Source organism: Leptodactylus fuscus, chromosome 7 (assembly GCF_031893055.1).
Source record: "Leptodactylus fuscus isolate aLepFus1 chromosome 7, aLepFus1.hap2, whole genome shotgun sequence".
Lineage (NCBI taxonomy): Eukaryota > Metazoa > Chordata > Amphibia > Anura > Leptodactylidae > Leptodactylus > Leptodactylus fuscus.
In genome coordinates, this window is record NC_134271.1 from 12488804 (window position 1) to 12632982 (window position 144179).

The following is a 144179-nucleotide window of genomic DNA, read 5'->3' on the forward strand; positions in this document are numbered from 1 at the left end:
TCAGCAGGAATTTTTAACATGGACGGAATATTGCCGGGTGTCTATACTATATACAAAAGCCAGATAAAGTTTGATATAGGGGCAGTTATTAGCAAATTCTGCCCCATCTTCAGTCTGGTCCATTGTTGTCGGCTAGGTAGATGCTCACAGATTGAATGGAGGACACCCAGCAGTACCAGACACTGACAGAACTATAGGGGTCACAGTGGTCATAGCGACCAGGCCCAGTAGCCAGGAGGGCCCACAGGTCACTCTCACCACACTAGGGCTGGATCAACTTCTTTGATCTTCTTTCTGAATCCCTGACAGTCTGTGCACCATAAATATATTTCCCCTGCCCTCTGGTGCACTGGAGTGAAAAGATTTATGATACACAGCCTTCCACTGTCAGAAAGGAGAACATTAACGCTTTAATGGCAAGAATGTGACAGGGCATGAATTCACAAAACTCTACCAATATGCCCGGAGTGACACATTCAGGGGTCCTAAAGGTTGGACCTACCAACCAGATTGGGGAGTTGTTTTAAAACATGTATTATATACAAGGGGGCAAATACTTTTCTTGCAGCACCGTAGGCATATATACAATTGCCCCCAAAGACACATTTAGAGTCTTCCCATCATGAATTTAGTGAGTGAGCCCCAATTTGGGTTGTGGTTTTCTTACCCTATATATTGGTGTTCCAGGGATTATAGGGTTAATACTGATTGACTCACTTCGCGATTCAGATCTGGTGATAAGTTCACGCTTTACACAAATAGAATCTCCATCCTCTGCCGGTGAAGGTTGATTCATGGAATCTACGAGAATTGTCCCTGAGCGGCCCGCGGGTGGGTCGCTCAGTACGTCACAGGACGGTGCCAACCGTAGGCATTCCTGCCAAATTTGTAGACCAGCCGCCTATCTACCCGCTCTAGGATCCCGGTCTTGTAGTAATGCCTGTGAAGGAATGATGGACATGTCAAGGATGGAGGATCTAGTAGAGTCTCTTATCATATAGAAAGACAATGGTCTACAGAAGGCGGCCATATGTCAGAAGATGGCCTTGTTGGCCAACCATGATGGTGGATGGAGCTAGAATGTTGAAGTACACCAGATTGATACAGGCCATTGAGAATCTAGAACATTGGCTAAATACTGTATGTCTTGTCAGATGGTGTCGGATTGACCCAAGAGTGTACCAGAAGATCTTCCAGTAGGCCCAGGCTCTAAGACAATAATGGCCCAGCAGAAGACACAAATTTAAAAGGAACCATGATCTATTTCCTAGGGGTTGTTGGAGGGTGGGTAGAAAAATTATTTTACATGATGGGCCCAAGGAACCTTAGACCAACGTTGTTGTTAGATGTTAGACCACAGTCAGCTGGTGCACATTGTGAAACCTTCTGATGGTGATCGCGCAGGTTGTGCACTCATACCCTACAACTGGGGTTGTCGGAGATTTGGGATTTAAAGACTTGACCAACATAGTGACATAGATGAGGTTGGATGAAGTCCATCTTATGAGACGTATGGACTACTCATGGCCAGTACCCACCTCAAAGCCCTGCTGAGCTTCTCATAGTTCATCCTGTCGTTGCGCTTCCTTTGACCCCACATGCGAGCCAGAGCCTCAGACTTCACCACACGAAAAATTCCCTGCTCCTGATCCTCCCAGTCTAAGATGCCATTATTTTCCTGCGGTGACAGGAGAAGATCTCGGAGGAATTCCCATAAATGAGAACTTTGCATACCTGGAACATGGAAGAAGACCAAATGAATAAAGCAAGAACATGCAACCTACATACATGGATGCGCTTCTTCAGGTCTCCATTGACTTTTATGTCCATGTTAGTTCTCATTGGGGTACAGAGCTGAACCTTCACCCTCATTTATGGCCTATGAGCACTGGCATAACTGTAGGGGTCGCAGTGGTCACAGCTGAAACTGAGCCCAGAAGCCGGGGCTGGCCCATGGGTCATCCTCACCACAGTGGGACTGGAAAAACGTCTTTGATTTGGTTTCTGATCCTCTTTGATGGTTGGCAGTTTGTGCATCATAAATTTATTTCCCCTGCCCTCTGGTGGAGTGAGAAGATTTAGGATACACAGCCTTCCACTGTCAGAAAGGAGCACATTAACGCTTTAATGGCATGGTGGTCTGGGCGGGATAGAGAAAAAAAGGGAAAGGTAAATGTTACTGGTGGGACACGGTTGATGGGTCTGAGAAGAGATTGCACGGGGTTGCCCGAACCCATACAAGGGTCTATGAGCCATTATCTATGCCCCTGCAGTGAGCTAATCATGGGGGATGTCAGTCCCCCACCAATATAATATTTAAGGAGGGACATACAGCGGTCTCTCACAGTCTTACCCGGCCGATGCTGGTTGGCAGTTCTGTGTCTTTTCACCGGTTCTGATTTTCTGTAAACTTTATCATCCCCTGAAATAAAAATAATGAATCCATAATACTGAAGACACCGATTGGCCCAGACATTTCCCAGCAGTCCACAGTGGGCAGTCCCTCTGTTATTCCTCTGGGAAAGGTATTAATACATTAACAAATGGGTGTTACCATCCTCCTTGTCCAATACCAGACAGTGGAAGGGTGACATCCAGCTGCCATCTTATTTCCAATAGGAGTAACAGAGGAACCAGCGTTCTAATTAAAAATGCTGCAGAATTGGGACATATACTATGACAGGAAGGATGATAGGTCCTATCGAAATGACAATAAGGACCTGACAGAAAGATTATGAATGATAATCTGTTTTCCCTTAGCCCAAACAGCAGCACAACTGGGGTATTCCTGCCCCTATGAGCTGTTAGGACAGGTGGAATTTTTAATTACCTAACAGCTTTTGACCTCTATAAGAGGCCGGAAGACCTGCTCCTCCCTTGTGTTAGTAACAAGTATGATATACAGAGCAATCTATGCCAAGAGCTACACACACATACACAAAATCTGTACAATAGCACCTCTTAGGGAGGGAGCCTTGTGCTGCTGTTTGGGCTAAGGGAAAACAGATTATCATTCATAATCTTTCTTTCCCCCTATGCCCAACAGCAGCACAACTGGGGATTTAGCAAGTATTATCTCCCCTAGGGCGGGACCTCCTGGCAGGCTGATGCCAAGACGGAGTGCCCAAATGCTGTAGCATCGGCCGTACGCCAGTCCAATCTGTAGTGTTTGGCAAAAGTCAGCTGTGAGCTCCAAGAGGCTGCAGCACATATCTGCTCTAGAGAGAGGAACCGTGTCTCTGCCCATGATATCGCCACTGATCGGGTGGCATGGGCTCGTAGGAAATCTGGAACAGGAAGATTCTGAGCCCGTAGGGAACAGCTGATAGCTTCTCTGATCCATCTAGACAGGGTTACCTTTGATGCTTTAGCGCCTCTATTGTGGCCAAACACATTAACCAGAAGATTCTCTGATCTTCGGAACGGTGCTGTACGATCCAGGTAGATACGTAGTGCTCTTACCAGATCCAGTGTGTGTAGCTTCTCCTCCTGCTCAGTGGCAGGGGAGGGAAAGAACCCCGGTAGGGTGATCACTTGATTGGTGTTCTGAAGTGTGGGTACCTTCGGCAAGAATCCTGGGACGAACCTTAGCTGTACTCTGTCAGGAAAGAAAGTTATGAAAGGTTCGGAGGCTGCTAGCCTGCAATTCGCCAACCCTCTTGGCGGAGGTTATTGCCAACAGAAAGGTCACTTTAAATGACAGGTACTTCCAGTCCACTTCAGATAATGGTTCGAAGGGGGGCGCACATAGCCCTTGTAGAACCGCGGCCAGGTCCCACCTGGGGACAGGGGGCCGTACCTGGGGGCGGAGCCTGGCAGCTCCCCTAAGGAACTGTTTGACAAGAGGATCTTGTGATAACCGTGTCTCCAGGAGAGCAGATAGAGCTGACACTTGAACCTTGAGGGTGGCAGGTGCTAGTCCTCTCTCCAAGCCGTTCTGTAAGAACTCTAGGACTGCATCTCTGTCTGGATCGTGGTGGCTGCCTGTACACCAATCTCGGAATATCCGGGCGATCCTTTGGTAGCTCTGATTGGTTGCCTCTGCTCTTGAATGGGCTAAGGTACTTAGCACTCCCTGGGACAATCCTCTGTCTGCGCGTACGGCGCGGTTAGCCTCCAGGCAGTGAGGTTGAATTTGTCTAGGCCCAGGCACGGCCGACTGTTCAGTGACACCAGGTTCCTGACTGGTGGAAGCCTCCAGTAGTTCCCCCGACTCATAAGGATAAGGTCGGTGAACCATGCCCTTTTTGGCCAGAACGGCATGATCACTATTGCCGAAGTCTGGTCCTGCCTGAGTTTCGCCAATACCTTCGGTATCATCGGGATGGGAGGGAACACGTATGCCAGTTCGAACCTCCATGGTATTGACAGGGCATCCACAGCCAAAGGGTTGTCTTCCCGGTACAGGGAGCAAAACCTTTCTACTTTGGCATTGTGTTGGGTGGCCATCAGATCCACCTCGGGGAGACCCCACCTCCTGGTCAGGTAGTGGAAGATGTCCTGGTTCAGGGACCATTCGCCTGCGGTCGGCCGGCCTCTGCTGAGTTGATCCGCTAGGATGTTCAGGCGGCCCTGGATATGTACCGCGGCCAGCTGGGAGAGGTTTCGTTCTGCCCAGGAGAAGATCAGGTTGGTGACTTGCATGAGCGAGGGGGACCTGGTTCCTCCCTGCTTGTTGATATAGTGGACTGTCGTCAGATTGTCTGATCTTACTTTGACCGCTTTCCCTCGTAGAAGTGGTGCAAATGACAGAAGGGCTCGAACTGCGGTAAGCTCGCGCCAGTTGGATGAGTGCGTCCTCTCCCGCTGATTCCATGTACCTTGAACCGGGGTCTCCCCCAGATGAGCTCCCCAGCCTGTGAGGGAGGCATCTGTAGTCAACAGGGTCCAGGCGGGCTGGACCGAGGACTTCCCATCTCGCAGATGGGTCCACCAGGGCAAGGTTTGCCGGGTGCTGATGGTTAACTGGATTGGCTTCTGTAAACCTGAAGGACTGTGATTCCAGACTCTCAAGATCTCGTTCTGTAGAGGGCGCATATGCCATAGGGCCCAAGGAACTGCATCTAGGGCAGCGGACATCAATCCGAGGACCTTCATCGCCGTCCTGATGGTGACCTTCCGTGTGGAAGACAAATGATGTGCCGCCCGAGCAATTTTCCTTTTGCGAGGAGAGGGTAGAGAGACCGTCATGTTGAGAGAGTCTAGAATAAGTCCCAGGAACTGAACTCGTGTTGATGGCACCATCACTGACTTCTGCCAGTTTACCAGCCACCCCAGCTTGTCTAGTAGAGCTACGACGGTCTGCACCTGCGTGGTAAGAACCTCCTTTGAATGAGCCTTCAGAAGCCAGTCGTCCAGGTACGGGACTATGAATATGCCTTGAAGGCGCAGGGCGGCAGCGACCGGAGCTATGACCTTTGTGAAGGTGTGGGGGGCGGAGGATATGCCGAACGGGAGGGCTGCGAACTGGAAGTGCGCCTCTTTCCCCTGTATGTCTACGGCAATCCTTAGGAACTTTCGGTGTGCCAGAAAGATGGGTACGTGGAGGTAGGCGTCCTTCAGGTCCAGAGTGACGAAGTGATCTCCAGGATGCATGAAAGGTAGTACTGACCTTATGGTTTCCATGCGAAACCGCAGCCTGCGGATGAAGTGATTCAGATACCTGAGATCGATGATCATACGCCACTCGCCTGATGGCTTGGGGACCAAGAAGACTGGAGAGTAGACGCCTGTGCCTTGTTCTGCGCGAGGAACCATCTCTAGCGCGGCCTTGTCCACGTACTCCTGAATCAATCTCTCCAGATGAAGTTGTTTGGGGCCCTGAAGAGGGCGGGTTCTTACCATCTTCTCTGGCGGCTGGGAAACAAAATTAATTTTATAACCTTCCTGGATCATCTGGATGACCCAGGGGTCCCGAATATTCTGCCGCCAGGCCTCCACATAGTGGAAAAGACGACCGCCCACCCCAGGGGAGGGGGGGGAGTAGGAAGGGGGGTGTGTACTGAGAGGGAATTAGAAGGGGGCATTCTTACGGCCACGAGAGGAGCCCCGACCTCTTCCTTTCCCGGATCGCCGCTGGCCTCTGGTGCCTCTTCGAGTGCCTCTTCCTCGAAAGGAGGTACTCCGACCTTCAAGGGGCTGTGGCAGGTTCTTGCTCTTAGAGTCGGCCCAGCCTTCCATGATGTGGTCGAGCTCCCTTCCGAACAGCCGTCCGGGCTCAAAGGGGAGACCACAGAGGCTATTTTTGGAAGTAAGGTCAGCCTTCCAGGGCTTCAGCCATAGGGGTCGGCGAGCCACAGTAGCCAGTGCCATGGATCTAGCCGCCAGACGGGTCTGAAAATGGGTAGCTTCTGTCAGGTGATCCACCAACAGCGTGATGTCGGACACTGCCGCGAGGAGATCATCACGATCCACGCCGGAAACGATGTCCTTGGCCAGGGATGACAGTTCTGCGCGTAAGCCAGTTGTTACCTCATTCGCGACCATGCCCAAAGAGGCCTGGGCAGAGGTGGACGAATATACACGCCTCAAAGATCCTTCGACTCGGCGATCCATGGGGTCCCTGAGGCCCGAGCCGTCCTCTGATGGAAGGATGGAGCGCCTTGATAACTTGGCCACGGCGACGTCCACCTTTGGCGGGGGACCCCACGCCTTTAGTTGACTCTCAGAGACGGGAAAAAGTGCCTTGAAGCGTGTGGATGGCGCAAAGGATCTCTCCGGGTGCCTCCATTCGCCCTCCATCAGGCGGAGCATCTCCGAAGAGGGCCTGAAGGTACGAGACCTACGGCTAGAGCCTTCCCCGCCTTCCCGGTCTCTGATTCTTAGGGTCTTGAATACTCTGGACATTTTGTCCAGGGGAAAAATCTCCTTCTCCTCCTCCGTACTAGAAGACGACTCCACATCCCTGAGGCGCAGCTTTTCCAGAGGCGGCAGGGACAATTCGCAATCCAGCCGTGGCCTCTTGGCCAGGGAGATGGCTTCCATTCTTTTCATGGAGTCCTGGACGTACCCCTTCACCCAGGACACCATCTCTCGCATGGGAGTTGTTTCAACAGAGGGGGCCCTGCACCCCTGACAGAAGCGATATTGGGAGTCATCAGGCAGCGGCACTCTACAAGAAGCGCACGCCAGATGCTTCCTTTTGGAAGTAGCCTTCCTTCTAGGCGGAACAGTGGAGGAAGAAGAAGACATTCTGAGGAGGAAGAAAAGGGATACACTAACTACTTACTGCACTCAGAGATGCAACTCTCCAACCCCCCCCCCCGGCCATGTCCACCAAACCTTAGTCAATGAAGACAGTTCTCCAGCACAGAAATTGACCAGGGAGCTTCACCAACTGATGTGCTTGCAACCGGAGCGACAAGCACTAACTGAAGCTCTAAGGGGACTTAAATAGGCCAGGGGGCGGGGTTTTGCCCGGAGCCCCGCCCAAGGGGTAGGGGCTACAACGGAGCCAGAATCTCATGAAAAAAAAAGGGGAGGGGAGAAGACAGGGGGAGGGGGATCTGACCCAGGTATGGTCCCCAGGACCGGGGGACCCCCCTCCCGAACTACCGTGCAATGCTTGTGTCTAGGGGTTGTTCTCTTCCCGTCCGCCGCGAGACCCGCGCACTGCGCATGTGCGGCGGACCCTGTTAGACGGCGGACCGGAGGAACCTGAGAAAGGTTCCTAGGTCTAGCGTTCCTAGGGGAAAGCCCCGACCCGGCGCCCCAGTCGGACAGGAGCGTGCACGAGCCGGCAGGGTCCCCGCCGGGAGAAGGGGACCTCTGCTGAAAAAAGAGGATGTCCAGAAAAAGATCTTCTGCTGTCAGGTACCGGTGGGGGAGAGTAATGGACCCCTATAGGAGGTCAGAACATCTGCTCCCCCCCTGACCACCTGTCCTGTCCCACAGGACAGGAAAAAACACAAGGGAGGAGCAGGTCTTCCGGCCTCTTATAGAGGTCAAAAGCTGTTAGGTAATTAAAAATTCCACCTGTCCTAACAGCTCATAGGGGCAGGAATACCCCAGTTGTGCTGCTGTTGGGCGTAGAGGGAAATATCAGTTCTTGTAATCTAGGAACACGTAAAGTACAAAGATACATGGCGCAGAACTCCAAACCAGTTGTGTTACTTACGGTCAGTGCTGTGTGATGGCGGCCTTTCTTCTCTACCAGTATGTAATGGCATCCCTGGGGGCAGGAACATAAAGAGAACATATGAGAAGTCATACAAAATTCGCCTATCTTTGCTGATCTCCTAGACTTTAAATGGAGCTTCAGTGCGCATGCGCAACCATTGCTGTATTCCATCAATGGACACAAGATTACGTCGCCTCCTTTCTCCTATGTAACGTCCATCTTACCATGTGTTCGGATTTCCTGCAGTAGACTGTAGAGGTAATGGCCGCACGCTCCGGCCGCCTCGGTGAAGTCTTCTTTGCTCATGTTGCAGAGCTCCAGGCCGCTCACGTTGAAATGGGAGAAGGGGATACAGGTGGCGTCCAACTTGTGGTTGTCACAGCAGTACTGAAGCCATTCACACACATGGTGCTTGGTCCAATGTTCTGGGGGTATGGATGACCACTGAGAAAGGACATCTGGCGAGAAGAAGACACAGGACATGATACCGGGGACTGGACACCATTGTAAATGTCTATATATAAAGACTAGATAGATAGATTGATAGATAGATAGATAGATAGATAGATAGATAGATAGATAGTCATATTTAAAATAAATACTATATCCTGCAATTTTCACTCTGACTACTAAGCCTAATAATAGTTGCCACTTGCCAAATCGGTAGGGATTTTTTTTGCAGCAGTCACCTCATTTACATCACAGACAGTATTACCTTAGAAGATAACACCCCTATAGATAACACCACTCACTATTATTACATCACTACTGACAATAGATGATGTCACATCTTATCTCCTCCCTCTCCCTACACAGAGCATGTCTAGAAAAGTCTCCCCTAGCCCTTAATGAGATGGCTATTGCCACCTATGGCCAAGACTGTGCTGTAAAGCAGATCACTAAATGCTGTTAACAGAGCATAGGAGAAACTCAGGCAAGATGGCCGCCCCCATAATCATGGACAGAAAATAAAATAAAAAAATCTACAACCAGAAAATATAAACAGATTAGAAATAGGTGTTTGGTTTCACTATCTGGGTTTAATAATTGGATTAAAAAAAACTGTCGCCACATTCCCTTTAACAGACCCCTATAGTCAATAATGGGCTTTAGGGCCTGGTTTTCGCACTTTTCTAGCAGGGTGTCATATTCCAGGCCTGAGGATCTTCTGAATTCAGCAATACAGAAATTCCCCCGCTCGCAGCCGTCGCTGCTACGCCGGAGTTTCGCCTGCTCGGGCCTGCCCTGCTCATTTGCCTATTCGACATAAGGGAAAACCCCGAGCCCAGATATAGGTTTACAAGTACAGGCAATGAGATGATTAATACAGAGAGACTCCGATGCCAATGACAGAACAGCAATTACTGATGTGATAATGATGGGGAGAGATATTTACTTCTACAAGTCTCCTGGTAACAGAGAACAGTCGCTCGGGCCCGATCGCCAAAGGATATGACATTGGAGAGAGTAAAGTGCCGCAGAAACTCTCTTAAAGGGATTATGTAAAGGATTCGGCAAGATGGAAAGGACCTCTGAGGGATATTATACGTGTATGATACACTTCAGGGGTATAATATACCGTATATAGATCATATTTTTATCATCAGTTCATCTCGGATCTCCTTGTGGACCCAAACTTCATGGAAGTGGTGCCACTTTGCCCTGGCGTTAGCTGTGCGCTGCGCATGCGCTGGATACCATCAGAGCTGACTTATAATGCGAGAGGCCTAGATACCACCTTCACTACTACTATTACTGGTAATTTACAACTGTCTGTAGGCAACTTTGGTAAAACAGGCTCCACCCCCAGTGCACTTGCAAGCTAATATCCGTAAATATAGGATTATCTCTGTATTTCTTCATCACTTTGTGGTCACAGGGGTAAGTTTATGCTCCTAGTAAGGCCCCTACTTTGCACCATTACTGGCTTGGGAGGAATTTTGGGCCTAACAGGCTCCCTTTAACGCCGGGCCCGATGATGGTGTCCCAAATGGTTAATATTTTTGGACGTCTTTTAATGTCTTCATTTCTTTTACATGTAGCCTCCAGTGTTGCCATGAATAAATTAATAAGGTGCAACCAACATTAACAAGTCGACACATAACCGGGGAGCGCAGCGTGACGCATGAACCGTGACCGTAATTACCAGCAGCGTCTAATGATAATGGAGGCATTCCCATTAATGACGGGGCAGCGGCCATGATGGGTTGCAGGATGATCGGACGCCGTCAGCTTTGTCATAGGTTTCATGATCCAAAAACTGGCTACCTGACTAATCTGACCTGGGCCGTGGGCCAAGATCCCGAGGTTATAGCGTGACGCCAGCTGCTGTATCACTGCATGGATCTCAGGCAATGGGCCTGCCTTCAGAGAACACATAATTAACCCCTATAGGATAGCAACACGCATGCAACTCTAAAAATAACATGGCTGACACATGTCCGGGAAGACCGGTCTAGGAATATCTAGAAGTCATAGATATGAGCCCAGAAAACGCGTCTGAAGAGAAGAAAATCTTTGTAAAACCATTAGCAAACAGGGCCGGATTAAGGTTGTAGTTGGGCTCTGCAACCTGAGGGGCCCAAATAACCAGACCAGTATTGTAAAAGCTTAGGGCCCTATAGAATATATTGCATTGGGAAACCCAAGGATGTAACTAGCATAGACTAGGCCCTATAGCAAACATATGACTGGGCCCCCACATGGTATAACGCCCCCTTTACTGGCCCCCACATGGTATAACGCCCCCTTTACTGGCCCCCACATGGTATAACGCCCCCTTTACTGACCCCAACAATATGTTGCCCTCTATTGGCCCCCAAATAGTATATTGCTTCTTAATTGTCCCCCCACACAAAATATGGACCCATTATTGACCCACACACAGTATATTGCCCCCTTTATTGGTCTCCACACAGTGTTGGTGCACCAGTCTCTGCTGTCTAATGGTTAGTATCCTTGTTCCAGTTGACTTTGGCCATTGACTCAGTCCATTTCCGATGGGGCTCCTATCTAAGGGTTTGTCTCCTATTGTGACCCTTGGTGTAAAGTTACTGACCCAGGTGTTCACTTTAGTCCCAGGGGTCCACTTGGAGTTAGTATCCTTATCCCAGGTGTCCCATAGTTGGGTGCCCCAGTCCATGATGGTCATGTTTAGTGACTTAGTTTCTTATTGTCCAAGGTCTACATTGTCCAAGGTCTACACTACCCATTCCCTGAAGCCATCTCTTTCGTTGCTCCATCAATGCCGTAAGTGGATTTCATGGGCTATGAGGACAGCCACCTCCACCTATACATAACACGTCAGGCCCACTTACAACAACATGGCAATCTCTGTTTCTATCTTTGTACGCACAGGACAGAACATCAATAAGATCTAATAGATTATTGATCATCCCGTAAGAAACAGACCCCAGTGACAAGTGATTGACTCCACATGGGGTTGTCTTCTGCCTGTGCCCGATCCTTTCCCAGTTGGAGGATCCTCTGATAGTATGATCAACTCGTCCAACCTTGGCCCCATCTCTGCTATATCATACAGTATGGAGGACACATATACAAGTATCATATATTAGGTCCCTTTATGGTGGGCAGGATATATAAAGAAGGCCTCTTACCTGGTGATGGATCTCTGTATGCAGGGTACAGGTCAGTGCAGAATAGGTCTGTCCATGAAAAATGGGTTTCAGCATACGAGGGCATAACCAGGTTGTGTGTGGAGGAGTCTATCATCACCTGTCAGGGGCAAACAACAGGTTAATGGCAAAGTTTCATTGTCACATAAAATCAATTTCTAAATCCAAACGTCATTTATGAAAATCACAGATGTTTGCATCCGCCACTAGGGGGAGCTCAGAAATTTACTACATACAGATCTATACAGCCACCAATAGGGGCAACTCAGGGGCTTACTACATAAAGATCTATACAGGCATCATTAGGAGGAGCTCAGGAGCTTACTGGATACTAGTCTATACAGTCACCACTAGGGGGAGCGCAGGAGCTTACTGGATACAGATCTATACAGCCACACTTGTTGGAGCTCAGGAGCTTACTGCATACAGATATATACATCCACCACTAAGGGGAGCTCAGGAGCTTACTGCATACAGATCTATACAGCCACCATTACAGAGAGCTTAGGAGTTTACTGCATACAGATCTATACAGCCACCACTAGTAGGAGCTCAGGAGCTTACTGTATACAGATCTATACAGTCACACTTGTAGGAGCTCAGGAGCTTACTGCATACAGATCTATACAGCCACCACTAGGGGGAGCTCAGAAGCTTACTGTATACAGATCTATACAGCCACCACTAGTAGGAGCTCAGGAGCTTACTGTATACAGATCTATACAGTCACACTTGTAGAAGCTCAGGAGCTTACTGCATACAGATCTATACAGCCACCACTACAGAGAGCTCAGGAGTTTACTGCATACAGATCTATACAGCCACCACTAGTAGGAGCTCAGGAGCTTACTGTATACAGATCTATACAGCCACCACTAGGGGGAGCTCAGAAGTTTACTGCATACAGATCTATACAGCCACCACTACAGAGCGCTCAGGAGCTTACTGCATATAGATCTATACAGCAACCACTAGGTGGAACTCAGATGCTTACTGCATACAGATCTACACAGTCGCCACTAGGGGGAGCTCAGCAGCTTACTGCATACAGAGCTATATAGCCATCACTACGAGGGGCCCAAAAACGTATTGTATATAGATAAAACAATACTGCAAAACCTGGAGATATGTTTTATTACTAGGGTGACTGGTTTCAGTGCCAGTGACAGTAAGTTATCGTCTGCAGGTGCAGAAGAGTCAACACTGACATCACCCGCCATAAGTAAATATGGAGGCGTATTATCTAACAGTAAGATCTCCAAAACTGTGCGAAATAATACAGCCAGGCATCTTCTGAGAAGTTGTACAAAGGGATTAGGAAGAAAAAGTCTGCTGGATTTATAGGAATAGCTCAGGCCAGGTGTGCACATAAAGCTGGTCACTACAGGTCACCGGTAGGTCAGTTACATGGGGTCTGAAGAGACCCCATAACATAACAATTTACCGCAATGCACATGTTACTTTATTGTACTTCCTGTCACTATTGTCATGTCTATTTGCCTTGGTAACTTGAATAGATTTCATTGTATGTCATGTGACTCAAAAGGAAACATTCAGTAGAGTTGAGGTCACATGACAGGAAGTCCAGCCCCCGAAGATTCAGTGTACCATAAGTATCTTATATTTACGTGTATATGGGTGAATGTTCCTATTTTCAGTGAAAATTTTGATCAACTAAAGTATATAAACCTATCAAACCTATTTTTCTAAAAATCTAACTTTTGGCGGAGATCCCCTTTAAGTTTCCTCAGTTATGTTCAGGGTGATTTTCCGATGAGCCGGTAAACAAGGGTGTATTTGGGGTAAGATGACGCCACAATTAGAGGTTGATCCTTCTCAACAATTGATATTAACATTTAGAACACAAACATTGTATTGTCCCCACATCATGTGTCACCCGCCCTGTATCAGCGCACACGCCGCCGCCCACTGACAAGATGTTTTTCTATCGGGATTAAAAACATTGTCACAAAGTCTCAGCGGCTGGGAGGATTATCGGCCGAGGACAGAGGAACGCTGTCTAACGTGCGAGTCAGGAGTGGACTATTTACCATAAAACAGTCTGTAAAACACGCGCTGATCTGTTATCACAGATACAATGTACAAGGTACCTGAACGCCAGCCAATGAGTAAGATCCAAAAATTCTCCTTGTGCTAATACATATCCCTTAAAGGGCTTCTCCACTTTGACAATGTCGACTTGAGGTTCCTAGGGTCCACCAAAAACATTTATTCTGGGGTGCCGTTCTACAACAACTTCTAGAACATAACCCATAGTACACATCAAATATGGATGTCCTCTAATGGACCATTCTTGTGTTAGAGCCTGGGGCCGTCACAGGATCCTCTGGTACTCTAGTGGGTAGTCCAATATTTAATGGGTCACAGTTTTATGCAGAATTGAGCAGTATTACAAATAGTATATAATGTTTTAATCCTGGTACAGATGTTATATTGGGAGTCACTGTATACACACATTACATTACTTATCCTGTACTGATCCTGAGTTACATCCTGTATTATACTCCAGAGCTGCGCTCACTATTCTGCTGGTGCAGTCACTGTGTACATACATTACATTACTTATCCTGTATTATACTCCAGAGCTGCGCTCACTATTCTGCTGGTGCAGTCACTGTGTACATACATTACATTACTTATCCTGTATTATACTCCAGAGCTGCACTCACTATTCTGCTGGTAGTCACTGTGTACATACATTACATTACTTATCCTGTATTATACTCCAGAGCTGCACTCACTATTCTGCTGGTGCAGTCACTGTGTACATACATTACATTACTTATCCAGTATTATACTCCAGAGCTGCACTCACTATTCTGCTGGTGCAGTCACTGTGTACATACATTACATTACTTATCCTGTATTATACTCCAGAGCTGCACTCACTATTCTGCTGGTAGTCACTGTGTACATACATTACATTACTTATCCTGTATTATACTCCAGAGCTGCGCTCACTATTCTGCTGGTGCAGTCACTGTCTACATACATTACATTACTTATCCTGTATTATACTCCAGAGCTGCGCTCACTATTCTGCTGGTGCAGTCACTGTGTACATACATTACTTATCCTGCATTATACTCCAGAGCTGCGCTCACTATTCTGCTGGTGCAGTCCCTGTGTACATACATTACATTACTTATCCTGTATTATACTCCAGAGCTGCGCTCACTATTCTGCTGGTGCAGTCACTGTGTATATACATTACATTACTTATCCTGTATTATACTCCAGAGCTGCGCTCACTATTCTGCTAGTACAGTCACTGTGTACATACATTACATTACTTATCCTGTACTGATCCTGAGTTACATCCTGTATTATACTCCAGAGCTGCGCTCACTATTCTGCTGGTACAGTCACTGTGTACATACATTACATTACTTATCCTGTATTATACTCCAGAGCTGCGCTCACTATTCTGCTGGCGCAGTCACTGTGTACATACATTACATTACTTATCCTGTACTGATCCTGAGTTACATCCTATATTATACTCCAGAGCTGCGGTCACTATTCTGCTGGTGCAGTCACTGTGTACATTACATTACTTATCCTGTATTATACTCCAGAGCTGCACTCACTATTCTGCTGGGGCAGTCACTGTGTACATACATTACATTACTTATCCTGTATTATACTCCAGAGCTGCGCTCACTATTCTGCTGGTGCAGTCACTGTGTACATACATTACATTACTTATCCTGTATTATACTCCAGAGCTGCACTCACTATTCTGCTGGGGCAGTCACTGTGTACATACATTACATTACTTATCCTGTATTATACTCCAGAGCTGCGCTCACTATTCTGCTGGTGCAGTCACTGTGTATATACATTACATTACTTATCCTGTATTATACTCCAGAGCTGCGCTCACTATTCTGCTAGTACAGTCACTGTGTACATACATTACATTACTTATCCTGTACTGATCCTGAGTTACATCCTGTATTATACTCCAGAGCTGCGCTCACTATTCTGCTGGTACAGTCACTGTGTACATACATTACATTACTTATCCTGTATTATACTCCAGAGCTGCGCTCACTATTCTGCTGGCGCAGTCACTGTGTACATACATTACATTACTTATCCTGTACTGATCCTGAGTTACATCCTATATTATACTCCAGAGCTGCGGTCACTATTCTGCTGGTGCAGTCACTGTGTACATTACATTACTTATCCTGTATTATACTCCAGAGCTGCACTCACTATTCTGCTGGGGCAGTCACTGTGTACATACATTACATTACTTATCCTGTATTATACTCCAGAGCTGCGCTCACTATTCTGCTGGTGCAGTCACTGTGTATATACATTACATTACTTATCCTGTATTATACTCCAGAGCTGCGCTCACTATTCTGCTGGGGCAGTCACTGTGTACATACATTACATTACTTATCCTGTACTGATCCTGAGTTACATCCTGTATTATACTCCAGAGCTGCGCTCACTATTCTGCTGGTACAGTCACTGTGTACATACATTACATTACTTATCCTGTACTGATCCTGAGTTACATCCTATATTATACTCCAGAGCTGCGGTCACTATTCTGCTGGTGCAGTCACTGTGTACATACATTACATTACTTATCCTGTATTATACTCCAGAGCTGCACTCACTATTCTGCTGGGGCAGTCACTGTGTACATACATTACATTACTTATCCTGATCCTGAGTTACCTAGTGTATTATACTCCAGAGCTGCATTCGTTATAGAAAAATAAACAGGGCCTGATATTAGGTTACACTTTCAAAGAGAGTATTGTTATTCCTGCCTACTCAAAGGTCATTAGGATTGTGCGGTTTTAATCCGGTTTAATTAGGTTTGAGACACTCCATGACGGGATGTAATTGACACATTAATGTAACTAATCTAAAGTCTATTGCAGGACGGATAAAAATGATTTCCTCTATGGCCCAGTCTGTAGGTGCATAAAACAGGCCCCAGAGGGCAGGAATACAACTAATGTATATATTCTTCTGACTATAGTAGCCATTAGGTGGCGCTCCTTATATATGGATTTATATAGTATTTAGTTTAAGGGGTTATCCAGGACATATATATATATATATATACATATGTATATAGATGATCTATCCTTATGTAATCAGTGAGTGACCGACGCCAGGGACCATCCCTGTGCCAATCACGTCACATTCATTAGGCTGAGCTTCAATACCAAGCATAGCCTCTACCACGTGTATGGCGCTGTGGTTAATATTGAGTGAAGAGGCTGCAGCACTCATGTGAAGGCTTCCAGTTGCTTTGGGGCTCCCTCAGGGTGCAGCGACTGCTACCTCCAGGGTAGATATCAGCACCCGGCATGTGGGTCCTATTTACATACCGATCCCCGTTCCTACTCACAGCTGCCTCAGCTTCCATTAGGCCCTCTAGGGGCCCCGTATGTCTCATATTACATCGCTGGGACCCCCTGGAGGGCAGAAGTGGAAGCGAAGTGAGCTGTGGGCTGAGTCAGTAAGTAGGGCTCCGGGCCCACAGCAAGAGTATTTGTCGGGCGAATCTAGTGAGATTCCCTACATTATGGAGTGACTGTGTATATTGCCGCTAGGCCACGTTCTGTTGGATTGCTCACTTTTCTGTATACTTCCGTTGTTCATTTGTTCTCCCTGTCATCCTTTTGTCCTATCCAGAATGATCTGTCTTTCTTTCAAAGGAGTGAAAACATTCTCATCATACAATAGTCCGGTGTCATAATGCGGTATGATGAATCTTGTGATAATACTACAGCTATGGGTGTGGTATGGTGTCAGTCAGTGTACAATGTTGTGGGTGTGCGGATAGTCAAAATAATGCAGAAACTTGTGGTGAACCTAAACTAATACATATATGAATCGATGGCTTAAATAACAATCTCTTAAAGGGGACTTTTCCCCGCCTCCACCAACTCCAACTCTTTGCATTCTTTAATAGACACCAATTCATTGATTCTGATGCAGTTGGATTTTTTTCTCTAGGCCTTACAGTTCCTGAGCAATCGTTTCTGTTAGTTTCTGCACATTTAAACTCCATATTGTTTGGTGGGCGGTCCCTGACTATCGGCTCCAGCTTAGGACCGCCCACCTGAGAGTAGAGAGTAGCATATTGGGTGCTGAAACGAATGGGAATGATTACTCAGGAATGGGGGGGGCTAGAGAAAAAATTCCAACTGCGTTGGAATCAGTGGAGCAGCGCCTATTGAAGGATGAACAGGACTAGTTGATGGAGGGTCCCCTTTAAAGGAAATGATTCATCAAGGGGGCCCACGGAAGGCTCTGAAGGATCAGCAGGTGAAGTTTTCTGCTCACCATAGAGTCCGCACTTGCAGCATATATATATATCTCCAAGTCATGTATAAAGGCTTAATCCTTTGTAATACATAAGTGTTCTACCATCAGATAGCAGAGGAGGAGCTCATGGATGGTTTGTGAGTATTAGTGAAATCATTCTATGGAAAAGTACTAAGAAGAACAATAATAACATGGACAGGGGAAGAAGAGAAACACAAAGAGATCATTGATAGGGGAGCAAAGAGATCTCAGGTGAAGAGAAGTCAGAGGAAAGTAATAGATCTATCTATCTATCTATCTATCTATCTATCTGTCTGTCTGTCTGTCTGTCTGTCTGTCTATCTCCTATCTATCTATCTATCTATCTATCTATCTATCTATCTATCTATCTATCTCATAGCTATCTATCTATCTATCTATCTATCTATCTATCTCCTATCTATCTATCTATCTATCTATCTATCTCCTATCTATCTATCTATCTATCTATCTATCTATCTATCTATCTATCTCCTATCTATCTATCTATCTATCTATCTCCTATCTATCTATCTATCTATCTATCTATCTCCTATCTATCTATCTATCTATCTATCTATCTATCTATCTATCTCCTATCTATCTATCTATCTATCTATCTATCTATCTACTATCTATCTATCTATCTATCTATCTATCTATCTATCTATCTCCTATCTATCTATCTATCTATCTATCTATCTCCTATCTATCTATCTATCTATCTATCTATCTATCTATCTCCTATCTATCTATCTATCTATCTATCTATCTATCTATCTACCTTCTATCTATCTATCTATCTATCTATCTATCTATCTCCTATCTATCTATCTATCTATCTATCTATCTATCTATCTCCTATCTATCTATCTATCTATCTATCTATCTATCTATCTATCTATCTATCTATCTCCTATCTATCTATCTATCTATCTATCTATCTCCTATCTATCTATCTATCTATCTATCTATCTATCTATCTCCTATCTATCTATCTATCTATCTATCTATCTATCTATCTCCTATCTATCTATCTATCTATCTATCTATCTATCTCCTATCTATCTATCTATCTATCTATCTATCTATCTATCTCCTATCTATCTATCTATCTATCTATCTCCTATCTATCTATCTATCTATCTATCTCCTATCTATCTATCTATCTATCTATCTATCTCCTATCTATCTATCTATCTATCTATCTATCTATCTCCTATCTATCTATCTATCTATCTATCTATCTATCTCCTATCTATCTATCTATCTATCTATCTACATATCATCTGCCATTTTCAATACGTAAAATCCATACCATGTGGATCCTCCGTGAGGCGCTTTGTTCGGGGGTGCAGCATACTAAACATACTAAACGCCAGTCTTAATAAATCTAATTGATAAAGTGAGTAAATCCCTTTGGCGGTTTTCTGTGCGGGCTTCCTGTTATCTCCGGTATACACGTATATATCTATATATCACCCACACACGGTAATTATTTGGTTTTATGAAGTGACAACATAATTCACAGCTTTGTGTGGCAATAACATGGAAAACCGACAGCAGCCAGACTAATGCGGAGAGCCCTGACAGCCGGGGACATGCTCCTACTAGCCCCATACATAGAGGTTGTCCTGACCTATGAGGAGTGACACCGTACAACACATCGGATGTCACACATCGAAAATGGGGGGCAATTCTGACAAATGGGCAAAATGGACGACATGTATGAACAACCCTCTTTGTTGCCCAGAGCATCCAATCACAGAGCGGCTTTCATGTTGTAATCTGTTCTTGAAAAATGAAAGCTGCGCTGTGATTGGTGGCTGACCATAAAGTCAATGGAGAGTTGGTAAGGGGATGATGAGCAGTGCCATCACCTTCCCTCCTCATAGTAATGTCATGGTCCAGGGGTCACAGATGAGACCTTAGATTGGGCCTTAGCGGTGACCCAGGGCACATAATGTCTTGAGGAGGCCGATAAAAGGTGAGTATGAATGATTTTCTAACTTTTCTACCTCCTCTGGATATAATATTTTCACTTCCAATCCTTTCAGAACTAATATCTATCTATCTCCTATCTATCTATCTATCTATCTATCTATCTATCTATCTCCTATCTATCTATCTATCTATCTATTTATCTATCTCCTATCTGTCTATCTCCTATCTATCTATCTATCTATCTATCTATCTTCTATCTATCTATCTATCTATCTATCTATCTATCTCCTATCTATCTATCTATCTATCTATCTATCTATCTATCTATTTATCTATCTCCTATCTGTCTATCTCCTATCTATCTATCTATCTATCTATCTATCTATCTATCTATCTCCTATCTATCTATCTATCTATCTATCTATCTATCTATCTATCTATCTATCTCCTATCTATCTATCTATCTATCTATCTCCTATCTATCTATCTATCTATCTATCTATCTATCTATCTATCTATCTATCTATCTATTTATCTATATCCTATCTATCTATCATCTATCTATCTATCTATCTATCTATCTATCTATCTCCTATCTATCTATCTATCTATCTATCTATCTATCTATCTATCTATTTATCTATCATCTATCTATCTATCTATCTATCTATCTATCTCCTATCTATCTATCTATCTATCTATCTATCTATCTATCTATCTATCTATCTATCTCTCTCCTATCTATCTATCTAGCTATCTATTTATCTATCTCCTATCTATCTATCTATCTATCTATCTATCTATCTATCTATCTATCTATCTATCTATCTCCTATCTATCTATCTATCTATCTCCTATCTATCTATCTATCTCCTATCTATCTATCTATCTATCTATCTATCTATCTATTTATCTATCTCCTATCTATCTATCTATCTATCTATCTATCTATCTATCTATCTCCTATCTATCTATCTATCTTCTATCTATCTATCTATCTATCTATCTATCTCCTATCTATCTATCTATCTATCTATCTATCTATCTATCTATTTATCTATCTCCTATCTATCTATCTATCTATCTATCTATCTATCTCCTATCTATCTATCTATCTATCTATCTATCTATCTATTTATCTATCTCCTATCTATCTATCTATCTATCTATCTATCTATCTATCTATCTATCTATCTATCTAGGAGATAGATAGATAGATAGATAGATAGATAGATAGATATTAGATAGATAGCCAAATGTAAAGCACCATGGAATTGATGGTGCTATATAAGTAAACAATAATAATATCTATCTATTTACTTATTATGCTTTCTTACATAGCACCATCATATTCCGCAGTGCTTTACAGATATTGACAGTCACTGTCCCATATAGGGCTCACAATCTACATTCCCTATCAGTATGTCTTTGGTGTGTGGGAGGAATCCCACGCAAACATGGGGAGAACATACAAACTCCTTGCAGATGTTACCCTTGGCAGGATTTGAACCTAGGACCCCAGCGCTGCAAGGCTGCAGTGCTAACCACTGAGTCACCGTGCTGCCCATCTATCTATCTATCTATCTATCTATCTATCTATCTATCTATCTCCTATCTATCTATCTATCTATCTATCTATCTCCTATCTATCTATCTATCTATCTATCTATCTATCTATCTATCTCCTATCTATCTATCTCCTATCTATCTATCTATCTATCTATCTATCTATCTATCTCCTATCTATCTATCTATCTATCTATCTATCTATCTATCTCCTATCTATCTATCTCCTATCTATCTATCTATCTCCTATCTATCTATCTATCTATCTATCTATCTATCTATCTATCTATCTATCTATCTCCTATCTATCTCTCTATCTATCTATCTATCTATCTATCTATCTATCTATCTATATCCTATCTATCTATCTATCTATCTATCTATCTATCTATATCCTATCTATCTCCTATCTATCTATCTATCTATCTATCTATCTATATCCTATCTATCTCCTATCTATCTATCTATCTATCTATCTATCTATCTATCTATCTATCTATCTATCCGTATTACAATACAACATCTATAATTTCACAGGAATACTTGATGAGTTTTCTTAAAGGGGCACAAAACTTTGAGCCCCCAATATCTAAATCTCAATCTTTGACCAATCCGTCCTCTAGCTGTGTATATATGTATATACTTCTATGTCCCTGGTGAGTTTCAGAACTTGGCATATATGGAGTACAGTAGGGCACATGGGGGCAGACATGTTTTTGGACTCCCTGCCACTATTACTACGGCCACTACAATTAGCCTCAAGTGGCTGAAAACTGAGAACTTTCATGACTATTGCTCAATGACCATCCTTCCTGACCATTAGGGGGCATCCTTCTGTCTATGTTTAGTTCTGGCCTGGTAGGGGTAGGCACCCAAATTCTTACCTTATAGAAGTCCGTAAAGTTTCCAGACAGCCTGAAGAAAACACAACTGTGTGCGAGTCGAATCTTCTGATAGAAAGTGATGAAGACTCGGCAGATTGTGAGCGTGTGAACAGGTTCGGTCTGTTCTTCAAGTTTAGGAACACTCCCATTGTGTGACGAAGACGATGACTACTCGTGATACTACTCAACGCACACTCATACTAGGACCAGTATGGTCCATGGCCAACCGTCCTTCTCTAATTGGTATGAAACTACAACTCCCAGCATGACTATGTAATTGTAGTATCACAACCATGGGAGAATCACAGACTGAAGACCTGCAGAAAGGAAGGTGTTAAAAAACCCTAAAAGCGTTGTGTCGGAGTAGAAAAACATGGACATTCTCCCAGAAACAGCGCCACACTTGTTCATTGGTTGTATCCGGTATTGCAGATCAGCTCCATTGATGTGACTAGCGCTGAGCTGCAATACCACATACATCCTGTATACTAATATGGCGCTGTTTTGGAATGAAACTATGTTTTTCTAACCCTGGACAACCTTAAGTCTAAAAGTCATTGGAAGCCATGATACAGACCAGAATCCATAATGGAGGGTGTTTTTAACTCTTAACTCTTTCCATTACGGTCACCATTGATTAGATAGGATGGTAACAATAGAATGGACCATTAAAGGGGATGTCCAAGACTTGGGCATAATGGATAGTGATGTTGTGTCTTGATGATTGGTCAGGGTCCAAAGGAGCCATCACGTGGATAGGAGCAGAGCTGTATCCGGCCATATACCTTGTATCCAACTTTTGGAAGCTGAATCAGCCGATTGAGGTGGGGTCCAGGTGTCAGACCATCACTGATCAGATACTGAAGGCCATCCGTGTCCGTTCTGTCTGGGTCTCTAATGACCCCTTTAAGCCCGTGGTGACTTCTCGCACGCAAATTTTTGTGATCTAGTGGTTGATCCCACTTTTTGTAGGTTACAACAATTTCATTTTATGTTGCGATTTTCATAGACTCCTTATGGGGAAGGGGATTGTATGTGAATAATAGAGGGGTACAAGAAGTCCATGGGGAAAAATACCCCCCAAAAGTTCCAAAAATGTAACGGTTCTTATCCACGTAGTGTGTATAGGTTTCTTTATATAATATTATATATAATATAATAACTATTCCTGACCATTATAATGAAGGTGACGTACCATGATTTAACCCTTTCCTTAGCAGCCACTCATTGCACAGATATCTGACAGCGGAGTCCAGGAAGCCGGAGAGGTGGAGTCGCTGTGTAATCTCACACTTGGAATGTTTCTTCGCCCACAGGTATCTGTCTGACATACAATTCCCAGGTAATCCTGATTTCTGTTGTAAGCATTGCTCAAGATACCGCTGATCCTCCACAATGGAGAAGTTGGAAGTGTCTTTTGCCCGTGCTACTTACACTGAGGCAGTCTATTACCCAAGACTGATTTTTTTAAGAAGTGGCAAGATACAGTGTTGGCCAAAAGTATTGGCACCCCTGCAATTCTGTCAGATAATACTCGTTTTCTTCCAGATAATGATTACAATCACAAATTCTTGGTATTTTCTTCATTTAATTTGTCTTCAATGGAAAACCACAAAAAGAATTGTCAAAAAGCCATATTGGATATAATTCCACAGCAAACATAAAAAAGGGGGTGGACAAAAGTATTGGCACTGTTTGAAAAATCATGTGATGCTTCCTAATTTGTGTAATTAACAGCACCTGTTACTTACCTGAGGCACCTAACAGGTGGTGGCAATAACTAAATAACACTTGCAGCCAGTTGAAATGGATTAAAGTTGACTCAACCTCTGTCCTGTGTCCTTGTGTGACCACATTGAGCATGGAGAAAAGAAAGAAGATCAAAGAACTGTCTGAGGACTTGAGAAGCAAAAATGTGAGGAAGCATGAGCAATCTCAAGGCTACAAGTCCATCTCCAAAGACCTGAATGTTCCTGTGTCTACCGTGCACAGTGTCATCAAGAAGTGTAAAGCCCATGGCCCTGTGGCTAACCTCCCTAGATGTGGACGGAAAAGAAACATTGACCAGAGATTTCACCGCAAGATTGTGCAGATGGTGGATAAAGAACCTCGACTAACATCCAAACAAGTCCAAGCTGCCCTGCAGTCCGAGGGTACAACAGTGTTACCCCGTACTATCCAGTGTCAGCGTCTGAATGAGAAGGGACTGTATGGTAGGAGACCCAGGAAGACCCCACTTCTTACCCAGAGACATAAGCCAGGCTGGAGTTTGCCAAAACTTACCTGAGAAAGCCAAAACCATTCTGGAAGAATGTTCTCTGGTCAGAGGAGACAAAAGTAGGAAAAGGCACCAACATAGAGATTACAGGAAAAAAAGAGGCCTTCAAAGAGAAGAAGACGCTCCCTACAGTCAGACATGGCGGAGGGCCCTGATGGTTTGGGGTTGCTTTGCTGCCTCTGGCACTGGACTGCTTGACCGTGTGCATGGCATTATGAAGTCTGAAGACGACCAACACATTGTGCAGCATCATGTAGGGCCCAGTGTGAGAAAGCGGGGTCTCCCTCAGAGGTCAGGGCTCTTCCAGCAGGACAATGACCCAAAACACACTTCAGGTCAGCACTAGAAAATGGTGGTGAGAGAAAGCCCTGGAGACTTGTAAAGTGGCAGCAATGAGTCCAGCCCTGAATCCCATAGAACACCTGTGGGGGAGGGGGAGAGATCTCTTGGTGGCAGTTTGGAGAAGGCCCCCTTCACATCTCAGGGGGGACCTGGAGCAGTTTGCCAAAGAAGAAGGGTCTAAGATTCCAGCAGAGCCTTGTAAGAAACTCATTGCTGGTTAGCGGAAGCGGTTGTGCGCAGTTATTGTGTCTAAAGGTTGTGCCACCAAGTATTAGGCTGAGGGCGCCAATACTTCTGTCCGCACCAGTTTTGGAGTTTTGTGTAAAATGATCAATGATGTGACTTTTTTTTCATTCTCTTTTGTGTTTTTTCATTGCAAGCAAAATAAATGAAGATATTACCAAAGAGTTTGTGCTTGTAATCATTATCTGGGGGACAGCGAGGATTATCTGACAGAATTGCAGGGGGCCAATTTTGGCCAACACTGTGTATGCTGGCGGGTGAGGTCACCCCTCTTTCCGGGGGACTAACTGATGTTCATATAGGAAAGAAAGATGATAGATAGGAGATAGATAGATAGATAGATAGATAGATAGATAGATAGATAGATACTTGAGTCCAATGAAGTCAACATTACTCCCTTCCAGCTTACGTTCGCTGATACACTGTAACAAATTGCAGTTGTGTGAGCAGCACTGGATCCAGGTCGCTTCTCCTTAGTCAGTATCCAGCGAGATAATAGGCGGTTTATTAACATCAATATTATCACTGGCAGCGAATTCCTTCACAATTGGTAATGATTCCTAGAAATTCTTAATTGCTTCAGTAAACGTGGGCCAAACATGTGGGGCGGCGGCCGTGCCAAGATGTACCTCATCCCCAAACATGACAGCGATCTTAGGCACAAAAGATGGAGGATATTATTTTATGCCATGGTGCGCCATCTCCCCTCTGCTGGGTGCCATTATTGGAATAACAGATCCCTGGCCAGAGCTGTGGTGTTGGAGTCATGGAGTTAGAGATGGCGATCTTACAATATTTGCAAAGTTCGCCTATCAGTTATCTTTAAGTTCAGTCTAAACCATGGGAGGTGCGGAAACATAATAAATACTGATATTCTTCTTCCCTCACCCCTCCTGAGCTCCCTTGTGGCACCCGACGCTCCATCGCAATGCTCTTCTGTCCTCTTCCAGCCTCCTGGGTGATGTCACAGGCCTCGATCAACTGCTGAGGCCTGTGATTGGGCGTACTGACATCATGACACTCATGACATCACCCAGGAGGACAGAAGAGGCCAGAAAATAACTGAAGAGAATGATGATGAAGTGCTGGAAGACACAAGTATCCCATTGATGGTATATGGCCTACCAACTCCACAGCCCTGAGCTGGGGAGAATATATATATAGACCATAAGTAACATTTGGATACATATTGGCCGCACATATAGGAGAGACATCTTGTGACGGAGTATCATGAAATCATGTTGATTTGAACAAGCTGATCATCTCATGACACCTATATCTAGACATGTCCTCCAAGAGGAAAGGTAAAGAAGGACACATCTGTATATAGGGGGTTTCTAGCACTATTAGGGAGGGGGGGTTCCAGAGCTTACTGTATACTGTACTATTACAGAATTCAATGTATGAACAGTATGCAATAAGCTCCTGAGCGCCCCCTAGTGGCTGATGTATTGTATGAGACTCCTATAGACAGACTCAGATGATTATTAATCATTATGTAGCTGCGTCTATGAGACGTTCCGCTAGTGTACGCCATGACTACACCTCAGGGACATTTTTTGACTTCTTGATTTTTGACATTTTGCAAGAAATGCAAATTTCTTATTAATTGTGCCATTGCTCGCTGACAGGTGTGGAGCGGCAGGATCCGTATGTCGCAACCAGGAAGCGCAGAAAATATATTCATCCAGTGATCCCAACTTTATCTTTTTTTGGCTTTCACTTTTTTCATACGTTGTGCTCCCCCCATGACGTAGTAATAGACTTTTGTAGGGCATTTTAGCAGCTGATACATGAGCCCCGGTTACAGGTGGAGGGCGACACCTAAACTTCACTACATGACCAGGTAACTTCAAATCATCTGTATCCAGAGAGGACGTGGATGAGCTGAATACATTGGTGAAGCAGGAGCCATCTGTGTACAGCACTTGCTTCACCACTGTTCCCATCTCTGTGCTCTGGCCCCGGGAGCCGTAGGCGCGGTGTGATGATGTCACTCACATCGCGCCTACAGCTCTCTGAATGGTCCAAGAGAAGAGACAGAGCAGCAGAGGAGTGCAGAGAGATAACATAAGATAATCCTTTAATAGTCTCACAGTGGGGAAATTTCAGTAGGGGAGTATCAGTGATTTATTATGTTAAACTTTGGGAGGGACATTAGACTGGGGAGAGATAAAGGGGGACATTAAACTACCCTATGTATTGGGGTGGGGCTTACACGTACGTACCCGATAGCTTTCGTCTATGTATGTATCACTGGTATACACTGTATATAAATCCTTATTAAAACAAGAGGCTTGCACAAAATAACTCCCTAAAGCAAGATCTACAGATAAAACACTTTCACCTACAACCTGGACACACTCGGCTACACCCTAAAACAAGATGATACAAAAAGCAGCATGTCAGCCCCAATCTGAACATGAATCTGTACGTCAGGTATATACTGGAGAGAATCATTCAGCAGTCTGCACTATATCCTGCACCGAGAGGTACGGTACATTCCCGGGAGCCTTGATGGATGGGTTATATAACTGCTGAGTATATATCATGTCCTGTCATTACAATAATAGGAGACCTCAGGGCTGGGATCAGCATCAGATGTCTGTATGTACCATCTCCTAAGAATCCACCATCTTGCCCTCACCTACATGGATAGCTGGAGACTCCTCGGCCCTTTGGCTATGGAATTGCTGTCTAAGCCAAGGAAGCCATAGGGAATAGCCAGGGGTCAAAACCAAGAGTAGAACAAGTGGGACAAGGCTGAGGTCAAGGTCAAAAGCAAGGCAAACTCATTTAACCCCTTCCTGCTCTTCGCTGTAGTATTACGTCATACTGAGCGTATAGTTAACACCGTGCTCCATAATAGTATGGCACTGTAATGCCAAGGGCTGCGCCTGTGACATTACTCCCGACACTGGGCTGTGTCACACAACCGAGGCCCGGGACTAGTCGCTGGAGTCAAAAGTGGATTAACTCCCTGGATGCCGTGATCAATAGCGATCACGGCATCCAAGAGGTATGGGGGCAACTTTGCCTTTTCCCCCGCCACCCTGCAAACGCCCAACAAAAAAGATTGCGGGTTCCAAGGGGTTTCCACAAAACATCAGGTCTAAACTGAAATAAAATGGTGTTGATCGGAGTCCAGGAAATCTCTGGGGATTCCTCTATATTAATAATGATTCCTATGGTCTTTGCCAAGTCTTTAGGTCAATGATTCCCGAAAAAGGGGGCACTAAAGAGACTGTTTTATTCATCTGTTCTCCAGCTTTAGATGTTTGTTGTAATTCCTCTTGTTGTACACATGGTGGCGCTCTTTGACTTTGCAATTAAGTAGAGAAAAGCAACAACAATACAGAACACAGATGCAATGAGAAGACATCAGGGGGAGTCATTAATGGGGAGGGGGTACAATTATAGCTTGGGGGGCTGCAGAGCACATCATGTGACCTCTCAGGGTACCAGTGTGCATGGTATCTATAATGAAGAGCAATACTATAATAGCACACTCATAATACGGTATAGTTGTATTTCCTCCGCTATATTATACACACATTGTCTTCTGCAAGCAAAGCCCTAATATACCCGGGGTAAATCATACTGAAGTCATTGGGCTACTGAGGCCGTCTCTGACCGCTCCTCTCCTACTTGTATCCCAAAGTGGCATGAGTTGCAGAAAAACTGAAAAAAATTAGGGTGGTCCTGTCCTAAGATCCAAAAAAAGACCAAATCTTTCTATAAAATGCATACATATACATCTCTGGCCAATATAAGAGGTAGAATTTTTAGCAGTTTTCCCAAGCGCTCAGATCTGTGTATAGCTTGCAGTTCTCTCTGAGCTGGGGGCCTAGACTATACACTGCACACAGTAAGCAGAGAAGAATCTGCTCTATAGCAAGCAGGACATATATGGAGAAAGACTGACCTGTGCTGATGTGAATAAAGTGCTTTGGTTGTGATAGAAGCTTATATTCAGCTCCAGCATCAGGCCAAACTTAGGTTCTCACAGAATATATATATATATATATATATATATATATATATATATATATATATATATATATATATATTTATATGGACACCCAGAGCTGCAATCCGAATTCTGCTAGTTTTCTGTAACCAGAGATCAGTGCATTATGGGAGATCAGATAATGATTAGGTCACGTCTTACTGCAAAGTTTAATGAAATAACTGCATGCTTTTCTAGTTGCATTCGGAGCAGCGCGTTACATACAGTATACCAGTAAGCCAGAAGTTTTCAATTACTGACAGGTGAAATGAATAGTCATATATGCAGATATTCCCACGGGCTGCTCATTACTGCAATTAGAAAAATCAACGCATGAACTCAGCCTAAATCTGTTTGCAGGAGAATTCTTTTTTAAATGTAGATTGCTAGCCCCGTATATATATATTTTTTTCATTTTAAGTACATCTTTGTAGAATGGGAGGAAATCCATGCAAACCCAGGGAGAACATGCAAACTCCTTGCAGATGTTGCAAACCCAGGACTCCAGGGCTGCAAGGCTGCAGTGCTAACCACTGAGCCACCGTGTTGCCCCTGTTTGCAGGAGAATGGAGTCTCAAATTTTGACTGTGGGGTCAATTTGACTTTTTGGTTTGGAATAGAATCTATAACCTGGTGTGTTATGTGCCCTGGGGTCTAGGGGGCGTCATCAAGTCACTATGCCATGGCACAGGGATCTGGATCGTCACCCTGGGTGCCTGTCTAGCTTGGGTAGAGGATATGGTAAGATGACCGGGCATATTCCGCGCCATCCAGCTCAATATTTTCAGATGGGTGTTAATACTTCTGCAATGAGCGCCGTCCGCAGGATGGAAGTTTCATGATGTCGAGAATATCTGCCAGGAGGAAGTCAATGATGGAGCAGGATCTCCGGGAGAAAGGATTTAAAGAGGAACTCCTCCAATAATTCCTCTTCTCTCGCCAGGTACGAAGTAAAACCAGCTTCCAGGGCTAGGATGTGAATAGTACTTGTGTGTACATAGCCTAAGGGCGATCACCCAACTGCAACTGGGCCCTTGAAGAGAGGGGGCCCTGCATTGTTGGTCTACTAGGTGGTGAGAACAGAGGCATAGCTTGAACCTGTTGGGCCCCAGTACAAAATCTATAATATGGCCCCTACTTACCATGGACCGTTTGGAATAGCAGTATATTTACATAGAAGAAGGACCTTTAGGGCCCCCTCAGGGTCCAGGGCCTGATAGCCACTGCCACCTCTGCACCCCCTACCGCTACGCCCCCGTAAGAACATATATACATACTTGCCCTAACCTGGGCACGTGCGGCGAAAGGTTTACACTTGACCACGCCCCCTTTTTAGATATAACATACCCCATTTTGTAATGGCCACGCCCATTTTTGGGATTTCGCAGGCACATTCAGTGCCCATATCCTCTATATAGGTTAGGTCCAGGAGATTCGGGCATTCTGGGACGCTGGACAGTCACCTCTTTTCACTGGTAGATTTGGCGAGAATGTTATATATCTGTCGGGACTCGCCATTGCGCCATATTTTCACGGTGACGGGTTCACTTTAATGGAGCCGATTTATCAACGTGCCTAAAAGGCAAAGTGTCAGAAGGACAAAAATTGTGTCACGGCGTGGTGGAGAAACATGGCCTGGTCCGATGGATACAGATTTCTGTGGCACCAGGAGAAGGGATAGAAATTGACTCAAGCTGCACGAACCCTTCATGTCAGGTGTCAGGTGGGTGGAGATGGAATAATGGTGGGGGAAGGTCTTCTTGGTGCACCCAGGGTCCTCCACTTGTGGCGATACAGGTGTACACAACCACAAATTCATCCAACTAAGGCCCAACGTCCTACTAGATGTTATAGACGCAAAACAATCCCGGTGATCGTCCTCTGATGATGTCACACCGAGATGTCAATGTCATCATTAACAAGTACGCTCTGACCTCTGCGACCTGAGTGATTCACGACTCACATGTTTGTTCCCGTTGACCTAGATCGGCTCTATTATTGTTTCTTGTCTCTGTTACTCCATCCGATATTTGGCCTCGGGCTGTTCTGTCTCCATTGAATAACAACGGAATAACCATCAATCCTCTTAATATTTTAATTAATTCCTTATTTAACCCATTATTGGGTTTATTACCAGATGAGCCGCTCCTATATCCCATTCCGGGATGTCATTGTCCAGTCCATTACAAAACCGCGCATGCGCCAGGAGTCGTTGTTTTGTTTTAAACCCTGGGCATGGTTTTTGGTAGGAATATTTTGGACCACCTGTCCATGCTAACCTGTTGGGGGATAGACATGAACAACCAGTTCGTAGCAAGGTGGATTCATTCTGAATTTTTTTAAAATTTTTTTTAAATTTTTGAATTTTTTTTTAAAATTTTGGGTTTGGCTGAACCTGAAATTTTTAGGGTTGTCACCCATGAATCATTGTTATACTCTGGGGTCTCTTCAATGAGCGGAGGCCCAGGGGACAAATTAAAAAACATTGATACCCAACTCTCCTGGTCTTTCCCACTGTCCAATCTTCACCCAAAGACTCTTCTTTGACATCGTGCCCTCGTTGTCAACACTCAAGCCTGTGATTGGGCCTCAGAGGTCTCATGGGATGCTCCAACATCATGACGTTGGGTCAGACATCAGTATCAAAATTTGGGGCGGTCCACATGAATATCTACAAAACAAATCTTGGGAGTTTTGTCCATCACCACTGGTGGTTGGATAAGTTTCCCAAATTGACCTGCAGGTTCTCTTCAATGGGGTTGTCTACTTCTCTGCAGCGCCCCCACTGGGAAATAAAACAGGGGAATATCACAGGTCATGAAGGCGTAGAAGTTTTTGGGATAGGATGTTGATCCTGGGTCCAATTGCCGTGTTTGGAGTTGGGAACGAATTGGCGTCCAACTCTTCGGATGAACTTGGCAGGTTTCTAGGTTGGACTTGATGGACTTGCGTCTTCATCCAACTTTATCTTATGACTATGTAGTGCACCTGGAGACAATGATAGGAGTTGATGTCCCAGAACTTCTCATGGATTCCTTCCACGGCCATCTCCGGTGTGTTGTGCGTTTCCGTCCGATTCGCCGGCTGTCGCCTCCTTTGTTGATACTAGTTCGTTTTCGCTTCCAGTAATTCTCCATAAAGCCTCATCCCGGTAAATGATGTGTGTGAACGGGGGCAGGGCGCCCAGACATCTGCAGCTTACGACATGGGGTGATATGGGGGTTACATCTTGCTCCGATACTGCACGTCGCGGTGGACACCAGATATTGTGTACATATTTGTCTCAGCCAGTGTTCACACGTACTCCTGGGTGTCGGGGCACATCCCTCTGCGTGACCTAAATGTTCATTGCTGGCAAAACAGATTGTTTCACGAGGTGTCAACATTGTACACGGGGTGGAAAGGCTTAAAGGGGATGATTCTTATGATCGCTAAACAAATTAGTCGCCTGTACGGCCACGTTCATACCCACCGAGGAGACGCAGGAGAGCTGCGGTATTCAGGATGGGGCGACTGGAATAAGACGGATTCTATGGAGGACCCTGCGCTTACATCAGACCCCATACATATTACACTAGGTTCACACCTGTATTTGGGTTTTCATTCGGAAACCTAATCCGCTTAAAAAGTGCTTACCCACAGACCCCATAGACTATAATGAAGTCTGATCTATCTATCTATCTATCTATCTATCTATCTATCTATCTATCTATCTATCTATCTCCTATCTATCTATCTATCTATCTATCTCCTATCTATCTATCTATCTTCTATCTATCTATCTATCTATCTATCTATCTATCTATTTCCTATCTATCTATCTATCTATCTATCTATCTATCTATCTATCTCCTATCTATCAATCTATCTATCTATCTATCTATCTATCTCCTTCCTATCTATCTATCTATCTATCTATCTCCTTCCTATCTATCTATCTATCTATCTAGCTATCTATCTATCTCCTATCTATCTATCTATCTATCTATCTATCTATCTATCTCCTATCTATCTATCTATCTATCTCCTATCTATCTATCTATCTATCTATCTATCTATCTTCTATCTATCTATCTATCTATCTATCTATCTATCTATCTATTTCCTATCTATCTATCTATCTATCTATCTATCTCCTATCTATCTATCTATCTATCTATCTATCTATCTATCTATCTATCTCCTTCCTATCTATCTATCTATCTATCTATCTCCTTCCTATCTATCTATCTATCTATCTATCTCCTATCTATCTATCTATCTATCTATCTATCTATCTCCTATCTATCTATCTATCTATCTATCTATCTATCTCCTATCTATCTATCTATCTATCTATCTATCTATCTCCTTCCTATCTATCTATCTATCTATCTATCTATCTCCTATCTATCTATCTATCTATCTATCTATCTATCTATCTTCTATCTATCTATCTATCTATCTATCTATCTATCTCCTATCTATCTATCTATCTATCTATCTATCTATCTCCTATCTATCTATCTATCTATCTATCTATCTATCTATCTATCTATCTCCTATCTATCTATCTATCTATCTATCTATCTCCTATCTATCTATCTATCTATCTATCATCTATCTATCTATCTCCTATCTATCTATCTATCTATCTATCTATCTATCTCCTATCTATCTATCTATCTATCTATCTATCTATCTATCTCCTATCTATCTATCTATCTATCTATCTATCTATCTATCTCCTATCTATCTATCTATCTATCTATCTATCTATCTATCTATCTCCTATCTATCTATCTATCTATCTATCTATCTATCTATCTATCTCCTATCTATCTATCTATCTATCTATCATCTATCTATCTATCTATCTATCTATCTCCTATCTATCTATCTATCTATCTATCTATCTATCTATCTATCTCCTATCTATCTATCTATCTATCTATCTATCTATCTATCTATCTATCTCCTATCTATCTATCTATCTATCTATCTATCTCCTATCTATCTATCTATCTATCTATCTATCTCCTATCTATCTATCTATCTATCTATCTATCTATCTATTTATCTATCTATCTATCTATCTCCTATCTATCTATCTATCTATCTATCTATCTATCTCTTATCTATCTATCTCCTATCTATCTATCTATCTATCTATCTATCTATCTCCTATCTATCTATCTATCTATCTATCTATCTATCTATCTATCTATCTATCATCTCATGTGTATAGCTGCGCCTCTATTCTATATTCTATTTATGTCACATATATTTACAGTATCTTTCTCATATCTATTACCTTCCTCTTTTTTCCTGTGTTTTGTGTTTGTTTTACGTGGAAACTGTCAGTAAGCAGGTTACAAATATTGACTACGCCTTCATTCTATGAATTGATTGAGGCCTGACTTATTAGCACATGAATACTTGATATTATATAGACATACAAATAATAAAGTGATACACGTAGGAATAGTAAAGGATGCTAAGAATAACAGATCCACCAACTGCTACTTGCTGACAGTTTCCAGATAGTAATAACTTCTGCAGATGCTTTAGAATACTGCTCAGAGGTGAAGCTTCAGTACAAGAACATACATGCAATAAAAATAGACAATGTGGATGCTGGGGGGCCCTTGAAAAGAGGGGCCCAGAAGTGGATAGTCCCCTCCCCTTTTCTTCTGTAGTTAAATATATTCAGGACATTATCCAATTTAAAGGTAACTTGTCTGGAAATCCAATAAGATTATGGTGTGATGGACTGAAATGGAGCGCCTGCAGCCACCACTAGGAGGGGTAAGAACATATGGATCCGTACAACTATAGGGACAGTGATATATGTCAGTATACATGGAGCTCCCCTAGTGGTGGCTGAGGGTAGTAAATTATTTCCCGATGCCCTTTTCTGATCTGATAAATGATAAAACTGTGGCTGCAGCGGTGACCACTAGGGGGAGCTAACTGCATATACATTGATACAGCTAGTATAAATCTATAGAAATCTAGTTGGTGACCTACATGTACTAAAACGTATGGCTGAAACTGAAGTTTAGGTCCAAAATTGTATTCCGATGTATGTCACGGTTCTAAAGTTCTGTTTATGTGACTTTGATAAATGATAAAATTCTGTCCATAGAAAGCAGCCACTAGGGGGCGCTCACTGCATACAGCTACAGCTAGTACTGAACTCCAGGGTCAGTATGCAGTGAGCTCCATCTAGTGGTGGCTGGAGGTAGTATCTTGTGCAGTGTCGGGGGAAGCAGAGGAGGCAGTTTTATGTCATGATGTCACCCCCCGCCCTTTGTAACTTATGAGGTCTGTGATGTCACCCAGAAGGCGGGAAGAGGTTGATAGACGACCGAAGATGGCGCCACAAGGGAGTTGCACCGCTCCTGGTATAATAGTGGTTTGTAGGTGACGGACCCCAAAAATCCTGAATGTGGTCCAACCCAAAATTTTTAAAAAACTTGCAACAGACCCGACAAGTCACCTGATGTGTGTGAGTGTGAACAGTCCCTTACCTCTATCTATAAAAGAATCTTTCATACAGGAGTGAATCATAAGATTACCCGAATTTCACGCTTCCCCCTCCCTCCCGCTGCCCATGTCGCCCCCCGCCCGCCCGCTCCCCCCGTCTCTTGCACAGTTACTTCGCCCAGACACCAGTCAAACCAGTTTGTGTCACTTTTAGGTGCCAAACGCACATGGTTGTGATTGTATTTTATTCTGCTGTGACCAAGTGATGTATAAAAGGAAGTGACACCGGGAAAAACCCTGATTGGCTGCCGACTCCTCTCTGCTGCGCGTCTGGCACAAATATTTAACAATGCGAACTGTGTCTGTGTGTTAGTGTACGTGTGTGCGTGTGTGGTGCTATGCTACCTGGCCTTATCTCCGACCTGTGACAGGTGTGGCTGTGCCTGGGCTATCTGTGGATGACACTCAATACTCACCTGCCGGCAGGTAAGTGCCCCTCACAAGGATCCACTAGACTATGGAGATGTAGCAGAGCTGACGCTGTCGCTGCCATGTCAGACTCACTGAGAGCATTCTGGATGGTGAAGGGTGATGTCCGACCCAGCACTGCTACATACGTATATGTACACTGGAGTAGCAGAGATGAGTTTGTCATTCAGTGTATTTGGGGCTTAAATGGGTTGGTTCAGTATATAGCCATGGATCACACATTGTCATATTACTGAGTTGTGGTGAATGGCAAACACGTTACTGCTACGCATACGCATTTGTATGTGTATAATATCTATCTATCTATCTATCTCCTATCTATCTATCTATCTATCTATCTATCTATCTATCATCTATCTATCTATCTATCTATCTATCATCTATCTATCTATCTATCTATCTCCTATCTATCTATCTATCTATCTATCTATCTCCTATCTATCTATCTATCTATCTATCTATCTCCTATCTATCTATCTATCTATCTATCTATCTATCTATCTATCTATCATCTATCTATCTATCTATCTATCTATCTATCTATCTATCTATCATCTATCTATCTATCTATCTATCTCCTATCTATCTATCTATCTATCTATCTATCTATCTATCTATCTATCTATCTATCTATCTATCTATCTATCTCTCCTATCTATCTATCTATCTATCTATCTATCTATCTATCTATCTCCTGTCTATCTATCTATCTATCTATCTATCTATCTATCATCTATCTATCTATCTATCTATCTATCTATCTCCTATCTATCTATCTATCTATCTATCTATCTATCTATCTATCTATCTATCTATCTATCTCCTATCTATCTATCTATCTCCTATCTATCTATCTATCTATCTATCTCCTATCTATCTATCTATCTATCTATCTATCTCCTATCTATCTATCTATCTATCTATCTATCTATCTATCTATCTATCTATCTATCTTCTATCTATCTATCTATCTATCTATCTATCTATCTATCTATCTATCATCATCTATATATCTATACACACACACACACAGAAGTAGCAGAGCTGACTTTGTCCATTATGCCCATGAGTATATCTTTGCGCCTGCGATCACCTATGATTTACAGATTTACCTTCAGTCCTGTTCATATTCAACCATGAGGACAATCTGAACAATGATACATGACAAACCCAGCTCTGCTACATCTCCACATTACATTCTTTATTACAATTTCTATCATTTTAGAGGTTTTCCAGTTCCCCGGATTAGGATATTGGGACTTGTAGTGCCGCTTCACATAAAAACTGTATTCAATTAAAGGGGTTCCCTGCTAATAATATGCATATGCTGTATCCGCAGAATAGGGGGTAAGTGTCTGATCACTGGGGGACGGGTATGGGGGACATGCTCAGCCAACCCTCCGTTCACTCCTATTGGACTTTCGGATGGTGAGGTCCATCTTTCCAATAGAAGTGAATGGAGTGTTGACTGAGCATGCCCACCACTGCTTCTATCACATGGGACCCTCTTCTTGTGGTCAGTTGGGGGTCCCAATGAACAGACCCTCACCTCTATCCTGTGTCTGGTTGGTAAACCCAATGACTGATCTCATTCCCTGATGGACATTCTATGACATGAAGTTCAGCTCTGGAGGACTCGCAGCACTTAATTAAAATCGTTCACTCGGTTAACAAACTAGAAAACCCCTTAAGCTGTCGGCTATTAGGAAAAATCCCAGGCACAAAAAGTTCCAAAAAGAGCGACCTCACTGATACATTGTTACCACCTATGGCACTTCAGAGCACCGGGGGTTGTCAATTTAGGGGGTATAAAATATATTTAGCAGCAGAGTCCCAGCTCATTCAGACACCTGCCCCCCCCCCCCCCCCGCCCCAAACTATAAACTGCCAGACCTGAGTTGTACATACAGTGACGAGCAGATGCTAAAAAAACAACAAAAAACCAAAAACTTTTTAACTATTATTCTTTTTCTAAATTATTTTATTTCAGTCATTTTTATGTTATTTGTTTTCTTTATTATTATTATTATTATTATTAATTATTATTATTATTATTATTATTACTATTTTTTCTTTTTTTTTTTCTTTTAAAATACAATTTAAAATCTTATTTAAAAAATGTATAAAGGGTTTGGGTCCTTTGCCAGATTTTTTAAATTTTTTTATATTATTATTATTATTATTATTATTATTATTATTATTATTTTAGATCGCCCCCTATGCCGTCATTCACTTGACCTTTTTTTTGTAAAAATTTGATGATTTTTTTCTCACCTAGACCAAACTCACCAACCCCGTACTGTGCAACTGTAATGTAATTCCTGACATCTAAAAAAAAATTTATCGACTGTTGAATTTTTTTTATCCCTTTCAACCCAAAAAATTAAATTCTAAATTTTTTTTTCTCCTCGATTGGAATTCTGACATTTCTCTTTCTCATAGCCAAAACTTAATTCTGACATTTTTCTATTTTGTGTGAATTAAAAAAAATTACTTTTGATGTTTTTGGGTTTTTTTTGGCCTGAACTAAAAACATCTTCCTCCTTGACATAAACCAAGAAATGTAATTCTGACATTTTTTGTCTTTCTGTAGACTCTGAAAATAATTTATTGTCTGTTTTATGACATTATATAACAAAAATATATATATATATGTATATTTTTTTAAATTTTTGTTTATCAAATTTTACATATTTTTTTGGTCCCTTGTGGGGACTATTATGTTACAATTTATTACTAATATTATTATTATTATTATTATTACTTATATGCTTTAACCCATTACTGCCTATGAATATAATATAGTTTTGGCACTTTGGGGTCTGTGTTGCGCCCATAGCAGTACCCTAAAACCACCATCCTACATGATATTGTTGAGGGGGCAAAGGAAACCTCCTGTCTCCTGTGATTCCACAATCTCTAGGACCACTACACTGACTACACGTTGCCCCATCTTTGGGGTACAAAAAGTGGTGGCCCCCAGTTTATACCTCCATGCTTTAACTCTTTCATGACTCATCTAGGCTGTCTCTTATCTTCCCCTGTAACACCAGGTCTCATAGTAGTGTAATGGTCCTAGATGATCATAAGGGATCTAAGCTGTAGGACCCCTACAGTGATCTCAATTGGGGAGGGGTCGGATTATTATAAGGGCATATCCCTTTAAGATAATTCAGTAGTAAAGCCACAAATAGCACAAAGCGATACCAGAATGAGTTGAGTCATGTTACAAAATCTGCATGTCATGGAAAACAAAACAGCAGACTCGGCTCTGCTACATAGTCATAGGCAGTGGTGCAATATAGTCAGCGCACAATCTATTCTTCTATGTAGTATAATATTAAAGGGGTTGTACAGAATCCAACAAACAGGGTCAATGCTGGTAAAAAACATCTGAACATGTGTCCATGTGTCTGTATGTACATGGGTTATATGTATTGAACGGAATGGGACGAAGCTGCAATACCACACACAGCCTGTGGACAGGTGTGGCACTATCATAGAAGTAAACAGCCTTGTTTTCCTAATCGATGCAGTATACTTCGGAGCTGAAATCATTACAAAGAAAAGTAGATAACGTAGAAGTTGATAACTGGGGAGTAACTTGGACTCGGAAAACTAGAAGCAAATACGGTGAGATTAGAGGTGAAGTATAACTCCTATATAAACAATGATACCAGACTAAATAAAGCTACACTCAGACTTAAAGGCATACGCAGATGTGACAGAGCACAGTCAAGGGGGCAAAGGGTTATGCGGGGCTATAAAAACAGGGCTAATTCCAGAAACAGCGCCACACCAGTCTATGGCTGTGTGTGGTATTGCAGTTCAGCATAATTGAAGTGAATAGGAAAGAGCTGCAATACCAAAGACATCCTGAGAAAAGAGGTGGCGCTGTTTTTAGAAGAATGCTGCAATGTTTTATAAGAATACTTGACCCTATCCTATAGAACCTGACATAACTGGTATCTCCGACATAAGCAGCACAAAAAGTATAATCTATATATACTGCTGGGGATCACAAGGGGGAAATATTACATTATAATGTGTGGGTTATATTGAGGGGGCATTATACTAAGTGGATACAGAAGGAGGAGGCATTATACTATGTGGATCCAGAAGGAGGGGGCATTATACTAAGTGGATCCAGAAGGAGGGGGCATTATACTAAGTGGATACAGAAGGAGGGGGGAAATTATACTATGTGGATCCAGAAAGAGGGGGCATTATACTATGTGGATCCAGAAAGAGGGGGCATTATATTATGTGGATCCAGAAGGAGGGGGGCATTATACTATGCGGATCCAGAAGGAGGGGGCATTATATTATGCGGATCCAGAAGGAGGGGGCATTATATTATGCGGATCCAGAAGGAGGGGGCATTATATTATGTGGATCCAGAAGGAGGGGGCATTATATTATGCGGATCCAGAAGGAGGGGGCATTATATTATGTGGATCCAGAAGGAGGGGGCATTATACTATGTGTATCCAGAAGGAGGGGGGCATTATACTAAGTGGATACAGAAGGAGGGGGCATTATATTATGGTGGCCACAAGGGAGACGTTCTACTGTATTCGGCCACAAAGTGAATGTTACACTTTGTGGGGGCCACTAGGGGTGATGATATACTATGGGAGGCCATTATACTGGGGGCAACTGCGAGGCATTACACTCTGTGAGGGTCACAAGGGGGGCAATATATTGTGTGGGTGCCACAATGGGACATGATGCTGTATAAGGCCACTAAGGGGACATTATACTGTTTCGGGAGCACTAAAGGGTCATTATACTGTATGGGAGCCCAAAGGACAAGAAAATTAGGCGTTACCTATAGTAACCAATTAGTGCCATAAACTTTTTTCATACATGGGACTGTTGTCATCGAAACAGATTTTTTTTAGATATTCTTAGTCCTATTTTGTATCTACAGTTGGTAGAATTCATGATGAAGAAACCTCTTGAGATATTAGAAACTCTGTCAGACTGGCTCACCAAAGCCCAGAGAGATCCCACGGTGGGCCCAGGCTCTAACCCAATAATGGTCCAGCAGAAGACACCCAAATTGAAGGCTACAATAGTCTACTTCCCAGGGGTTGTTGGAGGTTGGGCCCTGGAATCATTGTATCTGGTGGGCGCAAAGAACCTCAGTCTGACCCTGACTGGGAACTGAACCTTCTAGACTTGGCCTTGGTCCAGGTAGGAGGACACATTTTGGGCCGTTCCTCCTACTGGACTTTGTTTCTGGTTCTTTATTTTCAGCCTCGGCCTTATCCCTTGGCAGGATCCCCAGACCTCAGGTGGAAGAAACATCACCAGAACATTTCTAGGGAAGTGGTGGTTGTATTCCTAAGAAACAGAAGAACAACCACTTTTAGACTTGACTGTTTTTGGCTCATGTTATATTTACTCTCTAAATACCCAAAAAGTCAACACGAGTGTTACATTATGTGTGGCGTAGAGTCTATGACGCCTCGGCTTCTGTAGAACTTGTAGGGTTGTGTTATTCGAGAGGTCCAGCCTGCCCCGGTGACAACTCAGGTTCTCTCGGTGGGTGTTCGGCCCATGTTGTGGTTGTTGTTTATAATGTCAATCAGGGTGTTGGTAAAGTCAGAAGATATCTGGTGACCCAAAGGGCAGCGAGTAAAAGACCTGAGTGATGGCAATGTCACAGCACATCGCAATATGGTGTCACAGGTTCAGTGGGTTTATTGTTTTTCCATCAGGTTTCAGTAACTTTTTGAAGGTCACAATAACGTCATCTATTATTGGTCCTGGTCCCATCTGTCACATGTCAGGAAGGATGAACAGAGTCTGTCTGTGATCTTTTGAGTTGTTTTTAGTGCTGTATGCGGTATTACTACTACCATCAAGAGAGACAGAACTACCCGAGGATAATAGTGTGAGCGCAGCTCTGGAGTATAATACAGGATAAGTAATGTAATGTATGTATACAGTGACTGTACCAGCAGAATAGTGAGTGCAGCTCTGGAGTATAATACAGGATAAGTAATGTAATGTATGTACACAGTGACTGTACCAGCAGAATAGTGAGTGCAGCTCTGGAGTATAATACAGGATAAGTAATGTAATGTATGTACACAGTGACTGTACCAGCAGAATAGTGAGCGCAGCTCTGGAGTATAATACAGGATAAGTAATGTAATGTATGTATACAGTGACTGTACCAGCAGAATAGTGAGCGCAGCTCTGGAGTATAGTACAGGATAAGTAATGTAATGTATGTACACAGTGACTGCACCAGCAGAATAGTGAGTGCAGCTCTGGAGTATAATACAGGATAAGTAATGTAATGTATGTACACAGTGACTGCACCAGCAGAATAGTGAGTGCAGCTCTGGAGTATAATACAGGATAAGTAATGTAATGTATGTATACAGTGACTGTACCAGCAGAATAGTGAGCGCAGCTCTGGAGTATAATACAGGATAAGTAATGTAATGTATATACACAGTGACTGCACCAGCAGAATAGTGAGCGCAGCTCTGGAGTATAATACAGGATAAGTAATGTAATGTATGTATACAGTGACTGTACCAGCAGAATAGTGAGTGCAGCTCTGGAGTATAATACAGGATAAGTAATGTAATGTATGTACACAGTGACTGCACCAGCAGAATAGTGAGCGCAGCTCTGGAGTATAATACAGGATAAGTAATGTAATGTATGTACACAGTGACTGTACCAGCAGAATAGTGAGCGCAGCTCTGGAGTATAATACAGGATAAGTAATGTAATGTATGTACACAGTGACTGCACCAGCAGAATAGTGAGCGCAGCTCTGGAGTATAATACAGGATAAGTAATGTAATGTATGTACACAGTGACTGCACCAGCAGAATAGTGAGCGCAGCTCTGGAGTATAATACAGGATAAGTAATATAATGTATGTATACAGTGACTGTACCAGCAGAATAGTGAGTGCAGCTCTGGAGTATAATACAGGATAAGTAATGTAATGTATGTACACAGTGACTGCACCAGCAGAATAGTGAGCGCAGCTCTGGAGTATAATACAGGATAAGTAATGTAATATATGTACACAGTGACTGTACCAGCAGAATAGTGAGCGCAGCTCTGGAGTATAATACAGGATATAACTCAGGATCAGTACAGGGTAAGTGATATAATGTATGTACACATTGATATACTTCTTTCACAAATCCTTTGGTTGTAGATTGTTCCCTGCTTTGGTTTTGTAGGATGTACTGACCTGACCCTATGACTATCATTACCCTATTTAACCCTATCCTCACCCTATATTACCCTATCCTCACCCTATATTACCCTATCCTCACCCCATATTACCCTGTATACTTACAGCTATAGACATTCACAGTCAGATCCGATTCATCACTTCATCTTCATTATAGGATTACATCGTGTAGGTTTTCCTCTGGGGTACTTTTATTACCTGTTTTATGGGTTATTAGGGTTTATAGAGTTTCGGCACTATTGTTTACAGTAGCAGGGCCAGCGGACGTCTTCCAAGTCTGTGACCTCATCTTTAGGTGTGAATGTTCTTTTTCGAGAGCGGAGTGTTTGCTCGGTGTTACTGATTAATCCTCAGGTTTCACCATTAAGTAGAATTGTGATAGTCGGATTAAGGTAGGAGGAGTGAGCCCGACAACAATAACCCTGATAAACAATGTCTGCTCCGGGGCTCAGGGACGTCACTACCCAGCATGCTTTGTGACAGATCCAAAGTATTTCATCATAGATGTGAGTTGTATATAAATCGTATTGCGGGTAGTTATCGATAGACATGGGCAGAACCTTGGAAGATTCTATTCTTTTCGTTGTAGGATCCCGAACAATATTGGGTCACCTAATACCGTAAAAGTTCCCAAAATTGTAAAAAAACCATGTAATGGGCAAAATTCAATAAAAAATTCTTCAAAAATTCTGTACACCGAGACCTTCAGGCCCTTCCCCTCCAGATAACAGAGGGTATGAGACCTCGGGTCATTGACCCTCATGATGTGTATGACAGTGACGCCTCGTGCAGCACATGTAATGGGGGATTCCTGGAGGAAGCGGCGAGTTGTGCGATGTGGAAAGAACTAGTGGGATACAAGGGGCGGAATTCGGGTCTATTGAATGAAGACAGGGAATGTGACAAGACGCGAGGATGTTGTAATAGTCTAGTGTTAGCCGCAGCCAGACAGGAAGTTGTATGGAGGACATAACACTCTCTAGTAATGTGGGAACCTCGGTTACCCTCAAAAAATTCCCCTACCTTTTGTCTGGCGTATCCAAGCTAGTTGGGCGGCGCGATACGGTGCCAAGTGCTTACTATGGACGGACCTTAAAGGGAACCTGTCACATTGCAGAGTGACCGATCATGTTATAGAGTAGGGGGAGCGAAGCAGAAACATCAATGAGGGGTTCTGTTCCGTTCCGATGTCACAGAGCGTGATAGGACCGGTTCTATAATCATAGGAGCGGAACGGAGCATTGGACCCCCATTGGAAGAGCGTTGGCCTGCACACTCGATTGTGTGCCTAACCCTTGACATTGAAGTTTTTTAGTAGTTGCTGTGATTTTATGGATTGTCTAGGTTATACGGGAATTCTGAGTTAATTGGGGGTCTTCGGTCATCCCCATCTCTTGATCACAGAGAAACGCAGTTACATAGATAGTCTCTTTCTCTGGAGGACCAGTCTTGTCCTATATTACACAGAAGGCCCATTGATTGAATGGACAAGGTGTAATGCTTCATTTCCCCTGCGGAGGCACTGTAGGAAAAATGAACACTTACTGCCAGGTTTTCCATAGATCACAGCTGATCGCTGGGGATTCCAGGAGAGAAAAACCTTGGAATCAACTTGTCAAGGGACTTCTTTGACAAGTAGGGATTGTAGCTTCACCATGAAATCTCTGCAGAATCTGCTATGTCAGGGCAAGATGAACCACAGCCCACATGGGTATCTAGATAACACAGAAGTCTACACAGAGGGAATGGGGAGGAGTGGAGGCATAGATAGGGGCTGCTGGAGCTAATAGGAAGTTCCTATCTCACTCTAAGTGCTTTACTCACTTCATTACAGGTCTGTACTTCTCTGTATGAGTTATGGAGTAGATTCTCCTCTTCTGTCTGAGTGTACTATATTAGAGACATCATAGTAACTATTTTCTACTCACCATCTCGGGGAGAACTATGGAATCTGTCAGGCTAATACAAGAACGACTGAAGCTCACAGAAATTTCAGATTACACAGAAGTCTATGGAAAGGGAGGACTAGAGGTTTAGACAGAGACTGCTGGAGCTTGGGAGAACTAAGGAATCTATCATGCTACAGCAGAAGTGTCTACGGAGAAGGAGGACTGGAGGAATAGGCTGCTGCAGCTAATAGAAAGTTTCTGTCTCACCCCAAGTGCTTTATACAGATTAATACACGGCAGTTTTTCTCTATAATGTCAATTATGACCTGCTGAGAGTGAGTCATGGAGCGGGGTCTCTTCTACTGTATGAGTGTTGTGTCTTAGGGACATCATAGTAGATAGTCTCTACCCACCAACTCAGGGAGAACTGAGAGTCTGAAGAGGGGAAAACTGCTAAAAGTGCAGGGTACAAATCATGCAATGGGCAGATATAGCGTCGCTCCTCATGTACAGGTTCACATATATATATATATATATATATATATATATATATGCACTGGCTCACAGGACTGTAAAACTCGTAACCCGTTCCCCATCTCCTAAAATCTATTTTAAAACTGAAATGAAAAAAAATGAACACTTGTGATGTCATGTTGTAGTAAACCATCTATATATAGTATGTTCACATATTTTTAAGGTTTTATATTGTGCGGTATTTTTTATGGCGGAGTTAGTAAGTTTGGTCTCCTGACGTTGAGTAGGCGTTCCCGGTAGAGGGCCATAATATGGGAATTGTTACCGTTGCTCGTAGTGTCTGGTGTCATTGCTGTCTAGTTTAGGTTTCTTGGACCCACCTGATAAAATTATTACCAACAACCCCTAGGAAATAGGTCATGGAACCCTTCAAATTTGGGTGTCTTCTGCTGGACCAGGCTTGTGTTAGAGTCTGGGTCCACCAGAGGATCCTTGGTACCCCAGTGGGAAGAATGTATTTGGGCTGTTCCGTGGCAGAAATTGGGGACTGAACTGCATGAGAACTGTGAGTTATACAATGATATGGAAGGTTCATTGTGCAGATGGAATTGATACCAGTTCATTGCTAGAAAGGGGTGAAGAAATCTTGTAGAACTTGTATTTGGCTTCTTCTGAGACATTACTCTTATTCTCAGCCAAAAAATTCACCTCAACAGGTAGGAATGTAGCTAGAGGCAGCGATCACTGGATTGTAAGTGGCACATGATCGATGGCGGCCTACTACCGATTCGGCATTAGGGTTGAGGACCTTAAAGGGTCTCTGGCAACATTGTTTTACATTTTGGTCAAAACAGGTTAAAAACCCAAAACATTGCTTCGTGACCATGCTGGTCTCTACCTTATTCACGACCACTTCGTCACTGGCTAAGGTGGGGTCAAGACTATGACCAAAGTCAGTTCCTGAGTGTGACCAGGAGGGAAACCCAATAAGGGTCAGAACTGGAATGGTTCTGACCCTGGAATTTTCCCAGTGGAGAACACCATCAAATTTAGGCTTTTTGGGTAGAATTTAGATGATCTGAATAAAGTTTGAGATCTATTTGATCCAGATTTTCCCTTTGAAATTTTAGGAAGTTTTGTACAGAATATTTTTACTCGATATTGCGTACGTTGTCATAAAAATTCCGCTGGCCCAAACAGTGTCCCCTGTTACTAAATCCTAAATCTAGGCAAAAGAAGACAGTGATGATGGAAGATGTTGTCATGTATGATGGGGCAAAAGCCGACGTAGCCTTCTTACTTCTCGACAGGAAGATAACACGGTCATTGGGTTCCTTAGAACCAGTGATAACGTAGCCCCTTGGACCAATAGATGGACTTCAAAGTCTATTCCAATAGGTTGTCTTCTGAGTCTGTTCTAGATGAACCAGAACCTCCCAGGAACATCCTCTGGTCCTTTGGTGGGACATTCCAGCCCTGACCATTGTAGACTTTGCCACGTTTAAACCTTGTGCAATGATTTCCGAAAAAAAAACCTGACACAGGTTTACACGTAACCTAAAACAAAGCCCTCAGACTGTGAGAAAACTTAATCTCAAGTTTCTTCAGAATGGACCTCTCATACTTAGGTGAAGATATTTCCCAGCAACACTACAGGATACCGTACGTGTCACGTAATGTTAACTCTACTGAACTTCTTCTGCAAATTGATCTTATCGCCCTCAGACAAGTCACCCGAGGAAGCAATGTGCACTTGGAGCAGCAATTTACATGCCATTGCGCTATGTTTGCTATGGGTTTAGCTGTTGACATTGCGCTTTAGCGGGGTGTCCTCCCATTGTACACAACAGTTTTGACGAGTCTCTTGGCACAGGCCGGACACTTCTCTAGTTTCTTATTGTAGTGTAGATGGTGGTTAGAAGATCTTAGGTGAGAGCACAAACTCACATTATTGGGGATGCCATACTGTAGAGCAAGGTTACATGCCATGGAGGCAAGAAAGGTCACCACTGAAGGTGAAGTCTCCTTTGGCCCCTAACCCAACAGGTTTGGCGGTTCCTAGTTTGGTTCTTTGTCTTCCTGTCTTGGAAGACGCATAGTTTGAAGCACTTAGGATCTTGAAGGAAAAAAGTAAAAGTCTCCTTCCTAAGATGGCACCTTTTGTAGACAGTACAGGGTCTTTAACGCTCATGGTCACTAGGACTTCAGCATGGCTACAACCTTAGGACCCCCTATAAGTCTGGTTCTGCCTCTGTGGTGTCTGCCGAACTACACGTTCCAGAAGGTGCAAAATGAGTACAAGCCAGGAGAAGGAAATAAGGGAATCGAGATCAAGGATGGTCAAGTTTTCTATGGATCCTTCAGACTTCACTCCTGTGCAGTGTGGCCTATACTCACTTTCCCCTATGTAGCTACATCTATACGGGAACTGTTTGCCAGGGGATGACCAACAACAGGGGGAGCAAACCGAACCATTGTATTGGGTGGAGGAAGGATGCAAACCAATGTTTTTCCCACTGTGGTGGGGCTTGGGTAGTTTGCTAACTTGATGATGGACCATAAAGGCCCCCATACACGATAGTATATGGGAACTTAGCCGAGTGTGCACGTGTAGGGCAAGGTGGTTAGGAGAAATATCTGCCAACTAAAGCTGTGTTTGGCCCAAGCTATTGAAGGTATATGGGCACCTTAAGAGTCCTGCATAGACTCCCTGTCCTCACCTACACTTACTCCATACTAAGTTAGGTAGTACCACATTACTTAATTCAATATGCAAGACATCATAGTACTCCAGATCCAATAACTCATACTATTCCACCTTACTCCAGTATCCTAGATTCACTTCTCTCACATATCATGACCTCTTACTCACATCTTGTATATACACGGAGTCATAGACACATCTTAGATAGGGCAGATGTGTATCTGGGGTCATATCAGGCTATACTGAGCCACGACAACTTAAGGTGGCTTAGAATTATTCCATCACCTTGGAGTCAGGCCAAGTTCTGACTAGAGTTTCTTAATGATTTTTGTATCGACTGCTCCGGTGTCATAAAGGAAAATTCCACAATTAAGTCATAAATAATATTGCAGGTGTCTTAATCAGATGGAGGAAAAATTGCGCTGCAGCCATCCTTGGTATGACTTGGCATGAGGACACCCGATCTGACTATTGCCAGCCAATGGCATAACAAAGGCTCATGTTAGGACCCGAATGACCAGGTGTAATCCACTGGGGCACTGTGGGGCAAGTGTGCAGTGCCATAGCAGGGGAAACTAAGGCTAGGTTCTGCATTGGAGTCTTGGTAGGAGATGCCGCAGACTGGCACCCAGTGTACCCTATTATAGTCTATGGGGTCCAAGGGTATCTAAGGGTCTTTGTCTTTTGGGTCCCCGTGTGGACCCGAACGACGGACAGACATCCACTAGTGTGAACCTGGCGTAAGATGCATTCCTTGAAATTTTCATTGGATAATTAATTGCTAAAGTTCTATCAGTGTAATTTGTTTCATACATTTTTAACCCTGTGTCACGACTAGCAGTCCAGGGTCACGGCGTGACACTTATCCCCTGGCCTGCCCCGCACTAGAGCAACTCTGATGAATGTCGCATGACCAAAACGTCATATACCCTTATTGGTTATACGGGTTGGAGGACCCTATTACTTCTAGCACCACACCATTAAGCTGAGTGTGCGGTACCATTGATCCTTTCTACAGGGTGTGTTTTATCATCAACTGTCAATCTTTCCTCTGAGACCCCTCCCCTTCTCACCATGCTCCACCCTCGTTGTTCCTCAGTATATCCCCCTTTTGAAGATATCATTTCTGCCTTACCTAAGAGAACAAGAGGGCAGTGATATAATAAGAAAGTATATACAATGATGTATAAAACTGTGTGTGCTGTGTGCAGAACCTCCAGTGTATCCTATGTGATGTAGCTTCATAAAGCTGTTTGACTCACACTGCATGTCTATACTATCTGTGTTTACTGCATGAGGAGTCTTCAGTGTATCCTATATGAAGCAACTCGCACTGCTCTGCAGACTCACATTGCCTCTCCATGCTATCTGAGTTTGCTCTGTGCAAAATCTTCAGTGTATCCTATGTGATGCAACTTCACACTGCTCTGCCCTGCACACATTGGCTGTCTGTACTATCTGAGTTTGCTGTGTACAGTATCTTCAGTGTATACTACGAGATGCACCTTTACATTGCTCCTCTGCCTATAATATCTGTGAGTGCAGTGGGCACTAATTCCAGTGTATCCCATGAGATGCAGCTTCAAACTGCTCCCCCTGCCTCCTGTTTATAAGCACTGACAAGGAGAAACCTACCATAAGCAGGAGAGACATGGGCATATCTCCTGTGAGAGCAACAGGATTGAATATGTTGTTTTCCAACTGCCTGATCTTGCCCTCCCCTGCCTCTGCTATCAATAGAGAGTTGGCTTCCCCACCAACATTGGCAGGTTCAGCTGATCTTCACGTGTATGGCCGGCTCTACAATGGATATTCATTAGTAAGTAATCCTGTTTATAACACCGGATCTGATGGGCGGTGTGTTATCTCTGGGCTTGTATACAATGTCCGCCTTTGTTACTAGTTTTGTGTTACCCATACTATAATGAATATTTCCAGGAATATCTTTTGACTGGTATTGGCTTACAGTCAATGACCACAAGTCCTCTGCTCTCAGCGGAGAGGTTACTGTAGAGTGCCAAGCAGCTGGAAAATACAACCGAAAGTAAGAAATGGAGGTCACAGCAGAGAGAACTGCCAACTACCATGTAACGTGATCCTGTTATGGCAAGCGGTGGCTGCAGGAGATCATCGCGGGTTAAATCTGCTGACCCTGGTGCCCCTGTTCCATCTCTTCAAACGTATACCGCCATCTGGCATGCAAAAATTGGGGATCCATCATACAGCAAAATACAGCAAAAATATGTCATAATCAAACTCATTGTCTGTTCCTGACTGACACCGCCCACCTGACAGTATAGAACCTAAATAGTATGTCGGGCACCAAAACTATCAACATTGATTGCTCAGGAACGGTGAGGGCTAGAGAAAAAATTCCTACTGTGCCGGCAGTGTCCAGAGATGACTCTCAGCCTGCGCTGTGCACAAGCAGCACCTCGGCTCCCTCCATCCCTAAGAGCGGGGAGCGCGTCATCCCCCGGAGCTGCTGATGCCCGGCCTGCAAGTGTCCGGAGTGCTTGTTCACAGCGCAGGCTGAGAGTCGACTCTCAGCCTGCACTGTGAACAAGCAGACACCGGGGATCCCTGGCTGCATCCCGCGATCGACCCATACATCCTTTGTGATCGACTGGTAGATCGCGACCGACGTATTGGGCACCCTTGATGTAAGGGAAAGTGATTGTATATGTGCAACCAACTCAACTATCCTTATTTTATGATCTCTTGTGTTAAAATAAGCAGCGAACATTTGATCTTGATTCGGCGGACTAGAGGGGGTTAATGGTAGACGTTACTGGGAGATAATCTGCAGTGAGCCGGGCTGTTGGGGCAGATGCCATTCTTTGTACTGTGTGTTTATTCTGCTGCAAATCAAAGCTCCTATGAGATAGTATCAGAGCTGCAGAACAGGTGCAAACAGTGAATTAACGTCCTCACGGTGGGGTTCATCTTGTCAGCGCCCGGCCTCCCACTGACAGGCTTCACAATAGCATGCGTGCAACAGAAATACCGAAATACACCTGCAGGGCTCTTGTGACATGAACCCGGCATTACTTCATCATCACACAATGTGCTCTCGTCCAACCAAACACGAAGATGTAGCAGAGCTGAATTTATCATTGAGATTGCATTGTGAGTCAGGGTTAACAACAGGAAGCTCATAGGATACACTGTAGATTCTGCACACAGCATGAAAGGCCCCTGAGTGGGGCTAAAGCTACACGGTGACATATTTTGGGGACAACAAGTCGCAGATAAGTCACGTACCCAAAATATTTGTGTAACCTGTCTGTGACTTGTGTGAGGTTTTTTTTTTCAGCTGAGATTTGGCTATAAAATCATCGAATCGCTGACATGGGACACACAACTTCCATTAGAGTCTACAGAAGTAAAGCTACATGTGACTTGTGACCTGTGTCACACAAGGTCATGACCTTTTAGATTTTCTACGACTGCTATGTCACACAAGGTCGTGCCCTTATAGACTTTAATCAGATGCACTGCGATCTTCAGGTCATGCGACAGAAGTCTCCATGTAGAATATCCTTTCAACCTCTTGAGATGGGGATCTAAGAGATCCAGCGTGTGAAGCGCTCTGCAAAAATTTCTGGGTGATTTGCCCGATGCTGCACCTCATAAAATACACCGTACATTCTGCACACAGCAATGTGTTTTTGGACAGCATGTAGCAGCAAGTCACATGACCAAAAACAATGGTGTGCAGCTTGGTATCGCAAACTTTTCTTTTTAGATCTGTGATGTCACATGCGAGTTGCAGTCACGCATGACTTCAGTTGGAGTCTATGTTGATAAAGTTTCGTGTGACTTTGGATTTTTTGCAACTATTACCTTGCACGAGGTCTCCAGTTTTGCTTGGACGCCCACCGATCATAAAGTGATCACATTTCCTAGCAATATATAAGATGGGAACCTCACCTTTAAGGCTTCTGTCTCCATACGTCTTCCAGCTTTTAGTGTCTACTTGTAAACGCTACGTGGGGGGCGCCGTTACAGAGTTTGTATGGGTCCTCAATCTTTCGGTTACATGTTTTGGCGTGTTTTGTGTATTGAATTCTTCGTCTTAAGCTCATAAACTCCGGGTATTCAATGTCCGTCATCCTCATCATAAACAGGTTCCCTGACAACAATGGCGGCATTGTCTGGGTTCGGGTGGATATCAGACATAGTAGACGATGGTTATTATTGTCCTGGATTGGTTGTCAGCGGGAACACGAGAGGCTTAGTGATGTGACAGCGCGGCGTATACTGTGTTAGGGCTTATTACTATGTCCCATGTCAAGTATTGTACGATTTATATAGATGGGGTAGGGCGGTTGTTATTGTGCAAAGTTCGTGAAACGTGTTGCTTGGAGTCCGATGTGACTCTTAAGATTGACTTATAGGATCGCTATGAAAGCAATGGGTTCAGTTTACAACCATAGATGCTCCATTAGAAAGTTACATAAAGTATCCAGGGCTCCAGGTGTATATCGGCCCCTGGGGACCCAATGTCTCCGACACCCTAATCTTGACAAAGATGTTTACCCACATCACCATGGACCCTGCAATCTGCATGAGCATTTTCTCGAGGGTTCTGGGAGATTTCTCTGTAACCAAGAAGATACACCAACTGTTCTGGGGTCCATAGGGTCTACAAATTTCCAGAAGCCTCCTGGACCCTCTGCGTCTGAAATACTATAAGATAGATATTGCAGCTTTTTGTTTTTAATGACCCCCCCACTATGTCCAGACGTGAAGCTCCTGGATCCTAATGCAAAATCTGCAACAGTGCCCTCACCTCTCATGTGTCATTTATATGTGGCAGAGGGGCCTTAAGGACCTGGGTGCAACCGCTAGCTCAGCACCACCTAAGTTTTTCCATTAAAGGGATTCTGTCACCAGAAATCAGCACATCAGCCGAGGCTGCAGATAGATAGGTTAGGATCTCCCGAAACAAACGCTGTTTTCCCCTTGCAAATCGCCGCCTCCATTGCCGAGATATCGCCAATGACACTTACCTCTTTGGGGCAATGGCGACGTCCTTGTTGCTTCAAGAGCTCATTTGCATATTCTAAAAACAGCGATAACTTTGGAACGGAGGCCGCGATTTACAAGGGGAAAACACTGTCTGATTCAGGTGACCCTAACCCATCTATCTGTAGCGTTGGGGTGATATGTTAGGTTTGGTGACAGACCCCCTTTAAGGCACAGGTCAGGTAGTTTTTGGCACCAACTACAACACAATATATGTGAATGGGATTTCTGATTGAATGGGGGAAATCCAATGGAATTATTGTGAAACTGGTGGAAATTCTCAAAAGATGTTTCCACTTTGAGATCCCAGAGCGGAGATCTGCAACCTTTCCTTAAGCAATACTACAACTCCCAGCATACCTTGCGGCCGCGCTCTACCATTCATCAGCACTTGTGTCGCTCCTTCTGTTTATCCCCCGGGCTGACAGTTGCTGGAACTCTATCATCTACTTCCTACCCCACAAGTCACATTTACTGCTTATCTTGAGGCTGTAAACCGATCCCTAGCGCACGTGACTACACAAGCTTCAGACGGATTGTGAACCGTGACCTCTGTTCCTATAGAAAGCGAAAGTATTCTACTTGTTTACTTATGTCTACAGTTAGAAAGTGATCGAATGAATTAAGAAATCAGGTCGTTGCGTTTTTTCTCCAACAGCGCCACTCTTGTACACAGGCTGTTCCAGGTATTGCAGATGAATATATCAGACACAATATTCTAGGACGTTCAATGATTCTTGCACCAAAATGTTGTGGAATATTTCATGAACTGACAAATACGACTTCTTCCTCTTTTGCAGATCATGATTTTACAAGGAAGCAACATTATGAATATTAATCCAAGTGCCAACTCACACTCCCATCAACCTGCCTGGACCGCTCCCTACCCCACATGTGATGGTAAGAACAACCTCAGTCCTATCTAACCAGTGTTACCAGATCATGACTCCTGGCTTGCAGCTGTCAGGGCATGCTGGGAGTTGTAGTTTTGCAACAGCTGGCTTTTTAACACATTAATACCCCAAAGCGGGGGACTAGAACCAACTGAAGCCCTAGAATGTTCCAAAAACTTAGGCCCGGACCACCACCACCTACCACACCTCCATCACGCCATGCCATGTCTATAGAGTTAGTGTTAGCTGTCTGTGCCAGGTTTTTACCGTTCCTTTTGTGAAATAGCCATTAGAGACCACTGGACACTGTCAGCATGGATCAGACCCCCTGAACAAATGTAAACAAATACGGACCCCATCTCCCATCTCCAAAGGTGCAAGAGTAGACTCTCCAAATACCCATCAAGATCAGACCAAATTCAGGAGCCTATGACCTATGTGAAACCTTGCTGCCCTCTGGCCTGGCTTAAGAACCTGCACAGATATGGTCATGTGACCTCATGTGTGTAGGTCCTTCAACAGAACCAGATCACATCAATCACACAGGCAGTTTCCCCCTAGTGGTGGCCACAGGCAGCTCTGAGTCCTCTAAAGATCTATCACAACCAATTATTGAGGACCTAACAAGGGATCAGTGGACATTAAATTTATGAAAAAGTAGGTTGGCTCAGTGAGTATGGGGCCTACGCTGAATTTTGCTATGATTCCCCGATTGAAGCAATGGCTAGTGTGCTATATACTGTCAATCAGATCCATCAACAACAGAATCAGCGAGTCAGCTTACTGACAGTTTCCAAATAGTTAGATTTTTCTAAAACTTTTTATACTTTTACACTGGTGGGAAATTTCACCTTTAACCTGCAATAAAAATCAATTGATCGGACGCAAAATTTTGATTTTGTGCGATGGAGTCTTTCAATAAACCAGTTGACACCATTGTTGCTCTCCGAATTACTTTATGGGTCTTAAAACGGGATCATCAAGTAATTTGGGAATGCACCAAGTCCTAATAACTCCAAGAAAGGGCAACATTTGTCAAGAGAAGTGATTGCACACTTTTCCTGCAGCGGCCACTACAGGACGAATGTGGTATTACAACTGGTCAATGTAAATGAATGCAAAACTATATAGTATATGGTCAAGCTGAGTCCTCCAGAGCAGGAACGACTTTTAGCTCAGGCTAATAGGGAGTCAAGGTCTCCTTAATACTGTCTTTAGAATAGGGACATCCCCTTTAAGTGTCAACAATGCAAAGCTATTACCTGGTAATTGTATTCAAATTACAATGGAAAAACACTTGTACATCAGATGAGGAAAACTGACAAGTGTCTATCCGGCAGGAACCAATTAATAAACTCAGTTTTACTCCCTTAACAAACAAAAGTTGAATGTTTTCCATTTTTACGGTGCCAGCTGCTCCTATAAAATCTCCGAGCCCTGCCAAGTGTCCGTGTACCTGCGAAGTGCATGACATGTTCTACCTCTTGGCTTTCTGCAGGGTTCTTCACGGGTCAGTGGCATGACATACATCCCCAGTACTGGACTAAGTTTCAGGTCTGGGAGTGGCTGCAGCAATTCGTGGACACCAACCAGTTGGACGCCAGTTGTATCCCTTTCCAGGAGTTCGACATCAACGGGGAACGTCTGTGCAGCATGACCCTGCAGGACTTCACGCAAGCCACAGGCTTGGTCGGGCACATCTTGTACAGTAATGTGCAGAATCTCAAGTGGCAAGGTAAGAATCTGGATCACAGTATAAGACGTCGCGTATATATATCCTGGGACTAGCCGTATACTTCTCGCTACGTTCCAAAGTCAGCCCGCAACATACAATATCCATATGCTAGACGCTTCAGTTCCTGGTGTTATTGGGTCTAATTCCTACTGTAAAAGGGTTAAAAAATTTTGCTTCTAAAATTTTTTGTCAATTAAAGGCAATGTACACTGTTACAAACAGATTGTTCCTATAAAAGATAAAAAAAATGAACAATGCAAATATGTAACTGTTTTGAATTTAAAGCTCCTATGATAGTGTTTCTCTGTGGTAACAGACTACAAACAAACCCTGTGTAGTCTGATCTATAGCTATGGAAACACATAGGTCTGCATTAGAGCTGCATACACAAAACGGTAGGATGTTTTTAGACTGTTTTTTTTAGATTCGCTGATGCAATAAAGACAATTTATCACGGAGAAGGACACGGCCTATATATAACATCATTTCTTGGCTCTTCTAGCTGTCATTTGGGGATGTCTATCTCTTCAATAGAGCAATTAATTTTCTAGCACTATAGTCTATTAAACAAACTAAGAGCCAATGTCGTGTGTTATTGCCTGGTTAGTCTTCATTTCCTTATCCGCACAGCGCTGTCTTGTGTCTTGGCATTCCTCCTACGCTGTCCTGTTAAACTTCCTCCTTGGCAGTGCGTAACATAACAAATACTGGCGTGCAAGGTGCCAGAGCGAGCAGGTCATGTCTGCGAGATCCTCCATGACATGACTTATGCGGATGTGCTTTGTATATCGTGGCCATCTGATATAGGGGTAACACATAATGGGTTGTCCATCATTCTTTAAATAAAGTTTAGAAGGGGTGTCTGGTTTGGATCACAGTGGAGGACCCAGTACAAATAATGGAATGCACAGCAACCTATTGATTTGATTGAGACCTGTGTAATACTTCACCTACCCTGTGGGGGTGTTGCAGGAAAATTAAACACTTGCAATAGGCACTCCAACAGATTACAGCTGATCCCTAGGGGTTCCAGCAGTGATACAATATCAATAAAAAAAAACAAAAAAAAAACCCTTCCTGTCATAAGCCCAGTACAGAGACCTTTCTAATTACAAGCATTACCTTTGAGATGCTTCAGTTACAAGTGAGCAAGGTATCACGGGCGCCGCCATGTTTTTCCGGTTTGCCATTCCATAAAGCGAGATCCAGGGGCAACGATCCATATCAATGAAATCAGGAGCCCATTGAAGGCTACCAGGCCTATCATGATTGCCGTAGGCCATAGTCAATGGAGCTTTCTATATTCTGCAATGCATAAGTATTGCAATATATTGTACTGGTGGTGATCACATACCCTAGGGAGTCTAAAAATAAAAGTAAAAAAAGAAAAAAAATTCAAAAAAATTCAAAAATTTTAAATACATAGAATCGCTCTTTCCCTAGATCACCCCACCCTCCCCCTAATCCAAAAACTCCCAGATCATATACATATGAAACTATTTCTCCGGTACAGTGAACACCATAGCGGGACAAAAATCCAAAATGCCCCCCCCCCCCAAAAAAAAAAAAAATGGCTACATCAGGAAGGGGTTAATACTGAACAATGAAAGTTTCTAAAACTTCCTAATATAATTTCAGGTTTTGATTCCGGATGTTTTCAAGACTTCTTATTAGTATAGGGGAACATTCGTCTCTATTATAAGATTCTCCAGAAGTTCAAGAAGCTAAAAACCCCTAAGGGCGAGTTCACACGTAACGTGTTTGTTTCAGGTTTTATGAGCACAAATCTCCCTCCAGTCCTGGAACATTGTAACAGCGTTCAGGGAAAATGTAGCAGAGTGTAAATGGAATGAAGGCAAAGAACGTACAGTCATAGGGTTATGTTTCTAGACATAAGGCTGTAGGACCTCTTTAACCAATCATTGGCTCAAACCTCTCTTTCCTCTCTCGTAGGTCAATATGGCAGCCAGGTTCTCCAATCCCTCGTCATTAAAACAGAGCAAGCAGGTATTGTTAATATTGTTCTATTATTTTTTGGAGTTTTCCTCTATCTCTACTTTTCAGTTCTCCCTGAGCTGGTGCTAGAGACTATCCTCCAGCACCAGTCTCCCATCCCCTGCTCCATAACTCTCTCACTTCCTCCATTATCAGAAGCATCATATAAGACATTATAGAGAAGTACTGAGCAGTATTGATGTGAATAAAGCACTTGGGGTGAGATAGAAGCTTTGCACCAGCAGCCTCTATCTGTGCTTGTGTCTTTGCTCTCTCACTTCTCCCTTCACTATAGTCTTCTTTGTAATCTGATATCTCAGTGAACTGCCCTCTGTCTTGCTCTAGCTAGATAGGTTCAACTGAGATTTCAGTGTTAGGGGGATATCGTCACTCCTTGGGGAGAGACCACCATTTAGGTGTGTGGAGACTTATTAAGCCTTTAGCACTCCACTGTGCAAGGGACGATGGGAAGAATATGCAAATCTGTCTTCCATGATGTAATTAGGAAGTCAGGTGCCTCAGTGTTGCAAACCAATAGAGGGCGCTCACTGGAATGTGCAAGCCTGTCTTCCCTGATGTAATTAAAAAGACAGAATCTCAGTGATATAAAGGCTTAATAAGTCTCCACACACCTAAATGTTGGTCTCTCCCCAAGGAGTGACAATATCCCCCTAACCCTGTCTAAGCCTCTCACCTCTACCAGGTTAGTCTTCTCTACACCGGGCTGACGAGATGCAATAACATTGAAACGGCCGTCCTCGGTTGAGAGACTATACCTGGTAATAATCCCAGCATCATTGCAAAACAAAGGCCTCATGGAAGGTCGAGCATGATATTAAAAGGAACAGCCTTTATTGGGCCATATCACTGAGACTCTGTCTTCCTAATTACATCAGGGAAGACAGGCTTGCACATTCCAGTGAGCACCCTCTATTGGTTTGCAACACTGAGGCACCTGACTTCCTAATCACATCATGGAAGACAGATTTGCATATTCTTCCTGACATTTCAGAGTGAAAGTCAGTCGAGGAGGAAGCAAGAAAAGAACCTGATAAGTGGAGAAAGAAGCATTTTTCTTTAACAAGATATATTACAAAGTTGCCTATATTATTGTAGACTAATGATTTATGCAAAGTTTGTTGAAAAGTTAGAAAACCCTTAAAGGGATTGTGTAGCCCCTTAAAGCTTGAAATGGTCTACACTGAATAGCTGTCACTAATGTCATTGATGTCTGTCGTAGATCCTGCACCGATTGCGCCCTGGAAGGAGGAGACATTCTTATATGAGACCAGCTATGATGGTAAGTGTTGTACTCTGATAAACCCGTCGTCCCCTTCATTGTCCCCTGCAGTACCCAACACAACCACAAGGTACGGGGTAGTGTTTAGTAAGAAACGGGGAAGGGGAAGTACCAATGACATCATCAATGACATCATCACATTGTGAGATAAACCAGGACTCCTCATAATCCCACATGTTTGATTGAGAATGTTAACGTCCGGATATGGTTCCGATTTTTTGGCAACTTTGCTAATAATATTCAATAAAAATCTGATACGGTTTCGTGTCTACATGGTAACAGACTACAACCGAATCCTATGTAGTCTGATCCTGCCGTCATACTCCTTTCCAAATGTCTCCTACATGTATCGACATAATTTAAGTAAATTTGCAGAGAGAAAAGAAGAGATAAAGGGTAAGACGACGGCAGGACCAGACTACGCAGGGTGGTTTGTAGTCTTAAAGAATTTTAAAAATAATTTCAATTGTTTGAGAATCTTTGTATCTGTGACCAGATTTCCTTGGATTCTTACAAATTTTGCTCCCTTTTGTCTTGTAGACTTATACGACAATAAGGCCTTCTGCCGGACCCAATTGTCGGCGACTACAACTAGTCATTATAATACAGGTAATAACTTTTTGGCCTATAGATCATTATATTAGTCACCCAACGATGTACACGGTGTTCCTAAAAAATTTTTGGAATGGTCTCCATCCATATTGTTCCATTTCCACTTCCATTTTCCCTTGTAACTTTTTGAAGCCTAGTGGTCTCCATTGGGATGGAGGTAAATGTCCAGAGGGGCGAGGGGTGTTCTCCACCGTGAGCCCCTCTATGTCCCAGAGTGGAGGGTCACTCTCGGAAACTGGACAACCCATTCTATAGACTTTAAAGGGCCGGCATCGGATGATGCCCCCAGCCCATGGGTCCTGGAAAGCCCCCACGTCGCCTGAGAATTCACCCAAAATGTTGAATTTCCAATTTTTCACTGCAAAATCGGCCCTATAGGCAAGTGAGATTTTAATGGTTGACCCTGCCCTGTCCCAGCGAGCGGAGATCTTTATATGGACCAACACTTAATTGCCGCAACTTATCCAAGGGGCTGTTTGCCCCCTTTGCCAACGAGCCTTTGGGTCCTGCCTTAATAGCACCTTATGACTGTCCAGATCCAGATTTCTGATTTACGACAAAATGTGCACCTTGTCAAAAATTTGGTGCCGATGTGGTCTTCATAACCCAACGTCATTGACTTCTATGGGAGAGTGTAGTGGGCATGCTCTATGACCTTTGCCGAGGAGGGGGAAGAGGTGAACTGTGACATCACCTATGGTGAACGGTGGATCCTGAGCTATCTCTCTATAGAGGGTTCCCGTCATTATAATCCTCCCTGTGATGATGAAATGACTTGCCGAGAAGTGATCTCTACAGAACAGGAAGTGTCAGACTACCATAAGGCTTTGTAGTCAGAGGAAAAACTCCAAGATTTTAGAAATAACTAGAAATATTCTAAAAAATCACCAAAAATTCTTTCAAAAAATTACCATAACAGTTGGATTCAGACAGTAGGCCGTACGTTGAGACCGGGAACAATAGTGGTGATTTTGCCCCCTGGGGAAGGGGGGGGTGTGAGAACAGTCCGGGTTTCGTGCACTCTATTGCCACACACCTGAAGTGACCCTTTGTCTTCTATATGAAAAATTTCATCATTGGGTATTACACCATTGCTGGCACACAACAACCCGCGGGACAACAATACTGTTTTCTGTTTGCACAGCCTATACGGAATCTGATGTGAAGAAATCTCAGGACCATCCCCAGAGAGCCAGCAGCACCAAGAAACACAGTAAGTGATTGTTATCCTGCCAATCATTTAGGCCGGGTAGGTTATCGGGAATCGGGCCGCTACGGGGATCGGGAAGTCACCTCCAGCTGAACTGAACCTTGCACCCCGCTCCATACATCGCCATTCTCTCAACTTTTATTCTACGAAATTTCCTGTCCCAGGGCAATACTCTGGGCAGGTAACCTAGAGTCTACTGTAAACAGGCAGACTGATAATCTGTAACAGGTTGGACGGCATTAGTCGCTGCTCACCGTGCAGCGGGTTATGGCGTGACTCATGTGAGGAAGTCAAACATAGAATTCCAATGAATTTCACGGCCATTCTATGAGTGCTGGATTGTTAGTTCATCTTTTCTATGACCTTTGTCGCTTTGGAACAAGAGACGTAGAGTTATAGGAGCGCCACTCCTGGTTATGTCTGGTATTGCACCTCGCCGGGACATTAGGCAAACGGATTGCTAAGACAGACTCCATATTGATTCTGAGGATACCAGTACACTAGGACATTGCTTATAAGGCAATTACCTAAGAGACATGTGGTATACAAATAATGTCAAGATACAGGGCTGACAAAATACCACCATACAGTGCTGAAATAAAGCCTCCATACAGTGTACAAATAATATCATTATACAGTGCACAAATAATACCACCATATAGAGTTTAGATTATACCGTTATACAGTGCTCAAATAATACCAACATAGTGCACCAATAATAGCACCATACAGTGCTCAATTAATACCTCCATAAATTGCACAAACAATACCACAATAATGTGCAAAAATAATACCATCATACAGTGCACAAATAAAATAACCATGCGGTGCATAAACAATACCACCTTACACTACATAATACTAACATACAGTGCTCAAATAATATCACCCTTCATTGCACAAACGATAACACCATACCAAGAAAATATTATACCACCATACAGTTCTCAAACAATACCACCATGCAGTACACAAATAATACCACCACATAGTAACAAATAATGCCACCATACAGAGCTCAATTAATAGCATCATAAAGTGCCCAAATAATACCACCATATAATATGGAAATAGTGCCACCATACTGTGCTCAAACAATACCACCATACAGTTTACAAATAATACCACCATATAGTTTAAATTATACCGTTATACAGTGCTCAAATAATACCAACATAGTGCACCAATAATAGCACCATACAGTGCTCAATTAATACCTCCATAACTTGCACAAACAATACTACAATAATGTGCAAAAATAATACCATACAGTGCACAAATAAAATAACCATAAATAATGCCACCTTACATAATACTAACATACAGTGCTCAAATAATATCACCATTCATTGCACAAACAATAACACCATACCAAGAAAATATTATACTACCATACAGTTCTCAAATAATACCACCATGCAGTACACAAATAATACCACCACATAGTAACAAATAATGCCACCATACAGAGCTCAATTAATAGCATCATAAAGTGACCAAATAATACCACCATATAATACGGAAATAGTGCCACCATACTGTGCTCAAACAATACCACCATACAGTTTACAAATAATACCACCATACAGGGCTTGTATAATATCACCATACAGTGCACACATAATACCACAATACAGTGTACAAACCAATACCAACATAAACTAGAGAGCACTGTACGGTACAGAAATATGTGACGGTCACAGATATTGATCTGGTTCGGTGCTTGCGCTGTACATTTACGTCATTTTAGTTATTTCCATAAGGGGCGTGGCTATACTATTGGGAGGGGCCTAGGGTACCAGGGACTTGGTTCTGACGGACCCCAGTATTGATTATGTTGAGGTTGTGGAGCAGCAGTAATATGTCCCTGGAAAGTATTTGGCAATGATGACGCCGGTATCACATGTTGTACAAGTATGTAGATAAAACTTGGATACGGCTCTTTCCTCTTCGCTCCATGTTCAGCATTCTGGCATGATCTAGGATGACTGTGCTACTGTATGGGTCGACTTCCAAAAGTTTTTTTTGCAAGTCAATGTAAAACCACTGATCGTGTAATTTTTGTTTTTTAATTGTAATGCCTTATTTTGCCTGCGGGGGTGCTGCAGGGAAACTTAAGGGTTTTCCAGTATTCAGAATTTAATAACCATTGAAGCCTATGAAGTTGATCAATGGTAATTTATCAAATATGGGTTGGTAAAAATCAGGGCTTTTAAGCCCCACCTACGTGACCACCCAACCTGCCCAGAAACACACACTCCGTCTCTGGTTGGGATTGTCACAAAAATTTTTGGACAATCCCAGTGGCTTAGTTCCCGCTTTAAGAGGCTTGTTTGACAGTAGTGTGACTTCGTGAGTCTGACGCTCCGGGGAGTTGTTCCTTGCCAATATTTGGGCAGTGATTTACGAGACAATTTCCCCTGTGATGTTTGATGGGCTGTTAACAGCCAGAAGAGGGGCCCTCCAGGTCTACAGGAGTGCAAAGAAGCTTCCGAATTTCTTCAAGATGATGTATTTCCTGCAATAATTCACTTCCCGCCTGGAGGACTTTATGTCTGGGAGATTAAAGATCATAGAGATGTCACAAAAACTACACAGGGCCAAAATTGATGATCACCCCCCAGCTGTAATAGGTTAAAGAACTAGTCTGCAATTTTTTAAAGGGGTTGTCCAAGACCCATTGATCTGATCTGATCATCAGTATCTATGGGTGTCGGCCAACCTGTTTAATTTCCCTACAGCACCACCACTGGAGAAATAGAGTATTACACTGTTACCATTCAGATCCATGTGCTGTACGTGTAACACCTGGACGTGTTAGGTCCTCCAGAGCGAGAGACACTCTTTGTCGTTGGTTTTCTCCTTGCCTAAGAGATAGGGGTCATAAATGGGGGCGACCAAACTACAATGTACAAATATATAAATGGAGAGTACAGAGGTCTATCCAATGATCTCTTTACATCTAGGCCCATAGACATGACAAGGGGGGGAATTTATTTTTTGGTTTGGTGTCCATCTCATGGGGTTATTTCGCCTTCCACCGGTTCTCCATGGTAGGTTTATAGGTTTGATGTCTTTGTCCTAAACTATCCACCATGTTACTATGACTCCAGGACAAAAAGATATCAGGATCTCATTGACCATGACCTTCTCTGTGCAGACCCGCGCGGGACACATCTGTGGGAATTTATTCGAGACATCCTACTTACACCTGATAAGAACCCTGGCCTAATAAGATGGGAAGATCGCTCCGAGGGGGTGTTCCGATTCCTGAAGTCCGAGGCCGTGGCGCAGCTATGGGGAAAGAAGAAGAACAACAGCAGCATGACCTACGAGAAGCTGAGCCGGGCGATGAGGTAACATGAATACAGGAATCACACGGGGCCGACCTTAGGTAGATTAGGTCTTTGTAATAGGGCCCCCATCTCCCAGGGGCCATTTATAATAATGGTGTCTTTTTATGTGGTCGTGGGGCCCTATCCCCATAGTGGAACGTTTAAGGCTACAGTCCCAGCAAATTTGTGCCTTCCCTACCCGAAAAAAGGGGGTGCGGGTAAAACTCCACCCCAAAATGTGAGACCACACCCACTTTAGTGGTCCTAGAGGGGTGAGCGACTACATAGTTGGTAAATATGTGACCCTTATGTCCCCTGATATCTGCCATCGATAATGTAATATATACGACCAACTTTAAAGGGGTAATATGGTCCTAGAAAACATGGCTGCTTTCAGGAAGTGACATCATGGGATTCAACTGTGACTAACAGATATGAGGTCACTTCCTAAGAAGAAGAATGCAGCCATGTTTTCTCATTCTGGGCAACCCCTTCTTCTTATCTATTTCTCACACTATATAGTGAACATCCTGGTATCTATTCTGCAGTTGCAGTCGCCTTTGTTGCGACACCACTTTAATTTTGCAATAGCACAAACACAATCCCATTCATCAGCATAGTTTTTCCATTAACTTGAGGGGAATTAGCTGCGAAAATTCCATGATAGGCCCTATAAGAGTCATGACCGTGATAAAGCAACGAGGTCTACTCCACCTGAAAAATACCCATACCCCTGGTTTTGCCTAACCCCATCCATCGCGAGCACACATACCACAGAGCTAGGCCTTATAGCTGCTATCTCCTCTCTTCTCAATTGCTTTCTGTATTACAGCACTTATATATATCTAATTCTACATACCTGCAATTTTCACGCTGACCACTAAGCCTAACAACGACTAACACTTGCCATTTTCTCTAGATGGCCGCCCCCATAATCACGGACAGAATATCGATGACAATTTTCCGTTTCCTTTGCAGATATTACTACAAACGAGAGATCTTGGAACGTGTCGATGGAAGGCGTCTGGTCTACAAGTTTGGGAAGAACGCACGGGGATGGAAGGAGAACGACAGCTGAAGTCAGCTACTAGAAGGCTGCGAACACTGACTAATTTATTTATATGGGAGGCCCAAGAAGAGGCGGAGATGGCGGACTTGGCGCCCATGACTTCTCTACACGCCGGAGAATGATTATGTACACAGTTTTCTGTGACTTGCAATCTCTTATAGGATTTCGCTGCATTGCATTGGTAGCTCTTGGGAGATTTATACAATGAATTGGATAGAATATTCTGAGATCGGGAACGCCGGATTATTCTAGAGAATTGTCTCGGTTCCACTTTGTATATACACTTTGTAAAGTTTGTGTTTTTGCAGATTTTATAATGTCATTGAAGGCAGCTGCATCTTAAAGGGATATTCTGGCTCCAGCAAATACAGTTGATAGATTGTATATTGGAAAGTTCTAGAATGTTCTACTATACTTTGTGCGTAAGTTTTAGGATTGAAAGATCTCTGTCAAGGAATGAGAACTATGTGGCCAAAACTTGGGTCTCCTCTTTCCTAATCGGGCACCGTGTCATGTTTTATAGCTTCCGTCACTACCTTCTGTCCTAACATTGACAACTGGGCGTTACCATTCCTCTTGCCAATAGGCTTTGCCCCTATATACACACAGTATCCAGTCAATACTGACTATATCCTGCTGTATACGGGGGTCACTCAGTGGCTCCCCCGCAGAGCAGACCCAGGAATAAATCCAGATCTTGAAACCCAATAGGAACTGATGCACAAAGTATATTAGAAATCTGTCGAATTTTTCAAAAATTTTGCCAAAATTTTTTCGCTGGAATTGGAATATCCCTTTAACATCAAATTTAAAAGGGTTTTTTGGGACTAAGATTTTTTTTATTTTTAATTTACCAATCAGTTTATACAAATCATGTCGTTCGTACCAATGTGACGTCTAGGGGGCTGATGGGTCTTGTGATATGGCGTCGCTCTAGCAATATGACACCGACGATACGTAGCAACAAAGTTTTTGAAATATTGATTTATATAAAAAAAAACAATTCTCGGGGTGATGTAGGTGATAGTAGAAGAGGTAGACATGTTACACGGATTGTTACGTGTTGTAGGGAGCAAGCGCTAGAGGAAAAAATGGCGGCAACCAATTATTGGTTGACGCTCATCCAATAAGTGGTCCACCTGGTCCTGCCGAGTCCGCCAGATATTCGGACCCATATGGAGGGTTCTCAAGTAGGAGAGCCCCCAATAGGGCAACCACATACCCAATAAGGCAGAGGAAAGGGGTGGTCCTAAATAAAGACTAAGCTTTGATTGGCTGCTTTGGGCAACATGGCCAACATACCGCTCACATTTTTGCCAAAAATATCCTGTTGTACCGTAGGCCAAAGATGTAGCTACGTCCTTACCCTAATTCCATGCACCTATGGTTAGTTGACTGTGAATCTTCTTACTTTACCTGTTACCGGGCAGAGGTGGCGGCTGCTATTTTTGGGCATTACTAGCTTTGTGTCTAAGGTCACTGGTAAATCCCTGGGAAATTTTTGGGTGATTTTTAGCAAAAAAACGGTCTTAGTGTAATTTATCTGTACTGTCCTGAATCCCGGCCATATTAGCTACGTCTGGACATGGCCACTGGGGCCAAGTGGGGGTAATTTTTAGGAGCATGATCTAAACTCAGTGACTGATTCCCTTTTTTGGATCAAATTTTTGAGTTTGTGACTGACAATCGTGTTAGGAGGATTCTTAAAAATAGGTCTACCTAAAAGTCTATGCTCGAAATCTATTAGCTTGTACTGCTTTGTTTTGCCAGCAGGGGCACTGTTGTAAAAATTCTACAACATCCGCTATTCTATATGATCCTGTATCTATGGTTCTTTGAAAAGAGCCATCACCATATCATAGCTTTATAGACGTGAGGATCATCCAATTATTCTGTGCAAGAATGTGGGACAAAAATTGGTGTTGCCCCTGATGCTTTCTGGCAGTGCAGAGAACTGCAGTCAGACACATTCACCTGAACGGAGATTTTACTGCAGTGTTGGGTCAAACAAACAAAAGTGACCACGAAGCTCCATAGCAATCAGTCTATAGAATCATGAGGTTGATTGGAATATCATTTAAAAATGACCTTTCAACATCAAAACCAAATCTTTGCATCCTTCAATTGGAACCGGTCTACTGATTCTGGCGTAGTTGGAATTTTTTCTCTAGCCCTCACCGTTCCTGAGCAATCAGTGCAGTTAGCCTCAGCACCCAATTGGCTAATTAGGCTCTGTACTGCTAGGTAGGCGGTCCCAGACTACCTGCTCCAGAATAGGACCGCCCACCTGGCAGTAGAGACTCTAATTAGTATATTGCGTGCTAAACTAACACACTAGTTACTCAGTAATGGTGGGGGCTAGAGAAAAAATTCCAACTGCACCAGAATCAGTGGAGAGGAATCTATTGAAGGATGCAAAGAGAGGGAGTTGGTGGAGGTGCTGTTTTAAAAAGCGCCATAGTTACCCACAGGCTGTTTGTGGTATTGCAGCTCAACCCCATTCACATCATAGAGCTGACCTGCAATACTAGACACAAGCTATTCACAGGTGTGGGAATGTTTCTAGAAGAAAGTAGCCATGTGTTTCTAATCCTGTACCATTCCTTGAAGTGGGTTACAATAAAAATGTTTTATATCTGATTAATTATGGTAGAGAGAAGACAGACTCTCATTTCTTAGCACAAAGATCTATAAAATATTGACTGAGACGTAACCGGAAGGTTGCTCAGTTCTGCTATGATACATGTTCCCTACACTTGTTATCTGCACGGTGCCGATAACTGGCTGATTTACCACTACTTCATGGGTTACAAGCGATACACCAAGGGTCTTCAAGGGTCACACCAAAAGAGTCTTCAGCACTATAGGAGTCTGTAAGGTCCTTGTGGACTTTAACCACTGCCATCAACTCCAGTTCTTTGCATTATTTAATGGGAGCTGATTCTGGCACAGTTGGATATTTTTCTCTAGCCCCCACCATTCCTGAACAATTGCTGTTGTTAGTTTCAGCATCCAATATTCTAATTAGGATATCTCCTGGCAAGTGAGTGGTCTCTGATCATCCGCTCCAGGTCAAGAGAGCCTAAATAGCAAAGAAGGTGTTGACTTTAACAACACCGATTGCTCAGGAATGGTGGGGGCTAAAGAAAGCATTCCAACTGCACCAGAACCAGTGGAGCGGCGCCTATTAAAAGAAACTGGAGTTGGTGGTGAAAAAGGATCTTACAATAAATATCTTCTTTTTGGAGGGTTTGTTTGACAATAGGCTGGAACCTCTAGTGATCGTTTCTGAGGAAACCGGGCGGCAAATGTTCAGTTGCTCTACAGCACCACCACAGGGAAAATGAAGCATTACAACGTATCCATTCATCTCAATGGGTTGTTTGTGTAAGGCATGACAGGACAGGTCCTCCAGAGTGGGAGACGTTCTTTGCGACCACTCGCGGGGCTTGATGGACACTTGTCCCCACCACTGTTCAATTTTGTGGGAGACAAACAGGGTACTAAGGATACAAAACATAGGAGGGGCCAAGTCTTATCAATGAAACCAGCCAGTCCTCCATCATGCCTTCATCTCACTGCACAACTGGCCTAGAGTTACACCCACTAAGAGCCCCGATCCCTACAGAACAATCATGGTGCACCATGCAAAATCGGTAACAGAGCCTACAGATGGGTGTAGATGATCCACATTTGCATTTTTTTTTTTAAAAAAAAGTTTTTAGGGGTGTTCCTGGGTGATGGGGTGGGCTTGATAATAGTGAATTAGGACTCACTCTAAAAGTGAGTTGGTGGGCATTATCCGAACTCACTGGGCAGTTTTCACACTTTGTTGTAGCTGATATGATTATGAAAAAAATGTCTAATTTGTATGGAATTGTTTATTAATAAAATGAATTTCCAGATGTATCGCTGTATTCATCGTCTATACAAAGTAACATTGTTTAGGTACTAGTCTGGGGTTGGATTAGGATTTACTATTTGGCAGCCATATGTATCCTGGTTTAATAGGTGGCCCACCTTAGGGACATACAAGGTTATTCCAACCAAACAAGTCCCATCAATGAACCTTGCTCAGATGTTTCCCTAACCCCATAGACTTCAGTAGAGACAACCACTGGCCAGCAGGGGTGTAACCTGAGGTGCTGAAGAGGCTGTGGTGGCACCTAGGTCCAGGAGACTTAGGGGGCCTATAAAGTATCTCCTTCTAATATGAAGACTTGGTACAGATTAGGCACTGCGGGCCAGGAGCTCCATGCCATGCCTCTGCAGGCCACTGGTCTCCAACTTCTTGCCATTGGTAGAGATGGGTGAACCGCTTTGGCACAAGCCAAATTCAGCCAGGATATCCCAAATTGTTTGGTTGTTAATTAAATTGAACAATTGGGGATTTGTTCCGGACAAACTAAAATGGCCACCATGTATTGTGGAGAAAAAAAAATTATTATTGGGTCTCCTCGCAGTAACCGGGGCTCGTCTGGTGATGTCCTACAACCAGGGTCACCATTGAGGACTGTGGTTGGGCCACAACGGTGACATGGGCATACCAAGCGTGATCATGTCATCGCTGAGGCCCAATCATAGACTTCAGCAGTGGCCCCACGGCGCATGACACCATCGAGACTGAGTGAGAGTGCCCGACACCTCCCCTGGGCCTCCACCACCCACTGAAGAGACCATAGAGTATAATATCTTCACCTCTATCCACTCGAAACCAAAAAGAAACAAATCTTGGGGGTTCGCCCGTCTCAAGTCATTGGTCATGGCTAGTTTACAGAGTTTACATTTGCTACAGCAGCAGTTTGTTCTCTAGAGCTTCCCTGGCCCATCCCTATTGGCAGTGTCTATTCCCTGACACAAGGTATCTGGGTTGGGCCTACAGACCTGACACTCGTAGACTCTTTGGCACTCACCACTTTTCAGGTTTGCTATGCAAATCATCGTCTAGGGAGTATTTTTGAAAACACAAAATGTGTCAGGCATCTCATAAGGAAGTTGTTTCCATATTGCTTCATGGAGGTAGAACTGTAAATCAGTCACTAGACGAGTGTTGTGAAATACGTGAACGCTAGAAAAAGTAGTGAGAACACGTGAGATGTAACACAATGCATACGCCTAAGTATATTACTCATACATGGCAAAACCTATTTCCATTTTTACGTGTCTCAAGGTGTTTTTGTAAGACCTCCCCCCCATGCCTAATGTCACTTGCCAAACATCTTCCGATCATGAGGTCACATGATCAGGATGAAAACTAGAGAGGAAGGTTGCACCTACGTAATGCTTTGGAATCTTGAACTACGTCTTCTGTCATTGTCGTCAATTCTGACAGTCTTTGTGGGTAAAAATTTTCTAAAAAAAAAAGGACATTTTTAATGCTTTGTAGCAATTTACGAGGACCTTTTATCACCTCCACTAACTTGAGCTCTTTGTATGGCTTCATCAATTCCAGCACAGTTGGAATTTTCTCTCTAGCCCCCACCATTCCTGAGCAATCACTGTAGTTAGTTTTGGTGCCTAAGATGTAAACTGGTCTCCCTAATACCAAGTGGGTGGTGTCTGGGATGGGGGTGTGATTCTGAGCCTTGACACTTTGTGCATCGATTGGAACTATGACTCACGCCCCATGTCTGCTCTTAACTGTTACCACCCACTTGACCTTAGGGAGTCTAGTAAGCATATCAGGCACCAAAACTAAGTGCCCTGGTTGCTCAGGAATGATGGGGGCTAGAGAAAAAATTCCAACTGTGCTGGAATCGGTGGAGCGGCAACTAATAAAGGGTTTGAGTTGGTGGAGGTGTTGAAAGGTCCTTTTTAAGTAATTGGTTACAAAATTATTCATTTTTCTACTTATTTTACATTCTGTAATTGTGCAATAATAAATCCATTACTGACAGGACCGGCCTATGATTTGTGTTACCTGGCATCGCATGAAGACAAGGCATAGACACAACAAGGTATCGGCCAAATACAAGACAATCTGACCGTGACCTACGAAAATCTTTAGATATATTTGTAGAGAATGAGTGTAAACACGTACAGCTGTTATTGTCTATTGTAATCCTGTCTGTGACGTAAATGAGGGGACTGATGAAAAAAATTGGCAATTGTCGGTCTATTATTAGGCTTAGTAGACAGAGGGAATATTGCAGGATAGAGCATTTCTTTTAAACGTAGAAAATGACGGGGGAATTAAAAATAAAATCATCAAAAATTCTTAAAAAACATGTTTGACATCACAAAAGTTATCTTAGCCACAATGGCAGCGATTCACAAGGGGGAAACATTTTTTGATTCAGATGAGTGGCAGTCCGTTATTAGGCTTAATAGCCGGAGTGAAAATTGCAGGATATAGTATTTTTTTGAATACATGTGCCAAAAATTCTTAGAAAATATGTTTAACATAAAAACTTGATTTAAAAAATAGATCCTATAGTGGCGATACATTCCCTTTAAGTGCTGAGGCCCAAAATATTTCTACAAAATATTCACCCGCAGGGGGTATCATGTTCTCAGTGTATAGATGGCAAATTATTATATATCACCTTTATGGGCAGTTGGGTGACTATGGGGTGCAATAGCGCCCTCTAGGTTATTCTGTTCCAGTGGCGGTTTCCTTTAAATCTCTTTAGAAGGCCAAAGGGTTTGGTGGGTAAAGTTCAATTATTCCGTTTATTGATCACAGAATTATCTGATCTTGGATTTTCTAAGGAGGAGATGAAGCAGCCAGCAGAGGAAAATGTCAAAATGAGATAATAATTGTATCAGGTTTCAAGGATTGATAGAGACGTACAAGTTATACACAAGACCTGTTATAAACAATCCGACCAATCATTGTCCCTGCCTGGTACACCTCTCACCCCAGGTAAAAATTCTGATTTCACCACCTACGCCAATTCTTTGCACCCTTCGATCGGTGGCGCTCCACTGATTCCAGCACAGTTGGAATTTCATCTGTAGCCCCCACCATTCCTGAGCAATCAAGGTTGATAGTTTCAGCACCCAATGTGAAGCAGATAGTCTAGGACCACCCACCTGACAGTAAGGAGCCTAATTAGCATATTGGGTGCTGAAACTGACAACACTGATTGCTCAGGAACGGTAGGGGCTAGAGAAAAAATTCCAGCTGTGCTGGAATCAGTAGAAGGGAATGAAACATACAAAGAGTTGGTGGAGATGGTGAAAGGTCTTTTTTAAGGACAGTCTGGTAGACATTTTTACAAAATAAATTAGAATCTCTGTCTGTACCTCCTTCTGTTTTCTTACAGGGCAGCAGCCCGTGATGCAGAAAGCCCGGGGATATAGCATGCCGTCTGCTCATATTTCTTTCAAAAGCTGTTGACTTTATGAAGCTCCACCGTATAAACTCACGTCTGACAAACACAGAGGAAGAAGCAAATATTTAATAAGAATCCAGGTTGTCATCTCTTTCCAAAAAGAAAGAAGGTGTTTCCCGTACACCTGAGGACACAGGTGGCTGCGACATGATGGTATGGGACTCTATAGTTAATCCAAGTGTATAGGCAGACAATACTAGTACTGTCTGGTCAGGGGGGGTCTGACTATTAGGACTGAGTCCTGTAACTCTGATTGGTAGAGCAAGTTAAGTGCAGTGCACCATTCCTTCTCTATGGGTGTCGGGGATAGCACTGTGCTCAGCTGTCTCCGACAGTCCCAAGGAGTCGAATGGGGTGGTGTGTATACTATGTATAACCAGCAGGTTCTGATGATCAGTAGAGTTCTCAAGAGTCAGACCACCACCAGCTGTATAGTCGTTTTTGCCTATCCTGGAATCCCAAAAATTTAAAGTCATGCCACTTGTAGGCATTGGCGTCAGTGGTCGTTGACTCTACGTCCATTCCTGGTATAGTTACTCCAACCCATATGTAGGCAACAGGGATTGGTTGAGCCTTCCACCTCTCGTACCTAGAGGGTTCCTCTATGCTTAGACCCCCAAAGAGCTAGAAGGACTGAGTCACAGATACCTGCAGAGCTGGTTTATGGGTAGGGCAAAGGGGGCAAACAACATTCAAATAAAAGGACATTATCAATCATGACTGGCGGATCGGGAGAGAAGGATCGGGCAGTTGGATATGGACCTTTTATTTTAACCAAGATAAGCCATCCCCAGAGGCGTCTTGTGGTGCCTGACTAGTACAAGCCAAGCCAAATCTGATTGTATAAGGAACGGGTTGGGAGGCTTGGAAAAGAAAGCCAACAGCTTTCTAACATGTGTGGCCAACATAAGTCTCCTCGATGTAGAATGTTAAATGGACTGGTCCACCAGAGTACCGGAATATCCACCAATGGGCACAAAAACTGCTCAATGAAGCCCCAAAGTTCTAGAAGAAATCAACCCCATGTTGAGCTGTCCTTGGAGCCATCACAAGTACATGTTGTGTATTGATGGACGATGGTCCTCAGAATCATTTCTGATGGTGAGTTCAAGGAACCTCCGTCCAACGTTGACTGTTTTCCACCACGACTGTCTTGGGTAAATCAAACTGAACCTTCTACTTGAAGGTTGGATGACCCAATAGAATCTTTATCAAGAACCATTATCTTTTACTAGACATATCTTAGAAGAACCAACTCAATAGAAGAGACAGTTGCTCGGAAGGATGAAGACGCCTACGACATGACGGACAGATGTAAAAATACAATTTGTAAACTCATCGAATGGAAACTGAACCATCAATTTTGACATCGTTCCTGTCTGGATTTTAGTATGATACTAGGGTAATATAGATGACTCGATCTATTGAAGACAAACCTCTTAGTGCTAAGAGAGCATTCTCATTTACATAATCCTGATTGGATGACTCTTCAGCTACTTTACTTTTTGACACATATAAAGGATGGTTAATCCATTCACACTTATTCATTGTATTCTAAAAACCTTATAAACCTAGATGAACATTTTGTAATCCTGAGAGTTATTCATGACCTACCAAACCGGCTGGGTGGGTAAGAGTGCCCATCATGTTGGCACATAAACACGACAGCCTTTTTCATGAGATCACCATGGTAGATGCTATTATAAAGTTTTGCCCATGGTATCGTTGTTGAAATAGGTGGAGGTGATGAAATTGGCCTCTCCTTTTTCACCCTCGTGAAGTTAGGACTCCTTGGTGGTAAATTTACATCGGGACGTATAAGCGTTGGTTCTGTCGGAGGTTTTGTTGGATCTTTTGTCACATTTGAGTAGTATAAAGTGTGTAAGAGTAGGCTTATTGCCAAAATGTTGACCATCTCAATGTATCCTTGACCATTTTAAGTCAGGAGGTCCATTGGGCACCATTGGAATCCATTGTACGCAGCTTATGGGCACTTTGTTTCGATTTCCAGAACAATTGGGTCACATCAAAGTGCAACCTAGTACTGTGGCTTATGTCATCCTCAACCCTCATGCACTTTTGTCTCCAAACCAAACCAAGGGACTAGTCACTCCTAGACAGTCATTAACTAAAGCCCTGCCTACATTAGTAACAAAATAACAAGTTTGTCCTTGTTGCTCTCCAGTGTTCTCTAGTTTGTTTTTGTTTTTTGACTTGGCCCATGACTCAGATTCTACATTCTGGTCTCCTACTTTAGGTTTGCACATCTGCATCAGAGTCAGGTTCTATTGGGAGCCTCCATTATATTGACAGCTAGAGAGACCCCATTATGGTCAATCAGGTCAGTCAGGTGCTACTGTAGTCAATGGAGTCCATCATGTGGCTTTGTAGTCAATGGAGTCCATCACGTGGCTTTGTAGTCAATGGAGTCCATCACATGGCTTTGTAGTCAACGGAGTCTATCACATGGCTTTGTAGTCAATGGAGTCCATCACGTGGCTTTGTAGTCAATGGAGTCCATCACGTGGCTTTGTAGTCAATGGAGTCCATCACGTGGCTTTGTAGTCGATGGAGTCCATCACGTGGCTTTGTAGTCAATGGAGTCTATCACATGGCTTTGTAGTCAATGGAGTCTATCACATGGCTTTGTAGTCAATGGAGTCCATCATGTAGCTTTGTAGTCAATGGAGTCCATCACATGGCTTTGTAGTCAATGGAGTCCATCACATGGCTTTGTAGTCAATGGAGTCCATCACATGGCTTTGTAGTCAATGGAGTCCATCACATGGCTTTGTAGTCAATGGAGTCCATCACATGGCTTTGTAGTCAATGGAGTCCATCACATGGCTTTGTAGTCAATGGAGTCCATCACATGGCTTTGTAGTCAATGGAGTCTATCACGTGGCTTTGTAGTCAATGGAGTCTATCGCATGGCTTTGTAGTCAATGGAGTCTATCACATGGCTTTGTAGTCAATGGAGTCTATCACATGGCTTTGTAGTCAATGGAGTCTATCACATGGCTTTGTAGTCAATGGAGTCCATCACATGGCGTTGTTGACAATGGAGTCTATCACATGGCTTTGTTGACAATGGAGTCTATCACATGGCTTTGTAGTCAATGGAGTCCATCACATGGCTTTGTAGTCAATGGAGTCTATCACATGGCTTTGTAGTCAATGGAGTCCATCATACGGCTGTGTAGTCAATGGAGTCCATCACATGGCTTTGTAGTCAATGGAGTCCATCATACGGCTGTGTAGTCAATGGAGTCCATCACATGGCTGTGTAGTCAATGGAGTCCATCACATGGCTTTGTAGTAAATGGAGTCTATCACATGGCTTTGTAGTCAATGGAGTCTATCACATGGCTTTGTAGTCAATGAAGTCTATCACGTGGCTTTGTAGTCAATGGAGTCTATCATGTGGCTTTGTAGTCAATGGAGTCTATCACATGGCTTTGTAGTCAATGGAGTCTATCACATGGCTTTGTAGTCAATGGAGTCTATCACATGGCTTTGTAGTCAAAGGAGTCCATCACATGGCTTTGTAGTCAATGGAGTCCATCACATGGCTTTGTAGTCAATGAAGTCCATCACGTGGCTTTGTAGTCAATGGAGTCTATCACGTGGCTTTGTAGTCAATGGAGTCCATCACATGGCTTTGTAGTCAATGGAGTCTATCACATGGCTTTGTAGTCAATGGAGTCCATCATGTGGCTTTGTAGTCAATGGAGTCTATAACATGGCTTTGTAGTCAATGGAGTCCATCACATGGCTTTGTAGTCAAAGGAGTCCATCACATGGCTTTGTAGTCAATGGAGTCCATCACATGGCTTTGTAGTCAATGGAGTCCATCACATGGCTTTGTAGTCAATGGAGTCCATCACATGGCTTTGTAGTCAATGGAGTCTATCACATGGCTTTGTAGTCAATGGAGTCCATCACATGGCTTTGTAGTCAATGAAGTCCATCACATGGCTTTGTAGTCAATGGAGTCTATCACATGGCTTTGTAGTAAATGGAGTCCATCACATGGCTTTGTAGTCAATGGAGTCTATCACATGGCTTTGTAGTCAATAGAGTCTATCACATGGCTTTGTAGTCAATGGAGTCTATCACATGGCTTTGTAGTCAATGAAGTCTATCACGTGGCTTTGTAGTCAATGGAGTCTATCACGTGGCTTTGTAGTCAATGAAGTCTATCACGTGGCTTTGTAGTCAATGGAGTCTATCACGTGGCTTTGTAGTCAATGGAGTCTATCACATGGCTTTGTAGTCAATGGAGTCTATCACATGGCTTTGTAGTCAATGGAGTCTATCACATGGCTTTGTAGTCAATGGAGTCCATCACATGGCTTTGTTGACAATGGAGTCTATCACGTGGCTTTGTAGTCAATGGAGTCTATCACGTGGCTTTGTAGTCAATGGAGTCCATCACATGGCTTTGTAGTCAATGGAGTCTATCACATGGCTTTGTAGTCAATGGAGTCTATCACATGGCTTTGTAGTCAATGGAGTCTATCACATGGCTTTGTAGTCAATGGAGTCTATCACATGGCTTTGTAGTCAATGAAGTCTATCACGTGGCTTTGTAGTCAATGGAGTCTATCACGTGGCTTTGTAGTCAATGAAGTCTATCACGTGGCTTTGTAGTCAATGGAGTCTATCACGTGGCTTTGTAGTCAATGGAGTCTATCACATGGCTTTGTAGTCAATGGAGTCCATCACATGGCTTTGTAGTCAATGGAGTCTATCACATGGCTTTGTAGTCAATGAAGTCCATCACGTGGCTTTGTAGTCAATGGAGTCTATCACATGGCTTTGTAGTCAATGGAGTCTATCACATGGCTTTGTAGTCAATGGAGTCCATCATGTGGCTTTGTAGTCAATGGAGTCTATAACATGGCTTTGTAGTCAATGGAGTCCATCACATGGCTTTGTAGTCAAAGGAGTCCATCACATGGCTTTGTAGTCAATGAAGTCTATCACGTGGCTTTGTAGTCAATGGAGTCTATCACGTGGCTTTGTAGTCAATGGAGTCTATCACGTGGCTTTGTAGTCAATGGAGTCTATCACGTGGCTTTGTAGTCAATGGAGTCTATCACATGGCTTTGTAGTCAATGGAGTCTATCACATGGCTTTGTAGTCAATGGAGTCTATCACATGGCTTTGTAGTCAATGGAGTCCATCACATGGCTTTGTAGTCAATGGAGTCTATCACATGGCTTTGTAGTCAATGGAGTCCATCACATGGCTTTGTTGACAATGGAGTCTATCACGTGGCTTTGTAGTCAATGGAGTCTATCACGTGGCTTTGTAGTCAATGGAGTCCATCACATTGCTTTGTAGTCAATGGAGTCTATCACATGGCTTTGTAGTCAATGGAGTCTATCACATGGCTTTGTAGTCAATGGAGTCTATCACATGGCTTTGTAGTCAATGGAGTCCATCACATGGCTTTGTTGACAATGGAGTCTATCACGTGGCTTTGTAGTCAATGGAGTCTATCACGTGGCTTTGTAGTCAATGGAGTCCATCACATGGCTTTGTAGTCAATGGAGTCTATCACATGGCTTTGTAGTCAATGGAGTCCATCATGTGGCTTTGTAGTCAATGGAGTCTATAACATGGCTTTGTAGTCAATGGAGTCCATCACATGGCTTTGTAATCAATGGAGTCTATCATGTGGTTAGGGAGTCCATCACGTATTCAATCTGGCACTACCATTATTTTTGTTTTTCTGTTACTGACCTGTGAATGGTGCCATTCCTATTTCCCAATAAATAAGACCATGGGTTATATCTGCTACGGCCCCTAAGCCCTATTCTATCAATGAGCTGCAATACCAGACACAGCCTATGATCAAGTGTGGCGCCGGAGACAAACAGACTCATTTTCGTAGCTCCAGAGAATCCCTTTAAACTGCTACAAGTAAGATTGGACCGACAATAAATTGATATTGAGACTGTTGAGCTACATCCCCAGAGGCCTGGGCGGTGCGCTGGAAACTTTAGTAATGTTTTTGATGAATAATACGATGGCAGTGAATACTTCACCACTGGCAATAATAAACTTATTAAACTCAATCAAACTAATTGACTCTAATCACTGTAATGTACCGGCGGAGTTCAGCAAAATAGCGAGACTAATACCTAGAAAATCGGAACAAGTCTGCAAAAACACTCGACAATAACCATTGCTGGGGAAAGAAATCATGAGGATCCTTCCAAAAACGTGACCTACAATTGGTGTTTATGGACTTGTAAACCGGGACAAAAAAACCACATAGCCAAAATTTGGAACATCTCTGCTCCAGATCTAGAAATTCTATAAGAAGAATTTGACCATAACTATATCAGGGGTTAATCATGAAGATAACTGGACAAATATGTCATCATAGATCAGGACACCAAAAATATTCAGGATGAAAAAGCTTGACCGTGACCAAAATCCTGACCATAACTATTTTTGGGTCAAAAAATCATAGTGCCAAAAACTTGTCAGAATTCATTTACAAAAAAACAAACAAAACTTCCATACTTATTTCTAGGGTGAAGAACCAGAAGAATTTTACCAAAATTTTGAAAATAACTATATTCAGCAAGAAGAAGAAGAAACCAGGGAAAACCCTACAAAAAGTTGACAAGAGCTGTTTCTGAGGCCAAGAACGTGACAAAAAAAATAAGAAGTTTGAGGGCAAAAGATGAGGATAATTCCACAAAAAAATAGATGCTAACCATCTCCTAGGTCAAGGATCAAAAAGTTAGGCTGTTATATCTGTTTCTGGACAGAAAATTCACAACCTAACCATTTCCAAGAATGAGAAAAATTTCCCAAAATTTCCCATTTTTGTGGTCAGGATTTAGACTATATCTATTTCAGGGGTTAAGAATGAGGAGACACTGCACCAAATACTCAGCTGTGAGGGCCGCCTACTACCGAAGACTCTCTGCCCACATCCCAGACTTTATATCTGCAGACGAGAAGAGGAAACTCTACATCCTACTGGGAGAAGAAGAGGCCACTGTGGAGATCGCTGCCCAATACGTGTCCAGCTGTCACCAAACAAGAGGAATCTGAGACTCCATGGACTGTTATACCCCAAACCACCCACCCCACCCCACCTCCCCATATAGCTGTCACCAACTAAGAGGAAGATGAGACTCCACGGACTGTTATACCCCAAACCACCCGCCCCACCCCACCTCCCCATATAGCGGTCACCAACTAAGAGGAAGATGAGACTTCATTGACTGTTATACCCCAAACCACCCACCCCACCCCACCTCCCCATATAGTGGTCACCAACTAAGAGGAAGATGAGACTCCATGGACTGTTATACCCCAAATCACCCCCCCCCCCATACAGCTGTCACCAACTAAGAGGAAGATGAGACTCCACGGACTATTATACCCCAAATCACTCCCCCACCCCCCCATACAGCTGTCACCAACTAAGAGGAAGATGAGACTCCACGGATTGTTATACCCCAAATCAGCCACCCCACCCCCTCATACTCTCCCCCTCGACTCCAACTCCCCCCCCCCCCAACACACTTTACTAGCTTTGGCAATGCCAAATATCCATTCGGACATGCCAATAAAGCCTATTTGATTTGATTCGAGAACTTGACTAATATATCATCAAGAGTCACAACTCCAAAAATACTTGACCATAACCATTTCTGGGTCCAAAAATCTACCAAAAACTTGAAAGAAAAAAAATACTTTGACAAAATCCATTTACAAAAATTACTTTCCAGTGTCAAGTACCAGGATAATTTTACCAAAAACTTAACAAGAAACCAAGGATAACCGTACAAAAATGTTACCAGATCAGGATGATTCTTCGTAAATCTTGACGCTAACCAATTCTTAGGTCAAGACTCAAGATGAACCTAACAAAAACGTGACTTACTGTCTAAGTTTATGGACAGAAATTTTATAACCGAGGGATTTTCAAAAATAATCATATAAATTTTTTTTAAAAAAATCGCAAAAAAACATCATTTTTGTGGTCAAGATCTCGAGATTTAGATTTCAAGATTTAAGATTAGAGATTTAGAATTCTACCAAACAGAACATGACCATAACTATTATTGGGGATGAGAAACTGAATTTTTGAGACCATCTCTGATTTTCCGAGGTTATGGCGTTACCTCGACATTGAAGCCAATCTGGACTGGAGCCAAATGCAACGACTAGAGATGAGCGAGTAGTACTTGATCGAGTAGGTATTCGAAATACTCATACTCGATCGAGTACCACTCGCTGTTCGAATGTAAAAGTTCGATGCAGAACCAGCATTGATTGGCCAAATGTTATACAGTCGGCCAATCAACGCTGGTTCTTCTCCTACCTTTAGAAGTCTTCTCCGTGCAGCTTCCCCGTGGCATCTTCCGGCTCTGAATTCACTCTGCCAGGCATCGGGCCTGGGCAGAGCCGACTGCGCATGTCCGCACTACAAGAAAATGGCCGCTTTGACTGTAAGCGGACATTTTCATGTAGTGCGGGCATGCGCAGTCTGCTCTGCCCAGGCTCGATGCCTGGCAGAGTGAATGAAGAGCCAGAAGATGCCGCGGGGACGCTGCAAGGAGAAGACTTCTCAGAGGATCCAGCCCGAACCTCACTCGTGGACTTGGTAAGTATAATTTGATCGAACGTTGCCTACCCCTGAAACCAGCATTTTCCCCCCATAGACTATAATAGGGTTCGATATTCAATTCGAGTAGTCGAAACGAATATCGAACCTCGAACATTTTACTGTTCGCTCATCTCTACCAACGACTATACACAGGAGAAAATTCATAAAAAACCTATTTAGCTGACAGGCCGTAACAATTAAAAAAGCATAGTTAGATATTAAAAAAAATAAACGAGGAGCGGGTTACGATAAGGCACGGTGTTCTATCGATCCACTAAATAAATGTATTCCTCGGATTGTCACCCAGCCCTGCACCTTCTAAGACAAAGGGCTGTTATTGAGCTCACATATTGAAACGCTAAGTCCATATCAAACAGTGACAGATGGTATTAATATAATTAGACCCGTGCCGCAACGGGCGGCCGATAGAGCCCAGACCAGGGACAGCTCCTAGTTGGTGGCTTCTAAATTAAAGCCGTAATTAAATGTTGTTATTGTGTACGAGCAGAAGTGGCTTCACCCATGTGGAGGGGGCCATGGAGGGGGACGGGGGACGGTGCCACAAAAAGACTATTTGGTTTAGTAATGTTATAAAAAAAATTAAAAAAAGATTTCAAAATGATAAAAAATTTATTTTAACTTATTGGCAATCCTATTAGTAACTGGCAGTCAGAATAGGGATCATCTTGCAGATCGGTGGGGTTCGATCACTCAGGAAAATGGGGACTCATACAATGCATCTAGCCGGAACAGCTGATCTGCGCGGGGGCCAGGTTTTGTTGGGTCCTCCATATGAAAAATCCATTTACAGGGATTCTACTGTTGAAATGAATTTTTTTGGCTGCGCCGTTCCTCAGAAATACTGGTTTTTACCGGTATGTAAATTTGTTCTCTCCCAGCGATGGGGGCGGGCCCCAGCGCTGAAAACGTGATGGGGGCGTCCCCACTGCTGCTCAAAAACACGCTCCAGTGACGCCTCTATCTTCGGCTGGATCCTCCCCTTCGTCGTCTTCCTTTGCGTCACCTCCGATGCCTGCGCAGTTGGCTCTACCAGTGAGACACCAGCAGAGCCGAGAGCGCATGCCAGCCGGCGGCCATTTTTGGGAGGTCCTGTATTGAACTACAAGAGCAAGAGCGGCCTCCCAAAAATGTCCGCCAGCCGGCATGCGCACTCGGCTCTGCTGGTGTCTCACTGGCAGAGCCAACTGCGCAGGTGTTGGAGGTGACGGAAGACGATGAAGGGGAGGATCCAGCCGAAGATAGAGGCGTGTTTTCGAGCAGCAGTGGGGACGCCCCCATCGCATTTTCAGCGCTGGGGCCCGCCCCCATCGCTGCGAGAGAACTAATTTGCATACCGGTAAAAACCGGTATTTCTAAGGAACGGCGCAGCGGAGACCACTTCTAAAGGTAAAAGACGAATAGCCTTTCTAAAGGCTATTCCCACGTGTGATCGCCAAAAAAATTAATTTCAATGGTAGAATCCCTTTAAGAATACAATGGAATAAATCTATAACAAAATACAAAAAATTTAACAAAAACAGTAAAGTACTCAATTTTCTGATTTACAGTGAACCAGACCTTGAAAGGGTTACATGACTAGAGTATAACCCATAAGACATTAATGTAAAGCCAACGCCTCCAGTGGCTCCTATGTACACCCCTCTGTTTGCTTATATATCGCAGTGTACGGTACGATGTGTTCCTTGGCTATATGAATGGAGCTTTTCATGGCCCAGAGCCAAACCACAGGTTGCACAACCTCACAACTGAAAATGGCAATACGGCCATGACAGCTACGTGCCGAAGGATCCTCAGCGATCACAGGAGCTAATGGCTCCAACTCACATCGATCTTGGTGAATCTTACCCCCCTCTGGTCTTAATGGGATCTTCCAGTTAACCAAGACCGGAGACGATCCCTTGATCAAGATTTTTTGGATTACCAAATCACCAAATCATGTTTCTGTTTATATTGTTCGCGTGTATGTGGTCGACTTTAGACAGGTAGTAGTTGGCACCATTTTTTTTCCTGATCTTTGGCATAGGAACCCATTGCTAAAAAATTTCACTTTTCCTATCCTCATACAAGAAAGTACATTGAAGGAACATTTCAAGCCAAAATGGAAGGGCAAGACACAAAACATCTAAGAATAACAAACCACGGTACGCTATGGTCACATCTACGAACAAAAATGGAGCCCAACAACGATGGACAAAAACTCAACTTTTTGGATCTTTTGTTACGGTATTAAAACATAAAAACTGTATACATTTGGTATCGCCACGATTGTAACAACCCGCAGAATACAGGTATCATGTCAAAGTGGGCGCACAACCGAGGCTGTAACCCCCCCCCCCCCATAAGATGATGATGCAAATCTGATATACAAAAATATGCAGAAAAATCTAAATTGTTTTTGATAGGTATGAGCCGATCTTGAGATTTCAGGATCGATTTTAAAATCGATTTCCTGATCGTGAAATTTGCTTGATCACCGATCGGGATCCGATCTTTCCCGATCCCGATCGCTCAACCCTAGTCAATGTTTCTCTATGGGAAAAGTCACTTTTAGGGTTGAGCCAATCTTGAGATTTCAAAATCCGATTTCAGATCATTTTCCAGCCGATCCCGATCGTGAAATTTGCTCGATCGCCGATAGGGATCTGATCTTTCCCGATCCCTCAATCCTAGTTTTTGAGTAAAAATCAAAGATTCCAAAAAAATGAAAAATTCTGTGGCTGGAAAGGGTTAAATATGATATGAAACTTATAGGAAAAAGTTTACATAACAGTACCTAGTGTTAAAGGGAAGTTCCCTCTTGGAGTTACCCATTACCACTATTATTTAGAGAAAAAGTTGCCATGTGAAATCCCCCGGAGTCCGCCACAACTTTATAGGGATTTTGAAGGTGGAATTTTTTTCAGTCTTCCTCCTTACATTGACCTTATGCCTTTATGTATATAGGGGGTCGGTTCCTTAGTTAGCCGATGGGCCCATCAGGATGGAGTTACAAAAAGTTCTTAATATTTTATATTGACTAGGAAGTAAAAGGGTCACCAAGGATTTTTTTTTTTTTCTTCTGGGGTAATGCCACCATGGACTCCTATGGAGACATCTAAAAAATTCAACTGGACCCACTGAAGGACCCATTGGCCTTTTGATGGGCCAGTTCGACCCATCTAGTAGAAAGCTGGAAGGGACGATTCCTCATCATTTGCCCTTGTGATTGTGCATATAGTCAGCGACCAAGCTGTAGACATAGACCAGCACAGACCAGAATGGTAGTAGCACACATGAACTGCTGCTCCTCCCACATCCCCTCTCCATCGACTTCTATATATATATCATGTAACCAGATCCCTCTCTGAGTAGTCAGTTTGTCTGTTTGTTTCAGGGTATGTCAGCAGTGTGGCAGCAGAGGAGGAGGAAAGGAGTCAGATTAAGTGGAGAAAGAAGCATTTCATCACACTAGCGCTCCATTGACTTCTATAGAGCTTTCAGAATCGGGGATTAGTGTCTTTGGTAGTTTAGTACAAAAACCCCACTATGCAGTTAGCTCCCCCTAGTGGTGTGTGCAGGCAGACAACATGTTATCGTATAAATCCATTGTCCATGCAGTGGTTTTGGTGCTTTGTATCAGTACAGAGAGCATATACTGGGCCAGCACCTGGTGAACTACTCGGCTCTGCGGCTGCGCTTCCCATGAGGCCGCCGCTTCCTCTCTTCGCTCTCTGACTAATTGTTTGCCTCTCAGCTAATCCGTCCAGGTAATTCACGTGTAATGTCTCTGTCTGTTTGCAGAGGCTTTCAGAGTTCTGCAAAATTACCGTCCCCGGCTCCATTTTCTCTTTGTGCGGCTTTATATGAGAGTCGAAGGATTAAAGAAATTTTCCACTAATTGAGTTTTCAAGGTAAAGTAATGAGCGCTGTGAGACGTGTAATAGCAGTCTATGGGGCGCACAACGGGGTGAGGTGTCCTAGGATGACTGTGCATGTATACAGTACATGTGAATATATGTATATGCGTGTACAGTCTATGTATGTATACAGTGTATTTACTGTATATGTGTGTACAGTCTGTGCATGTATACAGTATGTGTGTATATATATGTGTGTGTACAGTCTGTGTATGTGTGTACAGTGTGTGCACAGTCTGTGTATGTGTGTACAGTGTGTGCGCAGTCTGTGTATGTGTGTACAGTGTGTGCACAGTCTGTGTATGTGTGCACAGTGTGTGCACAGTCTGTGTATGTGTGTACAGTGTGCGCAGTCTGTGTATGTGTGTATAATGTGTGCACAGTCTGTGTATGTGTATACAGTGTGTGCACAGTCTGTGTATGTGTGTACAGTTTGTGCACATTCTGTGTATGTATGTACAGTGTGTGCACAGTCGGTGTATGTGTGTATAGTGTGTGCACAGTCGGCGTATGTGTGTATAATGTGTGCACAGTCTGTGTATGTATACAGTGTGTGCACAGTCTGTGTATGTGTACAGTGTGTGCACAGTCTGTGTATGTGTATACAGTGTGTGCACAGTCTGTGTATGTGTACAGTGTGTGCACAGTCTGTGTATGTGTGTATAATGTGTGCACAGTCTGTGTATGTGTGTACAGTGTGTGCACAGTCTATGTATGTGTGTATAGTGTATGCACAGTCTGTGTATGTGTGTACAGTATTTGCGTCTTCTTTGCCTTTACGTTTTTTTACTGCCCTAGAAATCTTTCTTGTTCCTTTACACGTGTATACGGACGCGTGCTCCTGTATATCCTTAGGATAACAACACAGTTCTGGCTGCTCCGCACCCGTCACCTTGGCCTGTATCGCTTTGTGACCAGGGGATGTGTATTCTGATGTTTCTGGCAGTCAGTGACAATTCCAATGCCATGTGTCACACATCACTAGACTAGTAAACAGCTGACGGTATCACTGCGGCTGTACAGAGCCAAGCTATATATAAGGTATATAAGGCAATGAGCATGGGGGTGACAATAAGGTGATTATAGGGGAGGTCTTACCCTGATCCATGTTATCAGAATGGAATTGATTCAGAAGCCCCAGAGATGTGACCGTATCACAGAATACACCAGGATCCCATCCAACTGCAACGTGGTAAAATCAGCCCCCGACTCAGATGCCCATTTAGTCAGGTGCATAGGCCCTTATACTGGGGGTAATTGAGCATTATGTAGTGTGGGGACACTAAGGGGACATTATACTGTATGGGGGCACTAATAGTGTTATACAAAGGATGACACCACATCAGTGTATGCGGGCACAATAAGACTGGGTGGGATTGGGCAGGATCAAGGGGGACATGGGCAGGTTGTAAGCGTGGCTTATCACACATCAATTTGCCGTGACTATATACTGACTATACATATACAATACCTCCCAATTTTCAAAGGTCAGAAAGGGATAGCATGTGCGGCGTGCGTAGTGTCACCCATTTCTGATTTGACCCTGCCCATTCCCATACATTTCTCTTTGTGCCCCCACACAATATAATGCTCCTATGGTCACCCAAACGTTATATGCCCCAAATTGCCCCCACACTATAAAGTCCCTCTCTTTAAACTGGGGGCAACTAGAGGGTGACATTAAACTTGTGGCAACTGGAGGGGGACAATAAATGACGGCAACTAGAGGGGGATATTAGTGTCCCCTCCAGATGCGCCCCCAGTTTAATGTCCCTCTCTAGACATATAAGTTGAAACCTCCTGCCAACCGGGACAACACACGGAATCCAGGACTGCTGTATATACAGTATGTATATGTAGCGCGAGAGAGAATCTAATGTAGTAATAGGCCAGTAATATGGAGAAATAAGGTCACGGTGTTATGTAATGTGTATTGCGCCCAATTATTATCATTAGTATTATGTAATTACACAACATGAACAACAAGTAAGCACATAAACACAATAGCGATAGAAAGAGACAGGACACATATATAGGATAGGCAACTTGTGCAATAGTCTTAGTATGTCCTGCCCAGTGGCGTAACTAGGAATGGCGGGGCCCCATGGCGAACTTTTGACATGCCCCCCCCCCCACCAAAGACCTCGACCAACCCCTCCTACGCATTCCTGCGCGCTCTATTATGTTCCATAGTGGCCCCTTCACACAGTATTATCCCCCATAGTGGCCCCTGCACACAGTATTATCCCCCATAGTGTCCTGCACACAGTATTATCCCCCATAGTGGCCCCTGCACACAGTATTATCCCCCATAGTGTCCTGCACACAGTATTATCCCCCATAGTGGCCCCTGCACACAGTATTATGCCCCACAGTGGCCCCTTCACACAGTATTATCCCCCATAGTGGCCCCTGCACACAGTATTATCCCCCATAGTGTCCCCTGCACACAGTATTATCCCCCATAGTGGCCCCTGCACACAGTATTATCCCCCATAGTGGCCCCTGCACACAGTATTATCCCCCATAGTGGCCCCTGCACACAGTATTATGTCCCTCAGTGGCCCCTGCACACAGTATTATCCCCCATAGTGGCCCCTGCACACAGTATTATGTCCCTTAGTGGCCCCTGCACACAGTATTATCCCCCATAGTGGCCCCTGCACACAGTATTATCCCCCATACTGGCCCCTGCACACAGTATTATCCCCCATAGTGGCCCCTGCACACAGTATTATGTCCCTTAGTGGCCCCTGCACACAGTATTATCCCCCATAGTGGCCCCTGCACACAGTATTATCCCCCATACTGGCCCCTGCACACAGTATTATCCCCCATAGTGGCCCCTGCGCACAGTATTATGCCCATAGTGTTCCCTGTACACAGTATTATCCCCCATAGAGGCCCCTGCACACAGTATTATCCTCAATAGTGGCCCCTGCACACAGTATTATCCCCCATAGTGGCCCCTGCACACAGTATTATCCCCCATAGTGGCCCCTGCACACAGTATTATGTCCCACTGTGGTCTTTTCAGACCCCAGAGTATAATAATCGGAGACCCAGGGGGAGAAAAACATAAAAAACCCTCTGTTATTCACCTATCTCCCAGCTCCTACTCTGTCGGCCTCCGCTGTAGTCCATCTTCAATTACGTCAGATGTCACATGACCCGGGATGCAGGCCGGGGTCATGAGACGTCAGACGACTAGGCCGAAGCCTGCCCGGATCGTGGAGAGGTAAGTAACAGTATTTTTTATGTTTCTTACCTCTCCTGGTCCGCCAATCATTATACACTCACCGGCCACTTTATTAGGTACACCTGTCCAACTGCTCGTTAACACTTAATTTCTAATCAGCCAATCACATGGCGGCAACTCAGTGCATTTAGGCATGTAGACATGGTCAAGACAATCTCCTGCAGTTCAAACCGAGCATCAGTATGGGGAAGAAAGGTGATTTGAGTGCCTTTGAACGTGGCATGGTTGTTGGTGCCAGAAGGGCTGGTCTGAGTATTTCAGAAACTGCTGATCTACTGGGATTTTCACGCACAACCATCTCTAGGGTTTACAGAGAATGGTCCGAAAAAGAAAAAACATCCAGTGAGCGGCAGTTCTGTGGGCGGAAATGCATTGTTGATGCCAGAGGTCAGAGGAGAATGGCCAGACTGGTTCGAGCTGATAGAAAGGCAACAGTGACTCAAATAGCCACCCGTTACAACCAAGGTAGCCAGAAGAGCATCTCTGAACGCCGCACAGTACGTAGAACTTTGAGGCAGATGGGCTACAGCAGCAGAAGACCACACCGGGGGCCACTCCTTTCAGCTAAGAACAGGAAACTGAGGCTACAATTTGCACAAGCTCATCAAAATTGGACAATTGAAGATTGGAAAAACGTTGCCTGGTCTGATGAGTCTCGGTTTCTGCTGCGACATTCGGATGGTAGGGTCAGAATTTGGCGTCAACAACATGAAAGCATGGATCCATCCTGCCTTGTATCGGTAACGGTTCAGGCTGGTGGTGGTGGTGTCATGGTGTGGGGAATATTTTCTTGGCACTCTTTGGGCCCCTTGGTACCAATTGAGCATCGTTGCAACGCCAAAGCCTACCTGAGTATTGTTGCTGACCATGTCCATCCCTTTATGACCACAATGTACCCAACATCTGATGGCTACTTTCAGCAGGATAATGCAATGCCATGTCATAAAGCTGGAATCATCTCAGACTGGTTTCTTGAACATGACAATGAGTTCACTGTACTCCAATGGCCTCCACAGTCACCAGATCTCAATCCAATAGAGGAGCATCTTTGGGATGTGGTGGAACGGGAGATTCGCATCATGGATGTGCAGCCGACAAATCTGCGGCAACTGTGTGATGCCATCATGTCAATATGGACCAAAATCTCTGAGGAATGATTCCAGCACCTTGTTGTATCTATGCCACGAAGAATTGAGGCAGTTCTGAAGGCAAAAGGGGGTCCAACCCGTTACTAGCATGGTGGACCTAATAAAGTGGCCGGTGAGTGTACTCGGGGGTCCGAAAAGACCCCCCCGAGTATAATGATAGCAATGGTAGCGGCTGTCACCAGGCCCCTAATGTCCCGGCCCTGTGGCCGCTGCCTATGCTGCTATGGCGGTAGTTACGCCACTGGTCCTGCCTGTATACAACATATATATCATGTCTCACCCCGCTGTCCTAGGACCTGTCAGTTGATGAAAAGACCTGATAAATGGGACATTTGTGATTTTGGGGGCATCCCCTGTACCAGGAAGTCGCCTGCCCTGTACACAATGGCTATATGGGAGATATATGGGACGTATTGCAGGAAGAATACAATTATTTTTCTAACATAACAAATATAAAGTGACATTTACTAAAGATAACCGTGATAACCGTGACCTGGGGGGGGAAGAGACGAGGAAATGTCAGCGAGATGAGAGACTGACGAGTGGAGTGGATAAAAAATAATCGCCTATAGATGAAGAACCAGCGCAACCAGCACAACCAGTGCAATGACTTTACTCAAAGGCAAGGGGTCACCGAAAATGACATATTTCAGAAGACTAATTTTTACGTTGGCTCCAGACTATTGCTGCCTACGGCCATGACTGTGCTGTAAAGCAGATCACTAAATGCTGTTAAAAGAGCAAAGGAGGTGCTCAGGCAAGATGGCCGCCTCTATAACGTACTCAAAATAGAATAAAAAATGACCACAGTTATATTGTCTATATGAGTACAGTGGAGCATGCTCACTCCATATCTCTCATAGAGTTGTATGGGGCAGTAGTGGGCATGCTCAGCCACCATTACACACCCTCCAATTCTAGTGATACCATTCTGTGACTGTCCTGTTCATCAAAAACAACCCCGTTCAGATGAAATGAACTCTGATGCAGATGTGAACCTAGCCTTAGACAAATACATATACAGTAAGACCGTATCCGGAGCGCAGCGCTCGGTGCAGGCCGCCATGACAGGGCACAAGGTGCAGGGGATAGATAGCTAGGGGAGGGGCTGTAAGCGGTGGGAGTTGCCATTTTATGTCTACAGCTCCTATACAAACCTATGTGTCTCTATGGTAACAGACTACATACACTCACCGGCCACTTTATTAGGTACACCATGCTAGTAACGGGTTGGACCCCCTTTTGCCTTCAGAACTGCCTCAATTCTTCGTGGCATAGATACAACAAGGTGCTGGAAGCATTCCTCAGAGATTTTGGTCCATATTGACATGATGGCATCACACAGTTGCAGTCGCAGATTTGTCGGCTGCACATCCATGATGCGAATCTCCCGTTCCACCACATCCCAAAGATGCTCCTCTATTGGATTGAGATCTGGTGACTGTGGAGGCCATTGGAGTACAGTGAACTCATTGTCATGTTCAAGAAACCAGTCTGAGATGATTCCAGCTTTATGACATGGCATTGCATTATCCTGCTGAAAGTAGCCATCAGATGTTGGGTACATTGTGGTCATAAAGGGATGGACATGGTCAGCAACAATACTCAGGTAGGCTTTGGCGTTGCAACGATGCTCAATTGGTACCAAGGGGCCCAAAGAGTGCCAAGAAAATATTCCCCACACCATGACACCACCACCACCAGCCTGAACCGTTACCGATACAAGGCAGGATGGATCCATGCTTTCATGTTGTTGACGCCAAATTCTGACCCTACCATCCGAATGTCGCAGCAGAAATCGAGACTCATCAGACCAGGCAACGTTTTTCCAATCTTCAATTGTCCAATTTCGATGAGCTTGTGCAAATTGTAGCCTCAGTTTCCTGTTCTTAGCTGAAAGGAGTGGCACCCGGTGTGGTCTTCTGCTGCTGTAGCCCATCTGTAGCCTCAAAGTTGGACGTACTGTGCGGCGTTCAGAGATGCTCTTCTGGCTACATTGGTTGTAACGGGTGGCTATTTGAGTCACTGTTGCCTTTCTATCAGCTCGAACCAGTCTGGCCATTCTCCTCTGACCTCTGGCATCAACAACGCATTTCCGCCCACAGAACTGCCGCTCACTGGATGTTTTTTCTTTTTCGGACCATTCTCTGTAAACCCTAGAGATGGTTGTGCGTGAAAATCCCAGTAGATCAGCAGTTTCTGAAATACTCGGACCAGCCCTTCTGGCACCAACAACCATGCCACGTTCAAAGGCACTCAAATCACCTTTCTTCCCCATACTGATGCTCGGTTTGAACTGCAGGAGATTGTCTTGACCATGTCTACATGCCTAAATGCACTGAGTTGCCGCCATGTGATTGGCTGATTAGAAATTAAGTGTTAACGAGTAGAGATGAGCGAGTACTGTTCGGATCAGCCGATCCGAACAGCACGCACGCATTGAAATGAATGGATGCACCTGGTACTTCCGCTTTGACGCCGGCCGGCCGCTTAACCCCCCGCGTGCCGGCTACGTCCATTCATTTCAATGCGTGCGTGCTGTTCGGATCGGCTGATCCGAACAGTACTCGCTCATCTCTATTAACGAGCAGTTGGACAGGTGTACCTAATAAAGTGGCCGGTGAGTGTATATGACCTATAGCTATACAGTTCTGTTCTGCTCACATACATTTGATACTTTGTTATGATGCAGAGGAGGGTCAGACTGCGCAGGGTTTGTTTTGTTGTCTGTAAGCATGGTAACACATAGGCCTGTATAGGGGCTGTATACACAGAACGATGGGAATTCTTTTATCTAAGGCCTATTAGAAGTTGCTGCATTTTTCAGTTCAGGTGCTTTTGGACTATAACAAGTTTAGGTATACGGGTGTAAACATAGCGCAGCCGCCCCCGCTCCCCCGTCCTTCCTCCAAGGGATTCTTAGAATTTGTTCGTGCAGACAATCGCACGGTAGCGCTTTATTGTTCCATCAGATATTTCTAAGTTGTATGCAAATTATTGAAGGGAGGAAATACTTTGTATACAATAGAAGAATTTTTGGATCATTACACTCAGGGCCATTTAATTTGGGGTGTAGAAAACTATGATGAATGCGACTCTTATGAAAAAAATTATATTCTGGGACTGTAACCAAATTTTTATGGTAGGCGAAATGTGAAAAAACGGGTTCGGCTTTTTTGATTTTTTGGGGTAAAAAAGAAGGGATTGTATTGTCAGCTGTCAGCGGGGGAAGGAGACTGATTCTGTACTGAGTTTCTGTATTTACATGGCGGTATAGCTGAGAAGACTCCTAGTACAGGGGAAGTAAGAAGGGTCTATATTGTCAGCTGTCAGAGGGAGAAGGAGACTGATTCTGTACAGAGTCTTTACAGTATATAGCAGTATAGCTGAGAAGACTCCTATTGTAGGAAAGCAAGAAGGGATTATATTGTCAGCTGTCAGAGGGGGAGGAGACTGATTCTGTGCAAAGTCTCTACAGTAGATGGCAGTATAACTGAGAAGACTCCTAGTACAGGGGAAGTAAGAAGAGGCTATATTGTCAGCTGTCAGAGGGGGAAGGAGACTTTTTCTGCAGTACATGAACGTATAGCTAAGATGTTTCCTACTGCAGGGAAATAAGAAGTACAACAATATTGTCAGAGGGTGAAGCTGAGAAGACTCCTATTGTAGGGAAGCAAGAAGGGGTTATATTGTCAGCTGTCATAGGGGGAGGAGACTGATTCTGTGCAGTCTCTGCAGTACATGGCAGTATAGCTGACAATACTCCTAGTACTTGGGAAGTAAGAAGGGGCTATATTGTCAGCTGTCAGAGGAGGAACGAGACTGGTTACGTGGAGAATATCTACAGCACATGGGAGTGTAGCTGAGAGGACTAATACTGCAGGGAAGTAAAAAGGGGCTATACTGTCAGAGGGGGAAGGAGACTGATTCTGTGCCGAGTCCCTGCAGTACAATGCAGTACAGCTGAGAAGACTTCAGGTAATTGAACACTTTCTACGAAGCTACTGAGGGTCATCATACATCCTTAAGGAACCCTTCTAACTACAGGAAAACAGACGACTCCTTTAGGGCTCTGGTTTTAAATCCTATAACCTCTACAGGCGAGAGGTTGGAGAATGAATGAGCAGAAGCCCTGTAAATTTAATTTCCCGTAATTTACAACAGTCATATTTATGCAAATCCCAAAGTACATATTTGCTAGACAGAGTACGAAAAAAAATAACCCTCTAGTGAGCATCATTATAAATAATCCCGATACGATCTGCACCGAGCACAATGCTGCTGTTTGTAAAGGCTAAATCCTTTCTCTTAACGTTCCTCATCTTCCAGGAAAGGGCTGACATAATAAATCTTTGAGAAAAAAAAAAACCTGGCGGGTAAACCAGTGCTATTCTGCCCCCTGCTGGCGGCTACTCACAGTTGCGCCATTTGTCTAGATGGATAATAGGTTTCATTGTATTCTAATTAATATTATTGTAATAAAAATTAAATTGATAAATTCATACAAAACGAAAATTAGTAAATTTACGTTATTAAAAATAGAGCCAAACGAATCCAAAATGAAACGGATCTTGTGAGGTTCGGCCGTCTCTACATATAATAGATAACATATATAATGTTTAGGGTTGAGCCATCGGGATCGGGAAAGATCGGATCCTGATCGTTGATTGAGCAAATTTCACAATCGCGATTGGAAATCGGATTTTAAAACCGATCCTGGAATCTCAACCCCAATAATATTAGCCTCTACTAAAGCATGCTCCGTATGGAAAGCTCTAGATTTCTCGGAGTGCGAGTTTAGAATTTTACCACTATGGATTTATTGCAAAATTACAAAAACAATCTGCAGCAAAAAAACCCTGCAAAATCTGCAGCAAAAAAACCTGCACAATCTGCATGGGTTACACAGGGATTAGGCCATAGAATTTGCTATGGATTTGCAAAATTAATAAAATCCCATCTCAGGTATTGTCTATACATAGGACATCCATGGTGTACACTATGGGGCCCTTGGAGAGATGGGGCCCTGCCCATGCACATGGATGAACCCGGACTGGAAAATTGAGCCTGCACCTCTACCAGATTTCCTTGTCCGAACTCAATCCGGAGACCTGGACTCCAAGCATCCTGGTGATCTGCCTTCTTATGTCTCCCCTGTCCTATTCTGTAGTGCAACTACAGGTTCCAGCATGCCTACTTGTTCTACTACCCATAGAAGTGAATGGAGCAGCTGGTGCGCAAAAGGTTGCAGATCCCTTTCATGGATGGGACTGAGCCTAGGATTCTTAGTATTATAGATCACTATGAAGGGTCTCTGGTTTGGGCAGGGAAATCCGGCAGACGATCAGATGGGATTCTCCAGTCCAGATTCCTCTTTGGAATGGGGCTTTACTATTAGAGAAACTGCTTGTAAGGAATGGGCCCAAGGGTCCTAAAATGGGATAAACAAACACTAGGTCCTTCTGTCCCCCGCGACCTACAATCATACTGAGGTCCAGGTGTCTCTCGGTCATGGGGTCCCTTCTCTACATAAATCACAACCTGCTCCCATCCGCTTGAGTTTTGCTCTTCTTCTCCCATACTTGGCAGCCGTTCCCACTTGAAGCCATTTGCATTGTGCCCTCTGCAGCAGGATATGTTCGATGCCTCGGAGGGACGTGCGGATCAGGAAGTTTTTGTTACTACAATAAACACGTTTTTACGAAGGGTAATTGTTGGAGTTACTTGTTTCCTCTCCATCCGGGGCCAGATGCCATTAGCCTATGCAAATGTTTGTGCTCTTGTGCAAATTTTGGAGCAGTCGTGTCCCGGACGCTAGCCATGTGTCTGAGGGGCTGCTGGTTTTGCAATCGGGTCAGGGTGTCAGTCTTGAGGGTGTGCAATATTTGCTGTATTATTGTTGGCTATGGCCGCTGGAGGATGCCAGGAGATACAGTTTTGCAATGACTATTGTGCCATACGTTGAGTAATATTACGCGTTAGCCTAATTTCTGTATATTCTGCCTGCTTGGAAGCTTTAATGGTAGTTCTGGAGAATAAGAACCTGTCTTGGGCCTGACCTACAGAACAGCTATGACTTGTCCTGGGCCGTGCACCTGACTGATCAGCACATGGCCTGGACAGATGCACAACCTCTGCAAGCAGAGATCTTAAAGGGGTTGTCCAGGGGTTGCTTTCCCTGCACAGGTTAAGCCGTATTACTAATGTGCACCCCGGGCCCCATTCATTCACCAGTTGTTACGGCATGTCAAGAACCTGTACAGGAAATATCTCTGTCCAGGTAGTTACTGTGCATATGTAATACAGACTTAATATTGCAATGTTATTTGCTGCATTGACTAATTTTACCTCTGTAACTTAAAGGGAATGTGTCACCCAATTTTTTTAAATGCAATTTTTACTCTGGCCACTAAACCTAGTAATAGATTGACTGTACAGGTTTTCTTTGCAGCAGTAACCTCATTTGCATCACAGATACTACAACATAAGATAACACCTCTATAGATAACACCATTGAATCATTATTACATCACAACTGACAATAGATGACATCATAGCTTATCTCCTGCGTAGAGCATGCCTATAAACTCTCCCATTAACCTCAATGATTCTGCTTCAGACTATTGCTACCTATGGCTATGACTGTGTTGTAAAGCAGATCACTAAATGCTGTTAACAGAGCAGATGAGAAGCTCAGGCAAGATGGCCGCCCTTATATTGAACAGAAAATAGGATAAAAAAAATCTAGAAAAAGTGATGGTCTATGGTCTGGGACCTTAAAGAAACCCAGCCATAATGTCCTTATTGTGGTCGGGTTATCTTTAGAGATGAGCGAATATTATTTGAAACGGCCGTTCTGAATAGCACGCTCCCATAAGAATGAATGGACGCAGCTGGCGCGCAGGGAGTTAAGTGGCCAGACGCCGGCTGTGTGCCGACTGCATCCATTCATTCCTATGGGAGTGTGCTATTCGAAACAGCCGTTTCGAATAGTATTCGCTCATCTCTATCTTCTCATACGTGTAGTGTCCTGCTGATAACCGGCCATGATATCCTTATTGTGGATGGAAAATCCCTTTCAGGAAGCCACCATAATGTGACCCATGGTAATTGGGGCCCAGGAGCTTCATGCCACGCCTCTGCTCTTACCAAGATACTTTCACAATTTATTGGGAGTCATATAGGCAGGTCCCCTTTAAGGGTGCCATCCTCGGCCTGTGTTGAAATCGGTTGTGTCCGGATGTGGAACCGTCTCCTCACCCACCTGTCAATGTTCCCTGCCGTGTTGACATTGTCTGACAGATTACAGCCTCAGCCGAGCTCCGGTTTGTATTGTTGGGTGGAGGTGACAGGTTGGTAATAATTTATAGATGAGTCCTTGCCAAAACTTGTAAAACTTTGGGCCACCATAAACTTGAGAGAGGGCCAAGCAGCCTCCGAAATAAACATTTCCTATGGGAGCCTTCCAGCAGATCATCACATTCAGGCGAAGTGTGCAAAGTGAACGCTGGATCTCCTGACAACAGGACCGGGTTATACAATGGGGATTAGACGCCGGGGTTGTCAGGGAAATGCAAGAAGGTATCCCCAAAAAGAGGAGCAAGTATAGTCTTCACTTTAGGATCTGTTCCTGCTTCTCACCATGGGCATTAAAGGGATCCTATCATTAAAAGTCAATTTTTGTCCGTAACACGTAGGAATAGCCTATTCTTCTCCTATTTTTAGATGTCATCTCCACGCCACTGATCGGTATATAATCCGGTTTTCGTCAGTATGCAAATGAGTTCCCTCGCAGCACTGGGGGCGTCCCCAATGCTGCGAGAAAACTCCAGTGCTGCCTCCATCTTCTTTAGGAAAGGCCTCTCCCTGTGTCTTTTTCCGGTGGTGGCTTCAAACTTCTAGGCCTCAGGCCTAGGGCAAAGCCAACTGCGCATGCCCGCCGGCCACAAGAAAATGGCCATTTGCACAGTATTGTAAGCGGCCATTTTCTTGTGGCCGGCAGGCATGGCAGTCGGCTTTGCCCTAGAAGTTTGAAGCCACCACTGAAAGAAGACGCGTGAAGAGCCCGTTTCTGAAGAAGAGGGAGGCGGTGCTGGAGCGATCTCTCGCAGCACTGAGGACGCCCCCAGTGCTGCTAGAGAGCTCATTTACATACCGACAAAAACCGGGATTTATACCGAACGGCAGCTCGCAGAAGACATCTAAAGGTAGGAGAAGAATAGCCTTTGTTAATGCTATTCCTATTGACTTTTAATGATAGGATCCCTTTAAGTCTGCCATTTGTTAATTTCTATGAGGCCCTGCCAAATACATCACGGTACAGTATATCACAGCAGGACCTAATAGGCTGCCTGTCCGTTACAATGCAGACAATTATAGAAGCGGTCAAATAATGGCCTGGGGAAGGCCCATAGAGGAATAGAAATAAAAAATTATTTAAAAAAACTAAATATTTGGTATCACTACATTGATAACAATCTGAATTGTAATATTATTTAACCTATATGTTCAGATTCAATTTATTATGTCTATACCGCATGCTAAATGACAAAAAAAAAAACCTGTCAAAATTGCTGTTTTTTTAACTGTCTCCAACACCCAAAAAACACAAAAGTTATACAAGACATTGTACTACATGTACCCCAAAATGGTGGCATTTAACACACAACTCTTCCCACAAAAAACAACACCTTGTAAGGTTAGGTTATCAGAAATAAGAAATTTATGGTTCTTGGACACCTGTCAGGGTTGGTGTCTGGTGTCGCATCTTATCAATAACTTTTATGGGGCTGAGACACAACACAACCTTTGGACACGTTTGGTGCGGTCATCCCCTTTAAATATTCACCTTATTACTATATAGGAGATGCCCCTATATCATTCTTATATCTGCAAACTACAGTAATGGCTGCCATCATCACATAGCTTTAAGGCTATGTTCAGATTGCCGTATATACTAGAGTATAAGCCAAATTTTTCAGCACAGTTTTTGTGCTGAAAAGTTATACTCGGGTCAAGCAAAAAAAAAAACCAAAAAACACATTAGGTATCCCTGTGTCTGAGAGTGCCCGGTCTACTGAATATAGGGGATCTGCAGTGCTCCTGTTCCGTTGGGAAGGGGTTAATAGGAGCACTGCAGATCCCCCTATATTCAGGCTGAATTCTAAGTGGGGGGAAAAAAAACCCAGTCCTCAAGCTCAGAGAAGAGGCAGACAGACAACCAAAACACCCCCTCTCCTTCCCCAGCACCTACTGCACCCCAAAACTCCGACCATTTTAATTTTTGAAATTTTCCAGTAGCTGCTGCATTTCCCCCCCCTAGGCTTATACTCGAGTCAATTTTCCCAGTTTTTTGCGGTAAAATTAGGGGCCTCGGCTTATATTCGGGTCAGCTTATACTCGAGTATATACGGTAATCCAAGGAAGGCAAAAAAAAAAAAATCAGTGGCCTCAACAAAGGGCCTGAGGACATTCTCTGTCCTTTGCGGAGGCCGCTGTTTGGCATCACAGCAGCATGACCACTGGCTATGACGTGCCGGGTCCCGCTAGCAGTCACATGACCACTGAGGCCAATCAGCGGCCTCAACAAAGGGCTTGAGAACATTCTCTGTCTTTTGCAGAGGCCGCTGATTGAGATCACAGCAGCATGATCAGATCGCACTGGAGCACCAGGGACAGGTGAATATGGGTTTTGTTTTTACCTCCTCCACCCTAATTTTTTTTTTTTTTTTAGCCTGGACAACCCCCTTTAAATCCCTGGCAAACCCATCAAATTCCTGGGGATTTTGTCAAGGATTCTGTAGCCAATTTGCATAACTCTATGGCAGATTGGTAGAATTTAGATTGCATGAAAAATCTATGGACTAAAAAAAAAAATGGAAACATTATACAATAAAAACAAGGCAAATATTTATCTTATAATATAGTAAAAAAAAAAAAATTAGACCCGTAAAACCAAAAATGTACAGCTAGAAAAGTAAAACATAATATTTGTATTCTATAAATCTACAAGACGCATCTGCCAAAGGTCGTGGCGTAGTCTCGTATAAACTGCTAAGCACACAACGAGAGTACAAAAACAACACAAGTGTCCAAATAACACAACAGCCCGGGATTGCACAATATTAGTCACTGGGTAAATACAGGATATTAATTGTACGAGACGTATTTTTCAATACATCCTGGAATATATGGGGTGAACATCCGAGATGTACAGAAATACAAAGAGAAATCAAAAATGGTCGGAACCCAGTGACCCTGCAAGGTCAATACAGAGGGTGGGCAAAGTGGGCAGATGCCTATGGCCTCTCCTTTCTAGGATGCCCACCAGGACAGGGTGAATTTACCAGTCTATACCCAAGACCCCTGGGAAAGTACAGTGGATTCATTGTGCATGCGTCTAAGGTCTGGCGCATGCGCACCGAAGCTGAATTTATTACTCCAGCTCCTGCGCACAAGTGCTGAACCACGGATCGGGTTATTTAGGACACTAATCCAGTTCGTAAGGACCCAAACATCCCTTTAAAAACCTTTAAGCCCAAGCATTTTCTCACTTTTTCGTTGTCGCCTTTCCGAAACCCAAACTTTTTACGGTAATTTTTCCATTGGTGAACCAATAGGAGGGATTGTTTTTTTGTGGGACGAGTTGCGTTATTGAATGGCATCGTTTCGTGGTGCGTAAAACATATTAAATAACTTTATTAACCCTTTCCGTGGAAGGGAGGTAAATGAAAAAAAACAATTCCACCAATGTTTTTAGTCTTTTCAATTTTGTGTCGTTCACCGCGTGGGGTAAATGACATTTTAACTTTATTCTACAGGTCAGATCAGATACGGCGATACCAAATACGTACAGATTATGTTTTACAGATTTTTGTACGATAAAAACCCCTTTCTAAAAAAACCCCAAAAAATAAAATAAAATGAGGCTGCTTTCTACAGCTGTAATTTTTTGTAAATTTTTTGATCAGCGGCTTATTTTTTTGGGATGAATTGTAACTTTCAGCGCCGTTTTGGGATTACATTGGACTTCTTGGTTAGGATTTATTCTTTTTTTGGGAAAATTAGGTGAAAAAAAATTAAAAATACAAATTTTGCAGGTGTTTTTGGATTTTTTTTTGTTTACGCTGGTTTATTTCGCCGTCCCGCTAAGGACCATCACTAGGCCAGTCCTATAATGCTGACAGGCAATCTATCAGGACAGGTCTGTGGTAGAGTCTAATATGTATTCAATTATGGCCGGCCGGGCCCCTGATTGTAGGACAGACATTGGCACCCCCTTGAGATTGCAGAGCCCCCGTTTCTGGTGTGCTGTGGAGGGCTTAATGAACCCACCAGACTATATTATAGCGCTGCCTATAAGATCCGAGGGGGTCCGACACCCCGACCCTGCACCAATAAACTGACCTGGGCCAGGACAGGGCGGAAGCAGCTCAGCTCCTATACAAGTAATAGGGGCAGAGTCGCAGTACCCCGGCGAAAATAAAGAACAGTCTGTATATTAGATAGATTGCGTCTGTCTATAGGTATAACAATCAAACCATATTATATCTGCAATTAATGCAGCAATCTGGATAATTCCAAAGGGTTCACTTACTTTTTTCTTTTTTGCACTGTTAAAGGGGTTTTCCAGTCCCAAATGGGAGTTTTCATACTGATGACCTAACCACAGGATATCAGTATGTGATCTATGAGAGTCTGACCCCCGGCTCCTGCACAGATCAGCAGGTGCTAGTGGATAGGCAGAGCGTGCAGCACCCTAAAAATAATAGGAACGGTGCTGCAGTCCCTATACAGTGTACAGGGCTGCTCTGTCGCTCCTATTACCAGCATAGGAGCAACACTGCTGCGCTCACATAGGCTGCTGCATGAGCTGATCTGTGCAGGGTCAGGGTGTCAGACCCCCACACATCACACACTGATGACCTATCCCCTTTAAAGGAATAGGTGGTGTTTCCATAGAGCCGGCACCATCAGAGAGATCTCTTTTAAGGTTTATTAAAAACATCACTGCCCGTATCTCGGGGCGCTACAAATGATGTCACCGGAAGTCGTTACGAAGAAATGGATCGAGACAAGCAAGGCCAAGTTCTGGAGATTGAGAGACTACAAATAAAATCACAGTGAGAGATGAAGGTTGTGGGGTCGCTTCGGGGTTTCGGATGTGACAGTTCTGGGGCTCATGTGCTCATCTTTTGGGACAGTTCACACTATTCCGTTTTCTTCTGCAGGAAGAGCAGAGGGGTCCAGGCCGAGTTGTTTCATCTGCACTGCAATGTCGAAGAGGTAATCGTAGCACTCGCACCTGCGGGACACAGAAGGGCTGGTTAGAGGGGGTCCCGTCCGTGTACGGGGCATTGTCCCTGATGCATATAATGTGAGCAGACCCCTGTGATGGAGAGCTCCGCCCCTGGTTTATAGTATCCAATAGTAATGAAGATGGTGCTATCAGGACCCCCGGGGGTCTCCAATCTGGGTGACATCACTACTATGGTGTCCCACATCAGACTGGGGATCCTTGCGCCCACCATACAGAAGGACTTTTGTCCACCTTTCATCTATACATGATCACCCATAAGTAATAGACCCCAGTGGTAAGGGATTGCTACAAAGTCCAAATGGGCTGAACATTTGGGTCAGAGTGTGATGGAGGGTCTCCTAGTACTCTCGTGGGCCATACTGACCCTATACACACACCATGCCCACCGATGCAAAATGGTCTCAGTTCTGATGATGGATACGGACCTCCCCATCACAGCTAATTCCTAGATTATTATCAGGGGGTGATCAGAGTTTTCTAGGACCTGATTATTGATGACCTATCCTTAACAGAGGTCATCAGTATCAGATTGTGCCAGGGTCTGACACCCGGGACCCCCCCAAGTCAACTATTTGTAGGGACTAACACTGCCCCCTGCTCACTACTTACTAAGCACAGCGCCATACGTTGTATAGTGGCTGTGCTTGGTATTGCGGCTCAGCCCCATTCTTTTGAATGAGACTGAGCTGCAATAATGGATCACATGACCAATGACCTGACATCACATGGTCTATGAAGTGACAATCACAGGTGTTTTGCCAAGTTGATAGTTAGGGGGCCCAGGCAGAGGCATAACTACAAACACTAAGAACTTAAAGGGGTCCTCCATTTACCATGTGCTATGTATAATACCAGAATCTTACAGGGCTCTCTGGATGCCCTGAACCTCCAGGACCCAGGAGCGACTTCTTCCTCTGCACCTTCTATAGCGACACCCCCGGTCCCGGCTCTCAGCCCCCACCAGTCTGATATTAAGGATTTATCCTTATAGTATAGTCCCTTATAGATAACTTCTAGATTTACATACATCGTCTTTGCTTTCTCCCAAGTGTCTCCCCAGACGTAGACTCCATGACGGCGGACCAGCACGGCGCAGGAATCTGGATACTCTTCCATGGCTCTCGCCATTCGATCCTTCAGGTCTTTCTCTTCAGGAGTGTTCTCTACGATGGGAACCACCAGCAAGTCATCATATCTAGGGAATGGACAAGCTTAACAACGCAGCTTTACAAGTTGCATTCCTGCGGTACGGTAGATACAAGCGACGCGCCGTTACCTGTAATATCCGCCGCTGCTGCACTTCTTGATCCCTTTAATCATTTCCTGGTGTGTGATCCGGAATTCCTTCCCTGGAAACAGCAGCGTGGCCAGGACGGCGGCCTTAGAGTGAGTGTGGATGACGGCTCCAGCACCTGGAAGGACGAGGTGATCACATGACATTGGTATCGGCCATAAGGTCTGGACCCTGACGTCATATACGGCTGAGGTTACAAGTTTCGAGCCCCGTGCATGACAAAAGCCGAAGCAGAGCTGACTAGTTCCAGACACAATGGGGTTAACCAGCGGCAGTCTCTCGCGGCTGAATCAGCAAGATCGCGCACCAGGCTGAAAAAAAAGAAGCGTCCGCCCCTGCCTGCCATTGCAAACAACGGAATTAGGAGCCAATATGGAGGGTGTATACGCCTCAAATCCAGCTCCAAATTCCTCCTGCGATTTTTGCAAACCTTTATCTCGTCACCTGTCATGCTACGTACCTCTCATGGTGTAGGCGTTCATAAACAGAGGGGTGCACTGACTTTTCTTGAGGTTCTTGTAGGGCGGGGGGCAGCTGATATCCCGCTCATCGATATCGCAGATAAACAGGTCGTCCGGCTGCAGGGAGGGAATGAGAGATATTACTGCAGGGATCCAGATCATCAGTTTTACTAGCGAACGGTCTGTCCAGGGTGCTGCAAAGGAAAAGAGAATTAAAGGGGTACTCCCATCTCATATTAGGATTAGAGATGAGCGAGTAGTATTCGATCGGATACCTCGCTGCCATAGGAATGCGTGTAAGCGGCCGATCGCCAAGGGGTTAAGCGCATTGAAGTGATTGGCCGCTTACACGCATTCCTATGGCAGCGAGGTGCTCGATCGAATACTACTCGCTCATCTCTAATTAGGTCATCACTTTATGATCGGTGCGGTCCAACCTCAAGAACCTGTGAATAAAGGAGAGCGGCGGAAACGCAACGTGGTTTGTCCCGCAACGCTTTACACAGAAAATGGCTGTGCTTAGTCTTGCAGCTCAGCCCCATTCACTTGAATGGGACTGAGATAATGTTATACTATGTGATGATGAAAATGAGGTTATCGGCACAGGGAGGGGGATGTGGCGTTCGCTGCAACCTCTTTTCGAGAGTTGATCTGTCCTGGAAAAACCATTTAATAAGGGGAGGCAAATGTGCCAATAGTTGCAGAACAACAAATCCCAGCAAACCATGGCATCCAAATGATACACGTTCCGGTGATATTCTGCCCCTAGTGGCCGCAGATAGGATAAACACTGTAGATGCAATAACCTGGTTGTGTATTGTTTACGGGACAAGGACAGAGCAGGAATGTCGCTGCTGCCAGGGATCTCGTCACCTCCTGCTTATCGCTCAGCGCAGACGGAGATGACGCCATTGTGACGCTGATCACCATAATAAAAGAAGAGTCTATGCAAATAACATGGCTGGAAGCTTCGCCGTCAAACTGAACCTGTCACCACGTATTAATGTCGTCGGCCGGGTAGATTTATAACCGTCCTCTAAGTGGATGCGCCACCGGCGTTATATGCAAATGAGGACAAAGGCACAATTAGCTGATTTAAGAGGGAGCTCGCTGCAGACAGAGTTATTATTGAGCTCAATGGGAGCTATAGAAATCCATGGACGCTTAGCTCCCCCTAGTGACCGAGGTAGGAATAGGAATTTTATTTGTTTGAGGGTAGGATCGCACGGAGGAATCTGTCACGGATTTGGGAGCGGCAGATTTCCCCCCCTGAATTGTTTTCAATGGGAGGAAGAGATCCTATTAGGACATGGATAAAAATCAGGCCGATTAGGCTCATAATTAACCCTTCTATTTCTGAAAGCATGTGCCTAAAACTTTTGCACAACACTGTAGGCATCGCTGCAGAACAAATGAGCAGTTGCCAGCAATTTCATCGGTCAGTCGGACGCCGACCATCCACTAGAAGGTAAAGATCAGCTCTTGCGGAAGTTACTGAAACAGCGAACTTGAGGTTTAGGGGTTACCGTACCTGAATCCTTTCCTTCTGGACTCCAGACGGTGCAATGTAAATTTCATCCCTGGTAAAATGAGAAAGGGCATCCATTAAAATTCAGAAATATGACTGAGCAGAGTAAAACACATAGGTCTGACTAGGAGCTGCATACACAAAACGGTAGGGAATTAGGCCTGGATTACGGGTATAATCGTGAGTGATCTGAATGGGTTAATGGTCAAAAAGAGTGAAGACGTTCACAACTTACTCGTATTTGATGCTGACGCCGCCTCCGGTTCCTGTAACCCATCCCAAGTTATAAAACTGCCTGCACAGCTCCGGGATTAGGTTTCTTGGGTGTCCTTTCTCCTAGAAGGAAAACAACATTTTACTAAATTTAATGCATGTCAAGGGTTAATGCAGACGGGTAAAGCCGTAGGCGTGGAATGGCACAAAGACTTCAGACCGGTCTGTATGCTGGAGCCACGGGCAATCCATGTACTGCCTATTAGGATATGCCATCAATATTAGACCTGAGTGACCAAGGCAATGCAGTGAGAGCAGACTGTACAGACTAGTGGCGGGTGTAGGTACTGCAGCGCTGTCCCATAGACTCACCACGGCAGTTTCACCGCTGCTTCAGTGCCAGAGATGTACGGGGTCTCACCAAGATGTCAGCCAACACAGATCTAATATCCTATAAGGATAGGCCATGACTTGTAGAAAGCAGATAACCCCTTTAACATGAAGCAAAGCTAGCTGGTTACAACCATTTAAAGGGGCGTTCCAGGACTAAAATATTGGCAGGGTTCCTCGCTAACCAGCTGCTTGAAAAGACCACATCGTAGGGACAAGGCCTGCAGCTTCCTCACCGAATACCACACACAGTGCCACACCTTGTATAGTGGCTGTGCTTGGTATTGCAGATCAGCTCAATCGCTGTGATCAGGCCATGGCACCAATGAACAAGACAACAAATGGCTGGTGAAGCTGGACCCCGGGGGTCCGACTCTTACTGATCCAATGTTGGCGACCCATGCTAAGGAGAGGTTAGGTCAAGCATATTTAAGTCCCCTTTAATCCCTCTGTACTGAGGCGACCATTTTTTTCCCCAATAGTGAGGGAATTTATTAACCCATCTGTGTCATTTTTCTGATGTACATGGGTTGTAAAGGGAATCTGTGACGGCGATTTGGGACACTAAACCAGTGATGGGCCCTTATGGACCAATCGCACAGTGAACGCACGGCTTCTCTGAACAACTGCGCGCGCACCGGGAGCGCCAGATGAGACTCATCTCTAGGTAAGTAGAAGGGTAAGTTCATGTGGGGTTTTTCGGTCTGGTAGTTGAGGCGGAGGTTGCCTCAGGTTCCGGACCAAAAACGGAGTAGCCGCGACTGAAAGAAGGGGCACTGCACCCGGAATCCAGTCGCGCACTCCGCTCAGGATTAGGCCCAATAAATGGAGGAGGGAGTGTCTTCAGGCAGAATCGCGAGGCGACTCGGCCTGAAGAATGAGCATCTCGCTCAGGAGCTGGAAAAAACACCTGAGCGGCTCCCATTGATTTCAATGGGACCTGTCTTTTTGGTCAGGATTTTGAGGCGGATACGGCCTCAAAATTCTGACCAAAATACTTTTTTTAATTCGGGCTCTGGTGGAATTAAAACAGGGTGATTTGGGACACTGAACCCGGGGTCTATAAGGACCTGTGGAAGGTTTAGTGTCCCAAATCGACCTGACAGTTTTCCGTTAATACGGCGCATGTCCATTTCTTGCACAGTCTTCATTTTACACCTTACAGAGTGAACAGAGAGAGGGAAAAGGAACACCTCGGCCCAAAATATTATGACCAGTTTTCTGGCGTAAGTTATATAGGAAATCTACGCCAGTTCCCACCTGACACAGATCTCCATTTTGGTTTGTGCCCGATTTATGAAGAGACCGGAACCTCTTAATACTTCAGGATCGCCACGAGACACTTGGAAGCTTTATTAGACTGGCATAGGAAATATCAGTCTTAATAAATTCCCCCCATTCTACCTTATCTGATTATAGGGCTGTACCCACTGATCTTATGGGCGCCTTGCCACCCCCCCTCAGTTTATAGGATTTGTCTGGGATTTTTCTTTTTTCGCTTCCTTAGGATAGGCCATAACTATCTGACCCTGCTGATCAGCTGATAGGAGGGGAGTCCAGTCTCCAAACTATATAGTATAAGGAGCCAGAAGGCTGGGTATCCGATACAGTCTAGTAGGGGAATCTGACGCAGCCATAAACACCTATCATAGGAGTCAAGGTATAGGGGGTGCAGAGGTGGCAATCGCTATCGGGCCCTAGAGCCTGCGGGGGCCCAAAAGTCTCTCTGCAACATATGACGACACTAGTATTATAGACAGCACATGATAAGTGGGGCCCCCCATTACAGACATTACATTGGGGCCTATGAGCTTCAAGTTACCCCTCTGGCTGTCGTAAGATATCTATGGCGGATCCTAAGGATAGGCCATAAATAAAATGATCATGGACAAGCCCTTTAAGAGTAGAGGGTAAATACTATACTTAGCAAGGACCTCCTAATGTTCCGTGACAGACCCCCATGTCCACGTCAGACCAGACGGGTGTCGGGTTGCGTTTAGGTGAGGTATATTTACCTACTGTGACTCGAACCATACCGTGACGTACAATGCCAAGGACGTTTTAGCTGTGACAGGTTGACGGGCAAAACATACCAGACCATACAGCTAATATGCCCAGAAGCAAGGCGGCGCCACCTACTGGAGAAGGGTATTTAGTCACGGCTCCTATTTAGGGTTACGACTATACGGCGACTCCCGTTGCACAACCAACCATGGGACTCCTTTCCTAATTTTAGTAAATAAAGTCACGCGACCCCTACACAACTTAACTTTTTTGCGACTCGGCGGTCACAAAGCGACTCCATTCACTAACGTTAATGAGCAACACGACAATCTCTCACCGCCACTATATCGCCAATACAGTTACCAATCTTACCCATTGTAATGGTTGCATTTCGCTCCATAGCACGGACAAGATGTAAATACACGACGCGTCAGTCATACCGTACCTTGGCGTTGTCAGTCTGGTTGCAGTTGTCGCCATTGCAGTAGTACATGTCTCCCAGGATTGTGCTGAGCCCTGCTCTGCCCTGTGCTGTTGTGCTTGCTGAGTGTCTGTGCTGTTTTGCAGAGTCTATTACATGCCAGGGCTGTCTGTGCTGCTCCTAACCTAACCTGTGCTATTCTCAGACAGTCACTGCTGCAAAATACAAAAGCTCAGCATCTGGGAGCAGCACATTGACGACCTAACGTCAAAAAACACACACTAGAGCCTCCACCTACAGCATTCACATTAGTCTCCAAAGCCTCCTGCACGGTTTATCGGCTACATGTTACATTTGAGCTTCAACAAAATGGCGGCCGCCTATAAACCAACAGTGCGGCGCACGGACACATTCAAAATACCATAAGTGTAAGCGTTTGCCCCCTAGTGTTTTAAATTGGAATTGTTTTTCTTTAATAAGTAACTTTGAGAAAATTTTAACGCAAAACGTGTCAGTTTTTTATTGAATTGATACGAGTCGCCGTCCTGGGGCGGGGGGAGCCGCTTTGTGAAGGGCGGCCATATTTAGGGGGTGATATTCTGTCAGGCGCGGAGGCGGGCAGCTCCTGTCAGGGACCTGCGGGTGGTGCTGCAGGAAGATGGCGGCCTCCTTGAGACTTGGCTGCCAAGGAATCGTCAGGTCATTCGTTGCGGGTCTGAGGAGCCGGGGTCGGGTTGGTGGCATCAGGCTGCTTCATAACACTGAGAGGCAATGGGGTAAGACGGCGCCATCTTGGAAATGGTCTCACGCTCTGAGCTGTCAGTGATAGCAAGTGGTGGCTGTCAGAGTGTTGCTGGGGCTTGTAGTTCCACACGAGGTGGTGGCATGCATTGTATGATAGGGCTGTACAGCTGCTGGCACGTTAGGCTAGCTCAGGGATAGGGAACCTTCTGCTCTCCAGCTGCTGTGAAACTACAACTCCCAGCATGCTCCATTCACTTCCATGGGAGTTCCAAGAACAGCAGAGCCAGTATGCATGCTGGGAGTTGTAGTTTTGCAACAGCTGGAGAGCCGTACGTTCCCTACCCCTGGGCTAGCTTATGGTGTGTCACGTGACTATGCTCAGAACCGAGGAGACTGGAATGTGCTGCAGTTTCCCATAACAACCAATCAGGTTGCTGCTTTCATTCTCCACTGGGCCTCTAAAAAGTGAAATCTGGGTTCTAATTGGTCGTGATGGAAACTGGAATCTGGTTCCTATAGGTCTGTGAAAAATGAGAGCTAGAATCTGATTGGTTTCTATAGTCTTCTGAGAGCTGAAATCTGGTTGCTATAGGGCTCTGAAGAATGAGAGCTGGAATTTGGTTGGTTGCTATAGTCCTGTCACAAATGAGAGCTAGAATCTGATTGGCTGTTATAGGCCTCTGGAAAATGTGAGCTGGAATCTGATTGGTTGCTATAGTCCTGTGAAAAAATGGGAGCTAGAATCTGATTGGTTGTTATAGGGCTCTGAAAAATGACAGCTGGAATTTGGTTGGTTGCTATAGTCCTGTGAAAAATGAGAGCTAGAATCTGATTGGTTGTTATAGGCCTCTGGAAAATGAGAGCTAGAATCTGATTGGTTGCTGTAGTCCTCTGAAAAATTCTGTGTCCTGTGTGCCAGTTCTCTTGTGTGGGTTATGGTTGGGGCGTGCCTGGCCAGATTCCTGCTTTGCTTCACTCACTGTCTTAAAGTGGTTTTGCGGGGTGAAAAAATGGCGCATCTTACGATATGTTCACATTTGTGCCTGTCTGTCCGTTGTTCTGGTCCATTGGAGGAGCAGAACAACGGACCGCTATAACAGCGGACACCAAAAGTGCCTGACAGACCTCAATGACTATAACGCGACCTGTCTGCTCTCCGGTCTTTTAAACTGAAAATGCTGGAGGAAAAATTTGGACTTGCAGCACTTTGTTGTCTGGCGGTTTTTTTTGACGGTGATGCCGATGAAGGTGTGAACGTAACCTTAGGTGCAAGTCAGGCCTGTGCCCCTAAAATGTGTCGCCGCCACACCGATTTTCTGTCATATCAGAGTTACACTGGATTCACTGTTTCCAGAACTTGAGGATCCCCATTCACCACTTTATGAAAACGTTTGCAGGACTTTTTTATTCGGCAGGTTTTTTTTTTGTTTTTTTTTTTTGTGCTGCATCTACGCTGAAGACTTTGACTACCTAAAATTTGCGCCATTTTTCCAGATGTTAACCGATATTTCAGAGAAATTACGTTAACGGGAGGGAACATCGCTGTCTGTCAGATTTAGGCCGTGACACAATATGGCGCCGCCTTCTTTGCAAGTAACTAAAGTTGATGTGGTGGCGTTGGAATGTGCAAGTTAGTGTTACATAGCAGTACCAAGATTATGGGGATAATGTCACTGCTTAAGGAGACACCACCTATTAGATAGCGGTACCAAGAAATCTAAATTTGTTGGTTGCACCAGTTGCCTAATGGCAACTTATGGATCGCGGTATGACCACATTCCAGGTATTGCTGCTCCCCAGGAGACAGAGAAAGGTCACCGGACAGTGTGAAGAGGCCCAAAAGTGGCGAGGGAAGGTGAGTATAAACGTATTTTGTTTTTTTATCACCTCCCCTATTATACTCTGGGGTCTGAAGAGACCCCAAACTATAATAATGTCACTGCAGGTTCTATCTGAACTTGTTAGACTTGAAAGGAATCTTGGACCCTGAGCCGTCCGAACCCGAACCTTATCTTGGGAGGTTCAACCATCTCTAGTGATGCAGTCATTCACGACAGTGAAAAACCGCCATCACACCCCTTTAATAAAAGCAATAAAAAGCAATAGAGATTCTCCAAAATGGTATAACTAAAAAGTACACCTGACCCCGCCAAAAAAATAGACGCCCTATGGAAATATAAAAAAGTTCTGGGTGTCGGAATATAACGACTTCTAGAAAAAATGCAAAGTTTTGTATTTGTGATAAGGGGTTAAAATGTATCTAAAACCATATAAATTTGGCAACCCCGGAATCGTATCGAAATCTAGAATACAGGGGTCATGTCGTTTTGGCCCACATTCGCACAGTGTAGCTGGTAAGGTGCGGAGCGGGGGGGTTGAGGTGCACGGTTGCTGTTAGAAAGATCCTTATACCTAACGTGTGCTGCAATACCATCCCAAACTTGCCCCCCCAATGTGTCTATTCACTTGTCCGTGTCTTCAGAGAAGCTGACATGTTCTATCTTCATCAGTCAAACCAGACCTAGGTTGAGACGTGTGAATAAGTCCCTTCCATGAACAGGCCCCAAAAAAACCTGGTGTCTATAACGTGTAGCAGGGGTTGTGACCAAAAATTTTACAAAAAAAAAAAAAGTTGGATATTGTGCATATTGAGCTGCAGTGTCATGTACGACCTGTGGACAGGAGTGGCGCAGTATTTGGAAGGACCCACGTTTTTCTTGATTTCCCTGTAGTACAGTGTTATCACCACTAGATGGCACAGCCTGACCAGTTTACGTCGCTGACATACCCGTCTCCGCTTTACCTTATACCCGCGGGCAATGTGATTTAATGAGGTCAGCCCCCAGTAGGTCGCCAGCACCGGGGAGCGAGCGCACTGTCAGTGAGCGAGACCTTTATGTGTCTACATGAATCCTGCACACTGCGCCAGACCCTCACCTGCGCCCTGCAAAACCCTGCCTTACATGGGCTCTGTTCACACCACATTTGTTTTATACGGATCCAAATTTTTTTATTTTTTATGTTTTGTAGATTTTTCTTTTTTCGTTGTCGCTTCAGTCTTTGGCAGTGAAACTCGCACTGACAGCGTGTAAAACCGTAACCAGCAGCATCAGCGGCTCCTTCTGTATCCACCTGACGTGTTCAGCCATTCATCCACCTGAAGCTAGACGTTCCCGCTCTTTGATGGCCGCTGCTGCTTGTCTTCAGGGCGCCGCTCCGCTATGTAGTCGTAGTTATGAAAATGTGGCGAAAAACGATACTGGCGAATACTAAAGGACCGGTCAGGGGAGCGAGTCCCGATATTCCACTATTTCTGGTGCTTAAGGACAAGGACGGGGTTAATGTACGGATAGCTTTACAACAGAAGTCAGCAACCTTGTGCACTCAGGCCGCGGTGGGACTACAACTCCCATTATGCTCCATCTACTGCTATTGGAGTAGAGCAAGTAGGAATGCTGGGGCTTGTAGTTCCTCAACAGCTGGAGTGCAGAAGGTCGCCTATCCCAACTTTACGTTGACTCTACATTGAACGGATATCGTTGGACCCCGCTGATCAGCGGTTTGGAGAGGCTGCAGCATTCGGGAGAACGCTGTGGCCTCTCAAACACTTAACAAGCAAAGCGCCATACATTCTATAGTGGTTGTGATTGATATTGCAGCTCAGTCCTATTTCCTTGAATGGGACTGAGCTGTCAATCAGGCCTGTGACCAATGAATGTGATGACTCGGGTACCTCTGCTGCTTTCAAGAGCTGACTGGTGGGGGGGCAGGGTGTCGGACTACCACCCATTTGATATGGATGGGATATCAATATTTAAAGGGGATGTCCAGGGAGTTAAGATTACCTTAAGTGAAGCAGCCTGGGCCTGGGTGCGACCTTCTGGATCATTCCACCCCCTACCCTGATCTCAGTCAAGCCCCCACAGCACAAGTACCCATGAGTTCAGGGGAGGAGGGAGGGGGCGGGTCTGATTCTGATCACATGACCAAGAACCAGGTCGAAACTACCGGCTCCATCATCCAGTGTCGCCATATCAGTTAAGGTAATCTTAACTCCCTTTAAGGCCGGGTGGACGGTACAGGATTGCGGAGCAGCCGCCGAAATACGCCAACGCTGCAAATCCCGCAAGTCTGCGAAGTGTCATTGTACATTGTACTGAAACCTCTCCTGCGATGGTCACCGGCCCTGGGGTCAAAGTCATGGAGGACAAGTGTCCAGTAGGATTAGGAGGAGAGGCGAGTGATGTGACACCGTGTTAGAGGTCATACGCCGCACTCCCCTTCCCCTGCATGTGCCACTGCGAGGAGATCCTGTGCTTTTGACCTGCTAAGACCGGTTACATCTAATCCCCCTAATCCCATTACCGCGCTGCGTCTCTGAGCAGGTATAACACTTGGCACGCTTTATACAGCGCCGGTGCGGCCACATGGCTGCTTAACAATAGGGGGCGGGCACCGCGTAAGGGATTGTCGCCAATTACACGCTCTGCCAGGGAAAGAAACAATCCCGTTATCTGGGGCTGACGGCTCGACGGCGGCGCCTCCGTGTAACCTAAAGGGATTTCGTTGTGTTATTCCCGTTAAAGCCAGGCTTATCGCCATTTGCCGCGCTGAATATAGCGCCCTCCTGAGGGTTACATATGGGGTTTATATATCTTGAGGTCCAACATCCAGGTCACCGTTGATCGATTGAAGATGTCGTGGCCTCTTCCCTTTGCCGATGGCATTGTGTTCATCGCTCACATTCATTCGAGTGAATGGGGCTGAGCTGCAATGCCAAGCACAGCCACTATACTATGTACGGCACTGTGCTTAGATTTCAGTGAAATGACCCCCAAGTTTTCACATATTGGAAAATCCCTTTAAGGAGGACCTTTCACCAACTCTATCCTCTAATAGGCACCACTGCACTTTTTCTGGCACAGTTGGAATTTCGTCTCTAGCTCGCACCAATCCTGAGCAATCAGTACAGTCAGTTTTGGTGCCCGATATCCTAACTAGACTCCCTAATATCAAGTAGGTGGTGTCAGGCAGAAGGGGCGTGTCTAAGAGCTCCAATCAAAGGCAGACAGTAGAAGCATTCTGACAAAGTCACGCCTCCTTTCCTGCTCCTACTTGACATTAGGGAGTCTAGTTAGGATATTGGCACTTAAACTAAGAACACTGATTGCTCGGGAACGGTGGGGGCTAGGGGAAAAATTCCAACTGTGCTGGAATCAGTGGAGAGGACTCTTTAAAAGTGGTGAGAGGTTCTTTTTAGGACACGAGTGCAGCTACTTATGCACTGAAAATATGAGCTGCTTAGATTGTTCCTCTGTTACTCCTCTTGGAAACGTATGAAAGTGCAAAGACCGCTGCACAGTCTAGGGTGGACGCTCTATTATCATGGGGTATGATGCCCATTGGAGACATCAATGGGCCAGGATTAGTGGCCCATTGGGGTTACTGACTCTGTACCCACTAGTACCACGCCATAACTGTGACCTCCCCTCACCCACTGGACCGGGCGAACACTGTGTAAGAGCCCGACCACCACCTAGAAGGAGGGCAATAAAGAAGAGCTCAGTAATGTGAGGGGAGATTCTCTGGGACAGTTTGTGGTCAGTCCTTCAGATCTTCAGCTTGCTCATTTTCCTGCTTCCAATTCATTCACTTCAAGAGCTGAGTGTGCACCTGCAGCCTCGAGGGGCGCCACTGTCACCAGATAATCCTATGTATATAGATGCGTCTATACTGTGTAGATCTGTTGCAGTTTCTCACGACTTCCATCTGTCTTACAGGGGCGCAATCTGTCCAGGTCTATATGCCGGCGCTGTCTCCCACCATGGAGGAAGGAAACATTGTGAAGTGGCTGAAGAAGGAAGGTGAGAAGACGCAGAGGGAGGGGGGATTTATCAACCCAGAAATCTGGTGACGTTTTGGTCATCAACATGTGATCTGTAGGGGGGTCCGAAAACCTGAACCCCCGCACTGATGAACTGTCCCTGTACCTGAAGCGGCTATTGAGTGGTCGCCACGTACAGGGCTCCTAATATACAAGTAATCGGAGTGCTGCTGCAATTCTCCAAAGCCACCACTATACAGAGGGTGGGGCTGCTGAGCCAATTCTATAATATCTGCTCTTCGTGGTGTCGGACCCCTACAGATCTCTATGGATTGTCAGGACTTACCTCTCCGTAGGATAGATCATCAATATGTGACGGGCGGGGGTCAACACCGGGATCCTGTTTGCAGCTCAGTCCCATTCAAGTTGGGTTGACTTGCAATACCAAATATGGCCACTATATAATGTACCTTGGCCTGCTGTCAACGTGGAGTCGCCCTAGTCTAGGAAATGAACATGATATTTATCTCTTAGTGATACCTGACAGCTCTGCTGTTATTGCTGTGAACCACCAGCAGGGGGCGCCACAACATAAAGCAATCCGGATGTTTTTGTTTATTTTTCCTAAATACATTTTTAACCCTTCGCGCTCAGGTTTTTGCTTTAAGACCCCAAACGGGGAGCTGCAGAAATAAGAACAGGATCAAGATACACAATAGTAGCTATTGTGCGAACGGTAAGGGTTGGAACATGCCACCCAGCTTTCCAAAGACCCGGAGTGACAATTACATAAAAATAGTTGCATTCCGTAAATACCAGTCTTTTCGTCCATTCTTCCGGAAATGGCGCCGCACCTGTCCGTTATTGCTGCCCAGCTCCATTAACATGAATGGAGCTGAGCTGTAGTACCGCGCACAGCCTGCGGACAGGGGTGGCGCTGTTTCTGGCCAAAAAAAAAAAAGTCATGATTTTCTAATTCTGTACAGTTCCCTTAGGCTTCATGCACGTGACGATTTCGCAGTCCAAGTTCTAGTGTCTGTCCCCCGTTTTTACGAATCCGAGCCGCCCATTGAAATGAATGGCACAAAGAAAAAAACGGACGACACTCGGATAACGAAATTGCTCGTGCCCCTGGAGCTTAAAGGAATGGTGACCTTAATATTCATCTGTATATGTTCATCCTTCGGCAGGTGAGACGGTGAACGCAGGAGACGCCCTGTGCGAAATCGAGACCGATAAGGCCGTGGTGACGATGGAGTCGAGCGACGATGGAATTCTAGCTAAAATTATGGTAAGTTCTCTCCTATGTTACAATACTCCGAAAGTGATCTGATCACTGGGTGTCCCGGGGCTGGTAACCTCAGCGATCAGCTCTGATCTGCGGAAGAACCTGCCAGTGAGTGTTTGATTTACCTACAGCGCCACCACAGGACAGAGGAGGCATTACAGGTGGGTCATCAATTGAGAACCAGCAGGGGTCCGGCACCCTGGACCCCCATGGATAAGTTGTTTGAAACTTCCGCATTGCAGGCCATGTGATGTCCCATTCAAGTGAATAGCCTGAGCTGCAATACCAAGCACAGCCACTATGCAATTATAGCACTGTGAAGGGGACCCAAACAACTCATCGGCAGGGGACCCCTACCAGTCTTCAGTGTATGACTTATCCTAAGAATAGGTCATCAATTGATAAGCCCCCCAGGGTGCATTGGTCATGTATCAGTCCCCTTCCCCAAGTCCCCCCCGCCATTCCCTGAACCATCATGGAGGCCTTATACGTACATGTACCGTATATACGTCTATATTTCAGCAGTAGGTGACCTTTTACTTGGGTGGAATCCGATATTTCCTTCTGCAGAAGAAGAAGCTACTTAATAATTCACGAGGACGTCCCCGGTCACACTGCGCGGTCAGGAAACGCGGCGGAGGCGGGATAGTATTAGGAATCCTCGCGTTCAGATCACATGACATGTCCGTGCTCAGGAATCCCGACCTCCTGTATCCCCCGGGATGGGCGGCACGCGTCCTGTTGTTTGACACTCGATGAGACATTTAGTGAGGAGGCTGCACATCCGCGCAGTGTGCACAGGGTCCAGGGTGTAGCTGGAGGGTAGGAGGAATATGTCCACATGAGGAGGAGGGGGAGGGGCTGTTATTTATTATATGGTCTCATCTTCTATTATTATAGTCGCTGCCATTATTACTGGAGTCTATTAATAGATCATCCAGATAATCTGCCCTGTACTCCCTCCACTCTCCAGCAGAGGCATCATCAACACCACAACACTCGCCTGGGCTCCATCACTGCCGCACTGCTCTGTCTTACCGTCTCTCTAGCTCTCCTGACCATCTCTGTCTCGCTCTCTTGCTTTCATCTGTCTCCTTCTCTCTCTCTTTCTCTTTCCATCTGGCTCTCCGTTCACCTCTCATTCTGTCTCTTCTTGCTCTTGGTCTTTCCGTCCTTCTCTCTGTTTATCCATCTGTCTCGTGTTTTCTTTCTCTGTCTATTCAGTTTTCTCTCTCTTATTTCATCAATCTCTCCCTTGCGCTCTCTTTCCATATTTGTGTCTTTGCATCTTTCTTCCTTCCTTTCTTCCCTCCTTCCCTTCCTTCTTTCCTTTCATCCATCCATCCTTTCTGTCCTTCTGTCCTTCCTTCCTGTCTTTCCTTCCATTTGTCCATCCATCTTTCCTTCCTTCCTTCCTGTCTTTCTGTCCTTCCTTCCTTCCATCCATCCATCCATCCATCCATCCTTTCTGCCCTTCCTTCCTACCTTCTTTCCTGTCTTTCCTTTCTGTCCTTCCTTCTGTCTTTTCTTTTCTACCTTCCTTCTTTCCTTCCCCTCTCTCACTGTCTTTCCACCTGTCTCTGTCTTCTCTTCTCTGCTTTTCTCCTCTTTCTTTCTTTCTTTCTTTCTTTCTTTCTTTCTTTCTTTCTTTCTTTCTTTCTTTCTTTCTTTCTTTCTTTCTCTTTCTTCCTTCCTTCCTTCCTTCCTTCCCTTTCATCTTTCTTTCCTTCCTTCCCTTTCATCTTTCTGTCCTTCCTTCCGTCTGTCCGTCCATCTTTTCCTTCCTTCCTTCCTTCCTTCCTTCCTTCCTTCCTTCCTTCCTTCCTTCCTTCCTTCCTTCCTTCCTTCCTTCCTTCCTTCCTTCCTTCCTTCCTTCCTTCCTTCCTTCCTTCCTTCCTTCCTTCCTTCCTTCCTTCCCTCCCTCCCTCCCTCCCTTTCCTTTTCATATTTCTGTCCTTCCTTCCGTCTGTCCGTCCATCTTTTCCCTCCCTCCCTCCCTTCCTCCCTCCCTTCCTCCCTCCCTTCCTTCCTTCCTTTCTTCCTTCCTTTCCTCCCTCCCTCTTTCCTTTCCCTTCCTGCTTTCTTTCTCTTTTCTCTTTGTTTTTATCCTTCCACCTTTCTCTCTCTGTCTTTCTGTCTCTTTCTCTAAGTCTTTATCCTTCTGTCTCCCTCCTTCTCTTCCTCTCGCGCTCTCTCGCGCTCTCTCTCTCAGTGAAGTATTGTGCAGTTCCCATTGAAATAATAATAAAAAAAACCTATACTGTGTCCTCTGAAAACAAAGACCCTGTAATACAAGAGGGTCCTGAATGTAGGAGCCCGTGTAATTTAGGAGTCATAGGAGAGGATGCCAGTCCTGTGCAGGTAGAAGAGAATGACGTAATATACAATATAGGAAGTTAGGCCTGACATGGTGAGATTGTGTGCCCCCTAGTGGCCGGGCTATTCAGTGGGTATAAAGTGTCTGCCTGTGTCACTTTCAGATTTCCTCTATTCTAAGTAGCCAGGATTTGGAATGTATTTTGCCCCCGGCTTTATACTAATGTCCCCTGTTTATATAATTCATGTCCCTGTAATGAAAGCTACAGATCTTATTCGGTTCCCTCGGCCCTCAGAGGGACATTTATTCATATTGTGCTGCCGCTCCTGCGATCCGTCTTCTGCAGAATCCCGTTAAATATGTATGGACTTTATTAAATTATTAAATCTCATGTAGCGGCTCACCTCGGTAAATGGAGCCGTCGCTTTGGATGATTTCCTGGGGTGAAATGCAATCCAGGATTCTTCACTAGTTAAGTAAGTCAACCTAAAGTGCACCTCTAACTGCATAGTAAAGCTCCTTGTCTGAGCAGCATTTTGTTCCCTAGAGCTGCTCTTCCTTCTTTAAAAAAGACCTTTCACCACTTCCACCAATTCCCGTCCTGCATGTTTCAATATCCAAAAAAGAAGGTAAGGTCGGAGGACCCATTTTTCTGTTTGCACCTCAAATCAATATATGAGTGTGCGGTTCCACTGCTTTCTTACACTGCATGTTTCAATAGTCTTCGCTCCACTGATTCCTGCGCAGTTGGAATTTTTTCTCTAGCCCGTACCGTTCCTGAGCAATCAGTGCTGCTAATTTCGGCAACCCAATTGGGCGGTCCTGAGCTGAAGCAGGTAGTCTAGGACCGCCCACCTTACAGTAGAGAGCCCATTTAGCATATCAACTAACAGCACTGATTGCTTAGGAACGGTGCGTGCTAGAGAAAAAATTCCAACTGTGACAGAATCAGAGGAGCGACACCTATTGACGGATGCAAAGAGGCCAAGGTGGTGAAAGACCCCCTTTAAAGGGGTTATCCACGATTTAAAGGTAATTGATACTGTTGACCTATCCATAGGCTTCCGGTTCAGGGTGTGGGACCCTGACTGATCTGATATAAGATCAATTTGCTTCAGATCCTGGACAACCCCTTTAACTGGGGGGAAGAAGTTAGAGCTCTACCCACTATAGTCTGTTGTTAGTGTAAGGAAAACTTCAGAAACTTTCCCCTTTACGTGCGCCAGACCGGTCAATAAGATGATACATCAAGTCTGTTCACACAATTATATTTTCACACTGTATGATAAAAAAAACCAAACTATGATAATCCAAAAATAACAAAATATCATGACTGTCGCTCAAGAAAAGGAGGAAAACAGAATTGGAAATAGCTGTTACCACTTTGCGGAGGTGTTGGAAATCGCATAATAAATCACATAGCACAGAGTTTTTCATCTGCTCGCAAAGATTTTTGTAACCGGTTGTTGCCCGTGTTTTCAGCTCGGCTCCTAAAACTTCAGCCAGGTCACCCAGACAAGGGCTACAAAGAGCGCCTCTCTGTGGAGGACCCGCCCTGTCCTGCACTACACAGACAACCCATAGTTTTAAATGGACATGGTGTAATACTTCATTTCTCCAGTGGTGGTGCTGCAGGGAAATTCATCAGTTACTACCAGGTTCCTATACAAGGTGAAAAGTGAATGTTGGTTAGGGGTTGGGCTGTGGTCTCCTGTGACTGTTAAGCACTCCCCATGTCCACGTCCAACCAGGCCTGTTAGCGTTGCATGTAGGAGAGACATAGTTAAAGCGGGATTTTCCATTTCCAAATTGGTGACCTAGCAATAGGATCGGTAATCCGTATGTGATGTGTGGGGGTCCATCCCAGAGTACAGAATCTGAGTTCCCAGTTCCGAGGCAGCGCCACCTACTAGGTCATATTGGGCAGTACCAACAATAAGATCCCTATACCGTATAGTATTTAGTCACAACCCTATGTGATCAGACAATTGTCAAGGACCCTTATAATGAGTAGGGACTGTCCAAATTAGATAACCCCTTTAAAGGGAACTGTTCACTGGTGCCAGACTACCTGCTCCAGGTCAGGACCGCCCATAGTAGAGAGCTTAATTAGCGCATTGGGTACTAAAAGTAACACCACTGATTGCTCAGAAACGGTGGGGGCTAGAGAAAAAATTCCAACTGTGCCAGAGTCAGTGGAGCGGAGACTATTAAAGGGTGTGAAGATTTGGAGGGGTGAAAGGTCCCCTTTAAGTACTATTAATGGCACGGAATCCAGGAACCGTTTAAAGATTCAGCTGAAGAATATTCATCGTGGTAAATAAAAGCGTAACAGCGACAAAACCGATCATGTGCGGGAGGATAGAAAAGAAACCACCCAGGCAGCAGCTTCAATAATAGAAATACATCTGCAAATAGCAACAAAAAGCACAAAACATTTCACGTCAGCTCTGAATCATAAAGGCACAAGCTGAAGTGTAAAAGCGGAGCGGCAGCTGGGATCCAGATTATTATTAACCCCTTAGGAGCATGTGCGGCCTGGAGTGAAGGATGTATTTACATACCGATTTCCCTTTAACAGTTTCTGCCGAAGATGTCTCAGGTTGCAATGCGAAAACACTAGGGGGCGGAATTTATTAAGACTGCTGTTTCCTAGGTCTTAATTTATTTCCCCCGCTGGCGCAAGATGTTCCGGAGTTCTTAAAGGGAGGTTGTCACCAGAACCAACATATCAAGCCAGCCCTGCAGATAGATAGGTTAGGGTCACCCGAATCAAACAGTGTTGTCCCCTTGTGAATCGCGGCCTCCGTTGCTGAGATATCGCTGTTTTTGTCAGTATGCAAATGAGCTGGGGAGCAATGGCGGCGCCCTAGTGGTCCAAAAGCATGTCGATATCTCGGCAATGGAGACAGCGATTCTCAAGGGGAAAACACTGTTTGATTCAGGTGACCCTGAGCTATCTATCTGCAGGGCTGGGCTGATGTGGTGGATCTGGTGACATTCCCTTTAAGAGGTTCCAACTGCATCTTGCACCAAATTTGGCACTGCCTTGACCCCTAGACGCGGTGCGGTGCTATTTTGACACAAACCGTCCATAATATGACAATTCTCAAGAATTTTTTGGTATAACGCTACATTGTACAGTTCCCCTGTTATTCCCCCAGGAAATTCTGAATAAATTGACAATAGCATGTTATAATTCCTTCAGTCAAAGGGGTGTGTCCTATGTGGTCAGACGGTGCAGCAGTGCCCCACCCCACAAATGGGGATTTGTTTATGAATTCTGATCAGCCGGGATAGGTCATCAGATAACAAGTCCGGAAACCCCTTTAAAGAGTGAGAACCACAACAGTTTTCCGCTTTGCCCAGTAGAGGCAGTGTTGAACACTTGACGACCATGTGCCCTGCTGTGGTGTATGGGCAGGGGTTGGTGGGTCAGTCCCTTTAATGGGTGCCCTTGTCTTGTATAGGTTCCATAAATTGCCGTATCCATGCAGTGTCTCCTGGGAGGGTGCCCCTTTAAACCGTCCCATCCGTTACCTGCAGATCTAGTCTGGCGTTTTCCGATTTCTGTGTGTAATTGATAGACGCTCCGCAGAGTGCAGCCAGTCTGATCCGGTTACCGCAGGCGGTATTGGATAACCTGCGTGAATCCTCAGCCGGTGTCAGCGGGTCAATAGCAGCTATTCATCAGCCGGTGAGCAGCGTGGCGATCGATAGTCTCATTCTGTGCCTGAGATTCAGTCTGCTCGCTGCGTCCTTAGGTCTCTGGATATAGCGGCTTGGGTCAGTCACCCCCCCGGTGAAGCAGATGCCGCTGCGCTGAGATATTTTCTCACTTGCTCCATGGGGGTTAATTGTGTTACCGAATCTATTGTGCGATTATCTTCCTTTACCTTCAAGCGTTGCGCAGCGGTCAGTGCACGAAGGCTTCATCCGTTTGACGATACAAACTTATAATAGTCATTGTATAACGATACACATTTCAGAATTTGAGAGTTTGTTGGCAGGACTTATCCCTTTAATTGCTTAAAGGGGCTGTCCATGGGTTGCCTAGTAAAATGGGGGTCATGGCACACGTCATGTGGATATGGTAGCTAAGATACCTAGTCTGTAGGCTATCTATCTGCTACAGTATGCATCTGTCTATCTATATACTGTACGTCCTCTATATAATATTCTGCACCAAAACCAATTGTAAGGGTATGTTCACATTGTGCATAATGAAGAGAAATGACTTGTAGTCCATACATGAAGGTTTTGTGTTCAGTTTCTTATAACAAGGGTTCCCAATTGGCTAAACTCGCCAATTTTCCATAGATCGATCATCCATTTAAAGTTAACCTTTCACCTCCTCCACCATCTCGAGCTCTCTTCCTCCCGTTAGTCACCGCTCTACCGATTCCGACGCAGTTGGAATTTTTTCTCTAGCCCTCACCATTCCTGAGTAATTGGTGCCGTTAGATTTGTTGCCTGATATCCTAACTAGACTCTCTAATGTCCAGTGGGTGATGTCAGGCAGGAGATGGCAGAGGGGGCGTGGCTTAGCGCTCCAATCACCCTCTTGACAGTAGAGAGTTTAGTTAGCATATCCGACACCAGAACTTACAGCAGCAATAACTCAGGAATGGTGGGGGCTAGAGAAAAAATTCCAACTGCGCCGGAATCAGTAGAACGGGGGCTATATAGAGCTTGAGATTTCACAAGCGGTGAAAGGTCGTCTTTAATGTGACTCCTACACAACCGGGGTGAAGGATCGTCTAGTTGCACTTGTGTGGTTGTGGCTGTGTTTTTCTCCCCTCTGTTCTGTCAGAACATAGAGCCTGGACTGTGTGTATATGAGGTGGTTGAGAGGAATAACTATCGTGTGAATGAGCCCTTGTCCAACAACTATCTGAAACGTATTGCCCCTCCTATTGGTAATATAGGGTATTACACGTCACCACTTCGGAGACCCAGCAAGGCCGTCTGGTTTCTTGGGCACTTTGTCACGTCAAATCTGCAATTATTCATCGAGCAAGCGGATCAGCGATTACCCAGCGGGAATTGTGTCAAGCGAGAGATTTTTTACTAGAAAAACCTATAATTTTGTTTTGACAAGCTTTGCATTCAAAGCATTAAAGGCCCTCAAAAATAACCGTGTGGGCTGCGGTGCGGCCGGCTCCCGCTTCCCCTCCGTTTCACAATATTTGGGTGAATCGCTTCCATTGAACTTTTATATTTCGAGTCGATGGGAAAAAAAAGGTAAAAAAAAAAAAAACCCAACAACTATTTTTGTATCGCGAGTAAGAAAGTAACACACTGCCTCATTCCTGTAGAAAAAGCTAAAATTGCTAGAAATTGTTTTGCTCGGCTGGTGAACGCTTCAGATAAGGGAGCGGGAGGCAGGGAACGGGCGCAACGAATCAAAAGGAATCGCTGGAATTGAAAAAAAATAGCATTTGTGGGTTAAAAATAATGAAAAGGGAATGTTACTGTTATCATGTCTGCGGGGGACGATGGGCGCCTAACAGCAGCACGTATCTCAGCTTCCTCGACCATTGAGTCTGCTGGGAGTGTGGGTATTGGGAGCCTGGTAGATTCACTAGAACAGGAAGATTGCCCTTGAGGGGCAGCGAGAGGAAGCAATCCCCCTCCCCCAGTTGTGCCACTTTACAGTGGGGGAGATTCAGCAACAGCCCCCGACATGGGTTCCTTAAAATGTTAGGGTAGCTCTGGAAGTATGTGTCTGCGAACTATTTCAACTCCATCTCCCTTTAATAGACTCCTCTTCACGGATTCCGGCACAGTTGGAGTTTTTTCTCTAGCCCCCACCGTTCCTGAGCAATCAGTGCTGTTAGTTTGGTGTGTGATATGATAACTAGACTCTCTAATATCAAGTGGGTGGTGTCAGGCAGGAGCCAGGCACGGAGGTGTGAACCACCCACTTGATATTAGAGAGTCTAGTTATATTGGGCATCAGACTAACAACACTAATTGCTCAGGAATGGTGAGAGCTAGAGAAAAAATTACAACTGTACCGGAATCAGTGGAATGGAGCCTATTAGAGGATGCAAAGAGTTGGAAGTGGTAAAAGAGCCTCTTTAAGCAGATTCCTCAGGAGATCCTCCTGTCACTGATGTTCTTTCCTGACAGGTCCAAGAAGGCAGCAGAAACATCCGACTTGGATCTCTGATTGCGCTGATGGTGGAAGAAGGACAGGACTGGACCAAGGTAGAGGTTCCAAGTGTCCAGAGCCCGCCAAGTGCCACCACTACAACCACAGCTGCTCCCGATGTGACCGCAACGCCGCCGAAAGTCCCGGCCCAGCCTGGAAAACTTGGGTAGGTCTGACTATAGATCCCTGAGGCCCAAAGTCTCTTGTGAACCGAAGACGGCCATTAAATACATTATTATAAAGTGTATTAGCATATGCTGATATTTCATGAGAATATTTAAAGGGGTACTCCTAACTTAATAATTACTCCTTATCCATAGGATAGGGAACAACTTGCTGAGACCTCCTTTGATCAGAAGAATGGGGGAATATTTGTCCCCCTTTCTAAATGGGATAGTGGTCGGGCTGGCCCGTAAATCGTTCTATTCATTTCAATGGGAGTGCCGGAGATCGCTGACTGCAAACTCTGGCACTGAAAAGAATGGAGTGTTGCGCACGGCGTCCAGACCACCGCCCCGTTCAGAACAGGGGATAGAACATTCTCTAGAATCTGAGAGTTATGCTCTGTATGATATAAGGGATAGCTTACGTTTGGAATACCCCTTTACAAATAAAATCAGGGGTACAAGTCTAACAATTATATTTTTCTACGTCCAAAAAATATTTTTATGTTTACAACAGAGTAATACTTGCCCCCCTTTGTGTCCCCTTACAATACTCCTGTGATTCTGTTTCCCCTCATTGTACTCCTGACCCTTTTTGTGCCCCAACACAGTTCTACAGTCCCTCTTTGTGTCCCCTCACGGTACCCCTGTCCCTCTTTGTGTCCCCTCACGGTACCCCTGTCCTTCTTTGTGTCCCCTCACGGTACCCCTGTCCTTCTTTGTGTCCCCTCATGGTACCCCTGTCCCTCTTTGTGTCCCCTCACGGTACCCCTGTCCCTCTTTGTGTCCCCTCACGGTACCCCTGTCCCTCTTTGTGTCCCCTCACGGTACCCCTGTCCCTCTTTGTGTCCCCTCATTATACCCCTGTCCTTCTTTGTGCCTTCTCACGATACCCCTGTCCCTCTTTGTGTCCCCTCACGGTACCCCTGTCCCTCTTTGTGTCCCCTCACGGTACCCCTGTCCCTCTTTGTGTCCCCTCACGGTACCCCTGTCCCTCTTTGTGTCCCCTCATTATACCCCTGTCCTTCTTTGTGTCCCCTCACGGTACCCCTGTCCCTCTTTGTGTCCCCTCACGGTACCCCTGTCCCTCTTTGTGTCCCCTCACGGTACCCCTGTCCCTCTTTGTGTCCCCTCACGGTACCCCTGTCCCTCTTTGTGTCCCCTCACGGTACCCCTGTCCCTCTTTGTGTCTTCTCACGATACCCCTGTCCTTCTTTGTGTCCCCTCACGGTACCCCTGTCCCTCTCTGTGTCCCCTCACGGTACAATTGTCCTTCTTTGTGCCTATCATAATCTTCCTTTGTGCTCCACAGTATTATTGGCCTCCTTGGAACACCCACAAACTAATGATACCCACTCAGTGCCTGCCTCACAATAATGCTGCCCCCCTTGTGCCCCTCATACTAGTAATCCCGCCATCTGCCCTCTCCAGTAAAAATCCACCTTTGAGTCCCCTACGAAATTACATCTGTGATCCCCTAAAATAATAATACTCTTTTTGCATTCAACTATAATGAGGCCTCCAGTATCAATTGTCCCCTTTTGTCCCCCCCTTTATGTCCCCCACACAATATTAGCACCCACTTTTGTGGCTCCCAAAATAAAACCTAATCCTGTTCCCATGTCGAGCAGAGCAGTAGTTTAATCCCCTGCAGGCAGCGTGATGACGTCACTCCATTCCCTATATGTCTACGTTGCGGCCCTGTGACCTACTAGAGTGACTGTTGGGGCAGTGTCGTGACAGTGCTGATACTGGGGAACCCAATGGTTGTGGAAGATTCCAGATAAAACCGTCAGACGCCTGTTCCTCTTTTTGTTTTAAATTTTTTTTTTTTACAATTTTTTTCTTTTTTTTTTCCTTCACTCTCACCCAGATTTGGGCGTCAGTGCTGGTAAGTTCAAGGGTCACAGAGAATGTAATGTGATGGTGCCGACTCGGGATGACTACCGACGCTGTCAGCTAATGTCACATGACCCAGAGAGTCTGCAGGGCGCTTTTTATCGCCCTGGACTTAAAGGGTTTGTCCAGAAGAGGCCATAAATGTGTGATCAGTTGGGGGGGGGGGGGGGGATTGATGGATGTCCCCAGTTGTTTGGGGACTATACACAGCACGGAGCTGGAAGCCGATGGCTGTGTGTCCTGTATACTGTCCGGGTGCCGAAACTTCAGCTCAGCTCTCATGGATGTCAGTGGGAGCTAAGATGCAATACCTGCCCCCGACCACTATACCAAGACCGTAGCTATCTGCTGGTTCTGATTTCTGGCACCCCTGCTGATCAGCCGAATGAGACGATCAGGTAAACGCCACAGCCTCTTCATTGTTTACCAGTATAGCGCTGTGCATTTGTAGTGGCTGTATGTGGTACTGCAACTTACTGCATCCCATCCCATTCATAGCGAATGGGACTGAGTTTGCGTGTAACCCCTTCGATCAGCGGTGAGGGTTCCGGTAGTCAGACCTCACTGATCTCCTATGGATTGTCAATCCATAGCCATATAATCATCTTAGTCTACGGTTACATTGCGCTGTTTCCCGGCGCTCACATGTCCATCTCATGCCATTTTGCCCGGGACGTGTGAGAATCACAAGCGCTTATCTTAATTGCGGCCCAGAGCCAGCTGCCGGAGCTGGAGCGTGCGTCTCTAATGACGTGCATCCAGCTGTCTTGTACTTCATTATGCTCCGTGCGAGAGCACAGAATCGTGCTAGCCCTGGGCAACCCGGCAAGACTGTAAAAGACGAGCCAACACAAAAATCACGCTGAAAAGGTCATTGCGCTGCTGCAGCCAGTGCCTGCCGCCCCCCCTCCCCCACCACACTGGTGGTGTCTGTGCTAGTAGCACTAGGGCTCTGTCTGTATCCGAGCGCGGTATCTAATCGGACTCTCACGGGGAGATATCGACTGCGCTACAGTCTAATCCGTCTTCATAGGTCATAATTTGCCCATGTAGACATGTATTGACTCTTCATATTAACACGTTCTATTGTTCCCTGTTATCAGCCATTTTGTTCCACGCACTTCTGCGTTGTCTGATTTTGTCAATAGCTGCATGCCCCATAAATGGTTAGACTGTTCCTCTGTTATTCCTCCTGGAATTGTTTTGATGCCATCGTCACTGGGCAATGGCAAAGTGTAGAGGGACAGAGTGTCAGTTGTAATAATCAGCTCACACCCGCTGCTGAGGGCGCATTCACAAGAGTTGATCTAACACCTTCAGCAGCGGGTGTCGGCCGTTGGCAACTTATTTGTATTTCCAGGAGGAATTATAGAGGGCACAACATGCGGTTCTAAGGATATGTCCCAGTATTGTTATTCCACAGGGAGTGCAAGTATATCCATGGGTCGCGCGTACTTGCTGTAGCACAGTCTTATTAAAATGAATGGTATTGAGCTGCAATTCCAAACACAGCCACTATATAATATGTGGCGCTACATTTGGTAAGCCTTGAAGAGATCACAACACTCTTCCAAATGCTATTGCCTCCTCGAACAGCTGGTCAGTGGGGGTGGGGCATATTTGATATTCTGACATAGTCCATCAATATCATCGTCCCGGAATACCCCTTTAATGCAAACGAAAAATTGCATCATTTCCTATTGTACCACAAATTGGTTGCCTTTAAGTGACCCTATTCTTATATACTTTGTCTTGTAAGTCTCACCATTTCCAAGACCTCGTTTGCTGTCAGTGAATGGAGTCCCTTTATAAGCCGACATGACAAGAACGTAATATTCATTGTACCTCGGTTACCTTGGGATCTTGCAGTTGCTGTGACCACAGACTAATCTGCTTAGAAGATCAGCCTGAACGAAAGTGTAATTCCCCTTTAACTCGTCAAAATCGCAGCAGAGAAGACATTGCGTAAACAGAGCCACGTGTACCGGCCGCTAGTCACTGACTAACCGTATGCCTTCTCTATTATAGGGTCCGTATAAGTCCGGCTGCTCGACACATCTTGGACACGCATGGTATCGATCCAAAAATTGTTGCCCCCTCCGGACCTCGTGGGATAATAACAAAAGAGTAAGTGCCGATGACTACGACGACTATATAATGTCTCCAGAACGTTGTCACTGTCTTCCTTTACACCTGTCAAGATGATTGACTACATGTGATGTATAATGGCGGCCATATTGGGATCCTTTAAATTTCCTTGTAAGATTTCCAGAATCCTGTGCATCTGGAACTCACTGGAATCCACTTGGCATCTAAGGGTTAAGAAGCCCCCATTTAATATCTCTGATCCCTGTTGTAATAATCAGCTGACACCCGCTGCTGAGGGCGCATTCACAAGAGTTGATCTAACGCCTTCAGCAGCGGGTGTCGGCTGATTATTACATTCAACACTGCTGTGACATTAGGGAGATTTTCTAATCTGCCTGTTTAACCCCTTAGATGCCGCAGTCAATGCTGAGTGATTAAGATGGCACCCTATCAGCCCCCCATGACATGATCACAAGGTGTGATGTCACAGCAGCCGGAGGCCTAACAATTGCGTCATGTATGAAACAAATTGCCCTCTGTAGGGGCATCCAGGCTTCGTGGGTATTATACCTTCTTTACAGGTGTGGGCATAGCCAATCTACATTGGCACAGGTGCTTGCGGACGGGTTTATGCCTCCACCCAGGACGTTGGGCGTAAGGTACTCAAAAAGGGTAAAGGGAGGCTCTACATGGCCCAAGCATAGGTGGGGAGCTGCGGAATAAATCTGTCATGGATCTGATGGCCCATTATGTGTTTATTCCTCCGTCTGGGAGGGTTCGGACACTTCTCTGCGCCGCTGACAGATCTGTCTGTATTTTTAGATTTGTCTCATCGTAGTGCTAATGACTCGCCTGCAGGAGTGTAATGATGGGAGCGATATGAGAACGCCTAAAATATCTCGTAATTAGAACGCCGGGAATCTACATGACACTTACCCATGTTCTGCTCGAAGCCGAACATCACACCGGGACTGAGCCTGCCACAGCCTGAGCTTACGCCATGGCCGGGCATATGGTATGGTAATACCCCTACATTGGGGGTCTAGGGTAGAAGAGGGGATGCTATATTCCTCCCTGCTGTTGTGTAACCCCCCCTCCTTTCTCAGCTTTGAAAGTAACGTCCCCCGTTGATGGTGGTCTAAGATAGAAGAGGGGTTTGTGTTTTACTCCCTAACAACATGAACCCCCTTCCTTGTTGGTTTTGGTTTGAGGAAATGAGTTCATATTTTTTGGTGGTCTAGGGTAGAAGAGGGGTTGGTATCTTAGTTATCAGTGCAGGGTAATACCCCCCTCTTCTGGATGGCCAAGAGTAGAATAGGAATTTATAGTATTTTCCCTGGTGGTCTAGTGCATATCTTTACTGTGTGGCTTATATACGAAGACTACTGTGAACAACACCCCCGCTTAGTGTCTATACTATGTATTATTAATAAAGGTTACTGTGGGAAACGCCCCCGCTTAGTGTCTATACTATTTATCAATGAAGTCTACTGTGGGAAACGCCCCTGCTTAGTGTCTACTCTTTGTTATCAATGAAGACTACTGTGAACAACACCCCCACTTAGTGTCTATACTATGTATTATTAATGATTAATGAAGGTTACTGTGGACAACACCCCACTTAGTGTCTACACTATTTATCAAAGTCTACTGTGGGAAACGCCCCCACTTAGTGTCTACTCTTTGTTATCAACGAAGTCTACTGTAGGCAACACCCCTGCTTAGTGTCTGTACTATATATTATCAATGAAGTTTTCTGTAGACAACACCCCCGCTTAGTGTCTGTACTATATATTATCAATGAAGTCTACTCTAAGCAACACTCCCACTTAGTGTCTACTCTATGTGTTATCAAGAAGTCTACTGTCGGCAACACCCCCACTTAGTGTCTATACTGTGTATTATCAATAAAGTCTAATCCAAGCAACACCCCTGCTTAGTGTCTTCATGTGTATTGTCAATGAAGTCTACTGTGGGCAACACCCCCGCTTAGTGTCTGCACTATATATTATCATTCAAGTCTACTATAGGCAACACCCCCGCTTAGTGTTTGCACTATATATTATCATTCAAGTCTACTACAGGCAACACCCCCCGCTTAGTGTCTTCATGTGTATTGTCAATGAAGTCTACTGTGGGCAACAACCCCGCTTAGTGTCTGCACTATATATTATCATTCAAGTCTACTATAGGCAACACCCCCGCTTAGTGTTTGCACTATATATTATCATTCAAGTCTACTACAGGCAACACCCCCGCTTAGTGTCTATTTTATGTTTTATCAAAAGAATCTAATGTGGGCCACACCCCCGCTTAGTGTCTGCTCTATATATTATCAATGACACCAAATATGGTCTCATATCAATCTATATGATCTATGATATGGACGGCGCCACCTGTCTCCAATGTTTAGCATGTTACCCACCTTGGAAGGGGGGGGGAGGGGAGTCTTGTACTCTTTAATATTTATCTTGGGAGTTCTTTCCTTACTGGATAAAATACCGTCCTATAGATTTTACATTAATACCCCTCTCCAAGGTTCCAGCCAATATGTAAGACCTGAGAGGGTATTGATTTCCAGTCTTGTTAGCCCTGGACGCCTCGTTCTTGGGTAATTACTGCGAGTCCTATTAATTGACATAGTTCCTAAGCCCCTCCCCCGACCAAGTACAGAGCAAAATACAAGTCAACTAATACGTTCCGGTTTCCATAGCATCGCACCAACACATTAATTGGATACCGGAGCCTTTGTGACCGCAGCAGGTTCCTTCCATTATTCCCCCCTTTTTTTTTTTTTTTTTTTTTTTTTTTTATATATCTCTCGCCTTGTCGGAAATGAGCTTGTTTGATCCCTCGAAACAGAAAATCGTTTTTTTGCGACGCGCTCTTATTTTTAGCGTCTGCAGCAGTCCTCGCATTAGTCATCACCTCCGCGTTCTTGTAGCTGTCGCTTTTCATTCTATACGACCACCCCGCGTAACCCTTTCCTTCCCAGACCTCCTTTGCCGGGGATCGGCACGTGGGCCCGTTTCTGTCTGTGAAGGGGTTAACGCGGCGCATACACAAATCATACATAAATCCTGCAGCATTTGCTTTGCAGATGGGTGCGAGGTTCTCGCAGAGTAAAAAGCTTTCTAAATTGAGAGCCTCGGGGGTCTGACGTTACTTCCAGATGAATGGCTGATGAGCCTGGAAATGTATTTATAGAATCCGGTAATTTTTTTTTATTTTTTTTTCTCCTACTTCTGTGATTCTGGGGTCTTTTTCTTATTTACTTTTAGCTTGCGAAGGGAGGGGGGCTGCTTATCTCTATGGGGAATGGGTGAGCACACCTACTAAAAACGGCAACCGGAATAAACTGACCATTGACATGACATTTAAAGGGGGTGTCCAGTTTAGAAATCCCATAGTCGTATACCCTAATAGAAAATTCTGGTTTAAAAGAGGGGCAGGGGGTCCTGTGTTCAGGATCCTAATCTCTTGGCCATATGGGTGAATGGTGACAAAGACCTGACCCATCCTGCATTAGACAAATAACCCATTGGACACTGTGTAATGCTTCATTTCTCCTGTGGTGGCGCCGTAGGTTCTATTACAAATTATTACACATGTGATCCTTCTAACAAGTCGAGATTATTCAAAGAGGAGAACCCCTTAAACAGAAGAATAAACAGAAATTTGTTCCTTAAAGGGGACCCATCCCCACCTCCAATTCCAGCTCTTTATCAAATCATTCAGTAGGCTTCCCTACACTGATTCCAGCGCAGTTGTAATTTTTTTTCTAGCCCTCAGCATTCCTGAGCAATCATTTGTTAATTTCAGCACCCAATATCCTAGTTTGACTTTCTACTGTGCAGTGGGCGGTCCTGAGCTAGGGCAGGTAGTCTGGGACCGCCCACCTAACAGTAGAGAGCCTAACTCAAACTAATAGAAATGATTGCTCAGGAATGGTGGGGGCTAGAGAAAAAATTCCAACTGTGCTGGAATCAGTAGAACAGCGACTATTAAAGGATGCAAAGAGTTGGTGGAAGGTCCCCTTAAAGGGGTTGTACCTTATTGACAAGTCTGACTGCTGCCATCCCCTTGTTTCATTTTATCTTTCATTGTGGAGACCGAACAATGGGGAGATCACATGTTGTACCTACATCTAACGCTAAAAATGATTGTATATAAGTTTATATGTGTATTCTGTAGTACTATTTAGTATATAATGGACAAATTTCCTGCCGCGATGCTGACACCCTCCCCAGTGTAGTATCTACGACTCTGAGCAGCCCCCTTACCCCGTACGCCTGCATTGCTGGCAGGTTCTGACCCTGCTCTTTGCTCTTTGTAAGACCTGGAGGCTTTGGTGGGTGAGGGGACGGGATACTCGCATGCTCCTGAGCACCTGCCCAGGGGAGTCATCCCGCACGTGACATCATTAAAGTGACACTGGGGCTGAACCAGCGGCGAGGAGTGAGAAACTGTGTAATTATAGGGACGCAGAACATGGCGGTATACATTAATAATACAGGAGTCTAACAGTAGGCACAGCGAGGCGGTGAGCGATGGGTGGACAGTTGTCTACTATCAGAATACTGCCTAGCCTGACAATGTAGATGCGGCATTATATGTACAGTATGGCGGGTTATATGGTTGGTCTTTTGGGTGCTGGATGGTGCTTTGTTTTGGTGATACTAGATCACACTGGTTGGTGGCGCTCTATGGAGCTGCTGGTCGGCGGTGCTACAAAGTGCTGCTGGTTGGCGGTACTATATGGCACTACTGGTTGGCGGTACTATATGGCACTACTGGTTAGTGGTACTATATGGCACTACTGGTTGGCGGTACTATATGGCACTACTGGTTGGCGGTACTATATGGCACTACTGGTTGGCGGTACTATATGGCACTACTGGTTGGCGGTACTATATGGCACTACTGGTTGGCAGTACTATATGGCACTACTGGTTGGCGGTACTATATGGCACTACTGGTTGGCGGTACTATATGGCACTACTGGTTGGCGGTACCATATGGCACTACTGGTTGGCGGTACCATATGACACTACTGGTTGGCGGTACTATATGGCACTACTGGTTGGCGGTACTATATGGCACTACTGGTTGGCGGTGCTGGGTTGTAGTGCTGGATGGCGCTGCCAGTAGGTGACGCTGTATGGCTGATACCTTCATGTATGATTAGAACAGGGCAAAAGTGTTCACTATACTGTAGAAAGGGGTTAACAACATTTGGCTGGCGATATCTTCTGCCAAAGGGCTGACTGTGATGTGTGCACATATACAGCCTTCCAGTTCTATATTTCCAAAAAGAAAAGACTATCCGTTCAATAAAAATGGCTGCTTCGAGACCTAGCGCCACTTCTGTCCTCAGGCTGTGTCTGGTATTGCAGCTCGGTCACATTCCCTTTCATGCCCTGATGGCCCGATCTTAGGGACGCCGCCAATGCCTTCAAGTAAATAGGATTTGAGCTCTCCCCTGACCCGGTGCCTGCCGCCGGACATGTCGGTTCCAGTAGATCTAGCGGTTCGATCGGCTTGGTGATCTATACACATCGTAAACAAGTCGTCCATCGATTCCTCCTTATTGTAAGTCACATGCACTTCCCCCTATCGCCTGCAGATGGCAGTGTGTTTGTACCAAATCTCAGACTCGTTCCCTTCGCTTTCTGACAAATTAATCGTCTTTTTCACGTTCCACATCCGAGAAGCGAAGCGCAGGACGAGGATCTGTAAATAATGCTGCAGATTTACATACAGAGACGGAAGAGTGAAAAGGTACAAAGGGCGAACGACCCAGATGTGCGGCCGGGCGAGGCGCCAAACGTGTCAAATATACATGCTCATCGTATTACCGATTCAGCAAACAAGATTTACACATTGTATCACGAAAATTTATAACATTCTCTCTCAGATCAAATCTGTTCCGTTTTCAAGATCTATGGTTGCTGTCAGTGAATGGGAGGTGGTCTTGATCATGTGACCTGGTATGGCGCTGCCAGCTAGGGGTATGGTCATTAAGGTGGGGGGCTGTATCATTAAAAAGTTGGACAGATTTACTATTTAGGAATTTGGGTGTGAATAAGACTGTAACATTCAGCGTCTCCCACCCCGTCCATCCTTAGGATAGGTCATTAATATCTGATTGACGGGGGTCTGGCACCTGGGACCCCTACAGATCAGCTGCTCAAATCGGTATTGCTTAAATAGATATTCATCCGTTGGCCTGTTTGCAGCTCAGTCCCAGTCAAACGAATAGGGCTGAGTTGCAATACCAAGCACAACCACTATACAAGGTAGGCACTGTGCTTTGTATTCAGTGAAGAGGTCCAGCACAAACCGAATGCTGCAGTCACTTCACACAGGGGGATCAGACTGCACCATGTTCATAATCGGGATCCTAGAAAGTAGACATGATGGATTTTAAGTTGCATTGGTTAGCAACCCCTGTTAAAGGGAGTGTGTCAACAGAACCAAATATACCAACCCAACCCTGCAGATAGATAGGTTAGGGTCACCTGAATCGAACAGCGTTTTCCCTGTGTGAATCGTTGCCTCTGTTGTCGAGATATCGCCATCTTTGGATCTACAAGGACGCCGCCATTGTTCCAAATAGCTCATTTGCATATGGACAAAAACAGTGATATCTCAGTAACAGAGACTCAGATTCACACGGGGAAAACACCATTTGATTCAGGTGACCCTAACCTATCTATCTACGGGCTGGGTTGATATTCTTGGTTCTGGCGACAGACTCCCTTTAAGGGGATGAGACTACCCCTTTAATTAGCATTCTTATGTCCGATCTGTCTAATTCTATTATATTTATTGAGTTGTGTTGTCTCTTATAGGGATGCTCTACGAGTTGTATCACAGAAGGGAGACACAGTGGCCAGAGTGGTGCCGCCAACACCTGCTGTACAACCAATTGCCCCAGTAACCCCCCAAAAGCCTGCACCTCCAGCACTGGGCATCCAGCGTCCATCAGAACCTCCAATGTCCATCCCTGGAAAGCCCCTGGCGCCGGTAAGGAGTCAAAATTTATTATAAAATCAATATTTGATGCCTAATTTTGCAGCATGCTTATTCCAAAATAGGCTTTCACGCTGTATTGCTTTATGACGTGCTGTAAAATGCTTATTGGTGGAAGTCTAACTAAAAATGGGGTGACCATTGACCTACTGGCTTTTAGTGTTACGACACATCCAATGCCCATTAGGTCTAGGCAATGCAGAAGTTAAAAAGAAAGCGTAAAAACAAAAAAAAAATTGTCAAAGTTGCACGATGGCGCATTTTCTTGCTGTTACAGCTTGTGGTTCTCCTCAGCACAGCAGACCAATGATCACAACTTTCTCCTTTCCTATCCCCAGCTTTCACCGTCCCTTTAAATGTAGTTTTGCTGGAGGTATCGCTTGCATACAGAGTATGGCGTCTGTTACACTGAAGTTTTTGCCGCTTGTGAATATATTATCATTAATGCCCTTGTATTTGCTTCCAGGGGACATTTACTGAAATACCAACCAGTAACATCCGAAAGGTTATCGCCAAGAGGTTAACAGAATCTAAATCCACCATCCCTCACGCCTACGCCACCACGGACTGCGACCTTGGAGCGGTCCTCAAACTGAGGAAGGAGCTGGCCAAAGGTCAGTGAGCGGGCTCTGAAGCCATCGCCTTGAAGGGAGGGGAGTCCTATATGTGTCAAGCTGTATGTGGCTGCTGCAATGATACAAGTTTTGAGCGCCAAGTGCCCCAAACAAGTGCCCCAAACAAGTACCCCAAATGTGTCATGTAGGTCCAACCTATAGACATGTGACGCAATTGATTTTAAAGAGTGATTTCTACACATAACCAATGGGGTTTACATGGACTGTTGTTTTTTTTTTTTAAAGGCAAACAGTCCCCTTAGTAACATAAACCCGATGGTACAGTCTTGTAGACTGTGTGACCATGACCGGGTTGCAGCTTCACTGTATGTGTAATGTCATAGGGTGTTGATAGCGTTTGGTAAGGATAAGGTGCGGCATTGTAGATCGTGTGGCCATGACTGGACTGCAACTGCACCGTATGTGTAACATGGCAGGGGGACATACAGCAAAGACCGTGACCGTAACTAGGTTGCAGCTCCACTGTATGTGTAATGCCATAAATAGAGATGAGCGAACACTATTCGAAACTGCCATTTTGAATAGTACGCACCCATAGAAATGAATGGATGCAGCCAGCACACAGAAGGTTAAGCGGCCGACCGCCGGCAAAGTCTGCGTGCCAGCTGCTTCCATTGCTATTCGAAACGGCCGTTTAGAATAGTGTTCGCTCATCTCTAGTCATAAGGTGTTGATAGCCCATGGTAAGGATGAGGTGCAGGATTATAGATCATGTGACCATTTCCGGCAGGGGAAAATACAGTAATCACAGTGACCGTGACCGAGTTGCAGCTCTGCTGTATGTGTAACCTCATAGCGGAAGGCTGCCCATGGTAAGAATAAGCTCATGGGTGTAGAATTGTCGACATTGTGACCATGACATGGCTGGAGCTGCACTGTATATGTAACGTAGCGAAAGACAATAGCCCATGGTAAAGATAAAATAATTTTAGAAGGCTTGTAGACAGGGTGACCATGACTGGGCTGCAGCTCTATTGTACGGTATGTGTAACATAGCAGAGGAAGATACCACATGGTAAACCAACAGGTATATCCGGTCTCGCGTCAAACTGGAATTCTTCTCTGTAGTCCTGTTAGCCATTTTGGCCTCTTCTTTCTTACAAACTCAAAATCGGACTTGTCTCTGTCTGTAAGGCAACCTGTTACTGCAGAAGATCTCCCCCACCCCACTGCTCTGCATCAAAAACAGTCACAACCAGGAAGACTTGTACCTTACAATATACATACAATACCTTGTATTCATTGTCAGAGTCCAACAAGACATTTTGTAGGTGATGTACATTCCCATGTGGTCTGTAACATGCCTAGGTAAAGGGAATTTTTGGCTGGACTTCCCCTTTAAGGTCAGAGAAATCTAATACCAAGGGAAAATACACACTTGTTTAGCAACTGAGATTGGGATCCTTCCCCTTTAATGCATCGGCAGTGCAGAATGGGTTAATATTAATTCAGATTTGTCCATATAGATTGTAATCCATCAGATTAATAGAAATCGGTCTGTTTAATGTGCCTGTGTAATCCGTGTGTTCGGCTCGGGGCTCGACCTCGCTGCTAATGGAAGCTTTAAGTGCGGCTATTTTCCTAGATACGCAACGTATTTGGTCACCGAGCATGGGACGCAGCCAATGTTCCCAGACTCCATGGAGCTGGGAGGTGTAATAAGAGACGAAACCGCGGAAACTGCAGGGAAATCCTATTCCGTCACCCCGCAACATTCCTCCGCAGTGTGGGCAAAACACATTCCCCAAAGGTGAGGCATCAGATTAGAGCCAGTGACGTTCCCCCTCGGATTACAGGAGCGCAAAATTAAAGGGAGGCTCCGGGGGAAAGTCATATACTGTGTTATGCATGGTGCAGGGCCCAAGGGGTTTGGGGTCCTAACTTGTGCTGTGCTCTGCCCCCTCAGGTGCTGCACTAGACCTAACATAGTGCGACACATTTATCAAGTTAGGGCACACACTATAGCAGTGATGGCGAATTTTTTAGAGACAGAGTGCCCAAACTGCAACCCAAAACCCACTAATTTATCACAAAGTGACAACACGGCAATTTAACCTTAATAATGTGCGGATCCACAATTGCACACAATTACAGACCTGCAAAGTATGGTCATATGAATGGGGCTTTATAGAGCTTTCTGCTCCACCGTGACCCCTACACAGTACAATCTGCTTCACAGTGACCCCCACACAGCACAATCTGCTGCACAGTGACCCCCACACAGTATAATCTGCTGCACAGTGGCCCCACACTGTATAATCTGCTCCACAGTGACCCCCACACAGTACAATCAGCTCCACTGTGACCTCCACACAGTATAATCTGCTCCACTGTGACCTCCACACAGTATAATCTGCTCCACAGTGACCTCCACACAGTCCAATCTGCTCCACAGTGAGCCCCACACAGTATAATCTGCTCCACAGTGGCCCCCACACAGTATAATCTGCTGCACAGTGACCCCCACACAGTACAATCAGCTCCACAGTGACCCCCATATAGTATAATCAGCTCCACGGTGACCCCCATATAGTATAATCAGCTCCACAGTGGCCCCCACACAGTATAATCAGCTCCACAGTGACCCCCATATAGTATAATCAGCTCCACAGTGGCCCCCACACAGTATAATCAGCTCCACAGTGGCCCCCACACAGTATAATCAGCTCCACAGTGACCCCCACACATTACAATTTGCTCCACGGTGGCCCCCACACAGTATAATCTGTTCCATGGATGGGTGCCCAAAGAGAGACACCTTTGCCATAGGTTCGCCATCACGGCACTATAGAAATAAACCCGCAGCAAATGTGTCTTTTGCTGCTGGTTTCGAACACTCTGCCTTTGCAATGTAGTCGGGGCCAGGTGCTTGGGAATTGCATCTGACTGCTTTGCCATGGGCAGGGATGTCCACTGCTGGCCCTTAGCCTATGGGTGTGTTCACACTGTGGTCTCCATTCAGCACAATTTCCTACATTGCTTGTGACCCACTCAGGACCCCCGCAGATCAGCTGGTTAAACAGCATTCAGATGATCACCACGATCTCTTCACTGACTTCCAAGCGCAGCGCCGTACATAGATAGTGGCTATGTTTGGTATTGCAGCTTGACCCTATTCACTTCGCTGTGGTATCATGTGACCGATGAACATGATGTCATAGGGACGAGGCTGGAACACATAGGAGTCCTGAAAAAGTGCCTGAAATTTAATTTCTTCTTATTGGCATATTGTGGGGAAAAAAATTCTGCATTTTCAAAAAAAAGAGATGAGTTTTTGAAAAATTGATGTTGTTTCTCCATAGACTTGTTTTTCCTGTGTTTCGCTACGTGTGGCCTTAAAGTTGTTTTCCCTTGGGGGGGGGTCACAAGGCAAAAATTAAAAAAAAAATTAAAAAAAATTTAATCAAATCAATTTTTTATAATCAATGTTACACAAAAAAACAGAACGAACGGGCAAAAACAAACACGCAAACAAAAGCACTATTGGTCCTGAAGGGGTTAAAGGAGGCGATTTTGTTCCTGGTGACTGAGTAGACCCCGCTGGCAGCGCCTACAAACCTTCTCCGGGCTCCCCGGGGCCCCCGCAGTCATTTATCAGTGTTTCTGAACAGGTCACTGGCTCGGGGGGGTGACAGCTCCTAAATAAAGAGGGCTTCCCACCCGCCGGGGGCTGGCAGCCGCGCTTCCTGGGCAGGGGGCACGGGCAGGGGCAGGATGTGCACAGCAGAGCGGGAGAGAGGACAGGAGATTATTAAATCAGTATTGTGTAACCGGACCAAGCAATGTTCTCTTCTGTAGAGATTAGAGATTACAGGATTAACCCCTCCGCCGCTGGAGGACGCCGCCACCGCCGCCTTTCGCTTCTTACGTAACGGACTGTCGTCTCCGGGGCAGGGACACAAGATTACTCATCAGTATTGGGAGGGAATTTTCGTTTGGGTTCCGACGCGTATTCCGCCTCAAAATCTGCACCAAATTCCTTCCCGAATCTGCCTCCTAATGGAAATCGAAGCAGGATACTAAAATTAGCGCAGTCTCGAAGACATACCGTCTTTTTATAGAAGTTTAAAGGGATTGTTCACTCTCTCGTGTATCACCAGACCAGACATGGCAGACATTGTGGTCAGGGTGGGAGGGGGAGTCTGGTATTACATCAGGGTGAGGGTGTGGGTATATTCTGTGTGTGAGTGTCAGTCTTTACTGCATCCATTGCATTCTTTTCATAAACTGCAATGCACCGGAAGTAATTGTGGAGGTTTTTTTTATTCATCTATGACTGAAGGATGATATTAAAGGAACTGTTCACGCCTGCTTCCCCCCCCCCCCCACCTATGAAGAGCGCCACCCCCTGTCGATAAGTTGTTCCCGATATCACAGCTCAGCTCCAATGAAGGGCACGGGCACCTGTGAACAAGGGTGGCGCTATTTTAGAAACTCTCCACAACCCCTTTAACATAGGACCAGCTTCCATAATGGCGGCCACGTATACATGAGACGCTTCAAACCAGGGGCCAATAAAGGCTGTGGCATGACTAATGCCTAATACATGGGTGACTTTATGGGCGAGGTGTGCCAGTCTGCGTATGACCTCACTGATGACATCACTAACACATTGTCTTTCTTTTTCCCCAATTCAGATAATATCAAGGTCTCTGTGAACGATTTCATCATCAAAGCCACGGCCGTCACTCTGAAAGTAAGTTTGTTCTGCGCACCAACTCTCTATTCCAATGGAAATTGGGGGTTACCATTCTCCTGATTAGTTGGACCCCCACAGATCAGACACTTATCATCTATCCTGTGGCTAGAGGCTGAGTATCTATAGAGGGAAACCCCCCCCCCCCCCCCCCCTAAAGGTGTTTTCTAGGATTCAGTTTGAGATCAGTAGGGGACCACCCGGGACTCCCGCTGAATAGCGCCCTGTTCTCTTCCCTGTGCTGATGATGTCACATGGTATAGCAGCAGCTCCATCCTTTTTAAGTGAAGGGGGCTGAGCTGTAATACCAAGCACAGCCACTAAACCATGTACGGCGCTGTGCTTAGTAATTTCCTGAACACTATGGTCTCTTCAACCAGCTGATCAGCGTTAGACCCCTCCGATCACATATTGATGACTTATCCTAAGGAGAGGTTGTCAATATACACTCACCGGCCACTTTATTAGGTACACCTGTCCAACTGCTCGTTAACACTTAATTTCTAATCAGCCAATCACATGGCCGCAACTCAGTGCATTTAGGCATGTAGACATGGTCAAGACAATCTCCTGCAGTTCAAACCGAGCATCAGTATGGGGAAGAAAGGTGATTTGAGTGCCTTTGAACGTGGCATGGTTGTTGGTGCCAGAAGGGCTGGTCTGAGTATTTCAGAAACTGCTGATCTACTGGGATTTTCACGCACAACCATCTCTAGGGTTTACAGAGAATGGTCCGAAAAAGAAAAAACATCCAGTGAGCGGCAGTTCTGTGGGCGGAAATGCATTGTTGATGCCAGAGGTCAGAGGAGAATGGCCAGACTGGTTCGAGCTGATAGAAAGGCAACAGTGACTCAAATAGCCACCCGTTACAACCAAGGTAGCCAGAAGAGCATCTCTGAACGCCGCACAGTACGTAGAACTTTGAGGCTACAGATGGGCTACAGCAGCAGAAGACCACACCGGGGGCCACTCCTTTCAGCTAAGAACAGGAAACTGAGGCTACAATTTGCACAAGCTCATCGAAATTGGACAATTGAAGATTGGAAAAACGTTGCCTGGTCTGATGAGTCTCGATTTCTGCTGCGACATTCGGATGGTAGGGTCAGAATTTGGCGTCAACAACATGAAAGCATGGATCCATCCTGCCTTGTATCGGTAACGGTTCAGGCTGGTGGTGGTGGTGTCATGGTGTGGGGGATATTTTCTTGGCACTCTTTGGGCCCCTTGGTACCAATTGAGCATCGTTGCAACGCCAAAGCCTACCTGAGTATTGTTGCTGAGCATGTCCATCCCTTTATGACCACAATGTACCCAACATCTGATGGCTACTTTCAGCAGGATAATGCAATGCCATGTCATAAAGCTGGAATCATCTCAGACTGGTTTCTTGAACATGACAATGAGTTCACTGTACTCCAATGGCCTCCACAGTCACCAGATCTCAATCCAATAGAGGAGCATCTTTGGGATGTGGTGGAACGGGAGATTCGCATCATGGATGTGCAGCCGACAAATCTGCGGCAACTGTGTGATGCCATCATGTCAATATGGACCAAAATCTCTGAGGAATGCTTCCAGCACCTTGTTGTATCTATGCCACGAAGAATTGAGGCAGTTCTGAAGGCAAAAGAGGGTCCAACCTGTTACTAGCATGGTGTACCTAATAAAGTGGCCGGTGAGTGTATAAACCTGGAATTTCCCTTTAATTCTAGGTTAAAGGACTTTTAGGTTTCCAAATGAATTTTGCAGCAAAATCTGCAACAAAATTTGCATTCCATACGGATGTGTTGCACTGATTCCCATGTAGCATGTTGCACATATTACTGGGCGGTGCACTACATGCTAGAGGAGAGAGGGAAGTTTGCAGCGTGCGCGGAGTGTGTGCAGGGCGGGTGACCAGGGCAGAGCATGGATGGAGATCTAATGATGTGTTGCAGTGTATTACATCAGGCACCTTGCAGCCTCCCTGATGATCACATGGACATCTGCTTGATATACAGTGCACCTGTCACCCGCAATTACCGCTTCCTGATACAGCACGGTATATCGGTACGACGCTGCGATCTGCGACCACTATGGAGGGATGGATTGATCTGGCGATCACGACACCCGGTACAAACTTGAACTGTGCTCACATTTTGCAACCTTGTGAGCCCTGAGGTGTCCGCAGCGTGTGAACCCCACCTAAGGCCAAGGCCCTAAGCGGCCGCAGCTGTATGGAGGCGAAATAATACATCCGCGCTTCAGGCGGGGTCTTCAAGTGACTTATTAACCGATGGTGGGGGCGGTTGTGATTGCCACTGACGCTGTAGTCACATATGTGGGCACATCGTAGGTTGCGGCCCAGGCTTCCCTGGCTCCTATTCATTAAATGAAACGGCCTGTGCATGAGCAGCACACGAAATCTATGCACGCTTTGCAAACTGGTGTAAATGATCCTAAATCTGGCGGGGTTAGTAGTCGCCCCCACACCAGGCTCCCCTTCCAGGAAAGTGGTGAAAAAAGTTGCACAAAAATTTGCATAAACTCAGAAAGCCGACATACAAGGCCTGATAAATCTCCCGCACTATGTATACGTGTGTGTATCA

At 44.8% G+C, this 144179-nt stretch overlaps 4 protein-coding genes across 4 annotated transcripts in view; 2 read left to right on the forward strand and 2 right to left on the reverse strand.

Moving 5' to 3' along the window:
* Nucleotides 1-614: 614 nt before the first annotated feature.
* On the reverse strand, nucleotides 615-22645 carry ELF5 (E74 like ETS transcription factor 5). Its single transcript, XM_075281071.1, is given in 8 exon segments — nucleotides 615-940; nucleotides 1539-1734; nucleotides 2354-2422; nucleotides 8117-8170; nucleotides 8344-8577; nucleotides 11737-11854; nucleotides 22497-22573; nucleotides 22576-22645. Coding segments are annotated over 8 exon segments (918 nt in total). The 3' UTR covers nucleotides 615-840.
* Nucleotides 22646-36184: 13539 nt separating this feature from the next.
* EHF (ETS homologous factor) lies at nucleotides 36185-66046 on the forward strand. The gene is made up of 9 exons (XM_075283641.1): nucleotides 36185-36322; nucleotides 54461-54560; nucleotides 56052-56288; nucleotides 58242-58295; nucleotides 59524-59583; nucleotides 60124-60192; nucleotides 61340-61408; nucleotides 64566-64761; nucleotides 65719-66046. Exons 2-9 carry the CDS (start codon nucleotides 54464-54466, stop codon nucleotides 65816-65818), a joined length of 882 nt encoding a protein of 293 aa, XP_075139742.1. The 5' UTR covers nucleotides 36185-36322; nucleotides 54461-54463; the 3' UTR covers nucleotides 65819-66046.
* A 34820-nt stretch (nucleotides 66047-100866) lies between these two features.
* On the reverse strand, nucleotides 100867-109055 carry APIP (APAF1 interacting protein). The gene is made up of 7 exons (XM_075281035.1): nucleotides 108769-109055; nucleotides 105952-106052; nucleotides 105720-105768; nucleotides 104188-104305; nucleotides 103710-103845; nucleotides 103461-103628; nucleotides 100867-102418 (listed from the first exon to the last, which is right to left on the reverse strand). Exons 1-7 carry the CDS (start codon nucleotides 108814-108816, stop codon nucleotides 102319-102321), a joined length of 720 nt encoding a protein of 239 aa, XP_075137136.1. The 5' UTR covers nucleotides 108817-109055; the 3' UTR covers nucleotides 100867-102318.
* Nucleotides 109056-109368: 313 nt separating this feature from the next.
* Nucleotides 109369-144179, forward strand: part of PDHX (pyruvate dehydrogenase complex component X) — a 46002-nt gene continuing 11191 nt past the window's right edge. Inside the window, exons 1-8 of the mRNA XM_075281060.1 lie at nucleotides 109369-109520; nucleotides 115269-115352; nucleotides 116503-116603; nucleotides 125053-125240; nucleotides 129166-129264; nucleotides 136080-136254; nucleotides 136727-136874; nucleotides 141533-141591. Coding sequence (XP_075137161.1) covers nucleotides 109403-109520; nucleotides 115269-115352; nucleotides 116503-116603; nucleotides 125053-125240; nucleotides 129166-129264; nucleotides 136080-136254; nucleotides 136727-136874; nucleotides 141533-141591 — 972 coding nt within the window. The 5' untranslated portion in view covers nucleotides 109369-109402. The remainder of the gene's footprint in view (nucleotides 109521-115268; nucleotides 115353-116502; nucleotides 116604-125052; nucleotides 125241-129165; nucleotides 129265-136079; nucleotides 136255-136726; nucleotides 136875-141532; nucleotides 141592-144179) is intronic.

Coding starts and splice junctions, on each gene's coding strand:
- EHF (XM_075283641.1), top strand. CDS start 54,464: ATGATTTTACAAGGAAGCAACATTATGAATATTAATCCAAGTGCCAAC. Junction 54,561..56,051: donor TCCCTACCCCACATGTGATG/GTAAGAACAACC, acceptor GGCTTTCTGCAG/GGTTCTTCACGGGTCAGTGG. Junction 59,584..60,123: donor ATATGAGACCAGCTATGATG/GTAAGTGTTGTA, acceptor TTTGTCTTGTAG/ACTTATACGACAATAAGGCC.
- APIP (XM_075281035.1), bottom strand. CDS start 108,816: ATGTACTACTGCAATGGCGACAACTGCAACCAGACTGACAACGCCAAG. Junction 106,053..108,768: donor ACCAGACTGACAACGCCAAG/GTACGGTATGAC, acceptor TTTTCCTTCTAG/GAGAAAGGACACCCAAGAAA. Junction 103,629..103,709: donor AGCAGCGGCGGATATTACAG/GTAACGGCGCGT, acceptor TCCATTCCCTAG/ATATGATGACTTGCTGGTGG.